Source organism: Akebia trifoliata, chromosome 3 (genome assembly GCF_017979445.1).
Source record: "Akebia trifoliata isolate Shusen 1 chromosome 3, ASM1797944v1, whole genome shotgun sequence".
Taxonomy (NCBI): domain Eukaryota; kingdom Viridiplantae; phylum Streptophyta; class Magnoliopsida; order Ranunculales; family Lardizabalaceae; genus Akebia; species Akebia trifoliata.
The window spans coordinates 35,550,416-35,667,505 of NC_141377.1; the positions used below are offsets into that span (position 1 = coordinate 35,550,416).

At 33.8% G+C, this 117,090-nt stretch overlaps 6 protein-coding genes, 1 long non-coding RNA gene and 2 pseudogenes across 11 annotated transcripts; 6 read left to right on the forward strand and 3 right to left on the reverse strand.

Annotated features, from left to right (window-relative positions):
• Positions 1-327: 327 nt before the first annotated feature.
• Positions 328-18,735, forward strand: LOC147406609 (GDP-mannose transporter GONST1-like). Of its 2 annotated transcripts, none has more exons than XM_086434741.1 (10): positions 328-822; positions 3,110-3,280; positions 4,523-4,757; positions 4,861-5,000; positions 8,846-8,975; positions 10,170-10,268; positions 15,954-16,108; positions 17,264-17,380; positions 18,145-18,242; positions 18,330-18,735. In XM_086434741.1, exons 1-10 carry the CDS (start codon positions 812-814, stop codon positions 18,386-18,388), a joined length of 1,215 nt encoding a protein of 404 aa, XP_086290867.1. In that variant the 5' UTR covers positions 328-811; the 3' UTR covers positions 18,389-18,735. The 2 variants fall into 2 exon arrangements, with proteins under 2 accessions (XP_086290867.1, XP_086290868.1); XM_086434742.1 differs by lacking the exon at positions 328-822 and adding an exon at positions 2,469-2,991.
• An 8,543-nt stretch (positions 18,736-27,278) lies between these two features.
• Positions 27,279-31,896, forward strand: LOC147406610 (LEAF RUST 10 DISEASE-RESISTANCE LOCUS RECEPTOR-LIKE PROTEIN KINASE-like 2.1). Its single transcript, XM_086434743.1, has 3 exons — positions 27,279-28,144; positions 30,230-30,346; positions 30,498-31,896. The coding sequence occupies exons 1-3, from the start codon at positions 27,280-27,282 to the stop codon at positions 31,670-31,672; spliced, it is 2,157 nt and encodes a 718-aa protein (XP_086290869.1). The 5' UTR covers position 27,279; the 3' UTR covers positions 31,673-31,896.
• A 9,805-nt stretch (positions 31,897-41,701) lies between these two features.
• On the forward strand, positions 41,702-47,250 carry LOC147406611 (LEAF RUST 10 DISEASE-RESISTANCE LOCUS RECEPTOR-LIKE PROTEIN KINASE-like 2.1). The gene is made up of 3 exons (XM_086434745.1): positions 41,702-42,631; positions 45,339-45,413; positions 45,975-47,250. The coding sequence occupies exons 1-3, from the start codon at positions 41,836-41,838 to the stop codon at positions 47,153-47,155; spliced, it is 2,052 nt and encodes a 683-aa protein (XP_086290871.1). The 5' UTR covers positions 41,702-41,835; the 3' UTR covers positions 47,156-47,250.
• Positions 47,251-58,539: 11,289 nt separating this feature from the next.
• Positions 58,540-60,325, reverse strand: LOC147406612 (uncharacterized). Its single transcript, XR_015175795.1, has 3 exons — positions 60,191-60,325; positions 60,008-60,083; positions 58,540-58,859 (listed from the first exon to the last, which is right to left on the reverse strand). It is a non-coding gene; the product is annotated as an uncharacterized LOC147406612 (long non-coding RNA).
• Positions 60,326-61,903: 1,578 nt separating this feature from the next.
• On the reverse strand, positions 61,904-63,669 carry LOC147406613 (protein FAR1-RELATED SEQUENCE 5 pseudogene; annotated as a pseudogene).
• Positions 63,670-67,828: 4,159 nt separating this feature from the next.
• On the forward strand, positions 67,829-74,851 carry LOC147406614 (LEAF RUST 10 DISEASE-RESISTANCE LOCUS RECEPTOR-LIKE PROTEIN KINASE-like 2.1). The gene is made up of 3 exons (XM_086434746.1): positions 67,829-68,709; positions 72,823-72,897; positions 73,534-74,851. Exons 1-3 carry the CDS (start codon positions 67,914-67,916, stop codon positions 74,718-74,720), a joined length of 2,058 nt encoding a protein of 685 aa, XP_086290872.1. The 5' UTR covers positions 67,829-67,913; the 3' UTR covers positions 74,721-74,851.
• Positions 74,852-77,845: 2,994 nt separating this feature from the next.
• On the forward strand, positions 77,846-91,596 carry LOC147406615 (Polynucleotidyl transferase, ribonuclease H-like superfamily protein). 3 transcript variants are annotated; one of them, XM_086434749.1, is made up of 15 exons: positions 77,846-78,169; positions 78,295-78,351; positions 78,440-78,505; positions 79,299-79,432; positions 79,612-79,724; positions 80,305-80,430; positions 80,508-80,581; positions 80,955-81,014; positions 85,846-85,901; positions 87,192-87,252; positions 87,401-87,668; positions 89,340-89,521; positions 89,595-89,890; positions 91,302-91,340; positions 91,443-91,596. In XM_086434749.1, the coding sequence occupies exons 1-15, from the start codon at positions 78,062-78,064 to the stop codon at positions 91,519-91,521; spliced, it is 1,719 nt and encodes a 572-aa protein (XP_086290875.1). In that variant the 5' UTR covers positions 77,846-78,061; the 3' UTR covers positions 91,522-91,596. The 3 variants fall into 3 exon arrangements, with proteins under 3 accessions (XP_086290875.1, XP_086290873.1, XP_086290874.1); XM_086434747.1 differs by having other exon boundaries at positions 77,847-78,169; positions 91,302-91,596; XM_086434748.1 differs by having other exon boundaries at positions 77,848-78,169; positions 80,511-80,581; positions 91,302-91,596.
• Positions 91,473-97,676, reverse strand: LOC147406616 (scarecrow-like protein 1 pseudogene; annotated as a pseudogene). Its single transcript, XR_015176504.1, has 2 exons — positions 97,548-97,676; positions 91,473-94,461 (listed from the first exon to the last, which is right to left on the reverse strand). The product of XR_015176504.1 is annotated as a scarecrow-like protein 1 pseudogene (transcript).
• A 14,779-nt stretch (positions 97,677-112,455) lies between these two features.
• LOC147406617 (basic blue protein-like) lies at positions 112,456-113,207 on the forward strand. The gene is made up of 2 exons (XM_086432791.1): positions 112,456-112,720; positions 112,819-113,207. The coding sequence occupies exons 1-2, from the start codon at positions 112,534-112,536 to the stop codon at positions 113,016-113,018; spliced, it is 387 nt and encodes a 128-aa protein (XP_086288917.1). The 5' UTR covers positions 112,456-112,533; the 3' UTR covers positions 113,019-113,207.
• The last annotated feature ends 3,883 nt before the right edge of the window (positions 113,208-117,090 follow it).

Here is a 117,090-nt window from a genome sequence, read left to right on the forward strand (position 1 = left end):
CTAAAGTCTAAAGTCTGTAATTTACTTTTGTTTTTTTATTTCTGATTTGAAATTTTTGGATTCATTTAATGTTTTCCATCATTGATTCAAAACTTCTGGATTTCGATTCTGAAGTCTAAAATCTGAAATAAAATAGAGTTAAAGTTTTTGAAATCTGAATTTTAAAGGTGGATCATCTCCATCCAGACTTCAGAAGCATTACGAAACTCAAACTTTGTTTAGATGTGAAATAATGCTAATCGCTAAAATAGATTGTTTTTTTTTTAATGAAGAATAAAAAAAAACAGATTGATATTTTGTCCAATAAAATACGATAAACAATGGTGTCCTGAATGAAGCCAAAAGAAGGCTGAAGGAAGCACTAACCCCATTAAGCAAAAGCCTATCAGCAGGACCGCAGCACGCCATGGTCCTCATTTCATGAAGGGGCGCATTTTAGCGCAGCCACTCTCAATCGTTGGCATCAATAAATGGGTGAAAAAATGCCAAACTATTACCTAACGAAAGAAAGAAACACAAATATATACAAATCAATCAAATCCTAAACTCAGAATAATTTTGTATTTTTCTTCATCATTTCAGTCCATGTCAATTTAAATGTAGTGTCTCTCTCTCCTCTATATTTCTTCTAAGCTTCTTCTCTAATTCTCCTTCTCCAATCCCTTAAAGGGTCTCTCTAATCTCTCATTTTCTTTTTGTGTATTTTTCCTGTTGTGGGTAATCTCTTTTGAATCAGTTGTGAACGTCTGATTCAAAGATCTTTGTGGGTTTCCTTCACTCATGCACAGTTGTTGACCTTCGCTCAGCTTCAATGGGTTCAAGGTAAATTCTTTTTTCCTTTGATGGGTTGGTTTAATTTTGTCATTTGTGGTTTAGTTTTGCGAATCCATGAAAAACTGCAAATGGGTATGTGAGATTTCTCTGTTTGAATAATTTTAATTGCTTTGGTTATTAAATTTTTGCCACTTTTGGATATTGTGTCTCAACTGCCCGATGGATTGCTCTGCTTTGGTATGTGAAGTTTTGTAGAACTTTTCGTTTTTGATTTCTATTTTGAACATTTTGAGTCACAAAAGTCTTTTAATTTATAAGCCATGTTTTGAAGGCTGTTCTAGCATACCCAATAAGTTATTCAAACCTTAAGGTGATAGTGGCTAAGTTTGGGGAAGACTCCCTCGGTTGGGAGAGTGGTGAAGCTAAGAATCCTTATGGATGTGGTGTATGGAAAGGTATTCTTAAGGTTCTCCCTTACTTCAAAAAGAGGGTGGCTTTTAAGGTCAGGAGGGATGATAAGGTCAGAATTTGGGAGGATTCTTGGTGTGGTGAGGGCCCTTTGAAGGAAAGTTTCCCATCTTGTTTGCCATCTCAAGGAAGAAAAATCTTCCGATTACAAGAGTTTGCGGGGTGGATGTAGGAGGCTCGACTTGGGATTTGGGGTTTAGGAGGATGTTGAATGATTGGGAGTTGCCGGAGGTTTCTCAGTTGTTGGAGTGTCTTGACAGAGTTTCTGGAGAGACAGACGGGGAAGATTCGTGAATTTGGGTTACTAATAAGAATGGATTGTTCTCTACGAGAGAGTTTTATAATGAGTTAAGTAGGGGTGGGGATGTTGCCTTTCCCCATGAGGCGGTTTGGGGGCTTAGAGTGCCATCTAAGGTGGCCTTTCTTGTGTGGATTGCGGTTAAGGAATGAATTTTAACGCTTGATCAATTGCGAAGAAGTGGTTTCTGCGGCCCGAACTATTGTTGTATGTGCGGGCGTAACAAGGAGTCGGCTAATCATCTTCTTTTGCATTGTCCAGTAGCAAATGAGGTTTGGGATCATTTCTTGTTCTTGTTTGGTGTGGAAAGGTGTATGTTGGGTATGGTGAGAGATCTCTTGGTAGAGTGGTCTCAATTGGGGGAGAGCTTTCGTCTTCCCAAGAGGTGGCTTTTAACGCCATTCGCTGTTTCATGGGGCCTTTGGAAGGAAAGGAATGCTAGAACGTTTGAAGGGAAGTTTCTCTCAAGTTAAGATTTTTTTTTTTAGATCCTTGGGTTTCTTTATTTCTGGTGCAAAATCTTTAAGGAGTTTAAAGGGACCTTTTTTGAGGACTTCCTAGTCCGATGGGATTGCATTTGTAATCTGTTAGAGACGTAGCTTTGTGTTTGTTTCTTTTTCTTGCTTTTTGTTTCTGTTTTCCCCTTTGGTAGGTCATCTCTATCTGCCGCTTGTATTTGTTTTCATTCATCTATTAAAAAAAAAAAAAAAAACCCTTAAATCTCAACAGTGATCATGGTACATCTTTTTGATAGGTATTGATCATAAGATTTTGTTTGATTCCCTAATACTTTTTCCTTATCTTCTGTGAGGATTTACATCATTTATACAAAATAACTTATTGTTACAAGATTCATTTATGATGATATTCAGTATTCAATCTGTTATTTTCATATTGTTTCTGTTATTGTTTGTGGGTATTGTTGTTGTTCCTTGGGAAGTTAGATTAGTGGTCATTAATTTGAATGTGAAGGCGGGTTTTGAACCTGAGTTGTGGTATCTACACTCGCAAACTTTAGCCAACTTAGCAAGCTAGCACCTTCATTCCACAGAAAAACTTGAATCGACAAAATACTTTCATGTTGCCAATACTTTCATATTTTGATTTGATAAGGGATTATCTTTTTGCACTGTTGAAGGCTAGGAGCTTTTGGTGTATTGCTTAGGTTTTCATCAAGTAGTTTCAGAGCCAGTACCATGTCTTAGGTTCAAGTCTCGGAAGGGAAAAGGTCTATCTAGGGGCCTCAAAAGAAGGGTACCAACGTGAAAGCCGCCATGGGTGTCGGCTGCGGAGTATGGTGGTGTGTCATGACCACAAATAAATAATGGCTTAATTTGCGCATCTTGAAAGCTTGGTTGCTTTTAGTGTATCGATTAGGTTCTTGTGCAATTATAGATGATGATGATTTGTATGCCTAACCTTGTTGGTATTTTGGGAATTCTTCCTTTTTGGTAATCGTTCTCCTTATCATTTCCTCCTTTTGGATTGTAATCTTTTTGTTCTGGTTCTGCAATTTATAGTAGTCTGCAATAATGAATATTGAAGCTTGTCTATGCTTTTGTGTCCAAGAGTTATGCCATTAGGTGTTTCTCTAGATTCTCCCGATCCAGCTTTCGAGAGACACATGGACGATACAAGTAAGGTGGCTCGGAATGGGGAAAAAAGTAGCTTCATAAGTCGTGAACAAAATGGAATGCTAGACCAAGTTTCCAGTCCTCTAAGAAGAGAAGTGGTTAGCAGGCATGTTTTCTTCATTTAATCTCTACTGTTTCTTATTGTTCACTTATTTTTTATTTGACCCTGCATTTGTATATTCCATGGATTACTTTTCTTGTTATGCACATTCCCGCTCTTATTTAGCAGAAAACATTATTTTGGTATGTGATAGTATGTGAAAACATCAGAATTCTAAGGTGTTTTTTTTTTGAGGATTTTGTATTTAGGTGGGACTTTGTGTGCTGAGTAGGTTTCTTTTTTTCTTTTCTTCAGGTAGGTCACCTTGACTGCCTTATGCACTTTCTTCCTTTTTTGAAATCAAATTATAGTTGTAAAAAAATGGCTTATTCTTCCAGTCCAATAATTTTTCACTATCATTTGCATGAGATTTGTTTGCTCCGATGCAGAAATCCTGATTTTCAAATGGGTTCTTGATTCATGAAACTTGTGATTTTGTATGATTTTATGCATGCTTCACTTACTTTTTTGGCAATTCATATGATTCAAATAATAATTATTGCAGTGGAAGAGAAATGAGGCACCCAAATAACACTTCTTCATTGTTCCTATCCTCAGTCTCATTCATCTTAACCTCCTCTTCTTTTTGTTTTTATGTTCCTCTTTCTTCTTTTTGATTTTTCAGCATCTTGAGAGCACCTTGCAGAAAGTCCTTCCTATAAGAGGCTTCTAAATCTTCGAAACCCCACATTTTTCTATAGTTGTTAGCCCCATTTGTATGCTGGGAAAGCCCACTTTGGTGAGAACCAATAAAATCATTCTGGCCTTATCACAAGTAAAACACCTTATGGTGGCTGGAGGGGCTTGTTTGTTTGTCACGAGAAGTTTTTGAATCTATATCAGATGCTGAAACTTCTAGCAAGCTTTCTCATCTCTGACAAAACGGAAGAACAATCTATGTTGCAGCTGAAACAGTTTGAAAATGGAGAAAATGGTAGGAGGGTGATGAATTAGAAGAAATCTCATCCTAATAAGGAAACCTTTTCTTGATTATTTTTCAATACATGCACATCTGATAAAGTGTGTCATCCTCTCCAATTCAATTATTATTATTTTTTTTTTTAAAACATTTCCTTTATATGGCAAAGGAGTGATACAGTTTCTTTCCATATGCCATCTTTGTATTTTCTGTGGATTTTTATTGTTGTCATTTTGTTTGTTACCTTTTGTGGATTTCAAAATGATAATGTGATTGAATTACAGTGATTTGATTTCAAATTGATGTTGTTTCTGTTTTTTCTTGTATAGATCTCTTTCTGCAATGAAGGCTCCCAGCAATGACGAACTTGACTTGGAAGAAGGTGGTAAGGTGGAAAAGGAAAGAAATAAAACAATAGGCATCAGTAGGCTAGTGAAAATCCACAACCAAGCTGTAGTATCTGGCCTTGCATATTGCATCTCGTCCTGCAGTATGATACTCGTTAACAAGTTCGTCCTCTCCAGCTATGATTTTAATGCTGGGATATCGTTGATGCTCTACCAGGTGTGCTATTAGCCATATTCCTTATGAAAGGTAGTTTGTAGTTTTATATCTGGAAACATTTTGGGATAGCTAATGAGTTATGGGTACTGCTCTATGGATGCAGAATCTTGTCTCGGTGGTTATTGTTTCCACCTTGAGCTTTTTGGATATTATCTCAACGGAACCACTTACATGGAAATTGATAAAGGTGTGGTTGCCGGTTAATATTATATTTGTTGGGATGCTTACCACGAGCATTTTTAGGTATGAACTTTCTGTTTGGTAAGAGTAGTTTTTCTAATATCTTTTACCATCCACAGTATTGCTTTTAGTTGCCCCTCTCATATATACTTCCAAATCTATTTTCATCGAGTCAAGATTTCTTGTTCTCTAACCCTGATTTGGATGTATACCAAAGGAAAACTGCATCATCCAGAAAGTTCACGAAGATAATTGGCACTTGTTGATCCTTTCCATCCGTTTGAGAAAATTAGTGACAGACAGAGCCTGTTGCGTTCAATATCTTCTTCAGGAATACGTTTTAGAGGATTTCTCAGTTTGATTGAGATCCTGCATGGTGTAATGGTTGGGTGCAACTAGGTACTCATTCTTAATCCATAGGTTAAAGATACATGGTGTAGACCACAACCGAACTTCATTAGAATGCTGTGACTGATGAAGTCAACCATCTAGTGGAATACATTTCTCTCACCAAATAATAACATAGAAAAATCTTCACTTTGAAGAGAAAACAGCACTCCCTCAGAAAGGCTCTGTGGAACATCTAAGGGATTGACGTCAACGAAAATTTTCTATTAAAACAGTAATCATATAATACTGTTAACTCTTAAAAAAGCTCAATAACTTCATATCCCAAATACTGGGGTCAACAATATAAATTGTAGTTTGCCAGTCAACTCTATCTAGATCAATATCTACCATAAAGGCATGCATCTTCAGATGTTTTCTTACTACGTAAAGTATTATACCAATTGATAAAAAATCTTATTAGACAATAATTTTATCAGTCTCAAAACTCATGAAGTAAGAAAACTCAATAATCTCCACAAAAATCACTGTTGAGGTGACTATCCACCACCCCATGGCTAGAAAATATAAAATTGCTCCCAACTTAGAGGCACTGAATTTGAAAGTGATCACAACCCCTTGGATACATTTGATGGCCTCTCCCTGTTTTGGGGGTAGAAATGCTAGAAATACACTTGCTCACTGTAGGTAGCCTTGCCGGCACTGATGCATAAGGGATCAAATAATACAAAGGCGCATACGACACATCTGATAGCTATCAATGATGTTCTTGCTCGTGTGACCCATGTGAGCTCATTTGCCATCTCCGTCTCATGACTTCATCAACTTTGAGCCATGGAGCCTTCTACATGACACATGACATTTCCATGGTGCACTCATGTTGATTTGGCATGTTCATGTGGCATTATTACTTATCTTAGGAGTTAGGAAGATTCTAATTTGCATACGTGCTTCACGCTGACAAGTCGTGGGAAATTGTTCACTTTGGTAGCTGCATGTACCCTAGAGGAGTTTTTCTGTTAATTGTTTCGAAATCTAGGTTTCTCTTTTGAGGGGTTTTAGACTTCAAGACAACCTGAAAAGTGGGGTAAAATAATAAAATTCTAGCCCAACTGGAGTGTGTTGTTCTTGTTATTAAGCCCAAACCCAGCCCATTTTTAAGCCTCATACCACGGTCCAAAGGCCAGGAGCTCCAAACTGATATATTCAACCTGATTTGTGATCCACAAAATATTTTCCGACCTTTGAATGGACTAGGTTTTGACTTATTTTACTTGACTCTGCAGTCAAACAGATCCTATCCCCATTCTGTCCCATACCTGGAACCAAACATGCCTTGTTCCATACTCAATTATCCTCTACATGAAAATACAAAGTAAATAAATAAAAAAAAATGAAATGAAAATACAGAATCATGATTACTAGGAGTGGGCGTTTTTATGGGCCCACATCCCAAGAGCAATTGTCTAGTAGGATGGACGTCATACTGCAACAAAGAACACAAGTGCAAGTAGCTATAGTGGGAGTGCGAAAAAGAACCAAGGATCGGCAACAAAGAATTCCTGATGTATCTGATAATAACAAGATATCGAATCAAGAGACTGAATAAGAAGTTAGGAATCTCGAATGGAGGAAGAAATCAAAGGAAAAGTAATTGTCCTATTTAGATCGATTTCAAGGAACTTTTTGATTGAGGACATTGGAGGGTTCACATTGAAGTCACCTATTTCTAGAGGAAGCTTAATCCCGATGCATTCCATAACTGGCTTGGGGCCTAGTCGTTTAGATGGTCTAGGCAGCCAATGCAGGGTCTAACTGGGACCTAGGCTTAGCTTTTGACAACACTGACTGAATAGATAGCTCAATTGTTAATAAGATTCATGTTTTTGACACAGTAATTAGGATAAGGTGTGAATGAGGAGGAGGTAATGTGCAAACCAAGATTTGTACGATCTTTATTGATGGAGGCAGTAAAAGAGTTTATTTCAACCAATTTGTACTAAAAAGGTGCTGGATGAATGAAGGAAAAGTATCATATTACTTATATAAAATATATATTTAGATATATATATGCCTACGGCACAGGCATCCTCTCTCGGGTTAAGGGGTTAAAAGCGAAAAAAATAAAGTTGGTTGGTGTAGGGGTAGCAATCTTAATACAACCCGCGAACACGACTTGAAAACAACACAAAGGGTCCCACAAAATATAGTTTGATGGCAGGGTTAAGGGGATAAATGTGAAAAATATAAAGTTGAAAGGGTTTTATTAAAGAATTTTGAGGTTAAAGGGGGTAAAAGATGAAAAAAATAAAATAGGTTAAAAGGTGTAAAAGAGAAAATATAATAAAGTTAGAGGAGTGATAAAATTGAGGGGTAAAGAGAAAAAAACAATAAAGTGGTTAAAGTGGGTCCCACACAAAGGTTTGTGTCAAACAACTGTAGCAACTCAGTTGTGTTTATTATATATATAGATAATGGAGACATTAAGAGCTGTACCAACTATTGCAGTATTAAACTTATGGGCCTCACCATGAAACTGTGGGAAAGAGTGACTAAACAGGGTTAAGTCAAGAAACAAATATATCTGAAAACCAATTTGGTTTTATTTCAGGTAGATCAACCATCGAGGCAACTTTCTACTTCAGGTTTAATTCAGTTCCATGCGGGAGAGACGACATGAAGCCGACAATGGATATACTCATGTCTAGTATATAATTGTGCTTCAAAAATTTGGACTAAACTATATGCAAATCAGTAGGTACCATATGGGGATGTGTAAAGGGCTGTCTTTTGGTGAGGATGATCTTTTCACAATGGAGATCATCCTCACACAAAAAATCTGTGCATTCTGAAATTTCTGATCCCTTGAAAAATGGATTAAGTTAGTGATAGAAATGATTAAAATTAACAAGGCTCTGTTATGGATATTACGATCTCACACAAACTCAACTTTTGGTACATCTCTCCTTTCTCTTGACATGCACAAGTCTCCTACGCTCAATATGATTTTCATACAACCATGGAAGTCCTACACTTGATTTTCTGGCTTGGGTAAATCCATGACCAGTGCCATAATGCTCTTGAAAAAGTGACATTTTATGTTTTACACAATTATCTGACAGGTGAAGATGGATGTAGGGTCAAGTTTTTTATTATATATTTTAGGAGGGAAGGGGGGGGAGTTGTTCCAAAAATACATAAAATTCGCACATAATACATCGATTTGCTAAAAAGAACTTGCCCAGTATCTACGAACCTGGTTACTGTCAAGAAAGAAAGTCGGATTAATTCCTATTAGTACATGTCAAAAAGAAAACCAAATTATTGCTGCGAATTTTATTTGCTTAGGTTGCATCAACAATACTGTATTTGGTACTAATTCCTTACCCTTGAAAGGGTGATTTGCATTGTTGTGTGGTTAGAAGCATTTTTCACTTTGGAAATGCAATTCTGTTCCATTTTATTCTTCAATTCTAATTTCAAGTCTATATTCATAAGCATAAGAAACACGAATAATCATCTTTCTTATATCTCCTAATTGTGGTCCTTGTTCTTTGCAGTCTAAAGTTCATCAATGTTGCTATGGTAACAGTCTTGAAGAATGTTACAAATGTGATAACCGCCCTTGGCGAAATGTACCTTTTCAAGAAACACCATGAAAGCAGAGTCTGGGCTGCTTTGTTCTTAATGGTAATTTGAGTGACTGAAGTTAGATTCTTAGGATGTAGAATACACATAAATATTCTCTTGTTAGTTGCTGCGTGCTTGCATTTGTTAGCTTCATGTTTCCCTTGATTTTTGTTCCTTCATTAACTCTTCTTTAATATTTATGCTGGTTTTATATCTTTGTTGGGATTATGATTTCATTTAGTACCCGTGCTACTGTGTTTTCAAGTATACTAAACTCATCGGACAAAAAGTTTGCACATATTCAAGCAAATTCATGAGGCTTCATTTTTGTGGAAGAAGATAATAATAATGAAAATATGGGTTGTCCTTTAACTTTCACATGCTCGAAATGTATAGCCCATATGTCATGTACAATGCTTTCTTAGATTTTGGGACAGAAAAGCTAATATTTCATGGATGATTGCCCCTATATTAAGATGCAATATTTTCTTGTTCTGTATTTTAAGGAAACTAACAGCAGCCTTGACTGAGAATATGGCTTAAAATAGAGTTGAATGGAGAAATAGGATTCAGTTTCTCAATCCCCACGTTTGCAATGAAGTATAGAAATGCAATGTTGCTAACTCAGTAGTCTTATAACACGTAGTTGCCTTTTCAACATTGCATCATGAGCCACGAGAAATTTAATTCATCAGTGTGGCACTTGGCCTCCATGATTTATAGTTATTTTGCTGCACTGAAAGGAAAAGGACCGTGGACTATGGCTATATTGTTCTGAAAGTTGTCAACACCTCTACACGGAGGTATTGTGTAGGCTAATGTTCTATGGTAGAAAAAAAAAAACAAGTAGATATGCCTTTGGATTAGATATACCATTTATTATTTATTAACCTAATTCAAATACAGAATAAAGTAGAAAGAACTTTGAACATGATACTTGTAAATCATTTTCCATGACATAAAATTATACCTGATATATTACATCAACTCCCCTCAGGATGGGCATGCATATTGATTGTTCTGAGGTACCAATGATAAGTTGCAGAAAAATTACCATCATTCCCTTCAACTGATCTATTTATGCCACTTCGAATTTGTTGAACATTTCAAGCTTTATCTATAACAACACACTTTGTAGAGCTTTCCCACTAAGTGCTTCTTTACTCACTCCTTAGGATATTAAGTTTTGTATTTTTGTATCGCAACATGCCAGAAGTTGAGACAGACTGATTTGAGAAGTTTTGCTGTGTGCAGATTATTTCGGCTATTTCTGGAGGAATTACAGATCTCTCCTTTCATGCAATGGGTTATACATGGCAGATTATTAATTGCTTCTTGACAGCATCATATTCGGTAAGTACTTTAATTGATTTAGATGTCGTCAAGGTATTAACAATCGACATATTTCGAATATTTCGGTCAAAATATGTAGGTTTTGACCGCCACCGACACGAAATGAGTGTAACAATGTCTTTTTGTCAATATTTCGGTCGAAATCATTTTTATTTCGACCGAAATGTCAGTGAACAGTAGATTTTGACAGAAATAATAAAAAACGCAACAAAAATGTCAATATTTCGGTAGAAATCTTTTAAAATATCGAAATATTTTGCTTGAATTGAGAAAAAAGAGGGGGGAGGGGGTGAAGGTGCTTTCTAGTATCTTAATTCCAGTTTAAAAAACGAAAATTCTTCAAAAATAGATTTTTTTTTTTTTTTTTTGAAAAGAATTATCTTTTTTTTTTCTTCAGATTGCTGAGATTTTAATCTTTTAAGTAAAATAAAATAAAAATTACATGCCTAACTTTTATCGTTGCTGATGGATGAAAGAGAGAGAGAGATCATCGCGGCATTGAAGATTGGGATTGTTTCGTTGAAATCAAGAAACAGTGGAGAAGATTGGGTTTCTTATTCAAGAGAAGAGATGTGTTTCGTTGTGCTGAACTAAGAAGGTGTTATGGTGTAAAGAAACTAATATTTGCCACATGGAGAGTATTACTTGCAGTTAAAAAGCGTGGCAGCTTCAGTTTATCTAAGAGAACAAGTTAACAACACTGTTTTATGATGAGTAGGGATATGCTCTTAAATAATAAGTTTGTTAATTTCTTAAAAGATGCCATGCGTCCACTTAGTAAATCTTAAGAAACAGGTGGCCATTTTTTGACCTCATTTGTTAAAAAGTAAAATTTTAAAATTATTAAGGACTCATCACATTTTGGTAAATATTTGAGACAACCCCAATGTTTTTAAACAGATGACATGCCTGCCTTGAACTTGGTCTTCTCTAATATACTAGTAAAAAATGACAAATGCCCTCATATTCAACCTGTAATTAAAAGAAATTTTTTTATTTTGGCCAGGCTTTTTGGCAACAGCTATCAATGTTTAGTGCAACAATACAAATCTTTATTTTCACATTATATAAAATTTGTTTATTGTAGTTTGATGAATATTATTGTGTTTTCATGTATGATTTATCTTTTATGAAGTTTGAACACAATATTATGTGATATTTCCATCATTTCCATGAAATTGTATTTATTTCCACACAGCTCGAAATATTTCCATTTCCGAGCTGACCAAAATATTGATTGAAATCGAAATTTAATACCTTCGATGTCGTTATACTTGAAATTAGCCTTGGGATGTGAAAGGATATCACATCGAAATTGATGGTCTTGCTTTCTTGGAGTGTAGGCTTTCCTTGTCACTTGAAAATACCATTCTTCTTGTTTAATATCTTAGCAAGTTATTTTGATTACTAGAGAACTCATTATTTTATCATAATTTCTGTTACCTGGCTTCAAGTTCTTTTTTTATATGGAAATTTAATTGTTTTCTGCTAATCTCCTCATAGCTGAGTGGATTGCTTGAGTCCTAATATTATCGGGTCTTAAAGATTTTTTTTTCATTTGTTTTTATTCATATTCTCAGTAAGTCTTAGATTTTCTTTGCTGTATAATTGATGGGAGCTATGAAACAATGACATTCCATTTCTAAGATTTTTCCTTGTCAGAAATCATATTAGGCGTGCCTCACTCTTTACCAAAGTAAAGTCTTAGTTATTCAAATATTTTCCTTTTAGATGTTATATTTATATGATTTTAATTCATTTCAGGTTATCTAGATAGGTTATTTCTCTATTATATTTGTTTCATACATATTTCTATACTTATTCCTGGTCATACTCCCTATTCGTACTTTCGCTTGTGGGGTTCATATAGATATCATGCTGGACGATCCAACCATACAATGAATTGTCCAAACCTTGGATACAATCCTCACAAAATTGCAGTCCATTGAGTTTTCTAACCTCATGGAAACCTGACTTGAAGTTCAAAAATCTGATTGTTTGTTTAAACCATTATTTTTATTAAACTTTTCTATAGAGTTAGTAATGTTAGATTGGCCTGATTTTTTTTGTTATCATTTTCATCATGTTGAGCTTGATTCATTGTCTAGTTGGATCGTCCAATATGATATCTAAATGGGCACGCAAACAAATAGGAAGCAAGTCTCACTCTCACTCACACACACACAGAGGAAGTTCACATGGGATGCTTATGTTGCTTAAATACTCGTAGTGCTTATTTTGTACAAGTAATTGAAAATTTATTAAAAAGTTAAAATGGGTAGAGAAAATAACCATTGTTCTGGGTTTGGCGAAAAGTGGGTTCGATGGGTCATGAAGTGCATTTCTGCTCCCACTGTCTCGATCTTGGTTAATGGATCTCCAATGGGTTATTTCAGAAGTTTTAGGGGTCTTTGCCAAGGTGATCCGTTGTCCCCCTTTTTGTTTGTGATAGTTATGGAATTGTTGGGAAGGATGTTGTCCAAGGCGGTGGTCGAGGGGAAGCTTACTAGTTTTTCTACCAAGGTGGGAGGGCATATGATTTCTCATCTCCAATTTGCGGATGATACCTTAATTTTTTTGGATCATTCATCGAGATAATTGAACTTTTAGAGTGGTTTGTTAGGGTGTTTTGAGATATTTTCTAGAATTTCGATCAATTTTCGCAAGAGTAAGTTGTTTGGAGTAGGAGATGAGGAAAGGGTGGAGGTGGCGGCAGCCTTGCTAGGATTCCAGATGGGAGTTCTGCCATTCACATACTTGGGGTTTCCTTTGGGTATGGGTTACACTAGCAAGGAAATTTGGGAGCCAGTTCTTGAAAGGCTGAGAAAGAAACTAAGCTTTTTGAAAGTCAAGCTCTTATCCAAAGGGGGGAAAATTACTCTCATTAAAAGTGTTTTGGCTAGTATTCCCATTTACACTCTTTCGTTGTTCTCCCTGCCGAAATATGTGGAAGTGCAGTTAGATAGAATTTGTTGGGATTTATTATGGCACGGTAAAGAGGATTTAAGAAAACATCACTGGGTAAGTTGGAGAAAGTTATGCTTGCCTAAGAAGAATGGTGGCCTGGGTTTTCGTAACTTTGGTTACATGAATTCTGCTTTGTTGGGGAAGTGACTTTGGAGGTCTGGAGAGGAGGAAGATAGTCTTTAGAGGAAAGTAATTGTGGATAAATATGGAATGAAGGAGAATGGGTGGGAGAGTGGTCCGGCTAAAAGGGCATCGGGGTGTGGGGTGTGGAAAGGTATCCTTAGAAGACTCCCGCATCTTAAGAAAAAAGTGAAATGCAAGGTGGGGAGGGGGAGTAAGGTGAGATTTTGGGAGGATTGGTGGTGTTGGAACGATCCGCTTAAGGATCTCTTCCTGGATCTTTTTGCTTTGTCGTTGAAGAAGAATCAAGTCACCTCGTGTTTTAGAAGTTTTGATAATGGGGTGACTAATTGGGATTTTGGGTTTAGAAGATCTTTTAATGATTGGGAGATGGATAATATTGGGAAGCTAACTTCTTTGATGGAGAGCAGTAGCATGGAGAGCTCCTTGGAAGATCAGAGAGTGTGGGGAGGTACTAGGGATGAGAAATTTACGGTGAAGTCTTATATGATGGTATTGCTCCTAGTACAGTAATGTTTTTTTCCTTTCTCATTTGTCTGGGGTGGTAAGATTCCTCCGAAGATTTCGACTTTTGTTTGGATGGCGGCTTTAGGGAGACTTGCTACTATGGACTAGTTGATTAAAAGGGGTTTTATTTCGTTGAATCAGTGTTGTATGTGCAAATCTCAGGCGAAAACGGTGGACCACTTATTTATTCATTGTCGTGTGGCTCATCACATTTGGTCACATTTCTTATCTTTGTTTGGTATCGTGGGTTGTTTTCCCAAATTAGTCAAGTTGACTTTGGAGTCTTGGCTGTCGTGGGAGGATCTTTCTCGTTTTCTAAACGGATTCTCTGGTTCCTGGTTCCTTTCGCAATTTGTTGGGGAATTTGGAAACATCGCAATCAATGCATCTTTGAGGGGAAAGAGGTTACAATGGGAGGATTAGTTCTTGCTATTTTAGAGCTCCTTTTTTATTGGAATAAACTTTATGAGGAGTGTAAGGGGGTCTTCTTTGAAGATTTTATTGCAAGATGGGATAGGTTTTGTTCGTTGTCGTGAGAGTCTTCTGTTTGTTTTCTTTGTTGTTTGCCTATCTTTTATCTTGTTTCTTTTTCTATGTTTTGGGTTGGTCTTCTTGACCCCCCTCGTTTTTCCCTCTTTGAATAAAATTATTTTTATCGATAAAAAAAAAAAAAAAACCATCGTTCTTCTATGTGCATATTAGAAGTTAAAAAAAAAAAAAAAAAAAAACTTTCTAGTGAATTATAGCAAAATAAAAATAAAATTTTTAAATATAAAGAAAATATTTAATTGTGGATATCATTGTTAAGATCTTGACACGAGCTTTCTAACTGTGCTATTTTTGTCGTGAAACAACTTCTAGATTGGAAGTTATGGTCAATGCTTTTTAGACGCTAACGCGTGCAACTAGGCGCTCAGCTAGCCAATGCCTTGAGGTGTAAACCTCACATGTATAGTATTTTTAAAATAAATAATATAACATATATAAATAATTAAGAATGTTAAAGTTAAGATTAGCACCACATATTTCCAAATTTCTAGTTTCAAATTCGAAAGTTTAGTCCCTTACATTAATAATAATATAAAACATTAATATTTTATATTTAAATGAAAGAAACATTTAATGTTCAAATAATTGAAATTTTTTTTAGTAAGTTATTTATATATATTACAAAAATATAACTAAATACCATCTTTTCAATGACCCCTTTGCATAATACTAAATACTACAAAAATATATAAATCAATCAAATCAATTCTAGAACTTTATTTACATTTATATTTTATATTCGGATTTATTTTTAACTATGGTCCAATTATGTTGTGGGGTGGTAGCAACAAAGAAATAGAAGAAGACAAGAACACAAATAATAAGAGGAAAAAAGAGAAGAGATAAAATATATATCCAAAAATAGGGTAAAAAAAGAGTTAACTTGAGGTGTACGCCTTGGGCATAAGCCTCAAACACCTAAAAAACACTACTTGTTAACAAAAGAAAACTACTTTTAAGAGTGGGTGACACATGGGTAGATGCGGTTGAATACAATTAAGAACCTTCACAGTTTTATAATTTGACACAACTTAAGGATGTTTTGGGTTCCTTCTTTAACAAAACATTTTGAAAGATGTCAAAAACTGCCCTCATAAAATTACATAACTTCCCTGAATAATAATATTAACATTAGTTGATGGCATAGAGGCTTTTTAAGAAAAAGTGGCAAAGAAGCTTCATGATCACAAAGTTTGTTTGCTTTGTGATCTATTATTTGGTAGTGGATAACCTTATCTAATAACGATGTACTTATCTATGATGGTGTTGGCTTTTTGGGTTTGTGGGCATCAGTGTGTTTGTCACTTGGTACCTGTGTCATAAATCGACATGTGCGCTCCTGTTCTCGTTACATAGAGTGTGGGAATCTGTTTGTGAGCTGTGCCCCATTTTTATTTTGTGTCGTGTCCTTGTTACATAGGCTGGGTTCAAATGTTTACTAGCTGTGTCCCATTTTGTTGTAATTTTGTTATTTATTTATTTTTTACTTCGTTTCTGATGACTCTTTGTGTTTTTCTTCAGTTAACTCTACGGAGGGTCATGGATACAGCAAAGCAAGTCACTAAATCTGGAAACTTGAATGAGTTTTCAATGGTCCTGCTCAACAACATGCTTTCATTACCGTTGGGGATTTTACTTATTTTTGTGTTTAATGAAGTGGATTATTTATCCAAAACGTGAGTTCTTTTATGCTAATAATTTCTTTGGCTTTATTTTTCTTTCTATATTACTTTTCCCTTCTTTTGGCATAGCAAATATCAGTGTTTGATTTCTGTATAATCTGATACATTTGATTCTTCAAATAGGCAAAATTACTGTCAGAATCAACCTTGTTTCCATGTTCATGAAACAAAAGAAGGAAAAAACTTGATTCAAAACATGTTTTAAAAGTATTTATAATTAAAATTGAGAAAACTAATTCAGAGTTATTCAAAGGGATAGGCTAGTTTGTTATGGTGAGGAAAATTTCAGTGAAAGAAAGCCTGAACTGGGTTCTAATGTTAAACTTATGGTGCAACATTGACAACATTTTCCTAACTTTTAGAAACAATGTTGGTAGCTGCAATTTATGCTACCTTTGACTAAAAAGGGTAATTCATTACCATGGTGAAAATGTCTAACTAGTAAGTGATCATGAATGGCCTCCGCCTTTGTCAAGTTGTGTGGGTACTGCATTCGGTAACTCTTCTAAGCCACTTGAGTCGTATTGTAATTGAAGTTTCAGTGACCCATTTCATCTTTTATTTTTCGTTTTCCATGGCAATTCAGTTAATTTTTCAAAGATTTTCAGGTTCTTGTTGTGGGGTTTCCAAAAGTCTTCTTGGTGGTCAACTTGCTTTTTTTAGTTCATGTATGGGTACTGCATTCGGTAACTCTTCTAAGCCACTTGAGTCGTATTGTAATTGAAGTTTCAATGGCCCATTTCATCTTTTATTATTCGTTTTCCATGGCAATTCAGTTAATTTTTCAAAGATTTTCAGGTTCTTGTTGTGGGGTTTCCAAAAGTCTTCTTGGTGGTCAACTTGCTTTTTTTAGTTCTTTTTCTTCGTGAATCATCAATGCCGTCATTATCAGTTTCAGTGGGTTTCGTGGTTTGAAACCACAATCATCAAGTTAATTATAATCCTTACAAATTGCAAAGTGATATAATGATTAGTGGCTTAATTATGCTATATTTTTCTTAAATCTACAAAAAATGTGGTGATTTGTGAACATCATGTATTGAACCACTTGTGAACGAGAACACTTTTATTTATTTATTTTTTGTCTTAAAGTATTGTAATCTTGGGCATTTTCTTATTGGAACTCATCTTCCTGAAATGAATTGGCAGGCCACTTTTGAGGATGCCCATGTTCTGGTTGGTTGTGACATGTAGTGGATTTCTGGGTCTTGCAATCAGCTTCACGTCAATGTGGTTTCTTCATAATACAGGGGCTACTACATACAGGTAAGCTATACTCCAACCCCATTGACATTAAATTTAGAAGTGTTTGCCGCTATTGCCGTGATACTATTCTGATTTTTTTTCTTTTAAACTTGAACTTGGTAATGAGGAAGATATTCATGCTTTGTAGCCCGTCAAGTGCATTTCATGGATGAGGCATCATGGTAGTATGTTGTCTACTTAATAAAAGGATTCATGTAACAGAACTAAAGCAAGAAAAATACGATAAGCATGGCTTGTAAAAGGCATATAGCTACTCTCACAGCTCACATGCCTGCAAGTGAGACCTGCAATATTTGATGGGTAGAATCAAATGAATTTAAGGATTCATGGTTGAATGGGAAGATAATCTGCTTTCATCCAGTAATTATTAGATAATTGAAGACAGAATCTCAACTACAATCAGAAATTTGGAGAAAAATGGAAATTGTTTAATTCAACTTTTTAACTTTTTATTATTATTATAAGATAAAATATCATTTAGTACGAAGAGAAAAATACATGAGACCCTCCCTACAGGTCAAGGAGACCTACCCAGGCGAGGCTAAGTATTTGAAATAATGGTTTCAGAAAAATTCCAAATATTGGACTTCATTGCTATTGGGTCAATGTAGATCTCCTATTTTTTCCATCTTTTTGTAGCCTTTAAGATGGGGAAATTAATGAAAGATGATTGATGTCTGGGTTTTTCCCAGGAAGATTTGAATGTTCTTTAGCTTTCTTGAGTCTTGACAAGCTGATTATGGTTGATGATTTGCTTTCCGCAGCCTTGTAGGGTCTCTGAACAAGATTCCTCTATCCATTTTGGGGATAGTTCTTTTCAAAGTCCCCACTAGTTTGGAGAACTTCACAAGCATCCTTTTTGGTAAATTTCTCTCCATCAAACATGCTCATAAATTTGTCATCTCCTTTCACTCATCTCACAAACCACACTCTTGAATTGCACTTTCAGGTCTTTTGGCAGGAGTGTTCTTCGCAAAAGCAAAAATGTGGGAGAGGTCTCAGTCTTGAGATACAGAGAACTCATATATAAGGATTGGTTTGCAGTGGGGACCACAGTTTTGCTTTCCAGGTTAGCCGTATTTTGTCCCATTTAGGTAAACCAGTTGTACTTCTCCTCATAAAATGAAGAAATTGCCCATTTGGGTAGACAATTTGTTATCCCAAGGTTTCCTTGATTTAAAAGACGAGTACTGCCTGCATTTATTTCTTTTCTTCATTTTTATAATATCTTGAATATGTAGAAGCTTTTGTCATGATGAAACTTAATTTTTCCCTTGTATGCTCAATGTAAAGGATACTATACTTCATTATAAAATAAACACAAAAATTGGTTATTAACATCCACTTCAGCTCTATATCATTTGATGCCCATGATGTGTTATTTCTGGTGTGAGTATTCTTGGATTTGAGTTTTGGGTTCACTTCTCTGGGTTGATGGTGCACATTGTCGTCAATATGGGCCCTAGAATGCTAGGCATCCCCGTTGGACTGGTTACGTAGTAAACAACATTCAATTATGGCACTTGTAAAACCCAAAGAAATGCAGTGACGCCTCATAGATTGGTCACACAGCCCAATTTCACCTAGTCAAGGATTTTCTCAGCAGTGTTAATGTTGGATTTTAGCAGAGTAACAAGAACTCATCTTATAATGCTTCTATGGTTCCAGTCAATGATGACTGAGAGCCACAGATGGCCACTTTTTCCTTCTATTATGTAAGAGTCAAATTGAATCGCGGCTTACTTATAATTAGCATATTATTCTTAGATTTTTCAAATTTTTTAGTTTTTTTTATAGTTTTGTTTTGCTAGGCAAGCGAGATTAGTATTCAATAATTAGTAGGTAAAGGTGGGTATTTAGCCCTAGTAGTGACATCAATTCTCAGACTTCAACCAACTTAGCCAACTGACACCTTCACTGACACTTCCATTATTCTGTTGGAAAAGAGAGTTTTGTTGTTTTAGTGAGAGAGAGAGAGAGAGAGTATACAACGAAAGACTAGTGACAATGACGAAGTTAATATTTGAATAGGGTTAGAAGACTTCATGAAAAGAGGATATATGATATGTTTATTCTGCATGCCAAAAATTGGGAATTCAAAATGCATCAAGTAAAGCATGATGCATCCTTTAAATCTTGAGAGATTTAGCATGTTTACAACTTTCTCAATTCACTATTCCATCTAAATATTTTCAAAAATTACGAGGTAAGATTTTTTGGGATGTAGAAAATGATAGATTTTTGATATAAAATTGTTTTGTTCAATAGATTGAAGCCAATGAATTGAAGACAAGTTTAAATGGGTTTCTGAGCTCCATTATAACGAATTTTTGTGTAGAAAAGTCAATATTTTTTTTGTCAAAAGGTTGAAGTCAATGAATTGAAGATGGTGTTAAATGGGTTTCAAAGCTGGAAAAGATCACAGATTTTTTAGTAGAAAAATCACGGGTTTCTTCAAGAGGTTGAAAGTGACGAATTGAAGATAATGTAAAGTAGGTTAAAGGGCTTGAAGGTGATGGATTTTTGAGAGAAAATTGGAGTTTCTATCCTAAATCAGTGCATTTTTTACTTGACCCTTCTATGTTTAAATTTAGACCATTAGAGTGAAGTTGGCACCTTTTAAGAGAAGTTATGATTCACTTCATCATATATGTATAGCTCATTCTTCTCATTGAACCTAATGGACATTAGGGTGGGTTTTCGTTATACATAATCCATTCGGGTGGGTCGATGGCTTTCAAACCCATTCCGATTGCTTTGTTATGCATTTCGTCGTGATACTTAAAACAAATATTACTCTTTTTTATAATTTTATTTAGGGAAGTTATTGACATGTCATGATCTCTAAGGTCGGGCGCGCAGGCTAAAGGTTTTTTTTTTCTTTTCTAAGGGCACTCCTCCTTTATTCTCCTCCTCCTCCAATCTCTCTCCCTCTCTTTGTTTTCTTCTTCTCCTCCTCCCTTTCCTCTGATCCCCCTCCAATCTCTCTCCCTCTCTTCTCCTTCTTCTTCTTCTTCTTCTCCTAACCTCAGATTCTCCTCTTCCTCCGATCTCTCTCCCTCTATTTTTCTTCTTCATCTTCTTCTCTTCCTCCTCCTCTGATCCTCCCTCTCCTCCTCACCTGAGTCGTTGAAATTGTTGGAGGGAGAGAGGTGTGCCCCTAAAAATTGGAAGGTTTCACACATGTCAATAAAATTTCCTTTATCTAAAATATATTTAGATTTTTTATTATAAAATTTACATTAGATCTATGATAGTGTAAAGATCATGATTGTAATGGTTTGACCAACAAAGGAATTTCCATCATTAATTTTTTTTTTTCAACTACTTTGCTTTATTGCTACCATGGTTTTAAATCTCATTCGAGGCAATCCCGAGGGATTGGCTAAATGAAATGGCAATTTTGAATCAATAAGCGGTGTAAGTACTTAGGTCGAGAGTTTGATACCCAATATGAGCATTAATTCCTTGGGGCCACCCAAGACGGCACATCCTCACTTATTTGGTGTGTGTGATGTGTAGGCGTTGCACATGGCCCCCCCTGGACTAGTCCTTGGACAAGACCATGGTCTATGAAGTGGGCAAAGCCCAGATATCCGTTGTCTACAAAGATACTTTGGTTATCATAAAAAAAAAAAAAAAAAAAATCTCATTCAAGGCCGAGATTGAGATGGATCAGTCAAACCTGATTTGTTTGTCAAAAATCAGTTTATTGTGTGATTTTGTGTCATTGTTGAATGAGACGTTTCGCATATGGATGAGAAGAGTCGTGAAAACGAGTTTTAAAACCATGATTCCTACAAGTCACCCTAAAATTAGATTCCTTAGTGGAATATGTCGACCAAGTCAATCAACCATTGTATGGCGACTCCATCGAAGGTGAAAATATACCCACTTGTCAATTTTGTTTATTTCCCATTTTATGTATCTATTTTGATGTAGAAATCTAATAACACTCGTCAAAGTCTTCTATGATCGAAGACGAAGACTGGTATAGCACTTTGAAGATAAGGTCTTCTACTTAGTTAAATCACTAGGGCACTCTATTGACTGGTGTTCAACACCATTGACTTGACTCCCAAGGGAACCCACTTTTTCAACATCAGGAACGTCTAAGGGCCCCTCATATGTTTAGGGGCATATCTAATATTTTAATAATTATTTTGAGCACTCTATGTTAAAGTTAAATTTTTTAATTTTTCCTTTTAAATTTGGTCTGCCCTTAAAAATTGGTGGCCTGTCAATATAACTTCCCTTTCAAATTTTAATTCAACTAGTTACCATCTCTCTACTACCGCATTTTTTTCTACCAAAGCTTCCTTATCTCATAAGTAATAATCCTCAACCGAAAAAAAAAGATATACAAATTTTTTAGGCTTATTTTGTATTTTCAATGAATAATTTACAAAATTTATCAACACGAAGCACAAATATTGATTAATTCCGAAAAATGGTGCATTATTCAAATTAATTTTGAAAATGGTATTTACCATTTGTGGAAATAAAATTTTTTTTTACTAAATCGGTGAAAATAAAAATGGACAGTATTTTGATATTTTTTTCATACCCAAAATACCCCTTTTCTCTTTTTTTTTTTGTTTTTTTCAACAATCCGACATCACAACCCTCTAAATTTCATCGAAAAACTTAGATTAAGAAAAAAAATTCAAAAAAAATTTGTTTTGAGCTTGATCCAAACTTTTGAAAATGGACGACTAGCAAACTCTCAAACTTAAAATTCAACTGTGAAAAATAACTATTTTCGATTTTTATTATTATTATTATTTACAAAGTTCATAGAGTCCGTCCCTAGTTATAATTGCACACCCCAACGGCCCAACCCGCCCCAACCCCAACTCGTTCTTAATTTTTTGCACCAACCCAATCACCCTTCAAACGAGTCCAATTTTTTTACCAGCCCAACCCAGCCCATTTTTATTTTTGAAAGGTGTTGAAGTGTGAGAAATAATTTAAGAAATTGAGGTATTATAAGTAAAAATAGAGTTCAAGAAGTTTTGAAATTGAGAACAGCTCCATGCCTTATTGCATCTTACCATTATACTAGGTGGTCTTGGTATGCATATATATTGATTCAGTTTTTTATTTTTCAGACCAAAACCGCCTTGAAACCATTTAGAATAGTAAAAAAATTGACCCTATAGGGGCAAGTTGTGGCGAAATTGTCATCCTTAATTTTTAGATGCCAAAAGACAAGTCCTAAAACTTTGGTTTGGACTACCTAAGATCTAAGTAGGGAGGTCCGATTAGAGGATGGGGAAGGTGTTAGGCATCCCATCCTCTCAACCAAAAGTGGTTACTTTGAAACTTGACCATTGTTTTGAAAAACTTAAAAAAATAAAAAATGCTTGAAAATACACGTTTAGAGGTAGTGTGTGAAATAAGTGAAAATGTACCATTGAAGATGATTTTGATGTCAATGTGAAACATTAGGAACATTCTATGGAAAATGATGACCCATCTAGCCTACCATTTTCCCAACACATTCCTTAAATCATTCTTCAAATCACTCTACCACCCTATCTTATCCCACCATTCTCCTAACACATTCATTAAATTACTTTACCACCTTATCTTACTCTACATCTAACCTACCCTTCACATGTCATTCTTACAACTAACCTCCCAAAATTCTAAGACAAATTTCATTTCTTCTCTCATATAATTAGAAAATTTAAAAGAAAAATAAAATAAACAAAATGTCATATTCATTTGTTTTTAGGGTTGGACCCTTTTATCCTTAAAAATCATTCACCAACTTTATATAAACCTCATTTTCTCACAAATCAAACACACTCTCAACTTCCCCAAAAACACCCTCTCTTCCCCAAAAATACTCTTAATCTCCCCAAAAATATACTTTCACCCCCTTCTCAAGTCATCTCTCTCACACTCTCAACCTCATCTAAAAACCCTACATACTCTTAAGTCATCTCTATTAAATTCTCATCTCAAAAACATACTCTCAAACCTCCTAAAAAAATCTAAAACTCTCTTTTCATCACTTCAACCTTCAAGATTAACAACTCAAGCCACTCAATCAAAGACAAAAGGCATCTCAAGAAGAACAAGGAGGAAAACAAACTTTAAAGTAGAGTGTAGTAGGATCACATAATTTCTCCCTCTCCCCTCTTCATCTCCTTCTCCCATTTCTACTCCTCACTTTTTTTTGGAAATCCATTCCCATTAAAAATGTAAGTTTTGTAGGCATAAACACAATGGGATCCCTCTCATAGTGAGGTGACCCCCATGATCTAGGCCTAAAACAAAATTCCTCTAAATTTAAGGGTACAAAATTTTCATTTCTATCAATTTTCTTTTTTAAATTTTAAAAAAAATGAAAAATGATCATGCTATAGGTTACCACCTAATGTAGAGAAAATAGGGTGCCTAATACCTTCCCTATTTTCTAAATAGTCCCCCTACCTACATTTTAAGTAAACCAATGTCCTTTATCCATACGGGAGTCACTACAAAAATAATTTTTTGAAATTATTTCCTAGGTGCCTGTTCACACCTTTTTTCTTAAAAAGAATGGCAACGACTCCAAATCCAAGAAATAGAGATCTTCATAAATGAAAAATCTATGTTTATAGAGGGTAGATGGTTATAGAAGATGATGGTTGTTGGTTGAGAGTTAAGAGATAGATAAAAGTTCTTGAGTTGAGGATTGGATTGAAAAAAGTAGAGCAGAGATTTTGGTAGAGTGTTAGGTTGAGAGATGGGGGCTTGAGAGCATGAATTGCTCATAGGAAATGAGATTATTTATAGAATTTTTAGAGAACTTTTAAAGGTAAAGTGGTTTAATCCTAAAAACAAAGATAAATGACATGAGTTTTAAGTTATTTATTTTTAAAATTTTCATTTTTTTAGGATAAAGGTGTTATTTGTGAAAAAAAAAATTTTCTTAAAAACCTTTTTGATTTTTACCAAATACCAAAGTACCTTTTTGGTTTGACCTCACTTTTTGAGAATAACATTTTTGGATTTTCTCAAGAAAGTTGACTCTCCAATTAGGTTGGAGCATTGGTCCATCAATGATGAACCTTTTTTAGTGTTGAGGCTTATGAGAGACTAATATGTGTCCTTTCTTCAGGGAGGTGTAAGACTGTAGACTTATAATGAGTTTGGTTTGAGCTTAAGATTGGATTTTGATTTGGGGCTCGGATTATGGGCTTAGGATGGTTTAGGTTTAGGTATTTGGACTAGACTTAAATGTGGACTTAGTATTTGGCTAGGGTATAGATAATGTATCGGTTAATAGAAAATGAATTTAGATTATGAAGACGAGTATGAAATTAGATTGGATTAGGGATAAGGTCTGTGTATGTAAAACAATATGAGATGATTCATGTGTGCATATATGCAAGAAGAAGTGTGTCAAATAACAATTATTATGCAATGTGGACCCGCTGAAGGGCTTTAAACTTTTAATTGAAATCAACTTGAGATTTTAAAATTTTGGATTTTTTCTAATAGGTTCGTGCAAATTAGGTTGTCTACAATATATATTTATGATACAAATCTTACAAGTAAACTAAAAAAACCCTTCTCTATGGTGATGCTTGACATTCTCAACAATATGATTATATGTTTATTTATTTATTTTTTTTTTCAATTTCATAGAACTAAAATTCATTGTCTACGATTATTCATACTCCCTCTTTAGTATTTAACCAATCTTGGAACCAGGTTAATCAATTGCAGTTTTAATGGAATGGGATATGAGTTAATTAGATATCCATTGACATCTGTACCAAAATAATAGTAAATACAATTATAGATATAAGTGTAGTTGAGGATGAAGAATATTATGCTGTCAATTTGGCTTGTTGGTCTGTTAATCTAGTGTGGTCTACTTGAAAAAAAAAAAAAAAACAAGACTTAGGGGCATGATCTTGAGCACATAAAGATAACGCTAAGTTCAAAAAATTTAGTCCATTAAATTCGGGCCTAACAATGACCATCTCGACTGAGCTCTGTTTGTTATTATATTGTATATGAGAGTTTGTTGCAGACGGTGGGGTTAAAAAAGGTAAAAGAGGAAAAACAGTAACGTTGATGAGGTATTATTGAAAAAGTGGGTACAAGAGGAAAGAAGGTAAATTGAAGGGATGTTATTTAAAGGGAACCGGGGGGGAGAAAAGAAAGGTAAATAGGTTAAAAGGAAAGGAATAAGTTGAGATAGAGTATAGTCACCCTTACTCCATTATAGCTGGAGAGGACATTTATCCTCACAAAATTGTAGTAAAGTGGGGCTACCATTGTGTTTTATTATATAAATATGTATGTTATAAATAGTTAGATTTATGATTTTATAACAAATAAAAAATAAAAAATAAAATATATCATAACAAACTTATTCTCATTTCAACAATTTTTTAACTAACATGAAGATTTTTTTTTTTTTTCAAAACTAAGATGAAGATTGAATTCTATATTGATGAAGATTAACATCAAATGATTCTAAACAACTTCAAAAGGTACATAAATTTATATTTTTGTGAAGCTTGAAAATCAATCCAAACTCAATTGAAATTCATTAAAATTGAGCTTGGGATTAATTAACTTAGGGGAATGAGATATATAACTGGTCTAGGTACAACCCGCCTCATTACATTAGGGCTCATGCAAGATCGCAACAAGTCCCTTGACAATAGGGGTGTCAATGGGTACCATTTAACTGAAATCGAATCGGAACCAGAATCGAAAACCCCTAGTTTCGATTCCATTTTTATTGGAATTGATTAGAGCTGGATCTAAAATATAACCAAACCGATAGGAATCAAAACCATTAGGTTCTATTCGACGAGTACCGAAAACTAATTTATTTTATCATTTATTTTTAATATTATAGATGATTTAAGGTATTCTTTTATTTTAAAATTAATATGTTGTATATAAAGCTCTTCAATTTTTCATATAAACTATGGATTGGAGCTTAAAATGAGCCATCTCTTCTAAAAATTTATTACTTTTGAAGAAGATAAGTTTTAATTTTGAAAAAAATAATTAACTTATATCTTTGATATAACAAGATATAACTAAGTCAATAATTTTGTAGATAATATGTTAATTTTTTGAAAGAAAAAAATGTTTTATAAGGATTTTAAATATTTTTTTCTCACTCAATTCTTGAGAACCAAAATCTATTGGTACTTGTGTTTTTTGACGGTTCTAATTCCGATTCCATATATTTCGGAATCAGAATTGAATATATATATATAATGGTTATGGTTCTAAGCGTCGAATTATCATTAGTCAAATGATAAAAAGTAATAGTTTTAGAGAGATACTATTACCACACCAAATTTTGCTAACGTCACTCCAATTTATATGTAAATCACCAAAAGAATTAGAATAATGCTGAAAAACATTTATGATTCCTACACACTTTCACGTCAAGATGTGAATGTGTGATAAAAGGTACAATTAATCTTAATGTCACTCCAACATGACTCCAAGAATTAGGACACATCTTAAGGTGGCGTTAGCAAAAGTTGGTGTGGCAATAGAAGCTCTCTAATTTTACTTTTGCAACGAGGTTCTTCGTGAGTCAACCAAAGTCAAAATGATTATATTACTGATTAACTTTATTTCAAAGGAGTGATTGCGAAAATTGCTAAAGTTAGGGAATTACCTCTCATTTCCAACTTCATAGTCACAGTAGTCAAGCTTACGCGCTTTTAGGTTCTAAACTTGACTTATCTACGTTCAAACATGCGGCTAATATCTTGCGGAAGGGAAAAAACACAGTTTCTAAGAACCAGGACAAAATTTCCTAGGGATTCATTCCTTTAGAGAATCCCTAGAAATCTTTACTTCTTGAGACTACTAATTTATTAGTGTTATATATATATCCAACTGAAGTTTAACATCCTATGTCTTTCTTTCTAGCTCGCTCTGTCTCTCTCTCTCTCTCTCTCTCTCTCTCTCTCTCTTCATTGATGATGGCCTGTCTTATGAAACCAAGAAAAACCCATCTCTATCTTCTTTACTTTCTCTTTATATTTTCATCAAACAGAGCACAAGAAACAACAATAACAAGTACAGATCCATCTTATTATTACAACCTATGTGCACCATCAACATGCAACAATCTCAATCTAACCTACCCTTTCACCCTCCCTTCTCTATGTCGTCCATCAATCCTCGAAACCTCGTGTCCCAACAACCAATCTCTACTCCTCACCAACCCTAACGCAACCGACACCTTTCGTGTCCTCCCCACCAACTTCTCCTATACCCCCACCACCGCCACCTTCACCATCGCATCAAATTCTCTCTTTGCCCCCACCAACACTAACACCCGATGCCCCCCTGTCTCGAGACCCAACTATTCAGCCGTCACCACCCTCTTCTCTCTCCTCCTTGATTACACCCCTGGAACCCACCTTAACTGTACCACACCCATCCCAAGTTCGTCTTCTAACATCCAAGGTCTAGTGCGTGCCTCGTGCCTTGGTTGTCCTGGTCAAGATGGGTCAAATGTTTGCTATTATGCGCCTGCGTTTGTTAATCACCCTAATTGTGAGACTTTCAATATTTTTACTCCTAAAGGTGTTGATGTTAGTGGAGTCAAGGATCTCAGGGGGTTTCTACGGCAAGGATTTCAGATTAGGTATTTCAAGCCTATGGAGTGCCGTGGATGTGAGACATCTGGAGGGAGATGTGGGGCCAGTCCCTTGTCTGGCTCTTTTGTTTGCTTTTGCCCCTCTAGCGTGCACAGTCTCAATTGCTCCGACGGTATGTATTGAATCACCATCACTCACTATATATATATATATATATATATATATATATGGGTCAGGTTCAAAGGACAACCATTTCTACACGCATATAGACAACGTGTTTTGTCTTATATGGGAAAAAATGTTTGGAATGGACTGATTTTTTGTGAGGATGATCTCTGTGATGAGGAGATCATCCTTGCCAAAAATCAGCTCATTATGAAACTTCTAGACCGTCCAATTTTTGTTGAAAAATTATAGACCGTCCAATTTTTGTAAATCAATTTTGATGGGGTTACAAGTTTTGGAATGGGATGATTTTTTGCCAGGATGATCCCCTCATCACAGAGATCATCCTCACAAAAAATCAGTCCATTCCAAACATTTTTGCCCATATAAGACAAAACACGTTGTCTATATGTGTGTAGAAATGGTTGTCCTTTGAACCTGACCCTATATATATATGTGGGAAATGTTCAGCACCCTAAGTTTTACCACACACTTTAACAAACGTTTTTTGTCCTACATGGGTTAGAAGTTTTGGAATGAGCTGATTTTTGGTGAGGATGATCTCTATGATATATATATATATATGTCATCAAAAACATAAAAACTCAATAATAATAAAAAAAAAAAAAGGTGGATATATCATGGGAAAATTAATTAAATGGATCATAATATATAATTTTCTAATATTACTTATTTGGTAATATATATATATATATATAGGGTCGGGTTCTTACGACCCCTATTACGACTCATATTGCGACACACCATTTTGTCTTATATGGGAAAAAATGTTTGGAATGGGCTGATTTTTTGTGAGGATGATCTCCTTCCTTGCCAAAAATCAGCTCATTATGAAACTTCTAGACCGTCCAATTTTTGTTGAAAAATTATAAACCGTCCAATTTTTGTAAATCAATTTTGATGGGGTTAGAAGTTTTGGAATTGGATGATTTTTTGCCAGGATGATCCTCTCATCACAGAGATCATCCTCACAAAAAATCAGCCCATTCCAAACATTTTTGCCCATATAAGACAAACACGTTGTCGCAATGTGTGTTGCAATGTGTGTCGTTTGAACCCGACCCTATATATGGGGGGCGGTTCAAGGGCCATATGTAAAAACATATGAAAAAACAATGGTTTTTCAAAATATGGGTTAGAGGTTTTGGATTGAGCTGATTTTTGCAAGGATGGTCACTATGATGAGAAGATCATCCTCACAAAAAATCAGTTCAATCAGAAATTTCTAAATCCATCAAAAGTGATTTACAAATTATTGACAAAAATTGACGGTCCACATTCTAAATCACTTTTAATGGGATTAGAAGTTTCAGATTGGACTGATTTTTTTTTTCCGGATGATCTTCCCATCATAGAGATCATCTTCACAAAAAATCAGCTCAATCCGAAACTTCTAACCCATATTTTGAAAATTTATTATTGTTACATTGTTTTTACATATGTCCCTTGATCCGTTCCCTATATATATATGTTTTTTTTTTTGCCTTACATGGGTTAGAAGTTTTGGAATTACATTTTTTGCACTAAGAAAGAAACATCTGGATCAAACTCCAATCTTAATCGGTGTAGAATTTTGTATCTAGTGTCGTGCATTTTGCTATTATAATATAGGAAAATGCTGAAGTGACATTGAAATTGACATGGATGTGTTTATAGAACCATAGATGCTTTTCATCAAGATACGATTGAGAAGCATCTATGGTTATGTGCACAATAATATCCCAAACGATGTCAATTTCAATGTTACCATAATATATGCATTCCGGGCATTTTGTGAAAATCTATCCATTTTTCAAAAGTGCTGGTTTTTAAACAAATTAAAGTGGGAGTTTGTTGTTTTTGAAAAGGGATGAGTTCTCTACCAGTTACATCATCTTAATGCACAATCATATAGATCTTTAGTTTTGTATTTTGATCATGAAGGTATATGTATCATCTTTTACAACTTATCCTAATTAGCCTAAAATATTTAAACAAAACGACCAAAAACCTGCTTGTGTTTTTTAGGTCGATTGGCAAGCCTAGACCAACGTTTTATTGATCACATATTCTAATTCCTATGATTAATTAGGAAGGTTCGAGGACATATCGACATGGGTCAACGTAACAGCTGGAGCAGCAGCACCGGGAGGAGGTGGTGGAGGAGGAGGAGGAGGAGGATCTGGGCTGTCCATGCCGGTGGTTGCAGGTGAATTTTAATTGGCATGCACATAGATAGTTTCATTACTTGGTGTGTTGTAAATTAATAGTTGGTGTGATAATATAACCTCTGTTTTTCTAACCACTTTCTTGTTTTCTCTAATCTTAATCTAATTGCAAGCTCTCTTCACTCAATGCAGCAATTTCTGCTTCTTCTTCATTACTAGTTCTTGTCCTCATTGTACTGGTGGTGATTTTCTTTATTTGCCGACGAAAATCCAAATTCTACTTGAACAAGGAAAGAATCTCAAACATATCCCCAACAAGGTATTCTTATTCTCAGATAAAGAAGTTTACTAATAACTTCTCGACAAAGCTCGGAGAAGGAGGATATGGTTGTGTATACAAAGGGGTCATTCCTAGAAGAGGGGATGAAGTGGCAGTAGCAATAAAAATATTGAAGAAATCAAAACAAAGTGAGAAACAATTCATGAACGAAGTCGCGACAGTTGGAAATGTTCACCATCACCACTTGTCATGTTTGTTGGGATATTGTGCTCAAGGTAATAACCGCGCACTTGTTTACGAGTTCGTAGAGAAGGGGTCCTTAGATAACTATATATACGAAAAAAAGAAAGGAGAAGGAGAAGGAGAGGATAGAACCAATTTCAAATGGTTAAGTCCTAAACAAATGTACAATATAGCCTTAGAAACTGCAAGGGGAATATTGTACTTGCACCAAGGTTGTAGAAGTAGGATATTGCATTGTGACATTAAGCCTCACAATGTCTTGCTTGACTCTAATTTTTCGGCGAAAGTGGCGGATTTCGGGTTAGCAAAGATGATTGATAAGGATCAAAGTCATGTGTCCTTATCAATGGGTAGAGGTACTCCAGGATATGCGGCACCGGAGATGTGGTTGAAGACATTGGGTTCAATTACTGAGAAGTCTGATGTGTATAGCTATGGGATGCTAGTACTAGAGATGGTTGGGAGGAGGAAAAACTATGACCCCAACGTGTCCGATGAAACCCAAGTGTATTTCCCCGAATGGGTGTTTAACAAAATTGAGAGGGGTGAAATGGGGTTTTTATCTGTTGAGATTGGAATAGATGAAAATGAAGAAGAAGAAGATCATGATGTGGAACTTGTACTAGAGAGGATGTGTTTGGTGGGTCTGTGGTGCATTCAACATGTACCAGCAAATAGGCCTTCAATGGATAGAGTTGTTCAAATGTTGGAAGGAAAGGTTGAGATTGAAATTCCCTCAAATCCATTTCCAGAGAAGACAGGCAGAACTCTTGAGAGCTCCAACCAAGATTCTTCAGCTTATTTCAGTGCTGTCAGTGGTAGTGGGTCCCTTGAGGCTCTCTAATGGGTGATACTGAGCTTAAGCAAGGATTTTATTTTGAATATTTACAGGTGACTTGTTTTACTATGAGTTGTTTCTTCTACTGTAGACCATAGACATTACATGTATAAGTATCATGTAATATCCTAGAAATAATACCACAAAAACTCTTTCTAGAATAGATGTGTTAAATATTTTTTTAGTGAATTTTAATGTTGGAGAAATTGACATAAATATTTTTTATTTTCTGTAATGGATTTAATATACGTCTAAGAGAGTGGGTCGAAATGGTTTGAAAATGTTTGATGAAGACCCGTTATAAGCCTAGTTAGAAGAAATATTCAAATTGAATGTCCTAAAAGAGCACGAGGAGGAAGACCCAATTTTAAAGAACATGGGTGGAGGCAATGAAAATAAATATGAACTCACTCTCTAACAAATGGAGGAACAAGATTCATTTAGCCCATTAGAGAAAAAGATGAAACATATAAAAGTGCATGAGATACATTGTATTATTGTCAGTATATCTTATCATAAATGAAAGGCTTTGATGGGAAAATATATAATTAATATATATGATCAATTAATATCTTCAATATTTGGAAGAAGTATTGGGTATTAGGATACTTAAAGGGACAGACTAGTTGTACACTAACCCTTAAAAAATTCTTCTTTCTTTTTTTAGTTTTTTTTTAAAAACCAGTTTTGTACCTACTGATTGTACTTCGATACATAATCTTTTAAGGTTTAAAGTTTATTCATCTTCTTACTGCTTTGTATTCTTTGATCGTGATCTCTACTGATCATACTCTTTTTTTCTTGTGTTCTCTATGGAACTAAAGTATTTCTTGCAAAAGAATTTCGAACATGCAACTTTGTAAAAATGATTTAAAAACGACCTAGTATTCCTTGCAAAAATTATTGAATCAACAAAAAGGGGTAGTGTCATCTTCAAAAAATTGAGAGGGGGGGGGGGAGGGGGGCAATTGGAGGAAGGAGAGGAAGTGGGGGCAAATGGGTTGAAAATACAGGAGTATCTCAAATTAAAGCATAGGTGCTAAGGCATCTAAAAGCATCCAAAAAAATTGAGTAGTGGCAATTTGCCCCCACCAACTCTTTACTAGCTTCGCCCTTGTTTCTATAGGAGCGAATCCTCTGTAGTGTGTTTTCCCTGCAGTATCCTGTAATGATATTAGATAATTGAAGGACAGTCATGTCACATAACCACAAAATCTGTTTCATTAAAATATTAGAGGTCGAGGCCGTCCATCTTCAAAGCCTTCAAAGGTTTTAAAGAATTCTATTTTTTTCAAAAAAATTTCCCAATCTGATCTACACCAATCACCATAAAAGGCTGAGTTGTTTGATTTTGTTTTTAAGATTTCGATCTCTACTAATTAAAAGGCACTACAGAGAAGACTGCACAAGATTCACTCCCTGTTTCTATATATCTTTAAAAACCTCCATAATTCACTCACTCATATCTCACAATTTCTATTTTCTTATTATTTAAAAAATCTACAATGAGAGCTCTTTTATTTAAATTGCATGATTCTACTTCATGTGCTCCTACATAGAGAATATGATAAACTTGATCTAGTGAGTTATTGTCTCCAACAGACTAAAAAAGGAGCAGGATACGACCTTAATGGACTTCTTGGATACGTGGTGACTAGTGATCACTAGTAATTAAGCACAATTTTGACCAACCATAAACAAGTAATTTCATGATAAAAGAGTAATTATTGATCAAGAAAACCAATTGCATGCTCCTTCAAATGACCGTGAATTGGTGGGTTTGAGGGTGTGAAGCAATATAATATAAGGTTGAAGTGCTTGAACATGACTGGTCTTAATTGGGAAGAAAAATTCAAGAGTTTTTTCTTAGAAATTTAAGATAAGGGCGTTTAAGTCATTTTTGTTAGTCTATTTGAGAAGACCTAAGTGAAGGAGCAATGTCATCAAGTTTAAAAACATAAGATATCTCACATATTCATCAAAATAAATGTTCTATCATAGATGAAAGCAAAACGACCTCATTATCCTCATCTTCAACTTGATGCTAAAATCAACAAATTATCTTCAACCTCTTAGGAAAAATCTTTTACCCTAATTTTAAACCTTAAGATTGCTCAAACCTTCACAAGTCTAAAGAATAAGATAAAATTTTTTTAAAATGAAAGAAGATGAATATTTTTTTAGAATTTTCTATGATGGATCGAGGCGAGGTTCAAAATGATGGAAATTAATTTATTATAGAAGATGAATAAGAGATAGAAGGTGACTGGTTTTGGAGAGAAAAATTCTAGTATTTTCATTAAAGATTTGATAAAATGAGGGTTTTTGGGTTGTTTCTATTAGTTTGAAAAGAAAGAAAAAGGTCAAAGGGGGCATGTATCATCAAATTGAAAAATAAGGGGATCTCAAATATTACTTAAAATGTGGAGGGTGTCTAAATCACCCAAAATATGTGGGGGGGAGGTCATAGGGGAAATATTTTGAAAACACAAGGGCATCTCAAATATTCATCAAGATTAAAGGGGTTTCTAACTCAACAAAAAAGTTGTGTGGGGGGCAAATAATTTGAGAGAGGAGTGGGGTAAAAAATTAATTGAGCCGAAGCGGAGGGGCAACACGATCAAGGGGGCCATAGTTCAAAATAAGTATGGGAGTATCACAAATAAGGTCATAGAGGACATGCTTTAAAAACACTGGGCTATCTCAAATATTCATCAAGATTAAAGGGGTTTTGTATAAATATGATGTTTATCAATAGATTCTTGTAGGTAATGTTCTGTAGTTCACGTTTTAAATTCACTCACACATTTTGAAATTATAATTGGCAGACCACTTTTGAGGAAAATGCTCATCAATTTGTTACAAGTGTGAACTAATATTTATTATTCTATAGGAAAAGGCTTCATTGACTTTGAAATTCACTCAGTTTCACACTTTGCTTTCATGAATGTGTGTATGGAGCCATAGATGCTTGTGATCGAGATACGAATAAAATGCATTTACTCAACAAAGTGTGAAACAGAGTAAATTTCAAGGTCGCTCCAACACGACTTTATCATCTATTTTATAACAATATTTTTGGATGATTTAGAAGTACCCTTTCACATTTTGACAAATATTTGCAATACCCCTGCTTTTCAAATTGACGACATACCCCTTGAAAATACAATACAGGGAGTAATATATAGACTTCCATCTTGTTGAATTTTTTGTTTTTAGAGTAATTATCACTAGCACCTCAATCGAGAAAAAAACAAATGCAGCTTAGATCACCCTAATATTTTTTGGGTTAAAACCTATCACACATGATTATCTCTAGAAGCATTTTACAATTATTTTCCTTTATGTTTAATTTTGATGTTGAAATCCAACCACACTATTCAAAGTCTTCGCGAATGTGCTAGAATTCCAAAAATAAATGAAAAGTGGGTCCATTGCCATGGAAATTATTATCTGAAAGATTTGTATGCGTACACGTCAAGTCTTCCATGTTGATACCTGAATCCGTTGAACCATTAAGGAACTAGACCACCAGTTCAACTGGGATTTGCAGAGGTGGTTCTATTTATTTTTGTTGAAGATTGGTGAAAAAGAAATAAATAAATATAAAAAATCCTAATCAAAAGTACATGAATTCCTCATTTTTTGTTTTTTCCATGTGATTCTATGTATTTTCTATTTTGCCCTACTAAATTAAGTTTAATTCGTTTGAATTTTCTTTCACTATCGAGATTTTTTAACAACTACTAGATTATGAGTTGAGGTTTCCACGATCATTACTAAATTATTTTACAAGTTTTAAGAGTATTGTTTCTTATATCACAAAATCCTAATTCAAACTTAGGTAGGTTCAAAGAAAAAGAATGAGAGAGTGAGAGACGAATGAGGGAGAGAAGAAGAAGGTGGAGGAGAAGGAGTTTGGAGAAAAGACCTAATCAAATTGGATAGGGGGTGGTGGGTAAAAGTAGTAATATTAAAATGACTTCTTTTCACCAACTTTTAGGTGTGGGTGAAAGTAAGTAAAGTGGTGAGGTGAGAAACAAAATGGGTGTAGATAGCACGCCCCAATAAGAAAATGTTTATGACATAGAAAATGATATGTTTTGGGTACAACTGTACCCTGAATTGGAAGCAACTATGATTTGATTATTTTCTGGTTTCATCCAATATATTACAAGGCTTTCTATAAAAGATATGGTCTTGACCTATTTTTCTCCACCATTCTCTAATTATCCTTCGAATATAAAATTAACAAACTAAGTGCCTTTTTGTAATTTAAAATATTAACTAAGGTGATTTTGAAAATAGTATAGTAAAAGGACGTGTTGGTAATTTTAGAAAACCAACTAAAGGTACGTAACTGGGTTGTGGGAGTGTACGTTTTTATATTATAAGGGTTTTTTTTTTATTAATTTAAGATATTAACTAAGTCATTTTTGAAGAAAACAATATAATGAAAAGTTTCTTTTTTTAATTTTAGAAAAAGGGAATATGGGATTGTAATTTTATTCATTTTAACGAAAATGACCTTGATAATGGTAATTAATGTTAAATGTAAATTGGGGGGGGGGGGGGTTTCTCTTCCAAATTTTGGTGTCAACAAACGCCTATCCAGCCTTCTCTCATTATAATTGTAACTAGTAGGTGGCATGTGCAATTTGCCAATGCTTTACAAAAATTATAATTTTTGCATGACTAATTTATGATAATTACTTAAAAAAATTCAAATAGGTTATCAAATTTTAAGTCATATTTTATCATTTAATATATTGAAAAGGCTAAATGGTTCATCAGGGGGAGAGATCGAGCACGCAAATCCTCTAGATGTATAGCACGTAGCCCTGTTTTGTAATTTAAAATATTAGGTATAGTGATTTTTAAGAAAGATATTTTTGAATTTTAAAAAACTAACTATTGTGGTTAAATGGTTGGATTGCAATTTTTTATATTGTAAAGGTTTTTTGTAATTTTAAAATAGAGTTGCTATTGCCACACCAACTTTTACCAATGCCACACCAGTATCATGCAATTCTTTGATAATTTATATAGGAGTTGGTATGGAAATAGTAGCCCTCTTTAAAAATTAAGGTGAATTTGAAGCTAAAGATGGTAAAAGTATATTTTTTACAAGTTTAGAAAATTAACCAACGTGATTAGAAGATTGTGATATAGTAGTTTTTTCATTTGACCAGAACAACCTTTGATAATAGTGAGGCTAAATTTGAAAGTAAAAATATTTTTTGTCAATCTTCTAAATTTGGATATGATCAACAAACACTTATTTGGCCTTTGTAGTAGTAAGGTTTTTATTTTCAATTTGATTGGGATACCAACATGTATAGAACCAAAATTCATTATTTATAATATTTTTGTATACGCCCTTAGTCTTGGAATTTGTAGGGTTGGGTCAGGTTGGGGATCAATCAAATCTTGACAAACACCAACACGTGCCCTTTCCCAACCCAACCTCGGGCATGAAATGCTCAACCCGAACCTAGCCAAGTCGGTTGGATCAAGTTCATTCATTCCTCATTAATACTAATTAATTTAGTATTGGTAATGATTTATATAAAGATAAGTGACGCGTAGAAGAACTTAAAATTTACAATTATTTTTCTAAAAATATGTTTCAAAAGTTTATATACACAGAAAAAAGAAAAATAATAAAATTAACTAAAATAATTATTTTGTATTAATAATCGTATTTTTCAAGAAAAGAAAATAATTTCAAATTATAATATAATTGTTGTATGACAATATAAAATTACATTTAAAACAAAGTGTTAATAACAAAATAATTATTTATCTAATGAAAACAATCACACATTCGTTTTGATATATAGATGAACAAAAACAAACATATTGAAATATGAATTATGGGTGTGAAAGAAACAAAGACAAGAAATATTTTTAAATTATAAGTTTGAGCAAATCAGATTTTGATTCACCTTAAGATTAACGATTTTGATGACGATTATATATTCTGAAATTGATCTCTAGTGGGGTTCCTGCACCAAAGAGACTCCAATGCTCAAGTCAAAAAAAGAGAATCACCGAGAATTTTTTTATCCAAGAATTGAGTAACTTTTCAATGGTGTTGGTGTGCCTTTTATAAATGCATGGATAGATCTTCCTTCTTAGAATGTTTCTTGATTTATTCTTATCTTAATTTAGTAACTTGACGTTGCCTTGATTCTCCCCTTTGTTTTCGGTCCTTCTCTTTCTTTATTGCTTCTATCTCCTCTTAAGCATTCGAATCCCTAAACATTAGGGATCTTGCGTTATTGTGTAATATTCGTGGAAATCCCCAACCCTATGATTATATGCCTTTATTCCAAACTCTTGGCCTTGTTTTGAGTCGGTAATGTATGTTACCAAACCCCTTCATATTGTGTAAAGCCATGTGTCACCCCAGGGGCTCGAGGATTTTTCCCTCCACAATGCCCTTTGTCGAAAGTTTAAACATAGAACTTTTTTCTCTTCATAGTGTTCAAGCATCTTTTTCTAGGTCTTGATAGTTTTCTTGCTCGAACTTACCTTTTCTGACAACTTTAAAGTTCGATGGCCCTTCGACACAGGTCACCTTTGGATTTGATCCTTTGACTCACTCCTTCTTTACCTAATCTCGGTTGTGTATTCCCAAGGCATTCATTTTATGGTTGCCCACACATCACTTTGTTATTGATTTTTTATATTATGTTGATTGACTGATCACGTGGGATTGTTGTACTTCGGCACTTCATTTTTTGGACTGGCGACCCATTAATTTTGTCTCGCACATGGTACTATTCTACTAAGAAGTTCGGCACCATTGTCGCTCAGTCTCCTCATTCTTCCTATGAAATAATACACAATAATTCTCCATTATCATATCTTTTTTCGAGGAAATTTCCACCATGGATCTTATGTAAATCTCGAGAATGTTTTCTTATAAATACTCATCTTATTTTATTATATCATTTTTTCTTCTTTACCGTTATGTTCGTCTCTTTAAAACAAATTCATTTATTTCTTCCTCATTTGCTCTACATTTCATGTGTTCTTCTTCATAAGTCCTCAAGTGTTCGGGCACTCCTTGGCTCGCCTTTTTTCTCAGGTACCTCTTTTTTCTTTTGAATCCTTAATCGGGTTTGTAGGCCTTTTACCTATCTTTCTCCTTTTTTTATTATCTCTGAATAGGGAAGAAACCTACACCCCAATGAGGCCTATCATGAAGGCTCTAAGGGTCCAATTTCACATCCTTGACTTTATTACCACCTCCTATACAATCAACCCAAGATCTTCAACTCAATGGGAAGAAGGCACCACAATGGTGTATTGGACCAATTTTGGATTGGTTTCCAAATCCCACTAAGTCCCCTGACCTGGAAAATTCTGAATTTCTACCAAAAGGCTTGAGTAAGATGATCGAAATTTTTTATCGACTCATTCGCATGATTGAGTTGATTAGCATGAGGCTCGATGATAACCACAAGCTCAAGCATGATGACATCCGAGCCCCATTCACCATGTATAGGACCCCTTAAAGACTCGAGCACTACCATTAGATGAAGATGAAAATGAAAGACATGCTTTCCACCTGACTCCGACAAGTGTAGACATCCCATTTTTGCACTTATCTGATTAATCAACTCGTCAGTCCAATTGCGACAGTTCCCAACGATTGATAAATATTCTAATGTTTTTATTTGTTACTTGATTTGTTTCAAAAATTCGGATGAGATATTTCAAGCAAGCAAACTTTAGAAATCACGTTATGCTAGGAAAATATGATCCAAAACATAAAAATCATCATTTCTAGACACAAAAAAAAAAATTTATGAGAAAAATTCACTAAAAAATGATCAAATTACCAAAATACCCCTGACATCAAAACATCTTTAGAGTCTACATTACACTTAGGAAAATCCTTCCGAACATATAAAATAATAAATTAAGACCAAATAAATCATTTTGCCAATTTTCATAAAAAATTCGACAAAATTACGAAAACGCCCTCATAGGGTTCACAATCATTTCAAGCAGAAAATCCATAAATGACACAAAAAAATATTCTCATTAAATTCTTTACGAAAAATTGATTTCAAAACATCTCAAAATATCAAAAATCAACTTCTCAATTCAAAGACCCTCTTTAAGGGCAAAACGATAATTTTTTAAATCCTAAAAATAAAAAATCTGAAACGAATAATTAAAACATTAATTAACGTAAAGTAAAATATTAATAAATCAAATTAAAAATTTTAAACCAATAAAATCATATTAATTAAGTCCACATGCCAAATTTTAAGTGGTGGAGTGGGGCCCACATGATATTTAATAAAGAACCCTCCATCAGGGGTCGTAAATAATTAAAAATATAATAAAGAATCTTCCATTGTGGGTTTTCCAAAAACTAAAATTTTTATCATTCTATGTAAGATTCAAAATCCTAATTAAACAACTTAACATTATATTTAAGAGACCTAATCAAACCCTAAATTTCTCAAAAAGCTCTATAAAAAAGAGTTTCCATAACCTAAATTCGGAAGTAAAAAAACCTTAGAAAAGAGATGTTAAAAGTTCTCTCAAGCATTCTTAAAATCCTAAATCTGAAGTCCTAAGTCCCTACGTAACATCAAAATCTCATTTTTTACTCAAAAAATATCTAGAAACCCTCAAAACACCCAGAAAAGTCAGAAAATATTCAGATCTAGGAGGAGAATACCTCATTTTGGAGATTGAAAACGAATTTACTGATGGAGACAAAAGTAGGAAGGCTCACATAAGGAACGCTCTCCGCCAATTTTTAAGGGAATCAACCGTCACAATCATTCAGGCGAGATTGGTGCCTAATACTTTCCAATCTTATAACATGATCCTCAAACCCATTCTTTTCGTAGATCAGAACTTTTTTTTATCTATTTAGAGTCATGTTTCGATTCCTAGACCGTAAAATTATGTTGCAACTCCCAAAAAATAAAAAAAGTGGATCTGCACCGATGAATCGATAGCGCTTTCAACAAGGACGAGTTTCTTTTCTCGATCCTAATCTTGAGATTTTGGGAGTATAACCCTGACTGACCCGAGCCTTGTCCTCTGTACAAAGGCTTTAGCATAGGTGAGGTTTCTACTCCTTTGTTATGTTCTTAACAGTTTTATCATTTTTCTGACCCACCCCTTTTTATATTTTTTGTTTGGCAGGGTACCCCGAGGATATCAATTCCTCCCCTAGCTCCCATTCTTGACATAATTTGTTGTGATCACTACAAAAACATAAGCTTTTACATTAGCTTTCGTCTTACTTATATCCTCGAAAGCAAGACTAGTACCTTGATTTTCTTATTTTCATCCCTCTCAAGGGCGAAGCTCAATTTGTTGAGCTGGTCTTAGAAAATTGCGTGAGGCTTTAATTTTGGGTCAAGAAGTAGACCCTCTATGGTGACTTTCTTGTCTCCTTTTGTTTTCAAACTGTAAGATCTTCCCCAATAGACTAATGCACAATGACTCAAATAACCTCATCTTCAATTTATAACAGAATCCCTTGGTTTTCCTTCCCAGAATAAGGCTTTTCAATCTCTTGGGTAAAATTATATCTACTTCAACAGTTCAAACTTCAAAACTTTTTACTAGCATCTTCAATTTTAAGATTCTATACACTTAAAATCTTCAACCTTCAAACACTATGAATAAGATATGAATTTTGGTTAGAAAAATCGAAGATTTTATTTATATAGGGATTAACGGGAGTTTGAAAATAGATGAAATAAAATTGAAGTTCAATAAATTAAAAATAATTTAACATAGAGGTCGATTTTTTATTGAGAATTCTATTGGCACACCAACTTTTAGTAACAACACATTAATACTTTTGAAATTGAATGATTGTTTTCATATAGTTTAGTATGTTGATAGAAGCTCTCTTTTGAGTTACAGATTGAAGATGAGATCATTTAGGTCATTTTACTCTAGTCCATATGAGGAAGCCGAGGTCAAGTCGTCTAGAAGCATGTCATCAGTTTGGAAACGCAAACGCCTAAAATATTGACGCAATGAGTTCCCATCTAACTAAATTATTGACCCAATGAGTTCCCATCTAAAAGTCTTTCTCTCTCTCTCTCTCTCTCTCTCGACTAAATTCCAGTAACCAACTCCTCTACTTGTGTTTCTCTCCCTTTCAGTTTCCATTCATGGCTTCTCTTCTTAAAATCAGAAAATCCCATTTCTATCTTCTTTACTTTCTCTTTATAACCCTCTTAATATCATCAAACAAAGCACAAGAAACAATAACAAGTACAGATCCATCTTTCTACTACAACCTATGTGCACCATCAACATGCAACAATCTCACACTAACCTACCCTTTCACCCTCCCTTCTCTCTGTCATCCATCACCTCTCCAACCCACATGTCCCAACAACCTCTCTCTCCTCCTCACTAGCCCTCGCTCTACCGACACCTTTCGTGTCCTTCACACCAACTTCTCCACCACCCCCACCACCACCAACTTCTTTGTTGCCTCCAATTCTCTCTTCAACCCCACCACCCCCAACACCCCATGTCTCCCTGTCTCCAATCCTAACTACGCCTCTGACGCTACAGTCTTCTCTCTACCCATTGGGTACACCCCTGGGACACACCTCAACTGCACCTCTCCTATCCCTTCTTCTTCCATCCAAGGTGTTGTGCCCGTCACTTGCCTTGGTTGTCCAGGTCAAGATGGTTCTAATGTTTGCTATTATGCGCCGGGGTTTGTTACTCACCCTAATTGTGAGACTTACCATGTGTTCACTCCTACCGGGTTTAATGTTAGTGGTGTGAAGGATCTTAGAGCATTTCTACGGCTTGGATTTCAGCTTAGGTATGTCAAGCCTTTGGAGTGCCGTGGATGTGAGACATCTGGAGGTAGATGTGGTGCCACGCCTTCTTCTGGGTCTTTTGTTTGCTTTTGTCCCTCTAGTGTGCACCGTTTCAATTGCTCCGACGGTACGTATTGTATCATCACCACAAATAATTCTATTTATTTTTTCAACGAATTTTCCAAATGCATTTCATAGGGAATATCCTTCCATCTTAGCCACTACCTTTGTGCCTTTGTAATCTCTAGGAATTACAAAGTCATGCTGAGGTGAGACAAGATTTACTTCGATTCTCACAATTCTGACGTGTAGATGCGCGCACCCAAAGAATTAGTGTTACAAAAAGGAAAAAAGTCAATCTCTTTTATCCTAAAAGTTCTCCAACTTAACTACCTCAAACATTATCTCAGGTTAAAGGAATCGTACAGTCAAAAAGGGCGTCGCATCTCTACTCTCGATCCCTTGTTATTTTTGGTCATTTGGGGTTTTTTAAATAAAAGAAAATAAATATATTTAATAAGATTAATATGTATTTATTTGACTCGTCTGTGACATATGAGTTGAGTTTTAAAACAATGCTTTTAAAGAAGAGAGATTTACTCGGCAAACGTTGCATTTTTATTTTAAAAAAAAACTCGCTTGGAGTTCTGAAATTTATGATGTCAAACATTGTTTTATCAAGTTTGTTAGTCAACAAACCTTGTATTGGGGATCCAAGTCCTAAAATTCAAATTTATGATATTAATTTGTTATTTAATATAATTTGGAGCGGATCTTAATCACATTAATTTTTTGCATAAAAAACATGATCTGATGCTAAAAAGATTCTTTTTTGAATTTTGTTCTTTTGGATATGAGTTTTTCCATGAAATCAAGAATATTGTGGTGTTGTGGTCAATCTTGAGGTCATTCCAACATGACTCCTAATTGTTAAGTCAAAGCAACTGTAAAACATAAAACCTCTTAGTGTCTATTTCTTATAGATTTCAACTTCTGCTTTAGGATTTTGTGTCTAGGAAAAGTAGAAATTTAGGATATGTTCTTTACAGAAGTTAGTTCCAACTCTAGAAGTTGATTTCTATAAGAAGTAGAAATCCAAAGTCAGAAAAACTATATCCAACAGAAGTTATTCGTTACAAAAGCACATAAGCCAGAAATTGATGTTCATTTGACAGTTTTTTATTGCTAGATTCTAATAAAATGACCATAATACCCTTAATGTTGATAATACACCTAGAATGCACAAAAAATGAGTAGAATACCTTAATAAATATATAATTACATTAAATATATATATATAATAAATTTATATTAAAAAATTATAAAAATAATTATTTTTAATTTAAATAAATTTATAAATTTTATAATTCTATCAAAATTTCGACAACATCTTCTCTTAATAATGTACATATGATAAATAAAATACCTGCATAATACATAATCCAACGTCCACATAATGATGAAGGGTGTTGTGGTAATAAAGTAGTGATGATGAATTACTCTTGGTCTTAGTAGTAAAGATGAAAGGTATTTTGATAATTTTATTTTATTTTTAAAGTTAAATTTGATTAAAGATGAAGGCTATTTTGATAATTCTCTTTTATTTTTTAAGGTTAAGTTTGGTTGAAAATTTGATTAAAAATTAAGTTGATAAAAATAAACGGTATTTTGAAAGATGAAGGGTATTTTGATAATTCCCTTTTATTTTTTAAAGTTAAGTTTTGTTGGAAATTTGATTAAAGATAAAGGGTATTTTGATAATTGGTAGAAATGAATAGTATTTTGGAAGATAAAGGGTGTTTTAGTAAAAATGAAGAGTATTTTGATAATTCTCTTTTATTTTTTAAGGTTAAGTTTGGTTAAAAATTTGATTAAAGATAAAAAAATATTTTGGTAAAGATGAAGGGTATTTTGGTAATTAGCAAAGATGAAGAGTATTTTGATAAAGATGAAAGGTATTTTGATAAAGATGAAGGATATTTTGGTAATTCTTTTTTATTTTTTAAGGTTAAGTTTGGTTGAAATTTTGATTAAAGATGAAGGATATTTTGGTAAAAATAAACGGTATTTTGGAAGATGAAGGGTATTTTAATAATCTCATTTCATTTTTTAAAGTTAAGTTTGGTTGGAAATTTGATTAAAGATTAAGGGTATTTTGGTAATTACATTTGAACTGTTTTATGTTTTTGACTTCCCACAAAAATCATTTGAAGAAGATCCTCTTGGCAAACTTCTTTTAATAGTTACTTTTGAATTTTAATTGAAATCCGCAATAGTCAAAAAAGTCCAAACGAATATTATTTATCTGACTTTTTTGACTTAAAAATTAAAAAAATGGCTCTTGAAACTTAAAAGAATAGGGCCTTAGAGTTTGGGAAGTAGTGTCCAAGAGAATCTTGTTCTCTAAAAAAAACAAGTGCATTGTATTATGTTCATGCCTTGTATTTTATTAGTAGAACGTAGAAGGGATTGTACCCAAATTTTTGGGATAACTTTTTTTTATATCTAATTTTGTAATCATCCGTTATTGGGAAAATTTGATGTTTTGGGAAGTAAAAAAGAGTTGGTTATAATTTTGGTAATTGATATCAGGAGAATTGTTTTCTAATTGGGAAACATAGGAATTTTTAAGGGTTATCATCATTTTCAAATATAAGGAATTTTTTTTTTTCTCTCCATCTCTTATCTGTGGACTTAGTCGAATCATGTAAATCTTGTGTTTCTTGATTCATTTTTTTTTTTTTTTTTTCATCATAGACATCGATAGGTCTAGGAATCCATGCCCACACATTGGATCATTTCAATCCTTACAATTAAATCTTTTGATTAATTAGGAACGATCGAGGACATATCAACATGGGTCAATGGAAGAGGTGGGGGATCTGGACTTTCCAAAGCAGTTGTAGCAGGTGAACTTTTTAGACTTTAAATCATACATGAAAGTGGACAGATTTTTTTTTATCCAGAAGATGACGGCCTCTGGGTCCAATTTACAAATTGTCATGGCCACATTGTTGCTCCACAGGAATGGAAATCTGTAATTAATTAGGATTTGATCATATAGTTAGGTAGTTATGTAATTTATCTATTTGAAATCTTAGTGGAGAACAAAGTTTCCGGGTTATTCAATTCATTTCAAACCTTTTCATTTTCAACCCAAAATAGTGATGGAGGAAACTTTCGATAAGCTGATTTCAAAAAGAGTTTTTATTGCCACACTAACTTATTTTCATATAACACACCAAACAATGAAATTAAGGATTTTTTTAAAACCTGATCGACAGTGTCAAATGTACGACTGAGATGGGAGGATATTCTTAGTCTCCAATCTCAGCTGTAGGTTTAATCTGTCAAATATTTTGTTAGACTAGAATTTTCAAATTAAATAGTGCATCCCTTTTCATTCTTCTTCATCAATTTTGCTTTCTCTAAGCTTTAATCTAATAACAATCTTTCTTCACTAAATGCAGCAATTTCTGCTTCTGCTTCATTACTACTTCTAGTACTCATTGTACTTGTGGGGATTTTCTTTGTTCGTCGACGAAAATCCAAGTTCTACTTGAACAAGGAGAGAATCTCAAACATATCCCCAACAAGGTATTCTTATTCTCAAATAAAGAAGTTTACAAACAACTTCTCAACGAAGCTCGGAGAAGGAGGATATGGTAATGTATATAAAGGGACCATTCGTCGAAGAGGGGCTGAAGTAGAAGTAGCGATAAAGATATTGAAGAAATCAAAACAATCCGAGAAACAATTCATGAATGAAGTTGCGACAGTTGGGAGTGTTCACCATCACCACTTATTGTGTTTGTTGGGATATTGTGCTCAAGGTGATACCCACGCACTAGTTTATGAATTCATGGAGAAGGGGTCCTTAGATAAGTATATCTACGAAAAAAAGAAAGGAGAAGGAGAAGGAGATGATAAAACCAATTTCAAATGGTTAAGTCCTAAACAAATGTACAATATAGCCTTAGAAACTGCAAGGGGAATATTGTACTTGCACCAAGGTTGTAGAAGTATGATATTGCATTGTGACATTAAGCCTCACAATGTCATGCTTGACTCTAATTTTTCGGCGAAAGTGGCGGATTTCGGGTTAGCAAAGATGACTGATAAGGATCAAAGTCATGTGTCCTTAACGACGGGTAGGGGAACACCAGGATATGCGGCACCAGAGATGTGGTTGAAGACATTAGGTCCAATTACAGAGAAGTCTGATGTGTATAGCTATGGGGTGCTATTACTAGAGATGGTTGGGAGGAGGAAGAGCTATGATCCTAATGTGTCCGATGGTACTCAAGTGTATTTCCCTGAATGGGTGTTTAAGGAAATCGAGAGGGGTGAAAAGGGTTATTTAAATGTTGAAATTGGAGGGATTGAAAGAGAAGTAAAGGAAGAAGGAGATGAAGAAGTTATAGAGAGGATGTCTTTGGTGGGTCTTTGGTGCATACAACACATACCTTCCAATAGGCCTTCTATGGAGAGAGTTATTCAAATGTTGGAAGGACATGTTGAGATTGGAATCCCCCCTCATCCATTTCCACATAAGAACAGCAAAAGTACTCTTGAGAGCTCCAGCCAAGATTCTTTGGTTTATTTCAGTGTTGCTAGTGGTAGTGGTAGTGAGCCCCTCGACGGTCGCTAATATGTGTAGGTGACTTGTAATTAAGATGTTGTAGATCATTGGCATTACATGTATCAGGTAATAAAAAGTGTTGGATTTTTTTTTCTAATTAAAATTGTTTTAGATAAATAAGTATTTCAAAATAATTTTGGTGGAGACTTAAACCCTCAATCTTTATTGTATTTTGGTGAAAAGTTTTTTGGTTGGTAACATCTGATAAGTCAATAAGAAAACAAAGAGGGCAAAAATCCTCCAAGTTTCCTTAAATTAAATTGGGCATATATGTGATTCTGAATAGGTGGTTTGGACTGCAAGTGTAATTGGGGAAGAGTGACAGAGACTTGGTCTTCATTGTATCCTAGAAGCGTTTATGACCTAGACATTTTTTTTTTTGGTTGCACTCGAGGTGTACATTGGAAAGGGGCAAATTATGTTTTAAAGAAACTGATTTCTAACTGAGACTTGAAGTCCAATGAAGAATACAACATTCCCATTATTCGAGTTATTTCCAACAAAAAGTTCTCAAGGCCATCATGCAATGTCTTAGAATATAATTAAAGAAAATTATTTTTTATTGGGAATTCTTGGATAATTTTAAATTCACTTTGATAGAACACTATATGAAAATTGAAAATTTTGTCAGGCCAAAAGCCTACAAAATTTTGAAACTGAATTTCAACGGTCATGACAGCTCATGACTGTTGAAATTTTGAATGTTTCCCAATTCGATGGCTTAGAGTCATCAAATTTCTCCCATCCTCCATTAATTTGACAGTTTGGATTCATCCAAAAAAAAAATCGACACCTTTGTCCATCGAATTTTATGAAATTTGATGCCCTTGGGCCATCAAATATAGGTTTTTTTTTTTCAAGTTGTGGAATATTTATAGAGGTTACATAATGTCAAGGTATAGAAAATAATCAAATATTAAGATCCTACATTCCTAGTTAATATAAATTATTCATATGATTTAAATATCTTAACCACCAATATTTCTTAACATAAAAGATATTAATTCACAATCTTCAATTTATGATGAGATATATTGCTTATGATATAATGCATCTCATTCTTGAACAATAACACTCCAATGAAAAACTCTTTCTAGAATGGATGAGTTAAATGATTGATGAAAAAAAAAAAACCAACCAAAAATCCACCAACATCATGAATTATGTAACCAACATTGAAGCAAATTCAAGGAAAACTTAAAAACACAATTCCAGAATTATCTTGTTCTCCCATGTAAAGATTGAAACTTAGGCTCCGTCCGTTTGAGCATCAGGAGCCAATTTTTTTGTTTTTTGTTTTTAAGTTAGATAAATAATGTTTGTTTGAACTTTTTTAGCTCCCACGGATTTCAATTAAAGTTCAAAAGTAGTTCTTAAAAGAAGTTGCTTAAGAGGAGCTTCTTCAAATGACTTTTTTGAGAAGCTAAAAACGTAAAACGGTTCAAGTGTAGTTACAAAAATACCCTTCATCTTTAATTAATTTTTCAATCAAACTTAACCTTAAAAAATAAAATGAGATTACTAAAATACCCTTTATCTTTCAAAATACCTTTCATTTTTATTAAAACACCCTTCATCTTTAATCAAATTTTTAACCTTAAAAAATAAAAGGGAATTACCAAAATACCCTTCATCTTTTCCAACTACCAAATACTTTTCATTTTTAATCAAATTTTTAACCAAACTTAATCTTAAAAGTAAAAGGAATTACCAAAATACCCTTCATCTTTAATCAAAATTTTAACCAAATTTAACCTTAAAAAATAAAAAGAATTATCAAAATACCTTTCATCTTTAATCAAATTTTCAACCAAACTTAACCTTAAAAAATAAAAGAAAATAACCAAAATACCCTTCATCTTTTTAAAAATACTCTTCATCTTTAATCAAATTTTCAACCAAACTTAACCTTAAAAAATAAAAGGAAATTACCAAAATACCCTTCATCTTTACCAAAATACCTTTCATTTTGAATCAAATTTTCAACCAAACTTAACCTTAAAAAATAAAAAGGAATTATCAAAATACCTTTCATCTTTATCAATTATCAAAATATCCTTTGTCTTCCAAAATATCATTCATCTTTACCAAAATACCCTTTATCTTTAATCAAATTTCCAATCAAACTTAACCTTAAAAACAAAAGAGAATTATTAAAATATCCTTCATTTTTACTACCAAGACCAAAAGTAATTCATCATCACTATTTTATTACCAAAACACCCTTCATCTTTATGTGGATGTTGGATTGTGTATTATGTAGTTATTTTCTTTATCATACATTCATTTTTAAAAGGAGATGCTGTCAAAATTTTGATAGAATTATAACATTTATAAATTTATTTAAATTGAAAATAATTATTTTTATAATTTTTTGATATATATATATATATATATATATATATATATATATATATATACTTATGTATTTTTGTAACGAACAAACTTCTGTTGGATGTGACTTTTCAGGTTCTGGACTCTTGTTTCTTCTAAAAGTTAGTTTTTGGAGCTAGAATTAACTTTTGTAAAGAATAAACCTATCTTATTCATTTATCCTCAACATAGATATTGAATCTCTTTATCAAGTTTCCATTAACATCTCTGATTAATTCATTGCACCAAGATCTTTGGCACATGCACCATTCACATTTAACTTTAATCAAGTGTGAGCTCGTCGCTTGGAAGCAATGAGTTCATTATAATTTTTAGCAAAAGTCAAGCAACGGGCTCATTATTTTTAGAGAGCTTCTATTGCCCCCACCAACTTTTACTAACGCCACCCCAAGATGTGTGTTAACTCTTTTGTGATTTACATATGCCTTGTGGTGGGATTAGCAAAACTTGATGTGGCAATAAAGCTCTCTTGTTTTTATTTCCAAGTGACAAGCTTGTTGCTGGTTGTTCTAACTCCAAAGCCCATTTTTAATGCAACAAACTACTTTTCTTTTTTCTAAAATGATTTTTTTCCCATAAAACTTGTAGATGCAATTTTTGCATTCACCTCAAGGTCTTAATTTGAATTAAGATCTCACACCAATAAATCACTAGAATAATAGAAAAGATAAAGAACATAATGGATTTTTCTGTGGTTCGGCAAATGTGTCTACATCCACGATCTCGAGATCATTCCATTATATTATGTATTCAATATTACATAATTTTATTTAACCACACACCCCTCTCCCTAGATCCCTCTTTTCCTTGTCATGTTTTTTGTTTCTTTTACTCTCCTTCTTCCTTCCTTTTACAATGGTCTTTATCCCTTTAATTAAAAAAAACTGTTCTTGGAAAAAAAAAAAACAACTCCTTAGATTATAATTTCAACATTTATCTTCATCCAAGCATAGTAATTATTTAAAGATGTATAATTCTTCTAAATTGGATTTCTTCCCAAACTAAATGGAGTTCTACCCAAGCACTGCCACGTTTCCGTCTCAAAATTCTTATTTATTGGTACGAAATGAATGATCGAGATAGGAGAAGATGTTGACTCTTTTTTCTAATATTGGATTCCAAATAATAGAAGGTCAACATATTTGGATTATTAATCTAATTAGTACTCTTTTTAGAAGTTCTCTTAAAGAACATAATTAGTAATAGTTGTGATGAATGCACATGGTTTTTGGTACGCAACTGACGTGGCAAGGGCATAGAACCATAGATCTTTTTCTTCAAGATACACATGAAAAAGATCTACAGTTATGTGCCCTTGCCACGTTATCCGAGTACCAAAAACTGCTTGCATTCATCATTATTCAATTAGTAACCTTGATGAATTAGAAAACAAATTATAAAGGAAATCTAGGCCCTCTTGCAATCATCTATATACGTGGATTTGCATCCCTATTACATAATTAACTTTGTTCATTTTATTCCATCACTTAAAGGACACCCCGACAATCCAATGAAGAGAAAGAGAAGAAGGTGAGTCTAGAATTTCACAAACTCACATGCAGGGGTGGATCCAAGATTTTCTCCCAGGAGGAAGGGCAAGCTATACTTAAGAAATAAAGTAGAAGTGCTTAAACATGATTGGTCTTAATTGAGAAGAAAAATTCAAGACTTCTTTTTTAAGTAGTTTAAGATAAGGGCATTTAAGTCATTTTTATTAGTTTATTTGAGAAGACCTAAGTTAAGGAGTAATGTCATCAAGTTTAGAAACATAAGGTATCTCAAATATTTACCCAAATGAATGTCCTATTATAGATGAAAGCAAAATGACCTCATAATCCTCATCTTCAACTAGAAGCTAAAATCAACCCATTATCTTCATCCTCTTGGGAAAAATCTTTTACCCTAATCTTCAATCTTAAGATTACTCAAACCTTCAAGTTTAAAGAATAAGATAAGATTTTTTTAAGTGAAAGATGATGAATATTTTTTTAGAATTTTCTATGAGGGACCAAGATGAGGTTCAAAATGATGGAAATTAATTTATTATAGAAGATGAATAAGAGATAGAAGGTGACTGGTTTTGGAGAGAAAATTTCTAGAATTTTCATTAAAGATTTGATAAAATGAGGGTTTTTGGGTTGTTTCTATTAGTCTAAAAAGAAAGAAAAAGGTCAAAGGGGCACGTCATCATCAATTTGAAAAATAAGGGGATCTCAAATATTAATTAAAATGTGGAGGGTGTCTAAATCACCCTATATTGTGAGGGGGGCAAGAAGGTCATAGAAGAAATATTTTGAAAACACAGGGTATCTCAAATATTCATCAAGATTAAAGGGATTTCTAAATCGACCAAAAAGCTGTGTGGGGGACAAATAAATTGAGGGAGGCATGGGGTAAACAATTAATTGAGCGGAAGCGGAGGGGCACCAGGGTCAAGGGGGCTGTAGTTAAAAAATATGAGGGCATCACAAATAAGATCATAAGGACATGTTTTAAAAACACGGGTATCTCAAATATTCATCAAGATTAAAGGGGTTTATAAATCGGCAAAAAAAGTGTGTGTGTGTGTGGATACATTGAGGGGAGCGTGGGGTAAACAACTAATTGAGCATGAGTAAATGGCACCACAGTCAAGGGGGGCGTAGTTCAGAAATATGGGGGGTATCACAAATAATGTTAATTTGTAAAGGGGCAGTTTTAATTATTCTAAAAGTTGAGGAGGGGCATTAGTTAAAAAAATATGGGATATCTCAAATAATGTTGATTTCTTGAGGGGTAATTTAAATTATTCAAAAAATTGAGGGTGGGAGGGGAACTGCCCCTCTCACCCCTTGCCTCCGCCATTTCTCACGTGGGGCTTTGGAGAAACTATCTCAATAGTAAGAATTGAATCGAAGACGTCTCAATAAGGTATGCTTTTTAGAGTCGTGATAATCTAATTATCCAACATGGCATATACAATTGACTATCTACCTTGACACGGTTCCCTCAAGATACACTTTTTCATGAAGAAATGCAGTTGTATCTTCCGAGGAATGCAAATCTATGATTCCCGAACTTGTCACATCAGAATAATTGATTGCGTTTGCCATGTGGAGTGATCAGATTATCATAATTCATGTTCTAATCCTTAATTAATTTTGAATTAAGATTATCACATGAACAATTAAGATTTCTTGAGTTGTATTGGATTTGAATAATCAGTTTTCTATGCATGTTAAAGATACTCATCAATTTGTTATGATGTTTATCAATAGATTCTTGTAGATAATATTCCGCTGTTCATGTTTTAAATTCAACATACATGAAACTCATACATTTTGAAATTATAATCTCGGCAGGCCACATATATATATATATATGGAAATGTTCAGCACCCTAAGTTTTACCACACACTTTAACAAACGTTTTTTGTCCTACATGGGTTAGAAGTTTTGGAATGAGCTGATTTTTGGTGAGGATGATCTCTATGATTAGAAGATCATCCTCCCCAAAAATCAGCCCATTCCGAAATGTTTAGCCCCATGTTTACACGTTGAAAAATCGTGGACCGTCCATTTTTTGTAAATCAATTTTGATGGGGTAAGAAGTTTTGGAATGAGCTGATTTTTGGTGAGGATGATCTCCTCACCATAGAGATCATCCTCACCAAAAATCAGCTCATTCCGAAACTTCTAACCCATGTAAGACAAAACGCGTTTGTTAAAGTGTGTGGTAAAACTTAGGGTGCCGAACGGGACCATATATATATATATATATATATATATGAACAGCGTTCCTAAGACTCATATTGGGACTCACATTGCGACACACCGTTTTGTCTTATATGGGCAAAAATATTTGGAATTGGCTGATTTTTTGTGAGGATGATCTCTATGGTGAGGAGATCATCCTTGCCAAAAATCAGCTCATTATGAAACTTCTAGACCGTCCAATTTTTGTTGAAAAATTATAGACCGTCCAATTTTTGTAAATCAATTTTGATGGAGTTAGAAGTTTTGGAATGGGATGATTTTTTGTCAGGATGATCCCCTCATCACAGAGATCATCCTCACAAAAAATCAGCTCATTCCAAACATTTTTGCCCATATAATACAAAACAGTGTGTCGTCTCAATATGAGTCTTAGGAACGTGACCCTATATATATATATATAGGGTGCTGAACATGTAGGACAAAAAACGTTTGTTAAAGTGTGTGGTAAAACTTAGGGTGCTGAACATTTCCCATATATATATATATATAGGGTTAGGTTCAAACGACAATCATTTCAACACACATATAGACAATGTGTTTTGTCTTATATGGGCAAAAATGTTTGGAATGGGCTGAGTTTTTGTGAGGATGATCTCTGTGGTGAGGAGATCATCCTTGCCAAAAATCAGCTCATTATGAAACTTCTAGACCGTCCAATTTTTGTAAATCAATTTTGATGGGGTTATAAGTTTTGGAATGGAATGATTTTTTGCCAGGATGATCCCCTCATCACAGAGATCATCCTCACAAAAAATCAGTCAATTCCAAATATTTTTGCCCATATAAGACAAACACGTTGTCTATATGTGTGTAGCAATGTGTGTCGCAGGAACCAGACCCATATCTATATATATATAGGGTCGGGTTCCTGCAACACACATTGCGACACACATATAGACAACGTGTTTGTTTTATATGGGCAAAAATGTTTGGAATGAGCTGATTTTTTGTGAGGATGATCTCTGTGATGAGGGAATCATCCTGGCAAAAAATCATCCCATTCCAAAACTTGTAACCCCATCAAAATTGATTTACAAAAATTGGACGGTCTAAAATTTTTCAACAAAAATTGGACGGTCTAAAATTTTTCAACAAAAATTGGACGGTCTAGAAGTTTCATAATGAGCTGATTTTTGGCAAGGATGATCTCCTCACCACAGAGATCATCCTCACAAAAAATCAGCTCATTCCAAACATTTTTGCCCATATAAGACAAAACACGTTGTCTATATGTGTGTTGAAATGGTTGTCGTTTGAACCTGACCCATATATATATATATATATATATATATATATGGGAGCGGTTCAGCGGCCCTAAAGTTTGACAAGTTCGGTGCCAAGTTTTTCAGACCGTTCGATCAAAACGCATCCGACGGTTCCGTGGCTGTTTTGCGATTTTAAATGAAAAATCAGTTTAATTAAAACCGGCTCCCTCCACTTTTTGGTTTTTTTGTTTTAAATCCCTAAACATTAAAAACCCCTCTTCTCTTCTTCTCTTCTTCTCTTCTTCTCTTCGAAGGTTGCTGTACCTAAACCCATCTTCTCTACACCTCTCTCCTCTCTCTCTCTCTACAGCTCGAAAGACCACTCTCCTCTCTCTCTCTCTCTCTCTCTCTCAAGATCTGGTTTGAACGAGCTCCTTGTGGAGAGCCAAGTCGCCGTCGCCGTCGCCAATCAATCTCTCTCAACCCTCTCTCGCCGTCGTCGTCGCAAATATCTCTCAAGTTCGATTGAAAGGGTAATTCTTTCACTCACGAAAATCGATTGGTTTATTAATTTTTAATTTTTTGTAGTTGTTGAACTTGAAACGTAAATGATTTGGGTTTTTTTTTTTTTTTTTGAAACTTAAACGAGTTGTTCAAGTTAATGAGAGGCGTGATTAAAATGTAGAAGATTAAAAATACTTTTTCAAATATTAATGAGAGGCGTGATTAATGGTAGGGGTGAACACATGGATTGCCAAAGCCTATAAAAAAAATTGAGAGTTAACTTTCAGGATATTAGAGAAAAATAAATGGTTACAGTCGAATGCATTGACATTATTGTGAATATGAATACTAAATAACACCATAATAGCTAGTAATAAAATGAGCTTCCAAGTATAACTGATATACAGAAGATATTTGAAAGAAATCTACATTATGTTTGATAGAATAACCACTCATATCCAAGAAGTTGTCAAAAAATGAGACTACTAGATATTTTCTATGTCATCAAATTCACTAAGTCTAACACGTCAGCACTCCAATTTCATGATTCTATTCCAATCTTATCTTAATTGTGCCTAATGCCCTTGTTCGACAGATGATTCATTCATATGTAATAATCACATTGTGACGGTATATTTTAGTGGTAAAATTGTGACGGGCATATCAATCATGTTATATTGTCGAATTGCCTTTAAGCAAAAAAAATTTGTTCCCACTTCTTTAATGGATGAAGGAATCAAGGCCCTGCCAAATTGAGAGATGTGCTGAATAAAATGAAAGGTTTCTTTTAAGGAGGAGATGTTCTGCTTCTCCCTTGTGCACAGTGATGTCTACTGCTTATTGAATTGTTTGTTTCACTTGCACTCATCTTCCCAATCTCTATTTTGATTCTCAAATACGAGTACCACTTATAACCGTATCAATTGTTATTAGAACTACGATGTTCCTTTGAGGTTTGTGATTTCGGCAAAATAATTTTGGGTATAAATTCTTTATGAATTACCCATTTTTTGGTGAAGAAATAGAGACCCCTTGCCCCTCTCACAACTTAAATCAGATCTCATCTACTGCAAGACCCTCTGCTTGTAATTTACCGAGAAGGGTATCGGCCAATTCATTAATAATGATAACATCGGCCCAAATCGATTTGGCGAGATTTTCATTTGGAGCTGTAGTAGTGAAATCAGAGCTTCCCTTCATATTTCAAATTCTAGTACACGTTTTACATCAATAACTCTTTTCTTAATTTCTACAATTCTTTCAAAGGAGAACCGTTTGTTCTTTCTCAGATGTGAGCAGGTAATCAATCACCTACCATTTCAAGTCTTGTTTATATGCATTCACACGTATTTTTCGACAAGATAGTGTGCACTTGATATTTCGGTTTCACGACCTATGTTTGGCATTGAGCATAATTCACTTGGTGAGCATTATTTGATACGATGATCTCTTGATGTCAAACTAGTTCATCGCCACCGGTTGCCACATTGTATTTAACAAGGACATAGATACTTGTGTTATTGCCACATTGATATAATGAGAAGGAAAATCGATTGTTTTGTTTTGTTTGTTGATTGTAGAACTTGAAAGATAATGTGGATTGATTTATCAAATCAATTCTCGCAATTCCTTCAACTCATTTGATTGCTTCCAAGCTTCTTGTATTATGGTTACTAATCATATCTGCTTAGATTCTTTATATGTATTATCATTTATGCTCCAATTGGATTTTGCTAGATTTTGTTTATTTAAGTTTCAATTTTATTTATTTGATTAGTCATTTATTGAAAATATTATATTTTTACAGGTATTTAGGATGACAAAGTTTTATGTCGTTTTTGTTGGAAGTAGACCAGGGATTTACACAACGTGGGAAGAATGTCACAAGTATACAAATGGATATAGGGGTAATTGTTTTAAAGCGTTTGCGACATTTGAAGAAGCCGAGAGGCATTTTTTGACTTACAATCGACTTCACTATGGAAACCCAACACAATTACCTGAAGAAAGTCAAGGGCAAAAGAAGAATTCACAAATTCTTGAAGAAAGTCAAGGGCCAACAAAGAGATCACATAACTGTGAATGTCCGTTGTTTTATATAATTTTTCTTTTTATTGTGTTTATGGTTGTGTTAATGATGTATAAATTTATCGAATAGAAGTTTATCTGATGTATAAATTTAGACTTGTAAACGTTTGAGCGACTACTTAATTTATTTTTGTGATATTTTTATTTCTCATATTATTGATTGTAGCATTTTATTTAGGATGTATCCAATAAATTGTTCCATGGCGGTCCATGTATTAGTTAGGGATTGGGATCCATTGACTGATAAAGAATGACCCATGAGTACGCAAATGCTTGATCTTGACCGTGAGAATATAATAGTTTGATTTTGTATTTAAAATCTCAATAGTTTGATTTTGTATTTAAAAGGTTCGGATTATGTGTTTTTTTCCACGAGTCATTCTTTACGAGGCACCTAATCATGACACTTTAATTAATACTGTATAGGTTATCTAATTTTGGACAAGATTTATGTATGGACTTCATCAATTTGTGGGACAAGGTCTGCATGCTTGGCAAATATCAGATTAATATGTTGAGTTGCAATATGAAATACCATATGTACCCAAACAAGGTCCACTGGTATACAAGTATTATTACTGAAGTGACAAAATAAAATGGTTACAACTTATGAGAGTTGCAGTGTCAAGGAATATGTTACAATAAAGATTGGGGTGGAAGGAAAAAATATAACATTGTTAACTTGATTCGAAACAAGTGTGGGTGAAAAGAGGGTTTTTTGCCATCATAGTTCGTTTAAGTCAACTCTAAAGGAAACCCAGATTCGTTAGCACCTTGAGCAGTGTTTTACGACCCCATTGGATGTCCTAATGGAACCAGTGGAATGCATCTTGTCAAGGTTGCATTAGTTATTGAAGCACAATTACAAATTAGAGTGCTTATGAACTACCAAACTTTTTTGTTTCTTTTGTTAGATACACTGCAGCTCATTGTGATAACATGTTTGGCATGTTAGTTAATTACTACAAAAAAGAAAAAAAAAACCCATCTTCTCCTGATACTTCAACTTCTAGTTCAAGTACTCCAAGATGGACATGACTTCTTGGATGTAATGTAATACCTCGTTATTATCATTAATCAAATGAAAGAGATTGTAACGTTGCCATATTTCATCTCATACTCCTCCCATTTCTGAGAAAATTAATTTTCAATATTTGAACTACAATCAACACATTTTTATTGATGGTGGGAAGGGGTACATTACAAACTGTGTAAATTCCTAACCAGTAAGGACAACAACATTGGTATTCTCACCATCATTAGGGACAGCTTCTCCAGTAGTTGGTGGTGAAAATGGAGACAAACCAGGTATCAAAACAGGTTCCCCTTCATGGTTAACAAAGCTATCCGTATCTGTCATGCATATTAACTTTTCCTTATCCGTATCTGTCATGCATAAATAACCAAAAGAAGCTTTTTTCCAAATATTTTACTTAGCACAGCTCTCAGTTCTTTTTACCCTACACTTGACTTTATATAAACAACTATATATCACTTTATTACTACAACTGAAAAAACCAAAGCAAAGACTAACTTCTCCTCTAATTCCTTCCTTCCATCCATCCTCTCCTTTGATTACACTAAAAGGTGGGGGCAAAAAACAAAAATAAAAAAAAGAAAGAACCATCCCCATTTGAAGAATCTCCTGTGCATCTTCAATCTCCATTTTCCCATCTTCTTCTTCTTCTTCTTCGGCTTCCATTGGCTCTGACGGCTCCATGGTAGGTGTATCCATCCCAGTTACATGAGGCTCTATCATGTGTTTATCTGCCACCAAAAATTTTAGAGAAAAAACAGATTCAGAATTTGTTTGCATTGGGCCATATTTGCAGCCCAAGTCAAGTATGCATGGCCAGCAGCCCCAAATCCCTTACTTGATGGTCCATACTCATTCTAAATAACAAAGAATTACAAAGTATTTAAGAATAGAGAACCAAAACACTGAAATTAAAAATTATGGAGAATCAAAAATCAAGTTTTGAAAAAAAGAAATCCATTTTTAGAGCTAACAGCTAAGGCATCCTATGGATGACTAATAAGGGTTCTTTCATGACTAATTCTTTCATGGTGGAAGGTTATTGGGCAAATGCAATCAAGTGTACAGAGGATTGGGGTCAAAAGCAAATTCTGTTGGGGTTGGTTAGTGTTACTGGATCATACCGTGCCTGAGAGCAAATCATGTCAGTTGCAATTTGCATTGGATATACTTACTAGAACCCATGTAAAGAATAGGTGACTCATATTTATGACCAATTCTATATATATTCTTTTTATCATTAATTATATGACAATTTAATAAAATGGTTATATTACAACCCCATCGTTAAGACCGTGTATGCACAAGAGGGTGCTCATAACTAGGGATGTCGGACATAAATAGAGTGATCAAAATCCAACCTGATTGCAATCTGTAGGTTTTCTCCGTAATGCTTAATCAAGAATGTCTAAAAGAATGCACAAGCTTATACAATTATGAAAATCCCCATGTAAGGTTGATTTTTGTTCTGAAGATCCTCTAGATGAGAGTTGAGACCCATCGAATGAGTGCATTATTGGGAATTTAGGGGGATTAATCAAGGGGATACAGTAAAGTAAAGTTGATAGACATGGTTTGGGCACATACAAATAACCAATGGTGGCACCAGTGAGAGAGAGCATGAGAAAGACTATACAAAGACGAGAAGAAGACCAAAAGTGACATGGTTGGAAATGAAAAAAAAAAAAAAAATTATATATATATATATATATATATAGTAAATGGAGCACATAAGATGACCAATGATATTACGATGAGTTCTTTTATTAATAGATTTATTATGCCACTCATAAAGGGGCTGCAAAAATAGGCAGAAAAATATTTGAACAGATAAGGAGAAAAGGTAACATGAAATTGAAGTAATAACAAGCACACTTACATGTGCTTCTAACAACTTATACTTGTCCTTTTCAATCTTCAAATCACGTGAGGAAGATTCCTCCATTTTCTTTAATCTACAGAAGGAAAGCATACTTGAATGGTAAGGATGTGATCCCAAAGTATTGAACCAAGTTAAAAAAAAAAAAAAGACTAGTGCAGTACAGGGAGATGACATAATCACCTATCCTTCAATTCTTGATTTTCTACTTTTAATTGATATATAGACTGAGTGGATCCAAGCTTAAAAGAGAATGTCCATTTACTTGATCTTCAATGATCTACATCTATCTATCTCCAATTGTAAATCAGGCAAAAATGATGATGACTCTATATTGTTTGACCTGAAGAACGACAACATACTTGGACAGTGAGGAAGAGATCCAAAAGTTTTACATCAAACAAACATATGCAGTATTTGAAGATAGAAACCCACTTGTCTTCTAATTCATGATTCTCTACTTTCACCTGAACTATACTGAGTGCATTCGAGTTAGGACCAAATGTAGCATTTCCACTACATGTAATGTCAGCTGCCTGTAAGTTAAAGAATCAATATTAGAGAAACATTACTAACAAAACATAAAGTATAACAAAATTCGTTCACCATGCATGACTTCAAAATTGTTTCCCCTGTCTATGGCAAGACTTAAATATTTGGATCAAAGTGATCAAAAAGATGATAGTGAAAGACCATCTATGACTTAAAAAAAAATACAATTACTCAATATGTGAGATGAAATTACCTTGGATTGTGAAGGTGTGAGAACTCGATCAAATCTTCCATTCGATGCACGATCTGGCTCAGTTTCACCATTACTCGTGTTTGGAGAAAAGGATTGAGTTGTATGAGAGTTATCTTTCATAAAATATTTCTGAATGGGGGGTGGTGCTGCCATGTGACTACTACCATTTACAAATCTGTCAGGAGGGACAGTTGGAGTCTCATAGTAAAGAATAGGTGACTCATATTTAGAAAATCAACAGCATCAATGATGCCAAGATGAGTTTCAAAAGCAATCAAGAGAAAATAAAGGCCAATTCATTACTTCAAGATGTTCTTACAGTTATGTTAATAACAATATTACTTTTTCACTGAAATACATTCATGTGAATGGTAGAAATCCAAGGGCAAACAAAAATCAAAACAATGTATGTACAAATTTTGAACTCGATGAGATTGATAAAACCAACATAAAAATAACATACTTGATCCTTATCTCCTTCAATGTTCATCCATTGGCACTGTTGCAGCCCCTTCAATTTCTTGGTCTAAATCTTGTACTTCTTCGTTAACTGAAAATAATAAATAAGGAAAAAAATATCTTACGTCATATTTCAATAGATATAAATGCATATTATCTTACAAACATTAATTTAATTACCTTCAATACATCCAATCCGCCTTCTGTTTGGATTTTCAGGACAAATCCGCTTGTCATGCCCAAGTTTTTGACATAATGCACACTTCCTTTTTTTCTTCTGTTGGGCCAATTCGACACTGCTTTTCAATCTACCAACATGCTGAACCTTTTCTTTTCCCTTCTCCTCCTTCTTCCTACCTTTTGTTTGTGAGACATTTGGATCCAAAAGTAACAAATCCATTTGGTCATTACTGCTTTTCTCATCTCTATTATCAGATGCATCAACTGTAAGTTTTATTTCTCCAATTTTTTTTGATGTTTCATTTAAGTCATCCAAAAAGATTTTGTATCCCTCAATTGAAGTTCCTGCAATACAAGTCAATCTAGTAGCCTGTTGACATAAGTAGCTAATTCTCATTGCATCCGACTGTTCATTCTCATTGTCCACTGTATGTAAACCCGTGATTCTGAATTTACGATTGGCTTCTTGTCTCCATCTTTCGAGAATATAGTGGGACGGTATAATATCAATGTTATGACGAGCAAAAACCTTTAAAAAATGTCGACAAAGTATTCCAAGAAATTCAAATTTTTTGCATTCACAGGTACCCTCATATGTTTTCAAATTAAACTTGACCATGAACTCCTCAGGTACATCATATTTACTTTTCACCACATACAATTTATATCCATTCTCGATTTCCCGTTCTTCTTCAATTCTAAATCGAATCACTTTGACCCATTCTTGCTTAAATTTCTCAAACACATTCTTGGTGTATGATTTTGCCGCGTGCTTTAAAAGTAATTCACCCTTATTAACACATCGAAACTTATGCTCTGAAATGAAATCTTCTTTGCTCTCTGCATCTACATTCCTTTGCAATGCTTGCTTATGCTTAACAATAAATTCGGTGAGATTTGACCTTGAAGTAACGAACCCATCGAAAAAAGCATTGATACTTTCACTACGACCGGTTGTATTCATACCAGCAAAAAACGTTTGACGATTATAGACTGGCACCCACGACTCCCTTATGTCAAATAATTGTTGAAGCCATTCATTCTGTTCCAATCTATTTTCCACGATCACTGACTTCCATTGCTTTTCAAAGTCCTCAATCGTGTATGTCGACCATATACAATTTCTCATTTTACCTTTGAAGTTAGTATCTTGAGAGTATATATGAGACAATTTCTCAGCGAACTTCTTCTCGATATGCCAAATACAAAGACGATGACGGGTGTTGGGAAACACTTTGGCAATTGCATTCCGCATTGCTAAATCTTGATCTGTGATTATGGATATCGGATGACGTCCTCCCATTGCTTCTAGCCAGGTCTCAAACAACCATGTGAACGTTACCTCTGTCTCATCTTGCAGAAGAGCACCCCCAAATTGTATTGACTGAAGGTGATGATTTACTCCAGTAAATGGGGCAAACGGCATATTATACTTGTTTGTCCGATAAGTTGTGTCAAATGACACCACGTCCCCAAAATAATCATATGCCATTCGTGATCGAGAATCAACCCAAAAAAAGTTAACTGCCCTGCATTCGTCATCACAATGTATCGCATAAAAAAATTGTGGATTTTCGGCTTGCTTCTTCTTGAAATAGTTCAATACTGATTGTGCATCACCCCCTTCTAATTTCATGTGTCTAACATCTCTCAAGTGGTTGTAACAATCTCTATTATCGAAACCGATCATGTCCCCACCCAAAATTGATGACACTTTCCCAACTGGCATATTTTCTCTATGGAATGCTTCGACTAAATTCTTAGCTGCTTTTGGCATGGTTCGGTTTGACCTCATTTTCATTCTCCTAACTGGTGTAACTACCTTATGATTATGGTCATCCTTAAAAATCGATACTTTCCATCTAGTGGTCCATCTGTCATTTAAAATACGCATAGTTGCGTTACAACCACATTTAACAGTGGAACAACTTCTTTTCTTCTCAATTTCATTTTCTTCTTCTACCTTCTTTGGTTGAAATTTACCTTCATGTGAATAAACGTATGTTATTCCAGTCGGCTCATCTGAACCCCGCCGTGACTTAGTAGTAGTTTGAGTTCGAATCCAAAATCCTTGTCGACGTCCATAATCCTCATAATACTTTTGAGCTTCTTCACTTGAATCAAACAACATCCCCACATAAGGTGCTTTTAGATCTTCAACGTCTTTGTTAGGACTCTGATAATCAGCATATTCATCACTATCTACTTCGACCATCGACGATCCCACAATGTCATCAATAGGCATTCTCTCATCTTTGTCAACCCCAATCTTATCCATGATAGATTGCTACAACTGATAAAAGACCAATAAACTTTCTGATGAGATACGGATCAACAAATAATTAGCTAAGAAAAGAGATCAAATAATTGGTCCATCACTATCACTAGCTTCAGATAAACACTGGGTTCTATCCCCTAAACATAGTTCTAATAACAATTGATACGGTTATAAGTGGTACTCGTATTTGAGAATCAAAATAGAGATTGGGAAGATGAGTGCAAGTGAAACAAACAATTCAATAAGCAGTAGACATCACTGTGCACAAGGGAGAAGCAGAACATCTCCTCCTTAAAAGAAACCTTTCATTTTATTCAGCACATCTCTCAATTTGGCAGGGCCTTGATTCCTTCATCCATTAAAGAAGTGGGAACAAATTTTTTTTGCTTAAAGGCAATTCGACAATATAACATGATTGATATGCCCGTCACAATTTTACCACTAAAATATACCGTCACAATGTGATTATTACATATGAATGAATCATCTGTCGAACAAGGGCATTAGGCACAATTAAGATAAGATTGGAATAGAATCATGAAATTGGAGTGCTGACGTGTTAGACTTAGTGAATTTGATGACATAGAAAATATCTAGTAGTCTCATTTTTTGACAACTTCTTGGATATGAGTGGTTATTCTATCAAACATAATGTAGATTTCTTTCAAATATCTTCTGTATATCAGTTATACTTGGAAGCTCATTTTATTACTAGCTATTATGGTGTTATTTAGTATTCATATTCACAATAATGTCAATGCATTCGACTGTAACCATTTATTTTTCTCTAATATCCTGAAAGTTAACTCTCAATTTTTTTTTATAGGCTTTGGCAATCCATGTGTTCACCCCTACCATTAATCACGCCTCTCATTAATATTTGAAAAAGTATTTTTAATCTTCTACATTTTAATCACGCCTCTCATTAACTTGAACAACTCGTTTAAGTTTCAAAAAAAAAAAAAAAAACCCAAATCATTTACGTTTCAAGTTCAACAACTACAAAAAATTAAAAATTAATAAACCAATCGATTTTCGTGAGTGAAAGAATTACCCTTTCAATCGAACTTGAGAGATATTTGCGACGACGACGGCGAGAGAGGGTTGAGAGAGATTGATTGGCGACGGCGACGGCGACTTGGCTCTCCACAAGGAGCTCGTTCAAACCAGATCTTGAGAGAGAGAGGAGAGTGGTCTTTCGAGCTGTAGAGAGAGAGAGAGGAGAGAGGTGTAGAGAAGATGGGTTTAGGTACAGCAACCTTCGAAGAGAAGAAGAGAAGAAGAGAAGAAGAGAAGAGGGGTTTTTAATGTTTAGGGATTTAAAACAAAAAAACCAAAAAGTGGAGGGAGCCGGTTTTAATTAAACTGATTTTTCATTTAAAACCGCAAAACAGCCGCGGAACCGTCGGATGCGTTTTGATCGAACGGTCTGAAAAACTTGGCACCGAACTTGTCAAACTTTAGGGCCGCTGAACCGCTCCCATATATATATATATATATATATATATATATATATATATATATATATATATATATATATGTTTTAAACTCATACATTTTAAATTTTGGTAAACATTTTTCAAAACATGGGTTAGAGGTTTTAGAATGGGCTGATTTTTGGTGAGGATGATCTCTATGGTGAGGAGATCATCATCACCAAAAATCAGCCCATTCCAAAACTTCTAGTCCCATGTTTGCAAGTTGAAAAATCGTGGACCGTTCATTTTTTGTAAATCATTTTTGATGGGGTTAGAAGTTTTGGAATGGGCTGATTTTTTGTGATGATGATCTCCTCATCGTAGAGATCATCCTCACCAAAAATCAGCCCATTACAAAACCTCTAACCCATGTTTTGAAAAATGTTTTGCCAAAATGTTTGTTGTTTGAACATTTTCCTATATATATATGTTCTGGTTGTCGTAATCAGCTATGACATACAGGTAAGCCATGCTACAGCCTGTCGGCCTTGACCTTACAAGGTGAGGAATGGGAAAATGCTTTCTTGACTTTGAAATGCACTCAGTTTCACACTTTGCTTCCATAAATGTGTTTATGGATCAAGATACGAGTAAAAAACATGTATTCAGCAAAGTGTGAAACGGAGTAAATTTCAAGGTCTCAGGACTTTCTTTATTATCTATTTTATAACAATATTTTTTTGATGATTTAGACGTACCCTTTCACATTTTGGTAAATATTTGCAATACCCTTGTTTTTCAAATTGATGACATGTCCCTTGAAAATACAATAGTAATATATAGACTTTAATTTTGTTGAATTTTTTTTAGAGTAATTATCAAGAAAGAAGCACATGCAGCTTAGATCACCCTAATATTTTTTGGGTTAAAGGCTATCACACGTGAGTATCTCTGGAAGTCTTTTGCAATTATTTTCCGTTATGTTTAATTTTGATGTTGAAATCCAACTACACTCTTCAAAGTCTTCGCGAAAGTGCTAGAATTCCAAAAACAAATGAAAAGTGGGTCCATTGCCATGGAAATTTTCTCAAATATTTGATGCACATTCATCAAGTCTTCCATGTGGTCCTATATTTTGAGGCCTGAATCTATTAAATCATTAGCGAACTAGACCATCGGTTCAAGTGGGATTTGCAGAGGTGGTTCTATTTATTTTTGTTGAAGATTGATGAAAAAGATAACAATAAAAATAAAAAATCCTGATCAAAAGTACACGAATTCCTCATTTTCTATTTTTTTTTCTTTATGAATCAAGACTATTAGGAGTCATGGTTTCAAAACTTGACCAAGACCGAGACGTATCATCCAAATTAACTTGGTATCAGGGCTGAACGATACAAATGCACAAGTCACTTTTTTTATTGAGATTTAATACATCACGTTTAATGTTTTTGATTTTTTGAACAAGACGTCTCAAACGTATTAGAAAACTTGTCCAAGACGACTCGATATTGAGCCTGGACGAGATGAGACATGAAACCAAGTTTTAAAACCATGTTAGGAGTCCACTTTGTAGGCATCAAAAGTTAAACAGATCCTCATCGCTTTCTAAAATAACGAAAAGTCCCTAAATCAAAATTGGACCTTCAAGTCTAAATTGGGACTCATTAATTGGATGGACCTCATATAGTTTGAGTTTGAATTTTGGCAGATAAAACCCTTGATCCAACAAATCTCAAGTAACCCACATTAAGTATTCGGCCCATACACCCAACAAATAGGTTAGCTTATGGTTAAGTCTAAAATCCATTGGCATGAGTTATACCAATACCAAACAGTATTTAAATTAATTATGTAAAATCCATCTAAGAAAATGACATAATGGGAAATACTCTCCTATCATAAGTCTATAAATACCAAAATCTCCTTCATTTGAAGAGGATTGGATCTGGAGTATTTTTTCTTAGAAGACAGAAATTCTCCCTCTAAAGAAGAAGAATCTCTAAAGCCCTCCTCCAGAGACAAAGCAAAATTCTTCAAGAGACTTGGATTTCGATTAAAGTGAAGATCAAACATAAAGCCATTCTCCAGAAACCAAGAAATCATTCTCAACTGATAAAGCATGAAGCCCGGAGAAAAGAAAATCTATATAAATCTTTACATAAGATTAAGTGCAAACAAAATCACTATCAAAGAAATCTTCTTAGTCAATCACGTGCGAAGTCCGGAAAGAAGAAAGTTACACACATCATCTTTACCTTTTGTATTTAACTATTAATTAGAGAAAAATACTGAGATTTGTACTCTCATTTTCATCAAAATCAATAAAATTATTTACAATATTATTTCACGAATCTCGAGGTAGGTTTGTAAAATTTATTGTCAACACACTTAATTTAAAAAAATAACATGAGTTAATACCATTGAATCTCAAGGGAACTTGTCGATTATTTCAATTAGGATGCACAAATAAACACATAAAATTCATAAAAGAAAAGAGAGGAAGAATAGGCCTATTCTAGGAGAGAATGATACAATGTGTATCGATGGGTTCGTCGTAAAATTGAATTTGATGACTGCATCATGCAAGTAAATCCTGATCTTTAGAGAGTGGATCTGATATTTTCAATATATTACAAGGCTTTAATTTCTATAAAAGATATGGTATCTTGACCTAGTTTGGAAACGCATACAACTAAAATATTGACCCAATGAGTTCCCATCTAAAAGTCTCTTTCTCCCTCTCTCTCTCAAGACTAAATTTTAGTCTATATTTCCAATAACCAACTGCTCTACTTGTGTTTCTCTTTCTTTCAGTTTCCATTCATGGATTCTCTTCTTAAAATCAGAAAAACCCATTTCTATCTTCTTTACTTTCTCTTTATAACCCTCTTAATATCATCAAACAAAGCACAAGAAACAATAACAAGTACAGATCCATCTTTCTACTACAACCTATGTGCACCATCAACATGCAACAATCTCACACTAACCTACCCTTTCACCCTCCCTTCTCTCTGTCATCCATCACCTCTCCAACCCACATGTCCCAACAACCTCTCTCTCCTCCTCACTAGCCCTCGCTCTACCGACACCTTTCGTGTCCTTTACACCAATTTCTCCACCACCGCCACCACCACCAACTTCTTTGTTGCCTCCAATTCTCTCTTCAACCCCACCACCCCCAACACCCCATGCCTCCCTGTCTCCAATCCTAACTACGCCTCTGACGCTACAGTCTTCTCTCTACCCATTGAGTACACCCCTGGGACACACCTCAACTGCACCTCTCCTATCCCTTCTTCTTCCATCCAAGGTGTCGTGCCCGTCACTTGCCTTGGTTGTCCAGGTCAAGATGGTTCTAATGTTTGCTATTATGCGCCGGGGTTTGTTACTCACCCTAACTGTGAGACTTACCATGTGATCACTCTTGCCGGGTTTAATGTTAGTGGTGTGAAGGATCTTAGAGCGTTTCTACGGCTTGGATTTCAGCTTAGGTATGTCAAGCCTTTGGAGTGCCGTGGATGTGAGACATCTGGAGGTAGATGTGGGGCCACGCCTTCGTCTGGGTCGTTTGTTTGCTTTTGTCCCTCTAGTGTGCACCGTTTCAATTGCTCCGACGGTACGTATTGTATCATCACCACAAATAATTCTATTTATTTTAAATTAATTATTTTTTCAACGACTTTTCCAATTACACTTCATACGGATCCGTCAGATATTGAATCTCGAGGGAATTTCCTTCCAATTCCCACAATTCTGACGTGGAGGTGCGCAACCAATTATTATTATTATTAGTGTTACAAAAAAGTCAAATAAATCTCTTTTGTCCTAAAAATTCTCCAACATAAAGAAATAATACAGTCAAAAATGGCTGTCGCGTCTCGAGTCTCGATCGCTTCGTTAATTTTGGCCATTTGGGGTTTTTTAAGTAAAAGAAAACAAATATATTTAATAAGATTAATATGTATTTATTTGACTCGTCTGTGACATATGAGTTGAGTTTTAAAACAATGGGTTTAAAGAAGACAGATTTACTCAGCAAACGTTGCATTTTTTTTTTTTTTATTATGAAAAAACTCAGAACTCCGTGGGAACCGAACTTTATGATGTTTGTTACCCACCTAACCTTGCTTTATCAAGTTTGTTAACCAATAAATCTTGAATTGGAGATCCACATCCTAAAATTCAAATTTATAATTTTAATTTGCTACTTAATATAGCTTGGATTGGATCCTAATCACATCAATTTGTTGCATCAAAAATATGATTTGATGCATAAAAAAAAAGATTTTTTTTTAATTTTATTCTTTTGGATATGAGTTTTTCTATAAAATCAAGAATACTGTGATGTTGGATTACCAATTTGCTAATGTATGTAGGCCAACAACCCTTAGTAAGATTTAAAATCTTATTAAGATAGTCATGATTACCCAATCCACAAAGATTTGTTCAGGTAATAAAATTGATAAAGTAAAAGAGTTTTTATGATAAAATTAAAATAGATAGGTCTGATAAATCTTTTTTTAAAGAATTTGTTGTTGGGATCCCCTCCCCCTCATCAGCTTCAAATTTGAAAAGTAAAATTATAGTCTCAATTCTCAAATGATTTTTAAATCCTTTATATATATATATATATATATAGGGTCCCGTTCGGCACCCTAAGTTCTACCACACACTTTAGCAAACGCGTTTTGTCCTACTTGGGTTAGAAGTTTCGGAATGGGCTGATTTTTGGTGAAAATGATCTCTATGGTGAGGAGATCATCCTTACCAAAAATAAGCTCATTCCAAAACTTCTAACCCCATCAGAAATGATTTACAAAAAATGGACGGTCCACGATTTTTCAACTTGTAAACATGGGGCTAAACATTTCGGAATGGGCCGATTTTTGGGGAGGATGATCTTCTAATCATAGAGATCATCCTCACCAAAAATCAGCCCATTCCAAAACTTCTAACCCATGTAGGACAAAAAACGTTTGTTAAAGTGTGTGGTAAAACTTAGGGTGCTGAACATTTCCCATATATATATATATATATAGAGGGAGCAGTTCAACAGCCCTAAAGTTTGCCAAGTTTTATGCCAAACATTTTTTGTAAGTCACTTTTGATGGGATTAGAAGTTTTGGAATAGGCTGATTTTTTGTGAGGATGATCTCTACGGTGAAGAGATTATCCTCACAAAAAATCTGTTCATTTTGAAACTTCTAAGCGTAGTTTACAAGTTGAAGAATCGTGGACTGTTAAATTTTTGTAAATCACTTTTGATGGGGTTAGAAGTTTTGGAATAGGCTGATTTTTGGTGAGGATGATCCCCTCATCATAAAGATCATCCTCACAAAAAATCAGCTCATTCCAAAGCTTCTAACCCATATTTTGAAAAATGTTTGGCACCAAACTTGGCAAACTTTAAGGCTGTTGAACCGTCCCCATATATATATATATATATATACATGAAATCAAACAATATCCCACTATCGAAATTCACAATAATAATGACAAATACATCTCTCTAATACATGGTACACTTATTTAGTCTAGGGCCTAGGGTTTAAAACTGGTCGAGTTCGGCGAGATATGTTTCTACCTATATCCATATCTGAATTTTTAATTTTGGTCAAAATTCGGACCGGATCCTAGTAGCTCAAATCATATTTGATATATATATATATTTTGACTTTCATTAAACCCATATTCAGATCTGGATACGATCTAATCGAATAAATTATTTTGGATTGGATAATTTTAAATCATTATAAAGTAATTTATTAAAAAATATGACTTAAATGTGATTTGAACTCAAGACATCTCCCCTTTAAAAAAAAAGTTTTAATCACTATACTTAATATCCATTTGATGATGAATAATAGGCTAAAAAATATAAAAATATAACATACAAAATAATATATCATTCAGATATAGGTAGATATAGAGATGAATTTGTATCCAATCTATATCTGACTCGAGTCAAGGGACATCAATTCATATCTGACCATATTTTAATTCGGATATACTTAAAAAAATCAAATCCGTTAAAAAACGAATTTAGATCACTTGAATTTCGAATAAAATCCAACCCATTTTAAGTCCTATTAGGACCTCTAGACATGATTTTAGGACTCAAGACACGTTTGAGTTAATTCGATGAGTTGAAATGGACTTGGAAACACCAAGTGAATCGCTCGTTGACTTGTGGGAAAACCAAGTCGCCTCATCCAAGTTTTTGACGTGACCCACTCCAATTGTACAATTCCAATAAAAAAAAATTAAAACTAATTAATATATTGAGTGAGATCAGTCCGGTGGTTGATCCAACAAACTCTTAAATGCGTGTCGCATCAATTTAATTTGGGTTGAGATCCGTTGACTCGTAAGAATCCAATGCAAAATCCAGTGATTGAGATTTATCCTCGAGATCTCAATCGTTGGATTTTGCATTTAAAAGGTAAGGGTAGGAGTAAGAAAATTATGATTCTTTATTTATTTCTATAATATGGAACCTTAGGTATTAAGTAAGAATAATTAATTTGAGCTCTTTTCATAGTTGATTAGATCTTCCATAGTTGATGACTATGCTTTGTATCTATTTCAAGTCACCATTATTGTGCTTTATTATCTTAATGAAGGCCCCTTACTTTTATTTTGATCATAACATCATCTCCTACACCTTCTCGCCAATTAATGGGTCGATGTCATTGAGTTTTATGTAATTTGTTTAAAATATTTGATCAAAATGATTAGAAACCCCTTTATAATTTTTAACTCAATTACCAAGGATAGGTAAATTTTTATATATATTAATTTCTTGATTTTATTACAATGACAATTGATTGAATGGTTTATGATGATTATTTATATTATAAAACACAATCATTTATAATTTTGTGAGTTAAACCTCTCATCAAGTTATAGTGTTATGGGACCCATTTTATTGAGGAAAATTTGATATTTTAAAAAGAAAAAAAGAGTCGATTATAATTTTGATAATTGATGTCGGGAGAATTGTTTTCTAATTGGGAAACAAGGGAATTTTTAAGGGTTATCATCATTTACAAATATAAGGAATTTTTTTTGGCAGATTTACCAAAACATGCACAACTTTTCGTTTATTTACCAAAACGGTACATTATTCAAAATATTTCCGAAAACGGTAATTTTACCGTTTTCAAAATTAATTTTTTTTACCAAAACGGTAAAAACAGTAAAATGTATTTTTTTATACCGAAAATACCCTTTTTTATTTTTTGACTTAAATTACAAAAATAAAATTGATTTTGGTAAAAAAAAAAATTGTAAATACATATGATTGTTGGATTACCAAAAGAGAGTGAATATTTTAAGTTGGATTTTCATTTTTTTAAGGTTAAAATTATAAATACATATGTAAAACAAAAAAGGGTATTTTCGGTATAAAAAAATATATTTTACTGTTTTTACCGTTTTGGTAAAAAAAATTAATTTCGAAAACAGTAAAATTACCGTTTTCAGAAATATTTTGAATAGTGTACCGTTTTGGTAAATAATTTCAAAAACTCTACCGTTTTGGTAAATTATTCTTTTTTTTTTCTTTCTCTCAATCTCTTATCTGTGGACCTAGCCGAACGACGTAAATCTTGTGTTTCTTGATTCTTTTTTTTTTTTTTTTTTCATCATATACATCATTAGGTCTGGGAATCCATGCCTAAACATTGGATCATTTCAATCCTTACAATTAAATCTTTTGATTAATTAGGAATGATCGAGGACATATCAACATGGGTCAATGGAAGAGGCGGGGGATCTGGACTGTCCAAAGCAGTTGTAGCAGGTGAACATTTTAGACTTTAAATCATACATGAAAGTTGACAGATTTTTTTTATCCAATGTTAACGTAAATCTCGTCTTAGAATCATGTTTCCATCCCTTGGTGACCGTTTGATCATAAGAAGATGATGGCCTTTTTGGGTCCAATTTACAAATTATCATGGCCAAATTGTTGTGGCTCCACAGGAATGGAAATCTGTAATTAATTAGGATTTGATCATATAGTTAGGTAGTTATATAATTTATCTATTTAATGAAATCTTAGCGGAGAACAAAGTTTCTGGATAATTCAATTCATTTCAAACCTTTTCATTTTCAACCCAAAATAGTGATGGAGGAAACTTTCGATAAGCTGATTTCAAAAAGAGTTTTTATTGCCACACTAACTTATTTTCATATAACACACCAAACAATGAAATTAAGGAATTTTTTTTTTTTTTACTTGATTGACAGTGTCAAATGTATGACTGAGATAGGAGAATATTTTTAGACTCCAATCTCAGCTGTAGGTTTAATCTGTCAAATATTTTTGTTAGACTAGAATTTTCAAATTAAATAGTGCATCCCTTTTCATTCTTCTTCATCAATTTTGCTTTCTCTAAGCTTTAATCTAATAACAATCTTTCTTCACTAAATGCAGCAATTTCTGCTTCTGCTTCATTACTACTTCTAGTCCTCATTGTACTGGTGGTGATTTTCTTTGTTTTTCGACGAAAATCAAAGTTCTACCTGAACAAGGAAAGAATCTCAAACATATCCCCAAAAAGGTATTCTTATTCTCAAATAAAGAAGTTTACAAACAACTTCTCGACAAAGCTCGGAGAAGGAGGATATGGTAATGTATATAAAGGGACCATTCGTCGAAGAGGGGCTGAAGTAGAAGTAGCGATAAAGATATTGAAGAAATCAAAACAATCCGAGAAACAATTCATGAATGAAGTTGCGACAGTTGGGAGCGTTCACCATCACCACTTGTTATGTTTGTTGGGATATTGTGCTCAAGGTGATACCCGCGCACTAGTTTATGAGTTCATGGAGAAGGGGTCCTTAGATAAGTATATCTACGAAAAAAAGAAAGGAGAAGGAGAAGGAGAAGGAGAGGATAAAACAAATTTGAAATGGTTGAGTCCTAAACAAATGTACAATATAGCCTTAGAAACTGCAAGGGGAATATTGTACTTGCACCAAGGTTGTAGAAGTGTGATATTGCATTGTGACATTAAGCCTCACAATGTCTTGCTTGACTCTAATTTTTCTGCCAAAGTGGCAGATTTCGGGTTAGCAAAGATGATTGATAAGGATCAAAGTCATGTGTCCTTAACGACAGGTAGGGGAACACCAGGATACGCGGCACCAGAGATGTGGTTGAAGACATTAGGTTCAATTACAGAGAAGTCTGATGTGTATAGCTATGGGGTACTATTACTAGAGATGGTTGGGAGGAGGAAGAGCTATGATCCCAATGTATCCGATCGTACCCAAGTGTATTTCCCTGAATGGGTGTTTAACGAAATCGACAGGGGTGAAAAGGGTTATTTAAATGTTGAAATTGGAGGGATTGAAAGAGATGTGAAGGAAGAAGGAGATGAAGAAGTTTTAGAGAGGATGTCTTTGGTGGGTCTTTGGTGCATACAACACATACCTTCAAATAGGCCTTCTATGGATAGAGTTATGCAAATGTTGGAAGGAAATGTTGAGATTGGAATCCCCCCTCGTCCATTTCCACATAAGAACAGCAAAAGTACTCATGAGAGCTCCAGCCAAGATTCTTTGGTTTATTTCAGTGTTGCTAGTGGTAGTGGTAGTGAGCCCCTCGACGCTCGCTAATATGTGTAGGTGACTTGTAATTAAGATGTTGTAGATCATAGGCATTACATGTATCAGGTAATAAAAAGTGTTGGATTTTTTTTTTCTAATTAAAATTGTTTTAAATAAATAAGTATTTCAAAGTAATTTTGGTGGAGACTTAAACCCTCAACCTTTAGGGCATGTTTGATTGCATGGAAAGTCACTTTCCATGGATTTTGAAATCCATGGAAAATTACTTGTGGAAAATAGGTAGGGTTGGAAAATCAAATTCCATTGTTTGATTTCACTTGAATAAAATAATGAAAAAATATGAGAAAAAAGAAGAAGAGGAGAAGGAGGAAGAAGATGAGAGGAGGGGGAGAGGAAGAAGAAGATGACGAGGAAGAGGGAAGGGGGAGGATGTGGTGACGACGGCGACGGTGGCGGCGGTGAAACAGTGACGATAGCAATGGTGGCGGCGACGACGGAGGTAAGTGAGGAAGATGGGGGGAGAACGTGGTGGTGGTGGTGGCGGAAAAGGTGAGGGATGGAGAAGAAGGAGAAAAAGAAAAAGAAGAAGAGAGAGAGAAGATGGTTGGAGACGGAGCCGACGACAACGGCGATGGTAACGACGACAATGACAACGACGACGAGGTTAGTGTAATGGTGGTGGTGGTGGTGGTAGTGATGGTGGTAGGGAAGAATTGAGGATGGAAAATATGGGTGAATTTCATTTTCCCATCTATATGGGTGGGAAAGTGAAATCCATGATTTAGTGAACTTTTTGAATGGGGTGGAAAATGAATTTCCATTTCCATGTGCAATCAAACACTTGAAAAATGTCATTTTCCATGGAAATTTATTTTCCATCCTATTTTCCATGTGCAATCAAACATACCCTTATTGTATTTTGGTGGGTAACATTTGATAAGTGAATAAGAAAACAGAGAGAGCAAAAATCCTCCAAGTTCCTTAAATTAAATTAGGCATATATGTGATTCTGAATAGGTGGTTTGGACTACAATTGTTATTTGAGAAGAATGACAGAGATTTGGGCTTCATTGTATCCTGGAAGCGTTTATGTCCTAGACATTTGTTTTTTGTTGCACTCGAAGTGTACATTGGAAGGGGGCAAATTATGTTTTAAAGAAACTGATTTCTAATTGAGACTTGAAGTCCAATGAAGAATACAACATTCCAACTATTCGAGTTATTTCCAACAAAAAGTACTGAAGACCATCATGTAATGTCTTAGAATATAATTAAAGAAAATTATTTTTATTGAGAATTCTTGGATAATTTAAAATTCACTTTGATAGAAAACTTTGTGAAAATTGAAAATTTTGACTGGCCAAAGCCTACAAATTTTAGAAATTGAATTTCGACGGCTATGACAATCCATGGCCGTTGAAATTTTTGATGTTTCCCAATTCGACGGCTTAGATCCATCAAATTTCTTCCATCCTCCATTAATTTTATGGTTTCGATCTGTCTGGAAAAATATTTGACAATGAAAAATTCGACACCTTGATCCGTCAAATATAGGTTTTTTTTTCAGGTTGTGAAATATTTATAGAGGTTACATCATGCCAAGATATAGAAAGTAATCAAATATTAAGCTCCTACATTCCTAGTTAATATAAATTGTTCATATGATTTAAATATCCTCACCACCAATTTTTCTTATCGTAAAAGATATTAATTCATAATCTTCAATTTATGATGAGATATATTGATTATGATAGAGGTTTAAGCATGTTCACTGATGGAAAAAAAGCCAACCAAAAATCCACCAACATCATGAATTATGTATCCAACATTGAAGCAAATTCAAGGAAAACTTAAAAACACAATTTCAGAATTAGTTTGTTCTCCCATATAAAGCTTGAAACTTAGTAGTCTTATTCGTTTATCCTCAATGTAGATTGAAACTCTTTATCAAGTTTCCATTAACATCTCTGATTAATTCACCTCACCAAGATCTTTGGCACGTGCACCATCCACATTTAACTTTAATCAAGTGGTGAGCTCGTCACTTGGAAGCAATGAGTTCATTATAACTTTTAGCAAAAGTCAAGCAACAAGCTCATTGTTTTGAGAGAGATTCTATTGTCCGACCAACTTTTACTAATGCCACCCTAATATGTGTGTTAATTCTTTCGTGATTTACATATGCTTGTGGTGGGAAAAGCAAAACTTAGTGTGGCAATAGAACTCTCTTGTTTTTATTTCCAAGTGACAAGCTTGCTGTTGGTTGTTCTGACTCCAGAGCCTATTTTTAATGCAACAAACCACTTTTCTTTTTTCTTAAATGATTTTTTTTTTCCATCAAACTTGTGGATGCAATTTTTGCATCCACCTCAAGATCTCAATTTGAATTAAGATCCCACACCAATAAATCACCAAAATAATAGAAAAGATAAAGAACATAATGGAGTTTTATGTGGTTCGACTAAGGTATCTACATTCACGAGCTTGGGATCATTCCATTATATTTCATATCCAATATTACATGATTTTATTTAACCACATGGTCTCTCCCTAAATCCCTCCTTTCCTCTCTCAGTTTTCTGTTTCTCTTACTCTCTTTCTTCCCCCTTTTGTAATGGTCTAGGAAAAACTATACTTAGAAAAAAAATTTCTCCTTAGATTATAATTTCAATATTTATCCTCATCCAAGCATAATACTTATTTAAAGATGTACAATTCTTTTAAATTGGACTGTTTCCCTAACTAAATGGAGTTCTACCCAAACAATGTCACGTTTACATCTCAAAATTCTTATTAATTTGTACAAAATGAATGGTTGAGATGGGAGAAGATTTTAACTCTGGACAAAATCTTAATAATTCTATAATTTTTCATTCATGAAATCCTAAAATCCTGAAAATCAAAATGATTTACCAAAGTTGGATGTCAAAAAATCATCCGAACCATTAGAAGAGATGGAGTTTGAAGATTAGAAAATGAAAAAGTGAGGTTCCATAGCCACACCAACTTTTACTAACGCCATATCCCAAGATGTTTTAATTCTTTGGAGTGGGATTAGCAAAAGTTAGTGTGGCAATAGAACCTCTATATTTTAATCCTCGAGGGTATTTTCGGCATTTCGAAGATTGGGAGGGTTATTCTATTCATAAACAAGTCTGTCGTTCTGCTTAAGTTTCACAAAACGAAATATATCTCCGAATCTCTACGAAAGTACGAATAGGGTTCGTTTAGAGTGACGAACAGCGAACCAGAGAGAGAGAGAGAGAGAGATCAGAAGGTTTTATGTATGCTGTTCTGGTCAATTTCACGAGTGTTTTATTTCGTCCTTGTTTGGTCCTTTAGCATTCTTTCCTTCCTTGAACGAAATTAGTTTCTCACGACATTGGAGGATGAAAATGGGCTCTCCTCGCCACAAGAATCAAACCCACACAATAATCCAAGAATCGAAAGACACTGACTTCAACAACCCAACTTACTTCGATGTTTACGGCCCCCAAGTACTCCCTACCCCCACTTCTCTCTCTCTCTCTCTCTCTCTCTCTCTCTCTCTCTCATTTATTTATTTATATATTTTTGTTTGATATTTGGATTTGACCCCACCCGATAATATCCATCCATCCAGGGAAAGGCAGATGTGGTTTTTAAAGCTCCAACAGCGGACTCAACATTAAATCTTCAAGTAGGTTTCAAATTTCTCAGAACTAATACTCAATTCCTATTATAAAAAAAAAAATTCTAAAAAAGGTAGAGTTTTTGTTGTGAAACAGGACATTCAAGAGCTTGTCACTTGGGTACTTGGTGAAGGTTTCATGCCATCTTGGGCTTTTATCAAAGTAAACAAAATTTATTTCTTTTTTATTTAAATATTCCTTCCTTTAGCTTCACTCTCTTGCTTCTCATATATGTAAAAAAAATTCTGAACAAAGAATTGATGCACACCAAAATTTCAGAGTCTACTCTATCGAATTCATTTAAAAAAAAAAAAAAAAAATTCTTTAAGGGTGCTGATGTGTTACATCCTCTATATATTATCAAGTTGTTAAACACAAGTTGAAACAGAGTGATTCCGGGAGGTTTTATACTACATTGCAGGATTTTCTCTATGTTGTTTTGTTTGTTTATTTTATTTATTTATTTAAACATGCAATAAACAATTGTGAGCCTTTTGTCAATAGTATTGCATGAACATGTAATGGTTTGCCGTACATAGTGTTTTCCAGGGGCGTAAACTAGCACTCACAAGACCTTGTGTGACAAAAAAATTTGTTCGAGGGTGTATTGATGTAGCCATAGTTATTTTATTTTGATCTTACCTTATGGTGGTTATGAAAAAAGATGTTAGATGTGTCAACTTATCTCCTTCAATTGGGTCATGGAGAATAGCTAAACCAACTAAACATATTGAAGACCTGTTCTTACAAGTTTTTATGAATGATATGTTAGCCAACAACTGTCTGTAGGAAATTTCATACTTAGATCCCACTCTAATTTATATGCTAATTTAAGTAGTTAGATGTCCTTTTTCTCGTTACTTCTTGATGAAAAGACTTACGTGGTGATTTGTTGCAGAAAATTCTTTATGGGTTGTTTCTATATGCACTGATTATATATTCTTATGAAATGCAGAACAAACCCCTTATACCGAAAGTGGTTCTGCTTTATGTACCGGGCCTTGATGCAGCATTATACATGGCACAAACTAAACTACTAGCTCGTCTTAAAAAAAGTTGTGGCAGTCCAAGGCCAGTTTTAGCTCTTAGGTTGGTAATGAAAGCTCAAGTAGTTTTTTTTTTTTCTGATATAATTGCTTGTTTGTATTTATTCTTCCTGACATTTTATCCGTTACTGTATTGAGTAGAACGGATATATCTGCTTTTAGTCGTGGGATATTCCACTTTTAGTGCATTTTATTTATGGTGGTTGGTGTGTTCTATGCTAGTTGTATATCAGATGGGATGCAGACAATAGATGCTCTCCTAACAAGCAAGCTGAAAAGAAAGCGAGAGGAGATTCAATCAGTTTTTAGGATGCCTGATCAAACATTGGAACCAGGTCCGTTATATATTTCGAAATCTTAATGACTCATTTCTAAAGAATGAGCTATCTTTCATGCATTTTGTCTTAAATTTCTAGTAGTTTATTCATTTTCACTGGTAGTACATAACTACATATGGTGGATGCCATGTGTGATTGTGTAATAATCTTTTATGATTCTTGAAAAGTTAAATGGTTGTGAATATTATATATATTGTAGTAAAAAGAAATTACCTCATCCACATACTCGTATCCCAAGAATGATCTCCCTCCCGATCCTTGCAAAAAGTCTCAAATTTGAGAAGGGTTCTTAGATCAAGACCTTCCGATGATCAAGTTAGTAAGAAAACAAGAAGGGCTGAATTAGAGCACGAGTTAAAAAGTCCTTTACCTGTGTGTTGAACCTGTTATTTATAGACTTCAGATGATGTGAAAACATTCATTTTCATCTTTTTAATTGGTGAAAAAATCATTCCTTCTTATGAATAGGAGCATGGGGAGAGTTGTATTATATTTTAATATTATTTCATTTATGTTGTAGAACCTGTAGTTTCTTTTCAGGTTTTTATGGTTGACTTTTAGCAGTTTCATTGTGCAGCTTGTAGTTCTAGTCCAGATAACCCATCATCTGAAGAACATATGAGGGACCTGCCCTTTTCTATTTCATATTACACACTTACAACAAAAGAGATGGAAGATAATGGATATTGTAACACTCAACCTGGTAGGAATCAAATTAGTGGATCCTCTCTGCTTGATTATTTTCTACCATTTAGTTAAATTATATTTAACTTTTCAAAGCAGATTTTGTCTCTACTGTCCCTGCTCCTGTAGGATCTTCTCCCTATGAAATGCTGGCACTTGATTGTGAGATGGTAAGGTTGCACTTGTTGATTTTGACTCCTAAAAGCTATTGATGTCCTACTTTATTTCAGATCAATTAAAAAAGAAAGAAAGAAACCTATTCATTGGTCAGGATATAGGTGGCTTTTGACATTTCTTCCATGGCCCTGGGGTCATTGAGTATTCAATATTCTCACATCTCAAAGATTCCATGTGGCATACTCTTTTGTGCTCACCAACTCCTTGAATTTTTTTGGCCAAAGACCAATTTAGGCTTTCCACGAAAACTTCTATGAGAAATGGAAAATTACTAATATGCTTTGGATAGACCTACATAAAGCACACATTTAAATTGTTTGAAATCTGTTGCTTATGCTGGTATATGTTGGCCTTTTGCTTTGTCAGTGTGTTACAGGCATTGGGTTGGAACTTACAAGGGCGACTCTTGTAGATGTTAAAGGGAAGGTATGTATTACTCATATAGTCATATTCTGTTTTTCCGCTTTGCAAAGAATTGGTTTCTTCCTTCAGATTTTTTTTTTCCAAATCATTTTCTTGACCTTGCTTTCTAATGTTGGTTTTATCAAAAGCTTAAACGGATTATCACTATTCACTACTAATTTGTTTGAGAGTCAATCTCATTTAAATCATTACGCATGTAGATATGTAGTTTGTGTGGGTAAGCTGCAATGATTTTTTCCTTAATATTTATGCTATTGAATTCAGAATTTAAGATCATGGAGATACCCCTCCACACACCCACCCAGCCCAATTTCTTAGTTCAGTTCAAATACAACTTCACACTAAAAACAGGCTGTCCAATCACTTGCACCCAAGTCACAACTGAGCTAGTGCTGATTGATTAGCCGGTAAATAACCCACAATAATAGCATGCAACATTCAAAAGAAATAATAAAAAAAATTAATGCAGCCTTCTACTCTACGATCTGCTCAAAGTGGGAAAAGCTTTCTACTAAAATAAACCAGGATTCAATACAATTTCAACATGGGTCATTATTCCATTGCCCCTTCTTTTCTGAGATTCTTGTCAATATGCATGTCTCATGGAGAGACTTAAAACATAACTTTCCTAATCCTAGCTCAACTAATAACCTATGTATCAAAGACCAGAAACGTGTTGGTGTGTATGCCACTGACACAAAGTGTCAGCCACAGTGGCATATGCAAACTCAATTTTCTGTTACATCAATACTGTTTAGTCCATGTGTTAGGAGAGATACCAAGAATACTGCAGTTCATGTTAAGTGTGCAATAGAGACTAAACCTTACTAAATAAGGCGATACATATAGATATATATCAACAATTGGAGACCCCTAGATGGAAAGATGATCACATTCTATAATTGTAGTCAGACTGGTCATGTGTCTGCTTTGTATCCAAGGACAGAGAGTATGCCTTGTGCAAGGACACAACGAAGAAGCTTATCCTGGGAAGTATGCTCATACAAGATATGGCAAAGGCATTCTCCTTTGCAATAGCTTGGTATCGTTTTCTATGGTTCTTTAATAGAAGATATTCAACGCCATTGTCGAGATAGGAGCTTAGTAACCCAAACTGCCTACTCAGGTGGGCCACCCTGCACTCAAACAGCAGTTTCACGCCAGAAATTCATGGTCTCAATTATTAAAACTACATTTTTTAATCATAATTTGCCAAAAACGTGGTGAAAAATCTTCTTTTATTTTATTGCAATTATTAATCTTGAACCCCTCAAATATTCTATAATACTATTGGGGCCCCAAATCTTTAAATGGATCACATGTCATCTGTTATTGTGTCCATGTAATATAAGACTTGTAACTATTAATCTTAAATCCCTCAAATATTTCTAGAATACTATTGAGGCCCCCAAATCTTTAAATGGGTCACATGTCATCCGTTATTGTGTAACGGATGTAACTAGTAATATAAAACATTGATGTTATTGTCTCAAACTTTTTCAAAATCTTTTTAGACCCACAAATCAATCCACTATCTTTTCCTTAGGTATTTCCTTAATCATTTTTAAATGTTTTTTTTTTTTGCCTTGCGACCTATTGAATTAAATTATAGGTTTACTAATTATGATCAATGAGCAATAAAAGAAATGGATGGATTAGATTGTCAAGGTGACTTGATATTGATATTAATCTCAACAAACTATAAAAACCAGCTTCAGGGATTTATATATATATATATAGACAGAAATTTTTCGATTGGATGCGCTCATGTTTTCGCTTCCACTTCACTCTCTGGTCACTAAGGAAAGGGTATGCAAAGTACTTATCCAAAATAAAAATAAAAATTAGGAGCATGCAAAGTGTGGTATCTTGAAACCTAGCTCATGCTCTAAAGCTTGAGGAAACAAGACAATACTAAAATCGTATCATGTGAGGACTCACAATAAGGATTATCAATGTAATGTAATCTATCTTTCTTGTTTGCATCTAATTTCACTGTTTCAAAAATACGTAGATAAACTCAAGTGTCAAATCATAATATGGGCGTGTCTGGTCTTCTACTAGGAAGACTAGTTGTACGATGTTGATGCTTTCCATGTAATCTATCTTCCTTGTTGGCATCTAATTTCACTGTTTCAAAAATACGTAGATCAACTCAAATGTCAAATCATCAAATGGGCATGTCTGATCTTCTTGGAAGACTAGTTGTATGATGTTGATGCTTTCCGTTTGTGGTAATGAAGTCCATATCTTGTATGGAGAGATGGTAATTCAATTATGCTTTATCCCAACAGTGTATTATACTGAATTCAAGGAAGTATGATGCACCAACTGAAGTATAAGGCATGAGGCAAACTTAAGACAATTGAGTCCAAAATTCAGGCCAAAATTTTTGTAGAGTCAGGTTCGGAAGCCAACATTAGGGAGTCAAAATTTGTCTTATATGAGTTAAAAGTTTTAGTTTGGGCTGATATTTTGTGAGGATGATCTCTATGGTGATGAGATCATCCTTAAATCAGCCCATTTTGAAACTTCTAACCCCATCAAAATTGGTTTACAAATTAACGGTAAAAATCGACAGTTCACAATTTTTCAACTTGTAAACCACTTTTGATGGGGTTAGAAGTTTTAGATTGGGTTGATTTTTTTTTTTTATATATAAATTATTATTATTTTTAAGGATGATCTCACCATAGAGATCACCCTCACAAAAATTAGCCCAATCCAAAAAAAATTGACCCATAGAAATTTTTTGGCTCCCAACGTTGGCTAGCAAACGAGATCCACATATATATAATGATACTTATGTAAATTAAATGTTATAACATAGACAACTTTATAATTATAAGGACTTTTAGATTATCATTTTTTTATAAGTATAAAGATTTTATAAATATCAAAAGAAGGAGAATACAAAGGAGGCCAAGAGAGCCCTCAAGATGGAAAGCAAAAATAGAGAAGATAAAAACAAGATCCAGCTAATTACATAAGCTATCCCATCTAAAAACAAAGACCTCAAAAGAAAATCTGGAGAACAGCAACCGTAAAAGCTCCATGTACACCGTATGCAAATTGTTCTCCTTGCTTTGGAACACCCTGTTGTTTCTTTCTTTCCAAAGATCCCAAGCTATGTCTGAATGAAGGATAGTTCAAATGTGTATTTTTCTATGAGAGAATACGTTGAAAGCTTAACCTTCTAATATCATAACAAAGTTTTCGGGAAAATCCAAATCATATGAAACAAAAACATGGAAGAAGATCAAATTTCTCGGGAGAAAGAACAATGAAGAAGAATGTGATCCATAGATTCGCCATCACTCTTACAAAGGGGACAAAAATTAAGAGTAATCCACCTACGAGAAATCAAATTAGCAAAAGTAAAAATCCTTCCTAAGGAGGCAAACCATACAAAGAAGAAAGTTTTAGAAGGGACAAGAGAAGACCAAATGAGAGGTTCCGAAAAAGTCTTCTCCCACCTTTGAAGAATGTCTTTGTAAAATGAGTGAACAGTGAATTTCCTATCCTTAGTCATGACCTATTCCTTCCTGGCTTGGTCATTCGCCCTGATTTGGACTTCATTCAAGATATTTAGAAGAGATGTTACCTTGGTTAACACCCAATTATAGAAATTTCTTCTAAAATTCAAATCCCAAGAATAAGTGATATCGTTATGGATCAAACAGTGCTTAATCGTGCAATTGTTTTTAAGAGAACAAGTGTACAATGATGGGTATTGAGTTGATAGAGCCGAATTACCGCACCACCTATCTTCTCAAAATTTCACTTTATCCCCTCAGCCTACTCTAAAACTGATCTCTCTCGCAAAATCGTCGACTACCTTGAGAATACCCTTTTAAACATTGCAATCGTAAGACTCTTTAGCTTCCCCGCTAAACCACCCGAACCTCTTTTCCCCATACTTAGCAGTAACAACTCTCTTCCACAAACTATACCTCTTGTGAGCCTAAGACCTCGAATCCCTAGGCCTCCATTTCTTTTGGGGGTGCAAATCAACTTCCAATTAACCAAATGATACTTCCTTCTTCTATTCTTATCATTCCACATAAAATTTTTCATAAGTCTTTTCATGCGGATCTATACCGATTTAGGCATATAGAAAATGGAAAGGAAGTAGATAGGAATGCTAGACAATGTGTTTTTGATCAATGCCATCTTACTCCCCTTAGAAAGATATCTCGCTTTCCACGTGTTCAACTTCTTTTCCATTCTATCAACAACCCCATCCCAAATGCTCTTACTGCAATTCGCCGCTCCTAAAGGGAGGCTCAAATAGGACTAGGGAAGATTATCACTAGAGCACCCCAAGATTGTTTCTAACAACGACAGATCATCAACAACCCCTACCCCAAAAATCTTACTTTTCTGCAAATGAATATGAAGGCCAGAGATTGCCTCAAGTAGCTTAGTAACAGATGCAAGATTCTCACTTTATCTTTGGAATGGTCCAAGAACACTACGGTGTCGTCAGCGAATTGGAGGTGGGAGGTTAATGGCCCATCATTCACCATAAACCTCGAAAGTTTACCTTGTATGTTGCACGACTAAGTCAAAAAGCACCAAATTGGTCTATGCCTCCCCTAAGGTATATAAGCAAGCTTTTCCATCACCTCTTTGAATAAAGCGAAAGCCTTTGAAGAAGATAAGGGGTGCTTCAAGGACTTGAGGCCCTTCTTGAGAGCCCCACCTTGAAGCTTATGCTTCCAATGCCTTAGAAAAAATGTTTGTTATAGTTTATTATGCATTTGTTTCATATTTATTACTCATTTTTTTATCGCTATATGTGAAAGTAATCGACTCTTTGATTTTTCCGTAGGTTGTATTAGACAAACTAGTAAAACCTTCCAATGCTATTGTTGACTACAATACCAGGTATGATCTTATTTAAGTTTGGATTAAGTTGGATGTGACATGTTGTTTTCCCAATAAATATGTGAATTGTATATTGATTATTCGAGGGCCAATGTAGCCTAAGACCTAAGTATGAAGCTTAGGTTCAGAAAAATATACACATGACCCAGAAAATGAATGTTACTTGGCATTTAGTTGATCTGGATTTTCTAAATCTGAAGGGCATCCCATAGGTTAGACACAACACAAAATTTGTATCACTTGAAGTGATTCCAACCATCCAGTGGAGGACCTTCATTTTGGACCATAAAAAAGTGGGGACGCAGTTGTCACACGTGAGGCCATGTGTTCATTGATATTGACTGTATAAACACCGATGGACCAAACATCTTCTAAAATCCTCTCTTGACAATTGCAAACCATCTGAATAATGGATTTTGTCGCATGGGTTTTGAAACTTTTCCTCTGACATCTTTCACATGCGTAAAAAAGGTTTTGAATGAATAACTAGGATCATCTGGACTGGGGAAAATCTTGGGCTGAAGACAATCCAAGGGGAAGGTCTACCATCCGAACAATCCTCATCGATTACAACAAGTCCATATGTACCAAATCCAAATAACTACCCGTGACTGTTCAAAAATTAAAATTGGCTATTGATCATACCAAGGTTTAAAATCTCTTCTCAAATATATATATATATATATATATATATATATATATATCCTATAAAAAAAATCTCTTCTCAAGGAAATGTTTTTGTTTGGAGAAAATCTGAGCTCGACTGAAACATCCTGAAAAGTTTCAAGAGACACCCAAACATTCAATGTTTTGGGAATGTTTCATTCCAGTCTTGGCCAAAACCGGAATGTCTGAAAATTCTGGAACGGTATGAAACCATGGATCCTACATTTAACAATTTATGAACATTGAATTTTTGACTGTGGCAACCCAAAGGACGAATTGGTGTTTGAATGGGCTAGTTTTGTGACTAGATCACACATGGATTTAAAACTTATATACAAGCCCTGTAAATTCAGAAAAATTTTTTGTTCTCAGTATATTGCTTTGGTTTCAGAGATTATCCTTAAATTTGTTATGCATAACATTACAGTGTTCTAATGTAGGATGCAAACATGCGAGTATTTGTTAGTTGCCATCTTATTACTCTCTTTACCCTTTTGTTTTGTTTAATTTTTTCGCTAAGTGGTTCTTCCCCTAACAGAAGGAAATATTATACCGTTTTTTATTTGGATACAAAAATCAAAGTTCCGATATTGTTTAAAATTATCTTCTTTCTGGATTGCACAGGTACAGTGGAATCACTTATGAGATGCTGAATGGTGTGACTACGACACTTAAAGATATTCAGGTCCGATTTGGTGTTTATTTCTTTTCCATTCTACACAAACTTGTGTAGCATTGCGTGGTTTTTATTTGCTTTACCAATTTCTTTTCGATCAAGTTCCATATTTTAATGTGGTTCTTGTTGACTTGTTGCTTATTTTTTTCATATTTAGGCGGAGTTTTTAGAGCTTGTTTTCAAAGAGACAATCCTAGTTGGGCACTCTTTGGAGAATGACTTACTAGCACTGAAGATCTCTCACACTTCAGTCATTGATACTGCGGTATTGTACAAGCACCCTCGTGGTGCACGTTACAAGACTGCTTTGCGAGTGCTTGCCAGAAGATTTCTTTCTCGGGATATTCAGGACACAGGAAATGGACATGACAGTATCGAAGATGCTAGAACAGCAATGGAACTGGCGCTATTAAAAATTAGACATGGTAAACAATCCATTTTCTTATGAAATCGAACATTCATATTATACGATTTTATTTCCGAATGTTCTATAAGCTAATGGAAGTTATATGGAAGATGGCTTTTTTGTTCTTCATATAATATGAATTATGTAAAATCAGGTGCTGCCATACAAGTCATTGCATATATTGACTTGAGAATTTGGGCATGCTCTGTAGAGTCTGTACTAGGGCTGTCAATGGATTGGACCAGACCTGAAGTCTGATCCATTCCAATATGATATCTTATCAGATTGGATCTGGATTGACCATATCCCGATCCGTTAAGGACCCTATCCGATAAAATGTTTGAAATTATATAATATACTTATTTAAATATGTAAAGTTTATTTAGATTTTGCATATCAAATCAAATTTGGTCTGATCTGGACCCAATCCATTATTATTTGACCAGGTTTGGATCTTGATATTGAGATCTGATATATACCCAATCCCATTAAGAGCCTGATCCAATACTTATTTATCATTGTACCAAATCAACACCAATCCATTGACAGCCCTAGTCTGTACCACAATCTGGTACTCTTGTGTGCATGTGACATATTCTACGTATAAAAGAAATAACTGAAAAGGTGGATATGGATTAAAGCCAGGTGGAAGAGCACATGCAATGCATTTGCTCCTCAAGTAAGTGTACTACACAAATGGTGCAAGTGTGGGGCACCATGTATACCATTTGCGTGGCCTTAAATGTAGGATAGATATCCTAGCAAGAATTTTTTTTCTTTGATCGATGACCATAATTTAGCGAGTGTATGTCTTAGATTTGGAACATTTTTCTGTTAACTATTCAAAACTATGCGATGGATCAGATGTTTTGCCATTCAATTAGCTTCGTAGGTTCTCACTGAAGGGTAAATGTCCCTTGCGATCTAGCAAATGCATACTGTAGATAACTTTTGAAAAGAATGAGAGGCTTATGGGATTGAGCAGATAGTTAAATTAACAGATGACATGATGAATTTAGACAGAACTGAATGAAGGACCATGAATCGTTCAGCTAACCCCAAAATTTTAGGAGAAGTCTTTGATAATGATGACAAGGCTTTTGGGATAGAAAGGTTGGGGAATTTATTAAAGGGATAATTCAACTTAAATAACTATATTACTCTTCCATTCGTCAATAGTCGTAAGAAATCAAATGTGGAAATTTGAATTATGTAAAAAACAATCCAAGTTTATATTTAAATAAAAGGGATGTCATTGTAAGTTCCTCAAAGCTAGCTTTAGAACTGATCTTTTTTTTTTTTTTTTTTTGCAAACTAGCTCACAGATTGGAAACTGTGAGCTTTTGTAATTTGTCAAGAAAAATTATTTACCTAAGAATAATCCCAATCAATTTTCAATAAGAGAGAAAATATAGGGAGGAATTTTATTCTTTACCCTTTAGAGTAACTTGGTTATTAGAATAATTTGAGTACATCAGGGGATTATTTTTATTTATTTTTTTGGGAAAAAGTAGCAAAAACAATGGTCGGTAATAAACAACCCCTTTGTTATAAACTTAAACTAATAGAGGCATTAAGTGAACTTTATATGTATCCGGCCGGAAACAAGAAAAATGATAAATATATACCTGTCCGGTTAATATTTGTTTCTTGATCCTAAATTAGTTCGAGTTTGTTTTCTTTGCTTCAGGACCTGATTTTGGCTCTCCTCCATCAGTCTTGCGGAAGAAGCTGGTTACAGTTTTGAGTGATTGTGGCAAAACATGCTCTTTTATTGATGAAATTTCTGTTGTGAAGCGTTATGCTGCTGGATCTTGCCATGCATTCCCTGTGTCTTCGGACGATGAAGCTCTTTCAAAGGCCAGAAAAGAGGTTGGCATTTGACTTGCCGTTTACTTGATAAATTTAATTTCTGTTGTCTGATAGCCGTCAGTTGTGGGTGTAGGTAAAAAATGAGAAGGTACACTTCATTTGGACCCAATTCTCAGAATTGAATTTGTATTACAAGAGACAAGCAGAGGACATAGAGAAGTTGAATGGGAAGGTTGCGGAGATGATTTCATTGCTTACATGTCATAAGAAGTCTACAGGAAAGAAAGGCATTCGATACAGTATGACTTCTGAATTAAAGGGTATCTTAACTCGCATGGATGCTAGGATCCAAAGCCTCTACTCTGACTTACCGAATAATGCTATGTTTATTGTTTGTACTGGCCATGGAGACACAGCAATTGTCCAAAGGTGTGTGCTTTTTTACTTGTTATTAATAAAACAATATTGATAATCTAATAACTAGTTTGAATTGAAATGCTCGAATGGTGAATACAAGGTCTTAATGGAAGAAAAATAAATGCACCTTCTAGCTGCATTGGATTTACAAATGGGTCATCCCTGAGGCCAGTGTAGTCAAGGCAGACACCTTGGTGCACCTCAAGGCGGGGTGGACCGAAGATGCCTTAATAATTTTGAGGTGGGGCAGTGTAAGTGAGTCATACTAAGGCACACGCCTTGATTGCGCCTCAGTCAAGGTGCAAAGCGCATGCCTCATCTAAAATTGAAGAAAATAAATGATTTTATTTTTATAGTCTTTACATAAAAGAAAGTTTTATTTGGAAAGTACATTTCTAACCATTAAAAATGTTTAATTTTACATTTTGTCATTTTTATTTGGCCCATAGTGTTGGATTACAGCTTAGTGGACTTAGGTCCACTAGGAATATAGGGCTGTCTAAGGTACAACCCGCCTCTTTAGGGCTGAGTTAGGGCTCAACCAAGCCCGGAACGGACCCACCCATTGACAACCCTAGATGTTGTTGTGCTGCAGTAGCAGCTATCATTGTTGCTGACCTGCTGATACTTCTCTATTTCTTGCTTGTCCTCTTTAATTTCTGTTCTTTTTCTTATATTTGAAGTATTGAATACTTTACGTTATTTATAACTCATATTTATACCTGTTATAATTATAATCGAAAAATATTTAAAACAATCTTTCACTATTAATTTTTTTGAATTTTATAATTTATGATTATATGATAATTTTATTGTGCCTTGCTCAGGCATGCACCTCAGGCACCAAGAGGCCCTTGAACCTTATGTGCGCATTTCACCCTTATTAACTACACTGCTCGAGCCTGTATCTTTTTGCACTGGTTGGGCGTCGATTAACTGCTTGTGTTCAGCTAGTTGATATTGTTAGTTGATGAAATGTGGGGGAAATGTTGTTTGCTAGTAAGAGTTTTCCTATCTCTCACTATCTGATCATTTTCCAAACATCAATCAATTTATCAATGTTAAAGTAGAAGCTAAATGCTTGCAATCCTCTTTATGATGGTTGTGAGTTTGGCTCTTCTGCTACATTCCCCATCGATGAAAGTTGATGAGATTAGAAAGGAATAAATGTAACACTAGATTATTGAGGGATGCCTTAAATATACGGGTTTAAAGTAAGACAAAAAAAAAAAAAAAATACAAGTAATATATTGTAAAAGAAAGATAAGATGTGACGAAATGATGATATTGACTTCTTGCCTTAGTCTAACTCACTCCCCAAGAGAAACATATTTGAATTACATTGCTTTCAAACCATTATCAATTACTTGTATAACTTTCATTCATGTTTAAATGATTTGTATCGTCTCATGTATTTGTCTAGATTAAGGAAGATGCTCACAGAACAGAAGGAGACCACGATGTGCCGCGAGAAACTTGTGAAGGTATTGGAAGAGCTCCAGGCCCAAGCTGAAGTAGCTCTATGTTTCGTTTGTGTCAAGAATTGATTACAAATTTTGACGAGAATTTATAATTTTTTTGTTTTTTATTTTCATTTTTGGCCCTATTTTGTTGAGGGGGTTATAGATGATGTAAACCATTGAATCGATGGAGGATAGAAATTCTATTGTATCAGTTGCCCAATGTTTATGTTAATGGTTGCATCATCTTTTCTTTCAGATTTAAGCTAACCAGTACATAAAGGGGATTTTTTTTATACAAAGTTTGTGCAAGAGCCATCGATACGGCAGACTATCCTGCCAACCCAGCCCTGAAAAACAAGGGCTAGGGTCTTGACCTTGAACCCATAAAGTAGGATTGCTTTTGTAATTCCCGAGCCCATAAAATACAAGTATAATTTAGTCTGTGCCTAGTTTGTATGAATTATTGTACCTTATGCCCCAAACCCATAAGTCCTTGTAGGGTTAACAACTTTAATTAGGCGTGGCTTAGCTTATATCAATATTTTTTTATGCTCTGCTCTTTTACTCTATTTCTATTTCTACTTGTAAGCTCTATATGGATATCATGTTAGATGCTCGACCACATGATAAATTATCCCTACATTTGTTGTGTTTAGTCCTTGTATTCTGTTGATATGATCGTAATGCACTATGCACCAAGCACCAAGGGATGACTTCGTGGGATCAATAGAGTGACAGCTACTTTTTGACTTTGTTTCTCCCTTTGGTGCACATTGATTTTCTCTCAATTAACTGTTGAATTAGCTCAAAATTTCCTAAATACCTCTACTTTCTTTGACATGTCATAAACACTAAATTTAGCTTGAGCTTCTTTTACATGGAAATCTAGAATGGCAAAAACATTTAATTAGGACTCACCCCACTTATAAAATAAAAATAAAATGAAGAACCTAATGGGTTGGTAGTTTCTCTCCGAGCCCATTCAGACCCAACCAGTAACAGATTGCAGTGTGGGTTCATTTTTTTTTCTCCGTGATGGGGTTCCGGGGAGGGGGGGGGGGGGGGGGGCAATAAGTTTGAATCTTTTATCAGATTATAAACGAGATCTCTTCCTCAGCTTGGGGATCAAACATCACAATGGTGGATAGAAGAGAAGTTAGTTACATATGAATGATAAAATACTTTTACAACTTTCATTCCCTGGTAGCTTAAAACTCACTTAGATTAGATATCAATGGAACACCTGATCTCAGCTTAAAACTCATCATCTCCAAGTCGATGCAACAATCAAGTTCTTGTCCTCCCAGCCAAAATGAAGTGCACCACACTCCTCCTTCACCTTATACCTGTCACAATACTGTTTCAAAAGCTGCCTAATCGTCTTGTTTACGTGCTCACTCAACGGGCATGACTTAAAACCAGCCATCATCATTCTTGCCCTCCATTTCCCAGCCACTTCATACCTTTCAAACCTGTCCTCACCCTCACATGCTACAATATTGACGATGTCACGTGCAAGGCACTGCCTCTCAACATTCATCCTATCTAGGCTTTCCCTCGGTAAAGTCACATCGAGTGATTCGAACACTGCTGAGTAATAGTTATAGGCCTCCACGAACCGAGGGAAGAACGGGGCAGTATTAGTATTCACGTCTTGTTCAACCACTGTCACCAGCTTTGGTTCTAGGCTCTTAACCATGCGGAGGAGACGGTCTCTTTGGTTCACTGTTGAGACGCTCTCATCAGGCATGTGGTGAAGCTGAAAAGCAAAATTGACAACAAGTGCTTCATTAGATCGGCAATCAAGCATCGCTGGGGTTACATCCTCGGTCTTTATCGCTATAGCCCTGAAGTCAAATAACACCCCTACCGACTCAGCAAACTTCTCAAGTCGATGCCCAATAACCTTCAAACCACCTACCGTACGTTGCACGGACTCCGGGTCATCCACCCCAGTAACCCTCATGAAGGGTCGCTTACCTGGCCGAGTTGCAAGATCTTGAATCAGTGTCATGTACTGGCTTCCTTGGTTAATGTCGAAATCAATAATATGGATTCTATCTTCGTCTTTCGATGCCTCTAAAATTGCTCCATTAGCTGCCATGAACCCAAACTTGAAACATGGGCATATCTCGAAGAGGATTTGCATGGCGGAGAGACGATCAGAAGTCGGAGGCTCCTTGCATTTCAGAACCTTGTAAAGGCCCCAGACCCGATGCCGCCATGCGAGCCGCAAGGCCTTCCACCATGTAGGCTGCAATCCTTTGAGGAGGATCTCCTTGGATCGAAACCATCTGCCGAAGCTTGGTTATAGTGACTGATGCCTCGTCCATGTTGCCTTCTGAGATTGTGGCAGCACATTCCAAAAGCAATTGCTTAGGTGTTAGGTTTTGTGACGAGTGTGGGCTGGAGACAGGAAGTAGTACGGCTGAATCTTTATTGCTGCTGATGCTGCTGAGGTTTGAGTCTGAGGATGAGGATTCCTTTGGTGAGTTCGGAAGTATTAGATTCTTGATGGAATCGGCCCATTCACAGTCTATATCCATGCTTTGGTTCGCGCCTAACACATCATCATCATCATCATTGTTATCGCTCAGAAGCTCCCTCTCAAGCTCTTGAAGCTTTAACCTGATATCATCTTCATCGCAGTCTATTATCCCATGATCCGAGCTCAGCCCATCCAAGTAATCTGTCACAGAATGGGAAGTGACAGAACCCGAGCTAGCCATTAAATGGTAGGAAGTGGCACGATGAGGATTCAACATATTTCCCGGAATGCCAGAGTTCGGTTGGCAGATATACTGGATTGAATCAGAGAAGTATTGGTGGTCAAAATTCTCACGTTGAGTGGATAAAGATGAGCTGTCACTGTGGCTTTTAAGTGTGTAAAGTTCAGGATCACCATATGTGTTGGTAGATGAATCTGCTAACCTAACTAAAGACATGGTATCCTTCTATTCCTCTCTCACAGTTGTGGGGAAAAATATGGTTGTAATGTAATAATCTGAATTGCGATATCACTGCATGTTATAACTTTTTACCACGTTTTGCTGTAAAAGCTAAAAAAATACCCGAAAGGTATCACTCTATCTTCTCATATTGTAGAAACACTCAGCAAGCCTGCAGCAATGCCTACACACAGTAAGAAACCATTCAAACCTCTGTGATATCTGAATTGAGAAAAAGAAGATGACACATATAACTGAAATTTCTATTTATACATAGCAGTACAAACCGAAATATGCTGATGTTAATTGAAACAGTCTGAAACAAACATGATTTCAGAACAAAGTTAATTTTTATGTTCTGGTTCTCAAAATACCAATGTTTTGGTTGACATAAACTGAAATGGAATGAAATTTTAAACCATGGTAAGATACTTATAACCTGTTATTGTTTCACAAATACTATAAAGCCAACACAGAGACAACCACTATCCAAGAATATTGTTTCAACATAAATATTGTTTCAACATAATTAAATTGTTTAGTGTTACATGTAACCTGCTTTGAGCCAAGTCAGATTTTCTTATATGAGTATGGTTGATTTATTTCTTTACATAAGTCAAAAATATATAACATAAAAAACATAGCGTTTGCACAATTCTATTCCTAACGGGATATGAACAACCTCCATGGAAATATTAGTCATTTAGCCCCCTTTCATCTTCCTTCTTCTTCAAATTTTCTTTATCTCAAATCTCATTATTCTTCCAATCAAAATGGCTGTGACACATCTGACAATTGGCCATTTTTTTTCAACATTTCTCATTCTTTGAATAACACATTTGATCCTCCACACACACGGATGAACTATTGGAATAACTCATTGGGTTTTCACTATGACCAAACATAAGGTCATAATTAAGGTGGATGACAAACTTATTGGAACTTAAGTGAGAAAAAGCTCCATTAAACAACCTTTGGAATCAGTCTTCAAGTAGGCACAATATGTTGACAAACCATTTACCCCAAAAGACCGATCTGATGGGGAAGGTGCAACTATGAATATAAGAGGGTCACGGGTTGAACTAGGGCACGATACGTGAGCAAGTGACACTCAGGAGCGGAGGTGGATAACACAACACTCAACACTCCCCCTTTCCCATAAGGGTGGAAAATTCTGTCGAGGAGACTCGAACCCGTGTTCTATACGAACCTAGTGCTCTGATACCATGTTGACAAACCAATTACCCCAAAAGACCGATCTCATGGGGAAGGCGCAACTGTGAATATAAGAGGGCCAGGGATCGAATTGGGGTACGATATGTGAGCACGGACACCCGGAAGCGGAGGAGGATAACTATCCTTATTTTTTTTTATTTTGAGAAGAATGAAGTTTATGAGAGGAAATGAAAGATTATGGATGATCATTCTATTTTTTACAAAAATAATAACATATCTCACTGTTAAGTAGGTCCCCTTCACCTCGTTTTTTTCTATATAATTCTACATTTACGAAAAAAAAAAAAGCAAAATATGTTGACAAAAACAATTTTCAATAAGAAATTATATTATTGAGACCACAATACATATCGGTTTCAGTAGGCAAAATGAGACAAGGTCTAACAGATGTATAGAGATAGATAAGAACTCGTGCGCCTAAGACGAACATACTGTTTCTTTGACATATAATTTCTTTATCACGAGAAATGCAGAGAGATGTTGCCTCCACTTAGACACTTCTTATGAAAAACCATGTAAAGCAGTTTGCAAGAGATTTTGGACATTTGGCCATTCATGTCTGCTTCATGATTTTCTACATTTTTTGCATAGTTGATTACTCTTTAGCTTTCATCTCTTTTAGAAGAAACGGCGGTCAACCATATACACAAACATTGAATTTGGGCATTTAACCTGAGAATCACCTACTTGAATCACTCATTTTGAATCCGGAGTCTATCTATGATTAAATTTTCCCACCGACCGCATATATTATTTTTAACCAAGTACAACAAATTAAAAAAAAAAAAAAAAGAGAGAGAGAAATCAGAATGAAACATGTAGTAAGTAATTTGTAGAGTATCATCCGATTTTAACACATGTAGAAAGAATTCCTCCAAACGGCAATTTAATCAAACAACTGAACAAAAAAAAAGTACAGATTTATAGACCTAAAAGATGAAGCAAAACCTCTTTTTTCTATCAACTATGAAGCTTTCTTGCTATCATGCAATAGATCAGGGATATACAAAAGATTTTTGAGGTGTAAACCAATTTCTACAAACAGAAATCAAGGACATACCAACAATTTTACAAGAACTTCTGAAATTACATCAAAACTACCAATCATAATCAGAATACAGAGATACATCTTCACAAATAACAGATCAATGGAAAACTATATATATATATATATATATATATATATAATGATTTAGTGCACAAAACTTTTATAAAAAAAAAAATTAAAAAAAAATGAAACAAACCAATCAACAAAAAAAGCAGAGTTAAAGTAATATAGATCACCTGAGGCAGACATGAAGGTGAAGCACTATAGATCATATCAGCACAAATATCCTAAAAATTTAGAGGTACCCAGATGGAGAAAACCCTTAGATATAGCTTTGAAATAAGAGAATGTTTGGGTCTTGAGTCTTGACCATAGAGTTGTAGAACACAAACCAGAAAGTAAAAACAAGTAGACAATCTTATGGCATCTTTTTGCATTAAAAAATTACAGAAAGTAAGGTTTGTTTGGTAGAAAAGCAACAAAGAAAGAAACAGAGGTGCAGAAGAAGGTGAAGACTATTGAGAGATTTTATGTCAAAGTTCTATTAATAATGATTTGTTTACAAGGGTAAAGTATATTCTTGTGATTATGTTTCCTATTTAGTTATGGAAATATTCTTTCAAGGAAGTTTAATACTTACAGTATAATTACAAATTACAATAAAATCCAGAATCTTTCCAAGAGCATAATTGAGGATCCAATATCTCTTTTTCTGATTTGGCCACGTATCATCATATGGTGAAGTGGTGAGATTCTCTAGAAGGAAGGAACACATCAAAGATGAAGAAAATCAGAAGAATCCAAATCTTATAAAATTCAAAACAAGAAGAAAAAAAAAATTCTCCTTGGAGGGTCCTACATATACCAAATTCAAGAAGTTGAACACATAAATTTTTTTAAAAAAACCCATATGTAGAAGTAAACATTGAGAATTTCAAACCTCATGGATTCTGAGAAAAGATTGAGAAACTTACTCAAAACCCATTCAAAGAAGCTTCTTTTGTCTGTGCTTCTTCTCCATCTCTCTCTATTTTTCTTCTCTCCTCTAATGTTTTTTTTTTTCCCTGGTTTTTGATAGGCTGACTTTCACTTCTTTATGTTTCTGTTGGCTGCATGCTTATACCCACTTGTCTGACGTTTTAGGCAGGACATTACATCATGTTGAACAGATTTGGATTAATATATGATGCTGCAAACCACTACAAAAGTTAGTGGTGTACCTTCACGGCTTCACCCATCAATCAATCAGGGCCGTTAATTTTTTCTTCTAGCTCAGTGAGACCAATTAGCCAAGTCTGATTGGTGGTAGATCATACTTTTCTTACTTGAAGATCTACATTATGCATGCCAGACAATAAGAATGTAAGATGTATTGTATCAAGGTGTGTGAGGTACACTGTATCATTGACAATGTAAAAAATGAGAAGAGATCGATTTATTATATATTTATCAATTAATATTCTTTAGGGTTCATGTATTAATAATCCAAGAATTCTTAATAAATTGTTTCTACATGGTATCAAAACTTAAGTTCCACTGAGAGTATGATCTTTTGTACCCTTTTTCAATGAGGGTGCTACCACTTTCACTAGACTTAAATCTATTTTTTCCTCTTTTACTATTGGTTTAGTTTTCTTCCATAAAAAATATATCTCCTTCCATATTTCTACAAGTCACCCAAGTTCAGACATACATGTTTTAGATTTTTTTTTTCCCCTAGCTAAAATCTCTATAATGAGAGTTCTTTCATTTAAACCACACGATCCTACTTTGTATGCTCCTAAAAGAGATTGTAGCAAAACTAGTCTTATAAGCCATTGCTTCCTGACTTTAAAATTAAATAAAATAACATGATGCGATAGTGATGAAATTCACAAATAAGGGCAATCTGATAGCATATCATTGAATGAGATCAAGAGAAATAATTAAAAAAAAATCAATTATATATTTTTTCTTCAAAGGACCATGCAATTGCAAGAAGGTGTTGGATAATAATATGCATCGTATTAAGGTGCATGAGATACACTCAATCATAGTCGATGCATCTCATCACAAATGCAAGGTTGTGAGGAGATTGATATATTTAGAATATATCAACTCATAATTTTTATATTAGGAATGATTGGTAAGAAATATATTTAAACCTAAATAGTATGAGTGATATTGATTAAGATTTTTCGATTAGACTTATCTTTTATATCTTGGTTGACGTAATCGTTATAAATACATTACTAGGGTTCATGTAAGGATCATCTAAGAATTCTAAATAAATTATTTCTAAAATGCACTTGGCAGGCCGAAACTAATAGAAAAGTGAAATTCAATGTGATTATGCAATATCGATAACTTATACCAATTTCAGGTCCACTAATGCCAATAGATTGATTTCAAAACTTTTTTTTTAATATAGTTGATTTTTAAGAATTTAAATATTTTTTGTAGATATGTGGACTTCAAAACCTTTAGGGGTTTGAGCTCATCTATTTAGGTTTTGGAGTCGCCACCATTTAATTAAGATGTGAATAGGCATCATAAAATTGTTTTCAAATACTTTTAGGCTTGTAGTGACTCTCATATCCAAATGAATAGGTAAAGATCTACCTAGAGTTCTAGGTAAGGGAGTTTGGTTGAGATCCAAAGATGGTTACTAATATGATTGTAAATGAAACTTTTAAAAATTATGTTTTGAATTTTTGAAGATAAAGGGAGTCAGAGAAAGAGAGAGTTAAGGAAAGTTTACAATAACTTATTTCTAGAAAATGGGCCAACTAAGATGATGATTAAGCCCCTACTAAAAGTAGGTTGCTAGATTTTTTTGTGAGCCAAAGATTTTGGTGGGAATCTACTTGGATTCTATCATTTTGAGTCTTTAGACTTTAGTAAAAGATTATATACTCTCTTGGGAGTAATTTTTTATTGGTTTAGTCTTTAGAATGTGTCTATGGATTGGACACCACCATTGGAAAGACTAAGGGCTTTCATGCATGATTTGTATCCCTTTTGGAATTATTTTTTTATTGGTTTAAAGAGTTTGGTGAGAATCTAAAAAGATAATCACTTTTGACTATTGGCCCTTTTGTAAAGTAAAATATGGTGTGTGTGGAGATGTGTATGCATGAGATGGACTTAACAATACAAGATTACCTCCTAAAAGTGTTTACTCTCTAGCTTTATTGCCATAAAAATAAAAAATAAAAAAATAATAAAAAACTATTATTCTAAAAAAATTAGAGTGTAAGAAAAGTGAAAAAAACGAAACATCTACAATATAAATTTAAATTGCATAAGTAAATAAATTAAAGACAACTTATTTTATTGCTCTCAAGGAACTTGTTGAGGGAGATAACCTTTACAAGGAATTACTCTCTACCCCCAAAGCCTCTAATTAGGAATTAAGAGATCTAATTACTAAAAACATAAGAAAAACTTGAAAGGAAATAATACTAAAAGTAATGATTGGGGAAATGAAAATAAAGGGAATTAGAAAGGGAGGGTTGTGGTAGAACTTCTCCTACCTTGTTCTTCTTTTTCTTTAACATCTTAGGATGGGAGAGACAAAATACTTAACACCTTTCTTGTCTATCAATCGAACTCCCTTATTTAGAACTCTAGGTAGACCTTTACCTATCCTTTAGATATGAGAATCATTACAAGCTAAGGAAAATGAATTTCAAAATAATTTTATGGTGCCCATTCACACCTTAATTGAGTGGTGGTGACTTCAAAATCGAAGTAGATGAGCTCAAACCTTCACAAGGTTTCAAAGTCCACTTATCTACATTTTTCATTTATATAAATGAGATTTTATGATTAAGCTCCTATTATTTCAATTTATAATAAAAAAATATTATTTATTATTCATCAAATACATTAAAATATTGATCATTTGCATAAAATAAGATTTTGCAATTAAACATATGCTAATTCATTTTATAACAAAAATTAATTGTGATTTAAAATTTATCAAATCCGTTTAAATCATTTTGGAAGACTTGTTTGACTAAGTTCAATCTCTATTGATGCTCATGCTTTTTAATCTCATTTTCTCACCTCGTCCCGTAATAATGGTGATCGAGATGATTTTGAGAAGCCAAACCTCTAAGAACATGAAATTTCTTGCTTTTAATTTATTAATGATAAAGAAGGATAAGAGAGAGAGAGAGAGAGAGAGAGAGAGAGAGAGAGAGATTTAATTATCGATTTGTATTCGATTTTCTCTCTCTCTCTTGATTGTGTATTTGTATTCAATTTCCTCTTTTTATCTCAGATCATGCATTATTTTTGTACATCTCATGGCACCAATCCATTGCAAAGAAACACAATTTGATGATTTATTTAGAGAATTCAGCAACCTCTATGGTGGATACAACAACAACAACAACAACATTCCAAACAACCCTCTTTATTGATTTTTGTTGAAGATGAATTGAATTTGTAGATCATTACATGAATCTAATAAGATTTTTATAGAGAATTACATCAACAAAAAATATGAAAAATATACTAGATTAGAAAATTTTCAAGTAACTAATTAATTAAAATTTCTTAGTTAGAAAATCTTAAATATTCTCAAAGATTATGAGATACTTATTTAATAATTGTTGAGGGGGTAACCAAGAATGAAAAAAAAAAAAAATTGTAGGGACAATAGTGACTGATTTCTTTATTTGCCGTTAAAACCTATTTCAATAATCCATAGAATTTGAAAACTCTTGTGGAGGACAAGTGCCCCCACTCTAAATCCACCCATGTTCGAGATTGAGATGATTTGTCCAAGTGATCGATCTCAATCTCTTCGAGATTTAAAATCATAGGATGCCAAGAAAAGGTGACAAGTTTTTTTTTAAATCGTGATGATGGTTAAGCTCAATACTCCATAACTACATTGGATACTTACTCCATAAATTATTTTAGGAAACTTATATTTTCTTCAGAGCGAATCCTCAGTGCTCCACCTTCTAGATCCTCTAATCTAAGAAAACAATCATTTCTTTTATAGGTGTGTATCAATTTTCAACTCATCTAGGTCTTTTGAAAGACAAATATACCCTTCAATTTATGTGGCAAGGAAGTAAGGATAGTTGTACCTATTGGGAATAAAATAATTTAAAATTATACAATAAAGTCAATTCGCAAAAGCTGGTCCAGTAGGAGTGAATTTAGATGCGTTAGGTATCACCCAACCCCATCCAAAGACCACTCCACCAACGAATTTCCTTAAATCAGCATAAAACAAAAGTTTGGTTATCCATCCTTATGATATGGTAAAATTTTGTCGGACGTGTAGCGTCCTCTGTCAATAGTAAATCATTGCAAAGTTTTGCTTTAAAGATTGGGGCCAAAGTTTGGTCCACAACATCACTGCAAAATACTCGTGATTGCAAAACTTTACCAAATAGACCTTGTTTAAAATGTTATAATTATAATTTTTTTTTTTTGAGAATTTATTTATAAACATTAAACAGTGCTTAATCAAAATACCATAAAATGGACCAACATAGAAAGATAGAGAAAAATTCATGATTTAATAATGACAAAAATATATATATATTTTTTTAATATATATACATATACACTAGAAGGTGGAATGTGCAAAACCTACATATATCTAAAGGGCCTATTTGCAATTTAAAAATTAATTAAAGAGTATTTTTTAAGATTATGTGGATATTTTTATAATTTTGAAACAAATCAAAATAAGATTACAATTTTCTAGGGATTTGACCAAAATAACCTTGATTATATTAAGTATGAATGTTAAGATGGGTACATTTTTGGAATCCAATTTTTTGTGTAAAACTACTTTTACTCTACCTTCTCTCATTATAATAGTAAAGATAAAATAGACCCGTTAATAAGAAAAATGTTGAATGACACAAATAATACGTGAAAATTATCAATCAAAAATCAAAATTTTAAAATATTAAATGTAAATTATGCCCGGATTGTTCCCGTGACCACTTTTAGCAAATATTTATTTTTTAACCAATTCGTCATCTTCAACTCATTCTTTAACATAATTTTTCAAAATCCTTTATTTTCTTCTAAAATAATAATAATAATAATAATCTACAACCTTGCCACATGAGTTGGAGATGAGGATATAAATTTTTATGCTAATGGTTGAAGACAAAGGATTTTGCTTAAATCTTTAGTTTTTGACAATAAGTAGAACTACATGAAAATTGAAAAATTCGACAGGCCAAGGCCCACTAATTTTAGAAATCAAATTTCAATGATCAAGGGTCGTAAAAAATTTATATATTTCCCAGATTTGACAGCTTAAAGCCGTTGAATTTCTCCCATCCTCCATTAATTTGATGATTTTGATTTGTCGATTTTTTTTTTTTTTTTGACAATTTAGACCGTCGAATTGTATGAAATTTGATGGTCTTGGGCCATCGAATATGGGCTTTTTAACATTGTGTAGAAGATCATGAAGACATTTTGATTATTTATATTAGTTTCTAATGAAATATCAAAATCGTCAAAGATAATATCATTAGTTGAAAACCCAGGGATATCTCTAATTTTCACCAAAATCAAGAAAGGTCTCTTAAAATTACAATTTGTATTGATCCAAAAGCTTCGGGTTATGCCGACCCTAAACAACTATAAGTTAATCATAAAAGTGTTTTTTTTTTTTTTTTGTGGCAATATCCAATAGATTGATCACCTAACATCTTTCATCAAGTCAGAGGGATATATAACAATATCATTATCAGAAGGTCAACTTGATTGTTGTGAATTATAAATGTGGTCAATAATGGGATAAGGCAAGCAGTTTGTTTATTTATACATATACTTTGGGATTGGTAGTAGACTTATTTTATTTGGTGATCATAAGAAATGAAGTAAGGTCTAAGGTCCATGGTATCATCACTCATATAGACTTTACCAATGAAGCATATGCTGACACTCTCTATCTTAGCCATTGATTACAAGAATCCTAATATGATTTATACAGAAAATGGAAGAAGAAAGTCATAACTATAGATAAATTGTATCTTTTTTAATTTAGTCCAAATCTAACATTTTTCTTAGAATATGATACCCTATTACATTACATTGCATCATAAAATCATACTCAAATACTCTAAAAACCTAATTCTACTAAGGCACCAAGCCTTGCACAATAACTGAAGTGGGACAATATGGGACCTAAAGAAGATGGTGGAGTGGAGTCAATTGTATCCTTGAAGTATATCGTAAAAGGTTTTGTTTTGAAAATTTCTAATAGATAGTCTAGCTTTATGATGTGTTGTATTGTATAATGAAATGCAAGTGCATTGTTTTGGTTTAAAAGAACCAATGTGGATTTACATTAACAATACTCACTCTTTTCTTAATATGTAGTATGGATGACAATGGAAAGTGCATTTGCACACTAGTACGCGGTGGATGTGGTAAGGGTAGGAACTGTAGATCTTTTTTCTTGGGATATGGTTCCCTGTCCTTGCCATGTCAATCGCATACCGACCACTTATTATTTACCGCGTTGATTTATCATTAGTCAATTACTATTTAGCTAAGATTGGATTGTCTTTATAATTAACTAGAAAGTGATTTGTGCAAATGCACATGTATCAAAAAGGCTTATTTGTAGTTTAAAATATTATTAAAGAGTTTTGAAGAATACATGGTAAATAGGATATTTTTATAATCTTGAAAATTAACCAACGTGATTAAAGTGTAGGTTGGAATTTTATTTTACCAAAATGACCTTGATTATATTAAGTTTAAATGTAAGGTAGGGGCATTTGTGAGATCCAAATTATTTTGGTGCCAAACCACTTTTATTTCACCTTCTCTCATTATAATAGTAAAGATTTAAGAGATTATTTTAGAAATTTCAAATAGATTGTCTAATTTCGTCTTGTGTCATTCATTTTTATTATTATTAGTAGGGGAAATTTTTTTTTTTTTTTTAATTTGTAAACAAAAACCAGATTTTAAAAAAATTATGAGTAGGAACTTTTTTTTACCCTTCAATGGTTGAAAATGTGTTTAAAAAATTTAAGAAAAAAAATCGATTTTCGGTCCTTTAAGGACTGAATATATATTTTAATATAAAAATCGGATTTTCAATCGTTTAACGGCCGAAAATTTCTCTCTCATCAATTTTCTCTCTCTTACCTCGCCTCTCATAATTTTCTCTCTTCCTTTAGATTTTCGGCCCTTAAAGTGCAAAAAATCTTCTCTCTCTTTCCTTATCTTTTTTCCCTCCACTCGACTTCATTACTTCTAGTGTTGCACCTTCTTCTTCTTCTTCGCCTTTCCATTTACTAGTTTTCAACTAAAAAAAGGTAAAAAAAAATTTACTTAAAATTTACATTTAAAATCTTGCTCTTGATCTTAAATCAAGATATTGATCTTGATCATGATCATCTTGTGATCGTAATCATGATCGTGATCCTCATCATAAGACAATCATGATCAAGATTGTGATCGTGATTCACATTATATGACAATCATGATCACATTGATTAAGATCAAGATCATGATTGTTATCTTAATTAACGTGATCATGATCACGATCAAGATTGTGATCGTGTCTTGATCATGATTGTGATAGTAATCATGATCGTGATCGTGATGAAGATCTTGATCATGATGAAAATCATGATCGTGATCGTGAGATTCTAATCATGATCATGTTGTTGTTATAATCGATCATCAAGTTTATTGTAAAATAAGTATTTAAATATTATAGTTATATAAAAAATATTATAGTAATAGATGGCAGTTAATGATGGACGTATTCTTGGAAGTCCGACTACAGATATTTTAATCGATCGATAGAGTCATATATCGAATGATATATGGATGGGACAGGTTAGAATTTTTATTTAAAAATTAATCATGCACATAAATTACAATTATATAATTATTTAATAATTAATTTTATAACTATGCAGATTACGAGTACCATTTATGATTGTAATATCATGTACAATTTTTAAAAAATTAGGACATTAGTGATCAACGAGAAGTCCTTACTGTTATTGTTAGTTTTGAACATTACCAGCGCATATGATGGTTGCATTATAATTCATGCCTTTGCTATGTATTAGTTGAGAAATTTTGGCCACAGACTTGCACGTTTCACCTTCCACTTAGAGAGATGGCCATCACATTATATGACACCTTCCATTATTTGTGAATCAAGATTGATAGGTACCCTATTGTTGTGCCACGTACAATGAGAAAGAAGTATTCCAATCTTACTTATGAGTGTCGTAAAAATTTACCTCCTATCGATAGAAGTTCTTCTTACAGTTCTATTAGTCTTGCATAACTACGAGATACATTTGAGAGATTGCCAAATATAGATATGTCTATAAATGAAATAAAATTTAATTTTTTATTATTATAAAAATATTAAATTAATATATATATATATATATATATATATATATATATCTGTGTGTGTGTGTGTGTGTGTGTGTGTGGAGTCATATTATTTCTAGATATATTAGGTAATACTATTGATAGTAGTCTACTTCATTTATTTAGAGATCTATTTGTTACGTCATGTTATGCTTGGGGTGCCATCGTTCTTGTATTTTTGTATTATTTTCTTAGTAAATTTGTAAGGAACAAAGGAAAGCGATCATCAAGACTTATGGGATGTACACCGCATTACAAGTATGAGCACACGAACGATTACCAGTAAGTAGACTCATACTTATGAGTGACGATCTTTCATTCCCTTGAACGTGTAGATGGATGACGCATAATATGACATATATTGGCGATCTGCATCATAGTGTATTACCATATCGAATCGAGTTAGATTTTTTTTCTTTATTAAATTGTTATTATGATATTTCTTCTTATTTATTTATTAATTCTTTTTTAGGTTATATGGATCCCATATCTTCATATTGCAGAGGGAGATATAGAGATTATACATACAACTCGTAATCTAAGCCTGCACCGATTTTGTGTAATATTTTTATACATTGTATTGTATCATCCTGCGGATAGATGTATGCGATAGTTCAGTTTATAGCAACTTATCACAGGTCTTGTCCAACGGTGAGCTACAGTAGGAAGGAGAAGAACAATAAATACTACAGTAATGATAAATTAGGAAAAAAGATTTATTAGATTTCGTGTACATAGCCAATTATGTCAGAACTTACAAGATAATTTTAAAAAGTGAAGTTTAGTTATGTTAATTATGTTAAGACTTACATGGTAATTTTAAAAATATTTAGTTGATTGGTCATCTGAGGAATTTCGAAGATAGTATGGTTGTTCTCGAATGCATAACCCGACGTTTCATTTTCTTGAGCCGCGATGTATGTCTTGTGATTATACGGATAACTTATATGTATTATACAAAGACAGATGTTATAACGTGGCAAGTTATAACATTTATTTTAATAATTTAATTTGTTTTAATAAAAATTTATATCTAACATAATGTATTATTTTTCAAGTCGATGTTTTTAATTCTTTGACTTCGTAGATCCATGAGATGGATGTCCATGGACGACTCATAAATCAATTGGAAGCTGTTATCTCGACCTTGATATTGTTTTCGCCTTTGCCTCTTCAGATACCTAGACCGGGTGAGTCAGTCTATATAGTTTCACAACATCGACGTAAGCCTGAGCATGAACTTGAACCTAAACTTGAGCCTGAGTCTAAGGATGAGGATAACGATAACAATGAAGATGTGGAAGAAGAGGAAGGTGGTGATGAGGAGTCTGGAGAACAGTAGGATGAGGAGTCTCGAGAGCAGTAGGATGATGGGATTGGATATTACACACAGATCAATCAGGGTGATTAATTCCATTACATGTTGATCAGGATAATGAAATGATGCATACAAATCTTGGGACAGGTAATTTTTTATTTTTGTTGGGTCCCCCTTATGACATGTACTTAACATTTTCTCCTTTAAAGTCATATCATATACAATACTCACAGACTCTAGAGACTCCAAATCTTCAATCATTTCAGCCTGCACATGAATATCATATGCAATACCCATAGACTCCACAACGTCCACAGACTCCACATATTCAATCATTTCAACCCCATCTGCTAAAGAATTATATATTGTTTTACCTAGACATAATCTAAGAAGAAACATATCTAAAAAATTTACTCGAGAGTTATTAAAAGGTGATTGTAGTCGAAACCAGCACTGTCGTTATTAATAATTTATTATGTTATATATTATGATTTATTGTTTGTTTGCTACGTGATTAAGTTTAGATTCAAAATATTTGCTACGTAATTAAGTTTGTCACGTGATTAAGTTTAGATTTCAAAATATTTGCTATGTAATTAAGTTTATAATGTAATTAAATTTAAATTCGAATTATTTAGCCTTTAAAAAATAGTTAAATCTTCTAATGAAATCAGAAGAAAAATCAAATGATTCTTTTCTAATACTTGCATTAGGGTGAAACCATGTATAACCCATGAATTCATTGAATACACCAAATGGTGAGTTCACCAGTTTTTAACTTAGTATTGAGTTCACCACTTTTTAACTTAATGTCGAGTTCACCACATTTTATTTAATTACTATCGAGTTCGATGGTAATTAAATAAAAAAAGGTGAACTCAACACTAAGTGGTAAGTTAACTAAGTTAAAAAGTGGTGAATTGAACACTAAATGGTGAGTTAACTAGTTTTTACCTTAGTATCGCGTTTACCACTTTTAACTTAGTATTAAGTTCATTACATTTTATTTAATTATTGTCAAGTTTGATAGTAATTAAATAAAAAATGGTAAACTCAACACTAAGTGGTAAGTTAACTAAGTTCGAATCTCAACTTCGTTCTTCAATTTTGATACTTAGTTAATCCCTTCGAAATACTAAAAAATGCATCAATTATGGTTGCAAATCAAAAGTTATGATATAATTATCAAAAAAATTCGAATCTCAATTTCATGAAGAAAATGAAAAATGGTAGATTGGGTATGTCATACCCAAAAATGGTGAAACTAGTCTTCAAAGACCATTTAGAAAGAAACCGTTTATTAAATCGTTACTTTATGCTTACCACGTGATATTTGTCATGTAAGCTACATTTTTATATTCGAAAATCATAAACTGTATGTTTGCCACGTGATTAAGTTTATATTCGAAATATTTGCAACGTGAGCTACATTTTTAGATTCGAAATTCACAAATCAATTATTTTTCATGTTGTTTATTTGTTACATAAACTAACATAATTAAAGTAAAAGATACTCAATATTTATTTACGAAGTTCGTTGTATAATATAACAATTACGTCCCCAGGTTCTTACGAACTAATCCACTATTTTCATATGTACATATTACATCTCAACTTACAAATTGATATACAAAATTAAACACAAACATTTAAAAAAATTAAAAAGTTACAATTATTTTTAAATTGAATTTCTACATGTGGATCAATTGTGTCTAATATTTTCGCAACAAGTACAATGTAATAGTCATACATCTTGAACACCAGTCTTCCTTCTGTTTACCTTTAGATGACCAGGTCAACATTGAGTCATAGGTGGCAAAATTTGCTCTTCTCATTGAAGAGGATTTTCTAACTCATATAAATCGGAAATACCTTCAATAGAAATTGCATAACACTGTCTATATCTTTTAACACTAAATTTGTTAGAATAAAATTAATATTTATCCTATCTTTTCATATCACATACTTTGATTGTATGTTAGCATGAAATAAGTGTTTGAGTCTATTTACCACACAATTTGAAATGCATGCGTTTTTTATTTCTCGCGATCATATACTTCAAATCTCATATCATTAATAGTTAAAAGTTCACAACTAATAGCCTTTTGTATTTTTTTTCGAATTTTATTTTCTATCATTGAAACTAATTGAGAATCCCAAGTAAGACTCTTTAATCTACGTCTATTATGTAATTCAATTATTTTATACCTAATACTTTCTAATAACCCGATTATTTGTTTTATATGTAATTTTAATATCCATGAATTAAAATTTTCATTTGTATTTGATCTTATTATTCTAAAACGAGGTATTGAAGAATGACTTATTATCCAATGGACTAATGCATGTGTCAGATCTTCCTCTAATATTATCCAATTATATATTTCAATATTTTTTTACTTAATTAATTCTAACTTTGTTTTACAGTCAATTTCAATATAAGCTTTAGCTACTTTTCATAAAAGTTTACAAAATGAATCTGATTTATAATTTTTTTAAAATTTGCTTGAAAATGTTAAATGCAAAAAAAAAAAAAAATGAAATGATGAAGGAAAATATTTATTAATTGTAAATATTATTCCTTTTTATTTATTTGAAATCAATGAAATTTTATTAAAATCATAAGGTCTAAGTGATATTTCAAAATAATTTAAAAATCATTCTCAAGTATCTTTATTTTCTTATTTAGCTATTGCATATACAAGTAGAAAAACATCATAATGCGGGTCGTGAGTAACCACGATAAGCAGTATAGTTTGATATTTATCTTTTAAGAATGTACCATTTAATTCTACAATTAGTAAATATTTAAATTTAAAATCATCTATACATGCTTTAAAAAATATAAAAATATGTTAAAAATGATTATTTGGACTTATTTTAAGAAAATAAAAACTTCCCGAATTTATTTTTAAAATAGTTTGACAATAATATTCAATATTTTTATATGTCTTAACTTCGCAATCATGTATTTCACGATTATTTTTTTCCTTTGTTTTTCAAGGTTTTATATATGTGATAGATACATTATATTCATCTATAATATCAGCCACTATAGATTTGAGAGAATAAAATTGAATATTTTCTTATGCAAGTTAATATTTTATCTTTTATCCAGTTATTACTGACTTGGGGATGAGGTCGTGAGTCCATTGTACCCATACATGTGTGGGTTGTATTAAATTTATATATGGTAAATAAATCACCATTTACAAAAAATTTTGCATATATACGCCAATCATAGTTTGGAACATTGTATTTAACTATAACTTTTTCTTTATTATAAATAACATATTTTATTCTAAAATTATTTGTAATAACGAAAGAAAATATTTTTTTCTCTTAATTCAATTACATTATTAAAATTTTTACAAATATAAATATCGAATATATTTGCATCATTGTCGGATGACGAACTCAAATTATTATCAACAAATTCATCTATATCCCTATCAGAATCATTTTATGTTACAAAATTATATTGAGTTGTATTGTACGCAATATTATAATCTATATCAGTATTTTGATATTGATTTGATGAATTAGTGACCATAATTTGATTGATACGTTATAAAATTTTCATATTGTACCACAAAACTAATTGTACTCTAGAAATTTTGATTATAATTTAATATATATTCCTTAGTTTCTTAATAAAAAATATCAATTAAAATATTTTCATTATCTAAATTGATAATTGATCTTATTGAAAATTATCATTAAATATTTAGAATTTAAATAATAAGAGTTTTTAATTCCGCATATATAATTTTTGATGAAGTTGATAAAAATAGTGTATTTCCACCAATATACATGATACATTCAATATAACTTCCATATCGACAAATAATTACTCTTGAAGACATCTTCGATGTAAACTATGAAAGAATAAAAATGACGAGAATTATGAAATAATGAGAATTATGAAAGAATAAGAGTGTGAGATATGTATATATATATATAGTCCAACAGTCGAAAAAAAAAGACTTAAAAATGGTTAAATAGCGATTGGATAATTAAAATTTAAAAATTGAAAATTCGACCCTTAAAGGACCAAAAATTTTAATTTTAAATTTATAAAAAATCAAAAAATGAGTAAAAATTTCTAAGAGATTTTCGACCCTTTAAGGGCCAAAATCTGCATTTATCATACGAAGAGAAAGAAATTTTTGGTCGTTAAACAGTCGAAAATCCAATTTTTATATTAAAATATATATTCGACCCTTAAAGGGTCGAAAATAAGTTTTTTTTCTTAATTTTTTTTAAAAAAACACAATTTTGACCGTTGAAGGGCTGAAAAAGGTTTCTACTCATAATTTTTAAAATTTTTTTTATTTTTTACGAATTATTTTTTTAATAATTTTCCCTTATTAATATGTGTCATTTATTATAATGCAAGGACATTTCTATCATATATTAATTTTCACTGGCTAGCAGCTCCAACCACTTTGCAACACAGCACATGGTTCCCACGACCCACCACATTAACTCATTTGTGTGATCATAATGTTGGATTACAAAAAATTGTGGAAAGCATTCCCCAAGAAGATGGGTAGAACTCGTGCTACATATTCTATAGATCAAATCGATAGTGCATGGGCCTTTCAATACGTGAGAACATGCGTAAATTCGACATAATCCTCTTAAGCACCACATGAAAAAAAAAAAAAAAAAAAAGGGATAAATTCGACCTGACCTCGTTGTCAATTCAAGAGTGTCGTGATCATTAATTCAAATTCACGCATCTTCACGAAAATAGGCCTTGAAGCATCTACAAGATTTACCATTTGATTTAAAAAAAAAAAAAATCATTCTAAAGAATTTATTGGTAATGAATGAATAACAAATCTCGATCGTTAGAGCACGAAATTCAAAGGCCTGATAAATGTTGACGTGACAGCACTTTAAAATAGATTAAAGTATTTTTACTATTTGAGGACCAATTCAATAACCATTGAATTAAATATGACGCAAAGTGAAAATCATGCCAATTAGTCACGGACCAACGAGACCTGAAAGTCCAAATTGATGGCCTTTGGTGGGTTGTTGGCCTCTTTACCTTCTCACACTTTAAGACATAGGACTGTCTGTAGTCTCTCTTTATGGTGGTTGTTATGATCTTTTTATTTTTACCCAAATGGGAAATTAACTTGTATAAGAACCCCTAAGCTCCTAACATAACAAATCCACACTCTTCTCTTCACTCCTTTTGTTTCTGTTGTGAGAAGTAATAATATATATTTTGTGGTGAAATGGCAGCTCAGGGAAGAGGCAATGCAAGTTCAACTTTGGTTGTTGCAGTTGCACTACTTGTCTGCCTAATGCTTCATTGCCAAATGGCTCATGCCGCCATCTTTACGGTTGGAGATTCAGGCGGTTGGTCCTTTAATGTGGCCAATTGGCCCAAGGGGAAGCGTTTTAGGGCCGGAGATGTACTTGGTATGTGTATCATTATTCTTTTGGTTAATTACATTTATCTTCAAACTTGTAATTGAGATAAGTGATGATGATGATAATACTTGTATAACTTTTTGCAGTTTTCAAGTACAACCCAAGTATCCATAATGTGGTTTCATTGAACAAGAATGGTTACGATACTTGTAAGACACCAAGGGGAGCCAAAGTGTTTCGATCAGGAAACGATCAGATCAAATTGGTTAAGGGTCAGAACTTTTTTATCTGCAATTTCGTCGGGCATTGTGAGTCAGGGATGAAGATTGCAGTTAACGCGATGTAATCGAAGATAAGGCTAATGATTATCTATCTATCTTATAAATTATATAAAAGGGGAGGCATATTAGTTGTACTAATGTATCAACTACTATGAGTTGGTGGTACAGTATGAAGAGCACTATGTCACTTGAGTTACTACTAGTAAAATAAAAATGGAAAAGTAGATGGATAAGTCATGTTCTCTTATTTATTATGTGTATTTATTTTCTCTGTGGAGTTGTGGCCTAATCATAAAAGTTGTATGTGGTCAACTTTATTGGCCCTATTGACTCAAGAATGTTTGGCCCACTTGTGGATCCAAATAATAGATATCAACACTAGTTTTCTAGGGATTAATAGACATCAACGCTAGTTTTCTAGAGATTAGAGCATGTTTTCTAGAGATTCATTTTCTTAGAAATCACTAGGAGTATCCTCCAACCTCAGCCATTCGATTGATGAAGAGCTTCAAATGTCACCAGATTGCTAGTTTATATATATGAATCGTGGGTTTGGATTTCAACAATGAAGCTAATGATGAAAAAATAGATGCTTTGGATCTGATCGATAGAAATCACTAATGTACAAAACTATGATCTAGTCCCATTGATATGTTTCACCTCGAGAAAAGTGATTTATTGGGAACTCGAGATCTTGAAATGAAAAACAATCAAATAAAGAATACAGGATTTATGTAGTTTAACAAATGGCCTATGTCCATGGAGAAGAAAGAGATCAATCCACTATCTACGATAAAGATTATAAGCTCTCAAACCTCTACAACTCTCTCAGCCACAAGGAATCTCACAAAGCAATCAAAAGATAAAAAATATAAATAAATAAAATAAAAATCTTTAGGCCGATCCCATAATGTCGGAAAAGGACTCTTTACTTCTGATTTGCCTCTTAAAGTCCAAGCCCAATCAGAATACTAAACATATCACAACAACGTCTCTAGAAGTTGATAGTTTGTTTGAAAGATTGATGATGATTAGAATCAGATATAAATACATAAAGAAATCAAGGACAAACCCGTAGATGGTATAAACCAACATGGTTAAACCAAATCAAGAGAGAATCCCTCTGAAATATATATATTGTTGGAAAAAACCCTATAAGTCGAAGTATAAATTAAACAAGAACACAAGAATCTCACACGACACAAGATATACGTGGTTCGATTAAATGATTGACCTATATTCACAGGAAAAAATGACGATTCACAATATTAACCAAAGAAGAGCTAGGTTACAATTTCTCTCTGTCTCTCTTATATCTCTCACACCCTTTAGGGTTTCATCTCTTACCCTTTATATATTTAGGGTTACAAATAGGTTAAACGGGTCGGATACAAAACCAAATCAAATGGACCCAATATTTTGCTTGGGGGATTCATCCCCGGTAATGGTAGGGAAACCTCATACATTACCAATTAAACGGGTCATGCAGGTCGTTAACGGATCATCAAAAGATCTGGGTTGAATCCACGACAACTCTCCATATACAAGAATAGAAGATATAACCCATATATATACAGGGGGGGTTGGATTTTTGAGAGGATGATCTCTTTGGTGAGGAGATCATCCTCACAAAAAATCAGCTGAATCTGAATTTTCTAAGTTCAAAAGTGATTTACAATTTTTGGGTAAAAATCAACAGTTCACAACTCTAAAATAATTTTGATGGGGTTAGAAGTTTCAAATTCAGCTGATTTTTGGTGAGGGGTGATTTTTCTAAGCCCAAAAGTGATTTACAATTTTTTGGTAAAAAACGACGGTTCACAATTCTAAAATAATTTTGATGGGATTAAAAGTTTCAAATTCAGCTGATTTTTGGTGAGAAGGATCTCCTTACCATAGAGATCATCCTCATAAAAAATCAGTTCAATCCGAAACTTTTAAGCCAAATATGGAGCCAACACATTTGTCTTATATAGTTTAAAAGTTTCGGATTGATTTAGAATTTTAGATCATCGATTTTTTTACTAAAAATTTGTAAATCCTTTTTGATAGATTTAGAAGTTTCAGATTTAGTTGATTTTTTTGTGAGGATGAACTACTCACCATCTAGATTATCCTCACAAAAAATCAACTCAATCCAAAACTTTCAAGTCATATAAGACAAATGAGTTGGCTTAACGCCACCCGCATATACAACCTACATAAACCATTAATGTACTCGACAATCTCAATCAACATTGATTTTAAGCCTGTGTTGACATCAAAGAACCATGAGAGTTTCATAATAGATGGACATCTCATAAGTATAATCAGGACCAATAGTCATGATAATGTGCATTCTTTAAACCTTTTATTTACTTCTCCCATCCCTTGCTTAAAATTTATCAAGAGTCTTGTAAGGGTCTCACTTTCTTATGCTTATTAGATTGTATTTCTTTGTGCTAATATTATAAGTCAATTCTTGAACTCCCCCTTACCACACATGATTTTTCATCTACATGGGAGCCATTCCTCATAAAGAAGATGTGCCTTAATGTTCTAGATCAAATTAATAGAAAGTAGTTGGTCTGGTATCAATCCTTGGCAATTAGTGTAAAAGTCTGATTTATTGAGAATTGGATGAATATTACATGAATTCTATTAGGATATTTATAGAGATTACATCAATCAAAGTATTAGAAACTAACCTAATATAGATATATTGATATATTAATTATCTATAATTCTTAATTTAGAATATCTTAATAGATATGACTAAATATTTTATTCTTAATCATCACCTCAACCTTCATTTTATTATGAGATACATTGACAATGATACAATGTATCTCATGCATCATAATATGATGCATCTCTTAAAATTAGGTTTGATCTAAGTAGGAAAAAAATTGTGTCTAATATGAATATATCCATGTTGAGATCCGAATTTTTTATTCAAATCTGGATTCAATACAAATCAGGTCGGATAATTCTAGAATGTTGGACTCTTTTTTTCTTCACTTCTTTATAAACTTATAATAATATTAATTCTATTTTATCATATACTCTTTCATTTTACAAGGATTCATGCTGTAAAAAAGTAGTAGAAAATGTCATTTTGAAAATTTTAAAATACAATTTCAAAGCAATACTTAACCAAATCTAGGTGGGGCGGATGATGGGTACGGCTCGACCTGGATCTGAGTTGGGTCAAGGGACATTAAACCATATACGACGCATTTTTCAGTCAGATCTTCCTGAGGCAGGGAATTTGGATTACCAAAAAGCATACCAAAGAATTGTTAAAACACGAAAATCCAAAGGGCATCAAATAAACGTTGACAACCTGATAACGCTTTAAAATAGATTAAAGCATTTTTTAAAAAAAACTTTAATTGTTGGATTTTATGTTTGAGGTTAAATAGATTGAAAACAAATTTATTATAGAGTTTGAAGAACCATGTAAACAGTCAAAAACGATGGGAGCTTGGACAAGTATAAATGTTTCAATGGAACCTTTCGACTTTGATCGAGATCAGGACGAAACATTGACATTGAAACATTAAATATTTCAGAGGAGATGGACAATCTCACAAGTATAATCAGACCAGTAGCCTTGATAATGTTTATTCCTCAAACGAGTTCTTCTCCATCTATTGCTTAATCTTACAGTTTATTGGAGTCTTGTAGGGGCTTCACTGTTCATCTCTCATATAAAGAGGTGGATTCCAAATCCATAATTAGGGGAAAAAAATACAATTAAAACTTTATTTATATGTGAGAGATTGACAAGGGTGATGCCTAGCATTCATGGACATTAGTTTCAAAAGAGTGTTCTATGTGCAGTAGAAATGAAAGTTATGGCAACCCAATTCCCTATATTACAGGAACCTTACCTGAAGTTTTGGAAAGTCAACAAAAATGAAAAATGTCTGATTTAAAAACCTTGATAATATGACGCTCCCCTCTGACAAACACCCCCATCACAGAACTGTAGATCAGATGCCTTGGGATACACAAGAAAAAGATTTATGATTCTGCATATCCCGAGGCAAACGATGTACGCTTCTGTGATGGGGGGCGTAGGGGTGTTTGTCAGAATGGGGACGACTCTTGATTTAAAACTAATTTCCTTATTTGGAGCTGTGCACATCACAA

Coding starts and splice junctions, on each gene's coding strand:
- LOC147406609 (XM_086434741.1), top strand. Junction 3,281..4,522: donor AGAAGAGAAGTGGTTAGCAG/GCATGTTTTCTT, acceptor TTTCTTGTATAG/ATCTCTTTCTGCAATGAAGG. Junction 8,976..10,169: donor GGGCTGCTTTGTTCTTAATG/GTAATTTGAGTG, acceptor TGCTGTGTGCAG/ATTATTTCGGCTATTTCTGG.
- LOC147406610 (XM_086434743.1), top strand. CDS start 27,280: ATGTCTTTCTTTCTAGCTCGCTCTGTCTCTCTCTCTCTCTCTCTCTCT. Junction 28,145..30,229: donor CAGTCTCAATTGCTCCGACG/GTATGTATTGAA, acceptor ATGATTAATTAG/GAAGGTTCGAGGACATATCG. Junction 30,347..30,497: donor GTCCATGCCGGTGGTTGCAG/GTGAATTTTAAT, acceptor CACTCAATGCAG/CAATTTCTGCTTCTTCTTCA.
- LOC147406611 (XM_086434745.1), top strand. CDS start 41,836: ATGGCTTCTCTTCTTAAAATCAGAAAATCCCATTTCTATCTTCTTTAC. Junction 42,632..45,338: donor CCGTTTCAATTGCTCCGACG/GTACGTATTGTA, acceptor TTGATTAATTAG/GAACGATCGAGGACATATCA. Junction 45,414..45,974: donor TTCCAAAGCAGTTGTAGCAG/GTGAACTTTTTA, acceptor CACTAAATGCAG/CAATTTCTGCTTCTGCTTCA.
- LOC147406614 (XM_086434746.1), top strand. CDS start 67,914: ATGGATTCTCTTCTTAAAATCAGAAAAACCCATTTCTATCTTCTTTAC. Junction 68,710..72,822: donor CCGTTTCAATTGCTCCGACG/GTACGTATTGTA, acceptor TTGATTAATTAG/GAATGATCGAGGACATATCA. Junction 72,898..73,533: donor GTCCAAAGCAGTTGTAGCAG/GTGAACATTTTA, acceptor CACTAAATGCAG/CAATTTCTGCTTCTGCTTCA.
- LOC147406615 (XM_086434747.1), top strand. CDS start 78,062: ATGAAAATGGGCTCTCCTCGCCACAAGAATCAAACCCACACAATAATC. Junction 79,433..79,611: donor AGGCCAGTTTTAGCTCTTAG/GTTGGTAATGAA, acceptor GTTCTATGCTAG/TTGTATATCAGATGGGATGC. Junction 81,015..85,845: donor TTGTAGATGTTAAAGGGAAG/GTATGTATTACT, acceptor ATTTTTCCGTAG/GTTGTATTAGACAAACTAGT.
- LOC147406617 (XM_086432791.1), top strand. CDS start 112,534: ATGGCAGCTCAGGGAAGAGGCAATGCAAGTTCAACTTTGGTTGTTGCA. Junction 112,721..112,818: donor TAGGGCCGGAGATGTACTTG/GTATGTGTATCA, acceptor AACTTTTTGCAG/TTTTCAAGTACAACCCAAGT.